This window comes from Microtus pennsylvanicus, chromosome X (genome assembly GCF_037038515.1).
Source record: "Microtus pennsylvanicus isolate mMicPen1 chromosome X, mMicPen1.hap1, whole genome shotgun sequence".
NCBI classification, from domain to species: domain Eukaryota; kingdom Metazoa; phylum Chordata; class Mammalia; order Rodentia; family Cricetidae; genus Microtus; species Microtus pennsylvanicus.
In genome coordinates this window covers 93,961,555-94,099,520 of record NC_134601.1, presented here as the reverse complement: position 1 = coordinate 94,099,520, position 137,966 = coordinate 93,961,555, and the positions used below count along the sequence as shown (strand labels likewise).

General features: G+C 41.8%; 1 protein-coding gene across 1 annotated transcript; it reads right to left on the bottom strand.

Annotated features, from left to right (window-relative positions):
* Window positions 1–17,250: 17,250 nt before the first annotated feature.
* Window positions 17,251–90,288, bottom strand: Pdk3 (pyruvate dehydrogenase kinase 3). Its single transcript, XM_075958707.1, has 12 exons — window positions 89,945–90,288; window positions 58,137–58,278; window positions 52,467–52,538; window positions 46,553–46,737; window positions 45,009–45,098; window positions 34,876–34,953; window positions 32,120–32,196; window positions 30,641–30,742; window positions 29,826–29,936; window positions 25,456–25,569; window positions 23,224–23,363; window positions 17,251–17,925 (listed from the first exon to the last, which is right to left on the bottom strand). The coding sequence occupies exons 1-12, from the start codon at window positions 90,048–90,050 to the stop codon at window positions 17,895–17,897; spliced, it is 1,248 nt and encodes a 415-aa protein (XP_075814822.1). The 5' UTR covers window positions 90,051–90,288; the 3' UTR covers window positions 17,251–17,894.
* Window positions 90,289–137,966: the final 47,678 nt, after the last annotated feature.

Here is a 137,966-nt window from a genome sequence, read left to right as displayed (position 1 = left end):
CCGCCGAAACTCCTAAACCCTCTTTCCCTGCTCCCAAAAGGATCACAGTATTCCCAACCTGTTTCTAAATAAAGGGACGCAGAGTCACACTTTCATTGCCCTGTTTTTCATGTGTTGTGGTGTTCCTATCTAGGAGCTCAAACTCAGTGTGTGAAATAGACGCATCATAGCAGCTGTCCTGGGCCACTGCCTGCCCAGCTGTGGCTTCAGCATCTGGAAGGCTCCCACCTTGCTTTCTGCTAAACAGAGCCTAGTCTTGGAGTCACCAAGTGACCCGCATCTTTACTTACAACATAGGAACAGAGTCACCTGAAGGGCGGTCAGGACTAAATTACAGATCTTCCCACTCACTTGCTTCGTGGCCTTGGTCAAACCACTTCACTTCTCCAGCCTCGGTGTGGGTTCTCATAAAACGAGGCGGTGGGTTGAGGTCTCCTTTGCCGATGTGGCACTATGGCTTACGAGGTAGCCTGCATTGTCCCCAAGTTTTTCCAAGCTACCACACTGACCAAGAAAAAGGGCTTACTCCCCACAAAGTAGAAAGCCTCTTGAGACCCCACAGCCAGCAGCACTGATGATCTTGTTCCCACACTGGTAGCCTCAAGATAAAGGCTCTCAGGGTCCATCTACTTTATTATATTGCTATTTTTTCCTTTAACTTTTAAAATTAGCATACAATGAACTTCATTATAGCACTTCTTATTCTGTGTGTATGTGTGTGAATGTTCATTTGTATGTGGGTGCCCATGCACATGTATGTGTGTGTGCGTGCGCGCATGCTTGTGGATGCCTGAGATTAACCTTAGTGGTGTTGCTCAGGCTCCGTCCACATTGGTTTCTGAGGCAGGGATTCTCACTGCTCTGGATCACACCAGTAAACTAGACTGTCTTCGCCTCTCCAGTGCTGGGAGTACATGTGCGCACCACATCTGGTTTTGCTGTTGTTTAACACGGATTCTGGGGCTCAAACTACTGCGCTGTCTCCCCAGCTCCTCAGGATGGCAATTCTACACATATGCAATTCTAAGCATATAATCATATGTTGTCCTTATTTGTTCCCCCTCCCCTGCTGTCCTAGCTCCCCTCCCGCTCTTATTAGTCCCTTCTTTCCAATCATTCTGCTCTTCTCTTTTCCTGGCACATGTATTCCATTCCTCTCTCTTATTTCTCCTCCCCCTTTTATGTCTCTTTCCCCCTATATGAGCTCCATGTTAAATGAGAGACCCTGTCTCTATAAGCCCCTAGAGGCACACAGTGGCCAGGCCTCTTCCCTGAGTACCTCCAACTGCCAGGTTCCACCTACTGAACACTCCAACTGCCCTAATAGCCAGATCCAGCCCCTACCCTACAGAGTAAAAAGCCCAAGCTCAAAACTTGAAGTCCCACCAATCCTTAACTTGGAAAGCTCCCTCCCCGACAAGAAATGCTATATAATTCCTGTCTTCTTTTTCGTCAGTTCTCTGCTGCTTCTCAGCCAGAGCAGAGGTAGCCAGCCGCTCTGCTGGGGTTTGCCCTCCCAATAAGGTCTGCTGTGTGACTTTATGGTAATCGTTGCCTCCCAACTGTCAGGATATCTTTCCATCACGGCTGTAATGCTTAACAGATTCTCCATATGAAAGAAGAAAATGTAATGTTGTCTTTTTGAGAGAGAACTTAAAAAAAAAGTCAAACACCCAAACCCTAATCATTCAATCAATTAATGGGCTCATGAATTAACTCAATTGCTCTCAAAATAGATATAAATTGCCATTAAATATTTGAAAAAAAGTGTCCAATATCTTTAGCCACAGAGAAATGCAAATTAACCCTTTTTGATAGACCATCTCACATCAGTAAGAATGGTTACCATTAAGACAACCAATAACAAATGCCGGAGGGGATGAGACCCTTTCTCCACTGCCGGTGGGAATATAAGCTAGGAACTGGTACAACCACTCTGAAAATCAGCACGCCGACGCCTCAAACACTGAAAATAGAACGCCTCTCAAGTAGAGCTAAGCTTTGGCAAGTGGCCCATTCGAGCACTTTTCCATTTTTAATCAATTGGAAGCACACAGATGGAGGCAGATACACTAAATCATGATTCCAAGTGTCAACACTGAAGGGAGATGTGGCTGTTCTAAGAGTTTTCTGCCATTGCCCCAACCAGTTCAGGAGCTCTTATTAAGTCCATCTGGAGCCGGGCTGCTCTGTGGAGTGACTGCAGTCAACACGAGCATATGCTCTCAAATAAGCAAAGCCACACAGGCAGTGAGGGAGGGAATTTAAAAATAGGCCATATTACTTGGATTTACAACACAGATCAGGCACATACTTATTTTTTTAAAAAAATCTGTCTCAGAAATATACAGATATAGATTTTTTAAAAGATTTATTTATTATGTATATACAGTGTTCTGCCTGAATGCCAGAAGAGGGCACCGGATCCCATTATAGATGGTTGTGAGCCACCATGACGTTGCTGGGAATCAAACTCAGGACCTCTGGAAGAGCAGCCAGAGCTCTTAACCTCTGAGCCATCTCTCCAGCCCCAGTCAGATACACTCTTGACAGGCAGTATTTAAGTAAGTTCTTGGTTTCTACAATACGTCAGACAAGTTCTTAAGGGAGAAACAGTACATTCTATTCTATCATAAAACTTGTGTACGCCATCAAAACTATTTCTATACACACACCTTTGGCATTGGAATCCTCATTGGCTATTTAAGTTGAATATTTAAGAGGCAACTCCAAGCATTTAGACAGTCATAGTGACACGGGCTTTTTTTGAAAGGAACTTATTTTTTCAATGTGTCTTTCACATCATGCATCTTGATCCCGTTCCTTTCCTGTCTCTTTGTATCTGCCCTCTGCTCTCCCCCCCCCCGCCCCGCAACCCTCACCTCAAATAAAATAAAATGGAAGAGAAAAGAAACTGTATTGTGACACAGTGAGTCACACAAGTGTTCATTGCAAGGGGTCATTGCAGTGGTTTGAGGCCTCGGGTTTCTGCTACACTACTGGTGCTGGGCCCTCACTGGGACTGCTCTTAGATATCCTGTTGTGCCCTGTGTCATGGAGATCCTGCAGCTTTGGATCTGCAAGATTTGTTCCTTCACATACCCCAGCAGATCATAGATGGGGGTAGATGTTGGCCTGGGCCAACCCATATAGTCCTGGTTCTGGGCCTGAGTGGTTGCTGTATTGGTCAGCCCACCAACTGCCCCCCATCCTCATCACCGGGGTGAGCTCTCCAGCACTTCCCTGCCTAGTTCACCCCATGAAGCAAGGAGCAAGGAGCGGGGCAGGTTCTCCTGCCATCATGGCCCCCAGGGACGTCTCACATATACCTACCCCGCCAGGTCCAGCTCCACTGTGCTGCTCAGGGGAGGTGCAGGACCTGCTCTCCTGAGTGCTACTTGCTGTAGGTGGTGAGGGGTGGGGGGAAGGGCATCTTTTCCTCACCCATGCCACCCCATGGCAGAGGAGGGGAGCGGGACCATCTTGCCCATGCCCCCTGGAACAGGGTCAGCTCCTTTGTGTTGCCCAGGCAATGGTGTCAGATCCGCTCTCCCTAATGCTGCAGCCAAGGAAGGGGCGGGACCAACTCTGGGCAGCCCTATCCTCTAGGTCTTTGGTGGTAACAGGAGCCACAGACAACAACAGACCATGGCTACATCAGGACCATGGACCCAGACAGCAGCCCAGGCCTGGGCATCACCATGGCCCTGGGTGGTGAGCAGACCACCAACCTCAGCCCACTCCTCACCACCTTCACCTCTTCAGATCTGCCTCTCTCCACAGGACAGGAACCCTTTTCTCCACTCTCCTCCCTACTCCCCCTCTCTTCCCCAATAACCCACCATATATTTGCTCATTATAATAGTGTCCGACCACCCACCCAGCACCACAAGGTACCAGATGAACCTGTGTTTTCTCCCAGGGCAGGTCACCTGGGGCAGGCCTGTGAGTCTCCTTCTGCTCAATCATAATGGCACTGGGTAGGGTTGTGTAATATCCCTGATGCCTGGAGCAGGCCCTTTCTTTCTCTTTTCTTTCTTTCTTTCTTTCTTTCTTTCTTTCTTTCTTTTTTTTTTTTTTGTTTTGTTTTTTGAGACAGGATTTCTCTGTGTAGTCCTGGCTGTCCTGGAGCTCACTCTGTAAACCAGGCTGACCTCAAACTCAAATATCTGTCTACCTCCGTTTCCCAGGTGTTGGGATAAAGGCATTCGATGCCACCACTCACTGACACCTTTAAAACTATCTGACAATTCACATACATCAAAGTCCACGGAGGGAACACATTCATTAAGAAACAACCAAATGTCCAGAAGTGGTGGCCTTGAACTTGCAATCTTCCCACGGCTGTCAAGAGTTGGTCTTACAAACATACATCACTATGCCTGCTAACTACTAAATCTTTTTGTTCTGGTTAGAAGCAATAAGCAGAGATTTTGACCACTTTCCTAAGTTAACAGCTACCAATGATGACCTCGCTTAAATGTTTCTTGAATCTTGATGTCCACCGAGAAGAGTGAAAGGAACAGGCACAATGGGAGCTGTCTCAGCCAAGGAAGAAGTTGTCAGTAAACACTTGAGTGCATCACTAGGTGCTGGGGACACAAAAGTGCAAAGGCATGGAATCTTCGCTTGTGCTTTGTCCACTTAAGTTCTATCTCTCCTATCCGTCCTTACCTTGAATTCTTAATGAGCTCTTAAGGAAAAGTCCATGTTTGGAGCCACACAAGCTTCTGATTGATGCACTCCTGTAATCCCAACACTTAAGAGGCTGGCGGAAGGATTGCCTCAATCTGCGGCCGGGCTGGGCTCTAAAGCAAGTACCAGGCCCGCCTGAGCTGCCTGGCCAGAACCTGTCCCAAAATAAACATGAAGAGCTAATCTGATCCTATTGAGTAAAATTTTAGAATTACCTTACAAACTCACCAATTCTCCTAATCTCTTTGGGATAGAGTACTCTAACTGTAGAACGCGAAGATTTCCAATTCTCAACCAGAGTGGAGGAAAATAGAAAAACTAAAATTTGAAAACCCTTTCTATTGGAAATCATTCTCTGAGTGTGATGAAAAGAGGAGACTGGCAATATCATCTCCCATCTAGACCATAAATAGCACAGAGGATACAGAGATGAGCAGAAGGGCAGAAATGAGCCCCAAAGTTACTGTTGACAAGTCTTTCTTGAGGACCTTGGCAAGTAAGCCCAGGCACCTCCAAGAATAGACCAGTCGCTTGTTGGATGAAATGCCCGTCCTAGGTCTCACTCTATTTTTTTTAATCACAGACTGTCTGAAAGAATCCCTCAAGTGAAGAACAGAACATGTGTTTACCTTTACAATGATTTCATTACCAGCTTTAGGAAGAACAGTTTTCATCTAGGAAGCTCCATTCCAATTATTGTGCTAAGGTAGCAATAATGAGAAAACTTTAGAAAACATGACACTAGCTTACCAAGCCATTAAAAGAATCGTTGAGGAGCTGGAGAGAGGGCTCAGTACTTCACTGCACTTGGTGCTCAGCCAAAGGACTGAAGTTTGGTTCCCAGCAATCCCATTAGGAGCTCCCAGCTGCTTGTAACTGCAGCTGAAGGGGCTCTGATGCCCTCTTCTGGTCTCCAGCAGAGCCTGCATCCATGTGGCATACAGTCATAGAGGCACATAAGTTTACAAAGCAAATCTTAAAAACACGTCGAAAGCTTTAACATCTAGTACAGTTGCTGAAATCACAAGTTTATTTTTCTTGAGGACCAACAGATTCTGCTTGGGCAAGATGCCAGGAAACAGTAAGTGAGTAATGCTAGCCTACCTTAGGGCTGTGCGCACAGAAGGAAGCAGCGAGGCCATGTAGTCCCAAACCCAACCTGACAAGGTTTTCGCCTCCTTAGCTGTCAATCACTTGTTAAACAGAGCACCATTAATGCTGTTGTGCCAGAGAGGCGGGTGCTACCAACACTGTAGCCACGCTGAAAGGCCACTCTCTGTCAGGCACTGCCAGCGCTCTGCGACACTCGAGTCACCTAAGGGGCCCCTGCAGTGAGTCTGGAGTGAAGGCCAGGCCTCAGGTCAAGAGCCCCTGGGCTGTAAGGGAAGCACATGCGCCTGAGAGGAGCTGGTTTGCAGAGGGGCCTGACTTGTGGGTAACAAAGATGAGGCTTGTTCTTGCTGCAGGGTGGCAGCAGGAAAAACTTACATATCATTTTGTTATTTTCTTATCCAAAGAGAGACTGTTATGCTGGTGGTATCACCAGTGCTCAGGGAGGCCAAGGACAGAGCAACATTTGGAAATGACAGCCGCCATCAAGCGCCTCGGCCGGTGAGTGGCGACAATTAGGTGCTTAATGTTGCTTCTGACAAAACCCAACAGGGGAAATGGCAGTAGATGGATATTCGTTACCACCAGCCACAGGTGGCTACATCTCCAAAATAATTCAAAGTCAAAAACGCTTGCCACATTTTAACTGTTGAGGTGGCCAGTGTCAGCCGTCGCCGACAGCAGACACAGAACGAGAACATCAAGGCAGAATTTGAGTGGTAGAGGGTAGTCTCCAGGAACGGCTCCCGGAGGGCAATCTCTTCTACACAAAGCCTGATGATTTATTCATGTGATCAAAGTGTTAATCTCCGTGTTGTTGTGAAGTGAGCATTGGAAAACATCAGCAGATAATCACTTGCGAGCATGCATTATGAAGTCATTTGGGAAGGATTTGGAAGCGAAGGACAAGGAAATAAAAACACAACACATTGCAGCATAAATCTCTGCAGCAACTTCACGGAAGGACACGGTCTCGAGCAGAAGACTCTCTCGGTCAGTATGAACTATGTGAATTCAAAACCAAGACAGGAACAGTTGCCACAAGAATGCGGTTCCCAAGTCATGAACGACTCCTAGTACAATGGCTGGCTATTGGTAAAACACAGATGTAAAACTTCTCAAACCAAAACTCACTTCTGCATTCTTAAGGCAAAATGGGTAACATCAAAGTAGCTGGTTTTTATTTGGTGTTTTGAGATAGGATCCGACGTAGCTCAGGCTGCCCTTGAATTCACTACGTAGCTGAGGATGACCTTGAACTTTTGATCCTTTTACCTTTACCCACCAAGTGTTGGGATTACAGATGTGTGCTGCTATGTCTGGCCTAAGTAGCTGATTGCTAATCACTTGGGTTTTTCTTTAAAGTACCATAAAACATCAACCTTGGATAAGGGTCTAAGAAACCATGTAGTCCAACTTGGTAATTTTATAGAGGAAACAAAATCTCACATAATACAACTAACTAGTAACCGATCATGACTTCCTGACATTAACCCCCTTAATAATCAATTGTAATTGATTTCTACTGATTAGTACATAATAGAGCGGCTGTGGCTTCCATATTAAATTTGAAACAACACCTCTTCGCTACTGAGTCCTTAGCATGAATGACACACTGCTAAGTATATGGAGAATCCATCTTTTTATCTAGGAAGCATGTAATTGCACCTAAATATATCTGGGGGCAGTGGTATTGCTGCTGCCCTTTCCCGAAAGACAGCACGAAAGAAATAATTAATTGAAATCCTCAAGATATCTTCAGAACGCTGTTGCAGAAACTTCCAGATTTGCACTTCTAAAGTCATTCTCTTGAAGCATTTATTAATATTTCTGAGTCACAACCCCAGAGAATCTGAGTTGCAAGAGTGAAGAGAAAATCTAGGCCTTCACATTTAGTCATTTCAGATAATTGTGGTGTGGGTGGTCTGCCCAGAGCAAGCCAGTTTATACCCGTTTACAGTCTACAGCATAATAGTGTCCTCTCATGTAAGTGCCCTGACTGGACATCGCATGGTCCCCTCCCCCCCACATGGGAACCATAGTTAGGAAGATGTCACAGGGACATTCACCGCCACACATTTCCTGTGTTTTATGCATAGGGTGCGTATCCCGTAAAAATGTGATTTCAGTGTCCTTTGCTGCAGAGAACACAGATAATTGATTTTTCACTCTGATCAATCAAAAGAACTTGTCAGTGTCCTTGTGCCTCCCAGGCAACTTGCAAAGGAGCCTGCTGCTGCTTAGGTGTTACATTTCAGAAACAGAAGGCGAAGTTTATCTCGGTGAGAGTGATGGGAACACAGAGCAGAGAGCTCAGAAAACAGCACGCTAATGAGCTGTGGAAAACAACTGCCATTTATTGTTCTGGTTACCAGGGTACAGAATTGCCTGCGTGAGGCCGGACAGGTCTGGTTATGACAAACAACAGATTGCTCAGCAACTCAGGAGGAGCACGGCCCAAGCCACATGGGTCTCCGGTTGTGTTTTTCCAGCAGTCACAACACACTTTTCTCTGTGGACCACAGAGTGACAAATGACCCCATCTAGTCATCCCTCATTCATGACAGCATAACTTATGGGGCTGAGCTTCATTCTACAAAGCACAAGGTTGCTCGGGAACTGTGGACATGTGTGTACATTCATCACTAAGTCAACAGAGGCAAGGGCAGACTTGAACGTATGGGTACAGACTGCAATGGCCATTTATTACACATGTAAGTTAATATTTGTCTCTTATCAAACCCGCAATTATTCCATTTAGACAACACTAATAAGTCAAGGAGTTACAAAGAGAACCTGGCAAAGCGTTGAACTTTTCCCTCACACCTCTTCTGTCTAGTTCCAGCATCTCCTAGGCATTCCAAAGTTGTGTTCTAAGGAAACAGAGCCATTTCAAGCACTTGGGTGGGGACTTGGAACAGCAAATGCTGTTTCTAAACCTTAAGCAGCAATCATGATTTCAAATAACATCAAAGCACGAACTCAGCAGAGAGTGGGGCTAGCTCTCCCTTTCTTGCAAAGTGTCACTGTCCACGACTGCTCAAGTACAACGTGCGTTCCAGTCCTGAGCACAGTGCTTAGACAGAAGCATCTGGAGCGACCAACAAAAGGGAAACTGTGGGGACAACAGGGCACAATTTCTGCAAGATGTAGCATGATTCCTAGTAATTTGTTTCCTGTTTTCAATGCTACGGTGGAAGCCAGGCCTCCACACGTATCAGGCAATGCGCAGTCGTTGCACTACATCCCCAGCCCAGCTCCTTGCAAATTTGAAATCACTTAAAGCTTCATACACTGTAGGTAAACTTTGCTTTTGCTTCCACCTGAGTCAATATATTTAATAGTCTCAAAAACATTTATTGGTCTACATCATGTGTCAGCTGTTAGAGGACCTTTTCAATGTGGAAAGCAACCAAATGACGGTGTGAGGTTCCCCCAGGAACATAAACACTCAACAAGAAAGGGAGCAGATACAGGGCCTTCTACGCTGTACCCGCCATTTTCCTTTCCGTGCTGGCTAAACAGCTGGGAAAATTCTCCCTCCTGAAAGGACTTGCCAAGTGAGGCCACAAGATCCGGCACGGTCCCTCTTTAGTGGCAGGCGGTCTCACGTCTTCTCAGACCCCTACAGCTACAGGCTTCAGTTGTCAATAAACTCACATATCCTAAACAAACATGTGGGACTGTAAGTTCAGGATTCAAGTTAAAGGCACAAGCCAGTTCTTCCTAAAAATATTCTATGATTTTTAATTAAAAAATAAAGATTGAGGTTTCTTAAAATAGCTTCAATGACAAGAAGGAAATGGGAATGGACGTGAAAGGGATGTCACGATGTAAACAGTATCACATTTGATGCTCGCCCTGAGTTCACAAGCTCTTCTGGACATGACATTTGGCATGGTTGAATGACTGTCACTGACTTACCACAGTGACCTTTCAGTTTCTTTTGAGACTAGCCCGTATCAATATCCAAAACAGAGTTCTAACTGAACATTAATGCTGTATTTTTTCTCTTCCAAGAATCTGAAGGGAAGATCATTACAGACATGAAGCACATCTGTTATGAGTATGCATTCTGTTGGAACTGTGCAATCTTCCATCAATTCGTGATGTCAAGTTGAACCGCGGAGCAGTTAGACCAGTCCCACCTGCCAGACTTGGGTATCTTTTTACTGAGCAAACTACAGGGCCAGCATTGCATAGTTACCACACATATGAGATCTCTGATGTTTGCAAAAGTTATCCAGAGCATTCGAATTAATGCCACCTTTAAAGGAAGTCAGAATTACTTAATGGGATGCTCCTTGAAGTGAAAGCTTATTATCTGCAAAGGAGTCAGTTCCAAAGGAAGTAGCACCTTCACCGAAAGCCGCTGAACAAATGGCCAGATAGAACCAACAGCAGGGGCTTCTATGGCGATCTCAAAGGGGGTTAGACCCAGCTCCGTCCTACACAAATGAAATCTGGGTGTCACTTCTTGTGAAAAGGACAACTTCAGGTTTCCTGGGTAAGCTTATATTGCTGAGATGACAATACTTCTGAAACTCTCACTGTGAAATTTAGACAAGTATCAAATGTGAACAGATCTTATCAAAGCCTGTTCCCTGACACAGGCAAGGTGAGAGAAAAGCCTTTACTAAGAAAGAAAGCATCTAAAACCAATCTGAGCTAGGTTTTATCGTTTAAGTGAGCACTTGCCGTAAGGTTGCCTGGGTTGAACGCTTTCATACACTCTCCCCTGATACTTCAGTTAAAGCCACCATTTGGTAAAGAAATAAAAACATAGTTCTCATCATTTGCACAAACGAGATGGAATCCTAAGAGAATTCGCTGGAAGGAAACTGTAATTCTTCATTTTTGCAAACTTTAATAGGAAAAAGTTAGAGCAAGACTAATGGAAGCCTGGAGTGATTAGAACTTTTAAAGAATGCCAAGCCTAATTTGGTACTTTTGAAAAATAGACTGAAAAACAAATCCCAAATACCTCTCTATGTAAATTAAAGCTCAAGCCATGGTATTCAAAATTAAAATCATTTACATAATCTACTATCCTCTGTGTTTTTAGTAATTAACCTTCCCGGGGCTGATTTTGTTCTCCTTACTGTTTGCTTAACTGAAATGCTTAATAAAATTTCTACAGAATATATTACCCTCTCCAGAGATGAATATTATTTTGAACTACAATCTGACAAAAACCTAACTACATTTAATTATGCTTGATTAATCCAAATGTCACTGAGAGATTTATAGAAGAGAGACATTTTTCAGGTTGAGTTCATACTCTTTTCCAGGGCACACGTCCCGGGCGCTCTTTCCATCTCAACTGTTTTTAATGTCTCAGGAAAAACTCCATAGTCCTCACTTGGCCATGAGACCCCACACATCAAGCTTTATTTTTTTTTTCATTTTCAAGGGACTTGGACATCAAAGGCTGATGTCATCACTTTGAACTGATGGGTACTGAACCTGTAGTCACCTACACTTAAGGAACAAGTATGCCAAGAACTAAGGTCAGCTCTGCAGTCTGGCTAAAGCTCTGCACAGCAGAGCGCACATATGGGATACCTGGACTTAAACGTTCAAAGGCTACTGTGAGGTGAGGTGTGCTTTCCTTACGACAGCTCCAGAACTACCAGATGTTCAGAGACTTTCGGTCCTGACGCTCCAAGGTGATCCTGTCGATGGAAAATCAGGCAGTTTAAAGGATCTACCAATGGACACTATTAAACACAACTCCATCGCTTCTCCAATAGTTAAAGCTCTCACTGCTGGGTCACTCAGATCTGTCCCAAGGAGTCAGAGGGGTGGGCATGGAGAACAAGTCCCCACGGTGGCTCTAGCAGTCCCTCTGAGGGAAAGGGAATTTTCTGCCAGGAGGCTGTGGCACACACCAACTGATAGCCCATGTGCTGGCCACTTTAAACTCTACCACAGAGATAAGTAGACATGTGTCCCTACTTCAGAGACAGAAATAAGCAAGCAGAGGCTTCTCCAGATTTCTGTGCCCAGAATACTGCTTTGATTTTGGCAAGTGGACACACCTGATATCACCCGGTAGACTTCAGAGGGAAGCCTTCTTAGCCACCCTTCCTCCCCCTCTGAGATGAGGTGTAGTGCTAAAAAGAGTCCCCTCCTGACCAGCAGCAATTTTACCTCTAGCCTCATTATCCAAATACTTCTCAATTTTTGACTAAAACATTACTACATTAGTGGGTGCATGTGCCACCCAGCATATGTGCGGAGGTTAGGGGACAACTCGCAGCAGCTGGTTCTTTCCTTCTACCATGTGGGACCTGGAGCTTGAACTCAGGTCGTCCTTTACTAGCTCAGCCATCTCACTGGTCCTTAAGTGATCATTTGTGAAACCCTAAAGAGAGCTATCTATCCAAACCCGTGGCGAGTTGTTGCTACAGAGACTCAAATGGCAGCCCTTCTTACTCCATGAGAACTGATTGTGAGAGCTGACCAGAGAGACAATGGCTGGAATGGGCGCTGTCCCCTGCTATCTACCGAAGCTGTACTACAAGGACCTCAGCAGGGACCCCGCAGGGGAGAGTGAAGAAGAGCCAAGCATGGGAGACAGACTCACACTTCAGACTGATAGATTAAAAGGAGAAACTCACTTGGGAAATCAGGAATACTTCTTTCTCTGAAGAATACACCTGTCCTTTATGAAATAGAAGTCTTTCATCTTCCCCACGGTACTTGTATCCCAGTGAACCAGGAAATTACTCTATCTTGTCCTTACTGGAATGGGAGTTCACTCTGCTTTGATCACTGGCACAGGCCCAGCACTAATGTTTCTAGCATGTGATAGACACAATATATCACTGAAATTGACGACTAAACCTTCTCTCCCTCCCCATGATTCCTGTCTGCTACCTTCACTTCAGTCTCCCTTAGCTGAGGACACCTGTGTTCAATCATCTATTTCCCAGCAGCACGGCCCGAAGTCGACTGACCTCAGGGGAAATGTCTTGCCTCCTGCACAGTTCGGTGGATGCTGCGAGGCTATCATTTTTGGTCCTTCATTGTGGTACGGGAGTTCTGAAGGTGATACAGTTTGCTGCTGGCTGTCTACTAGAATGTCTGGCTACTGAGGCAAGGAAGTTTCAGTCTTACAAACATTCCAAACAAGCACCATGATCTACCTGCAAATACACTTTCAAAACATTATCCCGTGTTCAACAGTAAGCCCTAAACCTACAAACCATTTGTGTGTACTCACAAAGAACAAGAAGAAACCATAACAAAGCCTTCATGCCTTTCCTTACATCCTTCCCCCCTCCCTTTTCCTTCCTCGCCTCTCTTCTTCCACAGGTTCTCACGATGCAGCCAGGCTGGCCTTACACTTGTTCCTGCCTTCATCTCCTGCATGCTGGGATTCCAGGGGTACATCCGCAGGACCAACAGAGTTTCCTATTTCTAAATGATCTACTTTTTAAAATGGCTGACTGGAAAGACAGAAAACTGTCACAGTGAAGCTTTCAGAATGAACACAGTGAGTGTTCAGAACACTCGGTGAGGCCAATAGAACAAGCTTATACTTCTCTTGATAGCTCTGATTATGCCCTAGTTTGAAGTATTCTACCATATTTAATTAACAAATTAATCACTGTTGATGGCTGATAACGTCTCAAGTTCATTAAAATTTCATATGTCCCCTCTATTTTCCAACCAGAAGGCACTGCTATCTCTAATCAGTGTGACAGGAACTGGAGTTAAAAGTTAGCTTTTTACCCAGAACAGCAAACAAAAATCCTTTATTGATTAAATCATTAATGGTGCTCTCCTGCTGGCCATATTGGTTCCTTCTGTTTCCTAACATATAGATTATGAAGGACATTATCTGTAAAGTCAATGTTTAAGCATCTGGACCACTGACAAAGACGGCAGAATCAATACATGTTTGTGTAAGTGTCCTATCCCCCCTGGCCAGCGCACACGTCCAAAAACTGAGCAAAAAATGATCTATGATGAAATTAATAAAGCCACAATCCCACAGCATGGTCTCCAGGACAGTGCCTGAGAGAGTAAGCAAAAGATACACAAATACATTCTGGAAAAAGAATGATTTCAGAAATCCTGAAAAATTTAGACCAAAAGGTTTCGTGCTCAAAGAAATAAGGCATCAAAGAAGAATAAAATAATGAGTTAAGAGAAGCAAATTTTTAAAAAAAAATATGAAAATGATATACGTGAAAGCAAGCCACGAGGCTTACAAAAAACAGTAGAGAAAACAGTGAAATGGAGGAGAGGATTCAAGGGTGGAAAATCACACATGAAGAAAAACAAGAGATAAAAGCCATAAAAAAGATAAATGTGAAAGATGGGTAACACAAAGCTGCCAGAGAAACAAATTTCTGAAGAACAGAACAGTGCTCGCTTCGGCAGCACATACACTCAAACTGAAGAACAGAACAGTACAAAATGATACAAAATAGAATAAGGCCCAATATGCGAACTAGGCCACTGTGTACCAGGAAAAGGCAACAGACAACTACCAACCCTGAGCTATATTGAAATGAAAGAACAAAATATCAAGGGCAAACATGCAACCGTGCCAAACAAGCAGGCTGCCTACAAACCTGAGAGAAAAATCTATCTGTACTCATGAATCAGCGCGCCAGCAGAGACAATGAAGTAAGTCTCTAAAGAATGTGCTCCAAGGTTCTGATAGCCCATTGAGCTATTACTCTAAGTACTGGTAATAGAAAGACTGGGCAAGAGCATCTAATTGAAGCTGTAATTGAGTCTATCAAAACACAAAACCATCAACTTCCAAATGTAGAATCTTTGTACAAAAAGGCTGGCAGCAAGTGCTGCTCTCAAATAGAAACTCTAGTCATGACCTATATTAGTCTAAAGTTGTCTGTTTTACAAGGCAAAAGCTGCCTAATCCACTTGTCTCCTCTAACTGTGCCAGAATGGAAACACACCAAAGAAACCCTTTCCTGAGTGGAGCTGCCTTGTATTACAGAAAACTGTTGACTTACAGATCACCCTCGAGGACTAATATGCCCAAGAGATTCCTCTAAGGAGATCATTCGAACCACTTGTTCAGAGTACTGGCCTAGGAACAGGAAGCCCCAAGCACTGGCTTTGGTTCTGCTTCTCACTCTCCATGTCTCCTTGGCAAGCCACTTCACTGCTTTGGAATTCATATGAAAACTAAAAGCTACTTAGTCCACCTCCTGGCATTCTAAGGATCACTTGGGGTGCTGAATGTTAAGTTCTTTGGAATCTCTAAGAAAGACTATAAAACCACGTCACTGGACAGAAAGAAGCCCTTGTGCTATGAATCCAAAACCAAATATTCAGAGACAAAGAATCAGATGGCTCATGTGGATCCGTGTTTAATCCCTGTCACTTCTCCGCATTTGAAAGCCATTTCTTAGCACTATAAAAAGACATCCAGCACACTGTTACAGTTCTTGACCTGAAATCATTACCAATTTGAAGTTAGGGGATCTAAGAACTTAGGAAGATGTTTCCACAGCCACCACTGCAAATGTCTATCAGTTTTCTTCTGCTCAACAAAGACAGTGAGTACCTACTGTGTGCCAGGTAGTTTCAAACAGGATACATGGCTCTCAAATACTTAAAATAAGAGTGTAAATTGGAGGGCATTCCAGAGAAATGGGGAAGAATTCAGCTGCAAATGGGTCAATATCAATCTGTAATATATAAATTCACAGAGCCAGAGAGGCATGCTTAAGCTCAGAGGGTCAAGCACTAGCAGCAGAAAGGATACATCAATACTCCAGTCGAGGGAAGACCAAACTGTGAGGATACAGGATGCTCCTGAAACTCTTCTTCTGGCTGGCTTAGAGCTGAGGTGAACTCACTGATGACACGGGGACAGGAGCAGCTGGAGTGCACTAAGCTTAGATGGACATGAGGGGAGTCTAAGAGTGTTAGGGGAGGGCTGTGCATTAAATCCTCAAGACATTTCAACAAAACTGGCATTGCAGAAGAGAGTTTAAGAGAAAATGCCACGGTTCTTTTATGCCATAACCAAGCCTGATGTGATATTTGTTGTGGGAGTATGGCAAGCAATAGGCAGCCTGGAACAGTAAAAACAGTGCTGAAGAAGGCAATCGAGGCCACAGTGACACTGTCACCTCCATTCGTCGACAGTCGAACTCGCAAGTGTAAAGGAAGATGGCTGGAAACCGAGACTCAGTAAGATAGAGACATAGAGCTGGAGTTTCTAAGGCAGCCAGGATCTTGAAATATAAAAGACCATTCTTTTCAGTCTTTCCTCACAAGAAAATAGTCATACTGCTCAACCCCCCAAGACACTGACTTAGCTGTGTGCAATAAGTCTCTCTTACCCGTCTCTTTGGTATTTACCAACATGCTTTTGGCTCTGTAATGAGGTCTTTATAAAGACAAAAAGGAACTCACCAGAAATTCAGATAATATAAGGAATCGAAAGAAAATCAGATGCTGTGTGCCTCAAAGTTACAACTGAGCCAACTTCGTCTAAGTCAGAGCAAATCTCTGAGGCAAAAGCCTTCAGTGTGGTGGCAGTGGGACAACGACCCTGCTACAGCAGTAATGATATAGGAGTAACACAAGTCAAAACTTTGAGAGGGACTCTTGGCACACAGCCCAGGCTATGATCATGATCCTCCTGCCTCAACATCTGGAGTACTGAGGTTTCAGGTATGGACCACCATGCCTGGCTACAAACTAAAACTTCTAAATCTGGATTCAGTACTGAAAAACTGGATAGAAACATTTATATATACAGTAAATGAAAGCAGCAGTCAGAGTGAATGACATACACAAGAAAAAATAAAATTGACAGAGAAACACTTAAGAGGGACCTGCATAAGCTAGGTACCAGTTTGAATCCAGACTCTGAGATAGCCTTATTACTAAGAACAAATATCATATCATTTGTCTCTCCTTACCACAGGTCCTCTGCTAATTCCTACTTCTAACTTTTAGCAAAAGGAATGATTACAAAATCAGATTGAAGACCAGGCAGTAGTGGCACAAGCCTTTTAGTCCCAGCACTCGGGAGGCAGAGACAGGCAGACCTTTGTGAGTTTGAGGCCAGTCTGGTCTACATAGTGAGTTCCAGGACAGTCAGAGCTGTTACACAGAGAAACAAAAATCAGATTGAATGGACAGTTCTAAAATTGGCAAAAAGTAATGACAATGAAAATGATCCACTCTATAACATTTTTCAAAATAAGCTAGAATAAGCTGACAATCTGTGTTATGGTGAGGGGAGTGCATCCCGAAGGCACTTCTAGTTCCTAAGAGGACTACGAGAGGAATTTCATATGGCAAAGAAACAGGAATAGGGCAGGGGAGCTTTCAGAGAAACACACAACTACACTTCCCACTCTTTACAGTCTGATGTTGACTAGATGGTAGGTTTTCATTTAAAATCTTTCAAACCAAGGTGTTAAGTGAGAAATTCCAAAACAACTTTTAGAGTACTTTAATCAATGGAAGAGAAGTATGCAAACGAACTTTAAAGTAAAAATAATACAGATGAATTGATTTTAATCGGAAAGTACCACACCTCACGATGACAATACAGTCAGATGGAAGTCGGCAGAACACTGATTCAGAGAGTGAAGGGGGTGCGTGTACGGGACAGGAAGAACCCTGGGGTTGAATTTGCAAGATGTACTCTACTGACACCTTCCCCTTCCAGACTCCCCAAGCCCTAGCTGGAGATCACCAAGTCAACAGAAGGATCTGCTGTACCTGGAAAGAGGAAGGTGCTCAGAATCTTGGGAAGACTTAGATGCTAAACCCATGATAAGATACAGAGTATAGGGTACAAGAGTGCTAAGGAGGCTCCGTGCTCTACTGTGACGGAGGCAAGTGATGCCATAGAAAGACACCATGACAAACTGCTCAGGTTACAACTCTAGTGGAAGATGCGAGTGGGTTAACTAGAGGAAGCGCTCCGTGGAAACACTGAGTCAATATAAAGGAAGCAACATAACAAAGCATTGGGAATAACAATAGTGCCGTGATTAAGAGTTGGTAGAGTAAGGGTGTCTGGTTAACTTGCAGAAGATAATCTTTCTTCAGAGATGACCACAGCACTCGGTTTTCTACAAAGTTCTATTAGTCTTGATCTTGTCCCTATGAAGAAAAGAATCCATAGAGAGCTCGTGAGTACACAACCTCCTCTATTTTAACAAAAACTTACTCAGAACATTTATAGTGATAATTCCAAAACCTTTGCCCTAACTCAGAATTATTTTCTATAGTTACTATAGAAAAAGTGGCATTTCATTACTTACATAAACTTTGCAACAGTTCTTTACTCAAGACTGAAGTCTGATCAGAAGCTGGGCATAGAGGCACTGCCTTTAATCCCAGCAATCAGAAGGCAGAGGCAGGTAGATCTCTGCGAGTAGGAGGGGCAGCCTGGTCCAATTAGTGAGCTCCAGAACAGTCAGGGAGCTCACTATAGAGAGACCCTGTCCCAGAAAACAAAACAAACAAAACCAAAATAAAACAACAAACAATTTGATTGGAACTATAAAATGACTGCTGCTAATGCATGTGAGGTTTCTTCTTGGCCTGAGGGAGCCTGAATTTATAACAGTGGTGAAGGCTGTCAATTTTGAATCTACCCCAAACAACTGAACCGTATGTCAAAAGAGCAAACTGTACGGTATGCGAATTGTATCTCAATAAAACTGCTAGGGTTAGGGTTAGGGCTAGAGTTCTCAGGGTTAGGGGTTAGAGTTAGGGTTACTCAGGGTTAGAATAGTTTTAGACCTCTTTCTGTGTAAGAACTGACTTTCCCATTCCCACTCCTCTCCTGAGATCCTTCTCCACGTTTAACCATTATTCTATTTGTAGAACTTAACGATGTTTGTTTTGTTTTTTGTTTCTGAGACAGAGTTTCTCTGAAGTTTTGGAGCCTGTCCAGGAACTAGATCAGGCTGGCCTTGAACTAACAGAGATCTGTCTGCCTCTGCCTCACTAGTGCTGGGATTAAAGGCGTGTGCCACCAACACCTGGAGAATTTAACAATTTTAAATTGCCAAGTTAACTACTTTAATATTTCAGTTTTGCTAAAATTTGTTTGAAAACAACATGTTGGAAATTAGGTCTGATCCTTAATTAGCATTTAATGTTATTTACTGTGGGCCTCTACCTGGCCTGGAATTTGCTATGTAGACCAAGCTGGCCTCAAAGTCACAGAGATCCTCCTGCCTCTGCCTCTCACGTGCTGGGATTAAAGGCGTGCGCCACTGGGCCCAGCTAAAGTATGGCCTTGAAAAGAGCTTTCAGTCAGAACCACCATTCCTCACTGCAAATGACTCTTATGAAAGATGGCTCTGGTACTACCCAAATTACTCCACGTGTGAATTACCTGGCCACACTGATGCCCAACAAGGTATTTGGCTTACATAGACTGAAAATGGGATGGATGGCACTAAACTGATCTGATAGACCAAGAGACACAATCACAATGTAACTGGTCAGAGCACAACTCTTCCCTGGGAAAAACCATCCACTGTGGGGGCAGCAGGACTAACTTTCTGCTACTATCATATGATGGATGATGAAAGACTTAATCCTTTTTAAATTTCCTGTTTTGAGATGAGCTGCAGGAAAGATTAAAGAGCAGCACAGATGTGTTTCAGCCTTTATACTACTCATTAGAAAACACCAGCATAGCTCTTCACAGTTGACGGCTTCTGGTGGGGCTGGGGGCTAAAAGAACTCATCTTTAATGGGCTGGCCACTGGAGTTTGGCCATGCTCCAATGACTATAGGGGCAACACAAACTGGACTTGGTGTATTTTTTTTCTTTTAGGGGGGAGGCCTCAAAGGTGGAGGGTGAACCTGGGAAGAATGGGATGTCAATGTGATCAAGGCACACAGTGTGAAATGCACAAATAATCAATAGGGTATTTAGTATGTTGGGGAAAAGTAAAGAAAAAAATACCAGCATTCACTATACGGTAAAATATTGCAAAGCTATATAAATTATATTTGCCCACAAATGTTTCTGTTCTGTTATGTTAAAGATGTTAAGAATCAAGGTTTGTATTGTAAGAAGTATATATAAAAAACACATTAGGGAGAAATAATCAATGTTAAAAGAAAATGAAACTATCAATAAGAACTTACATATGTGTGTGTGTGTTGAAAACCTCCGTCCAGAAAAAGGGCTTAGAAGAGGTGTAATGAGCACCCTATCCTTCAAGATTAGGCTTCAATATCTGTTCAAAAGAACTATAAAATGGTTGATTCCAGGACAGGGGCATAGAGGGTAGAAGTTGAGATTTTAGGATATCGTGTTAGACAAGAAAGTAGGACAATGTTGAAAAATTAATGCACTTTAGTCAACAGAAGACAAAAAATCAAGCTCAGAATAACTGCCATTATTCAAAAGTGTGCCAACTTAAGCAGCAGAAATGACAATGACTGTGACATGCAATATCATGGACAGATTTCACAGGAGCAAAGATGACAAGGGTGTATGCTTACATGTTTCTTTTGTTTTATGTTTTAAAAATGTACCCTCAGTGATGGTCAGAAAGCATCTTCTATGGTAAAGAGAGAATAGTCTGGCTAGAAAGGAGTCTTCCAGGGTGTTGGAAAGGGAGATGTAAATCTGTGTCAAGACACAGATTTCTGATTTGTAGACTTTCCTACTATATGTCAATAAAAATAAGTGCTGGGTATAATGTATAAAACAATAAAACACTATTAATCTACAATGCTAAAAAAGACAAGGCAAAAGCTGGGCAGTAGTGGCACACACCTTTAATACCAGTATTCACAAGGCAGAGGCAGGAGGATCTTAGAGTTCAAGGCCAGCCTGGTCTACAAAGTAAGTTCCAGGACAGCCAGGGCTGAATAGAGAAATACTGTCTTTAAAAAAAAAAAGACAAAAAACCCAAAAAAAAACAAAACAAAAAGACAGGCCAAAAAACTCATCGTGTCTCAACCTTCAAGGCAGTGGTTCTCAAGCTGTGGGTTGCAATTCATGGGTGGCAAAGCAGCCTTTCATAGGACTCGCATAGCAGATATTCTGCACATTAGATGTCTGCATCACAATTCACAACATTAGCAAAATTAGTTACAAAGTAGCAATGAAAGCAATTGTATGGTTGGGGTCATACACCATGAGGAACTGTATTAAAGGGTCCCAGCATTAGGAAGGCTGAGAAGCACTGCTTTAGGATGACTTAATTCAACTGCTTACCTTAAAAAGAGGTAAAAGAGAACTGAATTTTCCCTTTAAGTTTAAAGGAAAAAGTTCAACACATACTAGAACTGTATTTCATGGTATGGCCTTTGTTATTGAGAATGAGCTGTACTTTACAGAGGAACATTAGTCAATAGTTACCAAATAATGATTTTTTAAGACTATATCATTTTACAAAGACTAATAAAATATTGAGTTAGGAAAATTCGACTTCTTTCCTTCCTTTCCAATTTGGGGGTCTTTTATTTATTTCCTTGCCTAAATCCTCTGGGTAGGACTTGCTTTACTGTAAGCGTGGGTGTTCTTATCAGGCCCAGATGGTTAACTAGGATAAAAACCATTAGCTAAATGGCTGATGGGTAAGTATGCTTTTGCAATGTACCTCCTTCGAAAAACAAACAGCACCCCAACAAAAAGACCCCATATGGATTACGTTCTAGTGGGAAAAAAAGCTGAATTATATTACAGGGCAGTGGTTCTCAACCTATGGATTGCGACCCCTTTGAAAAATTTCTACCTTCAAAAAATATTAACATTACGACTCATAACAGTAGCAAAATTACTGCTATAGAATAGCAACAAAAATAATTTTATGTTTGGGGGTCACCACAATGTGAAGAGCCATATTAAAGGGTCCCAGCATTAGGAAGGTTGAGCACCAACCACTGCCATAGATAGATCCGATAGCCATCACCTAAATTATGGTGTACCCTTAGCATCACCGATAATGGATCAACTGGAAATCATGCGTGTAAACATATAATTCTGTAACAGTACTGATGGAGTATTCCAGCAGGAAAAAAACAAAAAAGAACCTTTACAACAACTTCGATTTCCATCAAATATGGGACTAAGGAACAAATTAAATGATACCTCAGAGAAGAACTAAACACATCAAGGTAGGGATGTTTTGCTAACCTGGTCTTTCATCAACAGTACTTTCTAGATTAAAAACAACTAGAAAATATCCAGATATGTCATGTAGTTCTGGAACGGATCCCAGTTTGGAAAATTCAGGAAATTTCTAATGAGATGAAAGCTACTGACATGGAAAAGTAGACATAGTTAAATGAAACAAATGCATATTGCCCAACGGTATGAAAAATGATCTCACTTGGAGAAAATACATACATATACAAATAGAAGATTATCTAAAATAATATAAACAAAATTGTACCCATAGCAATGTCTGAGTTGTGGAAATACAGTGATTTTCTTTTCTTTTTTCATTTAATATTTCCTAGATTTTTTTGTTGTTTTGTTTTTTATAACACATAATTTAATAAAAGAATATTTTAAATTGAAAAATTAGAAACCAAAGACTATATTGTTTTATAAACATAAACTAGCAACAGTTTATTAACATAAAGCAATGACAGCTGTTGTATGAGCAACAACTTTTCAGTTTTGCTCATTTACAGTGTTAAACTACACATAATATAGAACGAGTTGCCTGCTACTTTTGAGTAAACAGCTAGTTGCTTGGGCATATTCACACTATTGCACAACCATCACCACTCCCTATGCCGAGTACTGTTCACCATCACACACAGAAAATCTGTACTCAGTAACAATTCCTCATTCCATTTCCCCGAAGTCCTGGCGTCCACTCTTCTACCTTCTGACTCTCTGAAATGACTACTCTAGGCATCTCATAAAAGTGGAATAGTACTATTTATGCTTTTGAGTATGGCCTGTTGCACAGCAAGTAATGACTTTAAAATTCATCTATGTTGAAGCATGTATCAGAATTCCCTTCTTTTCAAGGACTAAATAATGCTTCAGTGTGTGGATAGAGTCCATTTTGATTCATTTCAGCTTCATTTTTTTTCAGTTTAACCCACAAAAATTCTGTAAACATCTTTCTGTCAATTTATAAGACTCACAACAAACTGAAAAGTTAATTGTTTGAAAACAACATCCGCAGTAGAATAAGTCCCTGCTCACTGTCAATACCTCCAAAGTGCAAGAATTCCCAGACTGGTGGGAATTTCCATTTAAATGATGACTCTAGCTACCCAATTCTTGTTTGTTCTCCTCAGCATAAAAGTTTTTCTCCAATCTTTTTTCTCTAAGGATCGCTTTGCTTTTCCAGTGATAAAACCACACAGAATGTATGGCATAAAATATTGTTCAATTGTCTGCTTGGTACTTTCTGGAGACAAATCAGATACTTTCTAATGGGAACCAAAGTGGTTTCTTACTGTTTAGCCTTGTATTTTGATGCGTCCCTCGGTTCGCTGCTGGGATTGCTCCAGTCATCAGCTTCAGGAGTAGTCTTGTAATGGCGCCACGCAGACTTGTTGAAAACTGGTAGTCTCTCAAAGGATTCACTTGAAAGGGCCTATTAGAAAAAGGATATACACCAAAGGTCTAGGGTACTCATTTTCTCACATAAAATTCACAGATTTTACTCTTTCAAACACAAGTAACCATTCTTGTTTTAGAAATATTAAAATTTATTTTACAGATGGACTTAGAGTGGCTAGGAGGAAGATCCTGAGCCCTCTCTAAATGAGTGAAATCAAGTGCTCACTCACTCAATCAAAATCAGTACTGAAACACATACGACAAGAACAAAGTACATTGTAATTCCGTCAATACTGCTTTGCGATACTCCATAGTACTGACAGTACAGCTTAGATCAAACATTTTTATTTAATAGGCAACTGCTGCCCTAAAACAGCCCCAGAAGAAATAAAGTCTCATAAACATTTGCCAACAAGCGATATTAAACATCATATCATTGGGGGCTGGGAATGGAGCTTAGCAACAGAAAGCATGTGGTGGCATGGTGGGAGGCTCTGGGCTCCATTCCTAGCATCAGAGCAAACAAAGCCCATGTTGAGATCCACTGACATCCAACTAGTGCGTGAAACTGTGATAGCTTGTCCAGTAATATACTAGGGCATGGCTAAAAAGAATGAGTCAGTTCTGCGCGAACTTACGTGGAAAATTCTGCAAGATACATTCCAAAGTTATGAGATAAAACCAAGCTGCTAAAATGTCTTTAAGATTCATTTCTTAAATCTATTTCTAAATGCAGAACCAAGTCTATTACAGCTTTTTGGTGTTGCTATTTTTTGAGCCAGGGTCTCACTATGTACTCCTAGCCTGGAAGTTTTTACATAGACCAGGCTAGCCTGCCTCTGCTTTCCACGTGCTGGGCTTAGAGTTGTGTGCTACCACACCCAGCCCCTCTATCAGATTTTTATTTGTTTTACTTCTGTGATAATGGAATGAAACCCAGAGCCTGTATATTCTAGGAAGGATCTACACCACTGAGCTACATCCCCTGTCCCTAAAAATCCAAAATCAACTCTAGGAGGATTCGTAAGAAACAAAAACACAGTACCTCTTGAAGACAAGTAGTGTGGCTTGTACCAGCAGTGAAACACTTCATTGCCCTCTTTGAAGCTTTTAAATGTTACTATATGCCTCTACTGCCTATTGAAATAATATACCAAAATTCTAGAATTCAGAAATAGAAATCTAAAGCCACCAATAAATGAGAAAAACTGTCTTATAGAGAACTTAGTTCATAGATAAACATTTTAAATGACCATTATTATGATTTTGTTAATTTAAAAAAAAACAATGTATAATGTAAAAGTTCGATTTCTGTATGTAATTTGTTTTTTCTGAGTCTCTTGCCATCTCCCTTTTCTCTTCCAGCTCTAGAAGTTTTCTGCTCCCATGTGCTGTTCTACTATCCTCCCAGCCATCCTCAAAATCTCTCTTCTCTCGTGGACCTCTTTATAGTTTCGTGACCATACTGATGCTCTGATGCTCATTTCCACATATGTACATAAACTACATATTACACAAAATAAAAGCTAAGACCTGCATGATAGCATGCATTCACTATTTGTGTTTCTGAGTTACTTCGCTTGATATAAAGATCTACAGATCTTTTAATATAAACATATTACCATTACTGAATTCTTTTATTTTGGTTTTGTGAAACAGGGCTCCTCTATGAAGCCCTGGCCATCCTGGAACTTGTTCTGCAGACAAGGATGGCCTTGAAATCAGGAGATCTGTCTGCTTTATCTCTGCCTCCCCTGTGTTAGGATTAAAGGCATGATCCACTACCACGCGGCTGCATTACTGGATTCTTACAACTTGAGAAATTAAAGCAAAAGACTAGAAGACTTCAGATTACTGGAAATTGGCTTTCTTTTAAACTAGGTTTTTCAGTGAACATATACTTTTGAAAAATTCTAATTTAGATCTATGGTTGTAAAAAAATCAAAAAGTTTGAGGTTTATACCTCTATGATTCTTCTTTTGTTATATTTGGGCATAATATCAACATGAGGCATAGCATGGTTTCCTAAATCTGATCTCAAGGTAAGAGACGATACAGTGTTCTTCTCAACTAGTTATGGGTACTTGCACCTTTAAAAAGTCACTAACAGAAACAAAACATAGTACCTTCAGATAAATGACGGCATCAGTACCCACTCCTTCCATGGAATATAGTTTTAGATCTCCCTGAAAATATCTGGCATACAGACGAGAAATTGGCAAGCCGTAACCAAATCCAGCCTATTAAGAAAAGAAAATTAATAGAATGAGACTGGTACAAATGTTTCATAGGGGACCATTTACAGAAGATTAAAATGAATCCCTGAAGTTAAATCAAATGAATTAGTAACCCCATCTTTAAAAATAACACTGTGTCTATAATCTGTGACCAATAAATTCCCCATTTTATTAAAAAAAATTGTTGTTTGGGTAACAGAAAAAAATTCATTTTTGATTGTTTTTTATAAAGCATTTTAAAGTAAATTTTAACCTATGTCTGAGCATAAAGGTAACTTTTTTTGAAATAGGGTTTCATATATCCTAGGCTGGCTTTAAACTAATTATATATCTGAGGTTGACCTTGAGCTCCTGTTCCTCTTACCTCTAACTCCTACATACTAGGATTTTAGGCCATGAACCACCATGCCTGGTTTCTGCAGTGCTGGGGATGGAAGCCAGAGCTCCATGCATGCTAGGCAAGGACTCCACCAACTGAACAACCCTGAGCTCCAAGGGTTACTTTAAAAAAGTGTACACTTGCCGGGCGGTGGTGGCGCACGCCTTTAATCCCAGCACTCGGGAGGCAGAGGCAGGCGGATCTCTGGGAGTTCGAGGCCAGCCTGGTCTACAAGAGCTAGTTCCAGGACAGGAACCAAAAGCTACAGAGAAACCCTGTCTCGAAAAATCAAAAAAAAAAAAAAGTGTACACTTACATCCACAGGTAAGTGTAGCTCTCACCTCTCAACAAAGGAGCTTCTGTTTGCAGGAGACAGACACCATTATGGAAAGCTACAACTGGTAAAAATGCGGAGAGCTGCTGACCATAGGGTGCTTGTCCAACATGATAAGCCTATAACACAATTCCTATACTTAGGGCTCAGGGAGCATCTTGGAAAGGTGGCCAGAGGATTGTTAAGATGATCGATAATGCCTTCTTTAAAAAAAGATACAGGTGCCAAGTGGAGGGAGTAGGGATAGGAGGGGTGCGGAGTGAATGTGATAAAAATACAAAATTCTTAAATAAAAAGTGAATGCCCAATCAAGTAGAAATTGTTCTGATGAAAACGCAAAACCACATTTACTTCCAAGTTTCTTTATCAGATTGCTCTGCTGTCTGAGATGAGAACTAATAGCACAAGAGTTGAATTTTTTCTTTCCTTTTTGTGGTTTTTCAAGACAGAGTCTCTCTTTATAGCCCTGGCTGTCCTGGAACTCGCTCTGTACCTAGGCTGGTCTCAAACTCCTGCCTCTGCCACCCAGAGTGCTGGGATTAAAAGCATTCACTTCCAATGCCTGACAAGAGTTGAAATTTGCTAATAACAAGACTAAGCCACTGAAAAAATTTCTTAGAGGTTCCTTCTTAAGGATCTGGAAAAGCTACAGCATGTTAATACAGTGAATGAGTTTTTCAGAAATAAAAATTTAGTACCTTCCTATATTTTAAAGTCATCAAACTGACAGTCAATATATTTTTTAAACTAAAGGTCACAAATGTTGGCAAAAATAAGAACAATACTAAAGTCAGTGACTTTGTAGTCGGCCACAGGTGGGTATGGGGAGATGCTATTAGGTAAGCTTTGACACTGGATTAAATCTGGATCAGGAACAGCGCCTTAAGGAAATAGGGCTGGGGACACACAGGCTTCTGACTCTGACAGATCTAAATTGAAATCTGTTTCCGTGTGACTGAGCAGTTCATTCAACTTCTTTAAGACTTTTTTCACCTGAGATGAAAAGCTTGCCTCCGAGCTCATAAGGATTCCATGGCATAATAGAGGCTACCTCTTTGTACTATCTATCACACAGTAAAACTCAGTTTTGCTGACAAACCTGAGGACCTGAGTTCAACACCTGGGATCTACATAAAGATAGAAGCAGTGAATTGACTCCACAGAGTTGTCCTCCGATCTCCCGAAATATCAAAGAATTAACAGGCAGAGTAGATACTCCCAAAACAGGAAATTTTCGACATGTGGGGGATCACGCTGTGCCATGGTCTAAGTTGTTTCATGCTGTGCCAAACAGCTTTTAGGCTGTGCCTTGTAGGGGACAAATCTGCTTCCCAAAGTATCATTTGGCTCCATTGCAGAAATAGAGGCAGGACGGTTCAATACTTTACAGTATACACAGACATCACCCGCCCAGCATTATCAATAGGACACAGACTAGTAACATTTCTAGTAATAAAAGGTACCACCTATAAATTTATCTAAATAAACAGGGAACTTATGAATACATTGGTGTTATTAAAATCATTTCAGTCCTGGGGCTGGAGCTCAGTGGGTAGAGTGCCAGCCTAGCACACCAAAGGCCCTGGATTCAAGTCCCCAGCACCTCCTAAATAAGGTGGCACACAGGTCTGTCCTCCAAGCAGGAAGATCAAGAGTTCAGGGTTATCCTAGCTTCAGCTAGCTCTCAGCCCTCCTGGATGACATCAGACTCTGCTCGTGTGCTGGTAAGACACAGTGGTCAGAGCACTTGCTGTGCAACCCTGACACCCTGAGTTCAAACCTTGGAATCAGCAAACAGGTAAGGGGAGAGAATTCAACTCAAACTGTGCTTTCCACGCACACATACAACAGATAAAATTTGAAAAGTCTGGATTTAGGGCTCCAGAGATAGCTCAGCAGTTATATGTACTTGCTGCTCTTGCAGAAGACCCTTCCCACCACTCACATGGTTGATCACAACCATCCATAACTTCAGTTCCAGAGGTTCTCTGGTACTAGGCATGCATGAGGTACACATACATACAAATATGCAGGCAAACACTTATACATGAAAACAGTTTAAAATTTGTTCAATTAAAAAATGTATGAAGGAAGATACAGATGGGTAAAAGTAAGCCATCTGGAAAGGAAACTAGAAAGTACGACACAGCCATGTGCCCACTTCAGAGGTGAGGACAGTTTATTAACTGGGAGAGATGCTGATGGAAGCATTTCTTCAAGAGCAGCCACAACAGTATGCTAGAAGTCCACAGGCAGCCAGTACCAGCTCTAGCATTAATTTGCTTTGATCCTTTCCCACATTTATGTAATGGGAAGGTGGATTGGATAAATAATGGTCTCTGAGAGTCCTCTGTTTCCCAGAACAAACAAACAAATATGGCATAAAGCTATCTACAGGACGCTATTTTAAAAACTGGAATAGATAATCCATATTACTTTTAAACAACTGGCAAAAATGTAAAATTTGTACCAGACCCTGGTCAAGGTAATACTTCTTCAAATTGATCTTTTATGAATTTTCTTGAATTCTGTATAAATGACTTCCTCAGTTTTCTACATGCTGAGTTAACAAACTCTGCCTCAAATAACAATGCAAGGTGTTTGATTTTATTCATACAAATAAAATATAATCTTATGTGCTTATCACTCAGGTAGGACTTTAAAATGAAACTTAATTTATACCCTGAGCCATTCTGCAGACTGATAGATACATTGCTGTGTTTAATGACAAAGGGTTCAATTGTTGTTTGTCAATTAGAAACACTCAGCAGGGGAAGAGAGTGTGGCCCTACCAGGAATAAATGCTACCATGGTAACCAGAGGCTTTTCTCACTGAGTGAATAAGGCTGAAGGTTATTTCTAGAGTGCTACACAGAGACCTCTGAAAATACATACATCACCTATATGTTTTATGCTTAAGATTATGAAAATTTAATGTTATATAAATATTTTAATTATATAAACAAATTTGACAGTGGTGACCCAAAGGCTGTAAGGTATGCAGCACTAAAGCATCGTCTACTAAACTGTAGCCAAACACTCTCCCCAGTCTTCTCTGCTCACCCATGGGTAATGGCCACCTCCCCGAGGGTGCTGCATGATGACAAGTTGCCCTCCTGCAGCAACCTTACCACAGGGAAAAGCTTTTACACACTGTATTTGGAAGTGTAACACTCAGCTTGGAGTGTTCCTTTTTTTTTTTAACATACAAGCCTACAGGCCAGAAGGGAGCACTAGATCTCATTATGGGTGGATGTAAGCTACCATCTAGTTGCTGGGAATTGAACTCAGGACCTTTAGAAAAGCAAGCAGTGCTCTTAACCACTGGGCCATCTCTCCAGCCTGGAGTGTTTCTTAGAAAAATTAGAAAAGCACTTTGTCCAAAGAACTTACAAACTAAACAGTAAGGCAAAAAGGTGCCTCTGCTCCTACCTGTACCAGAAACAGCCCCATTTAAGTAAAGCTAGTACAACCACCTAAGAAGATGGCAAACTCTCTAGCCCTATGTTAAAGACCTTTCTTTCTGCAGCAGTTTGTCATGCTTACCAAGGGAGCAGCTCTTGTAGGCTCCAGGCTGGGTCGAGGGGCAGTTGAATACATGTAGTTAAAAAGACGGTCTATTTTCCGAAGTGGGACTCCACCACCTAGGTCACTTATCTGCAGTGCACAAAATGTTAAAAATAAAAGGGGAGTCAAACCTGTGCTTAAGGAGGGGAGGAGAGTTCATTAAATAAAGCACATGCTAGAAGGTTCTAAAGTGAGAAAGTGGCTCCTTTGGGGACAGTGTAAACAAAGGAGACAGCAACGCAGCAAATCTGATAGGCTTGGGACTGAGGTCCTGCTCAAGTACAGTCAGCGAGGTAACCAAAGCCAAGAATCCAGCATTAAATAGTCACATTTCCATAAATGACAGGGACATACTGAGAAATGTGCCATTAGTCAATGCCATCAGGCAATTATCTTCGAAGGCTTATACAGAATGACTACAAAGTCACTAAACAACAGCAACTTATGGGACTACCACTATGTATGTGTTCAGTTCATTGCTAAGAAAGCACTGATACATGACTTTACTCACAAATAGCACACCCAAGCCGGGCGATGGTGGCGCACGCCTTTAATCCCAGCACTCGGGAGGCAGAGGCAGGCGGATCTCTGTGAGTTCGAGACCAGCCTGGTCTACAGAGCGAGTTCCAGGACAGGCTCCAAAGCTACAGAGAAACCCTGTCTCGAAAAACCAAAAAAAAAAAAAAAAATAGCACACCCAAGAAATGTCAATTTTCTTTCCTTCCCTCTCATAATATTAAATACATACTATTAAATCAACTGATGATTAAAGTAAAATGGAAACAAAAGCTTACCTTAATGGACAAGTCTTCTTTACCCAGAGTGACGAGAGTTTTAACAGCTGGATAGCCCTCTTTTCTATTTTCATGTAGCTCAACTGTTGCTCTCATTGAGTTCTGAAACAATAAGCTCTTCTTGAGAAACCATGCTTCTGACTCACGAAGCACAATTAAGTTAAATGTATTCATTACTTTTGGTGCACATTAAGCATGTACTCCACCACTGAGCTAGCCCTAGTCATGAAAAACCACAATTTCAAAACAGAAAGAAGCACACAGTTACGTGTATGTGATGATTATTTTGTGGAGCTATTATTAATAAGATTTACATGAATTTTTTTTCTATCAGAAAATTTTCCTGATGTTCCATTTTGCACTTAATTGTTAAACATTCTTCTTGCCTTCTGTTTGGCTCTACAGATTTTTTGGGGGGAGGGGAGTGGCTGAGACCAGATCTTACTATGTAGACTAGCCTGGCCTTGAATTCAGAGAGATATACTTGTCTTTATCTGTCCAGTAATGGAATTAAAGGCACATGCTTCCAAGCCTGGTGGCTTTAGGGTTTTAAAATTATTCAGTTCAACCACAAAGAATGTTTGTATGACTGACATGTACTGAGGCTGTACTTGAAGCCCTACTTATCACTTAGAAAGTGAAGAGAGCCATACTTCCCACAAAAATTAACCACTGGATTGAAAAAAAAGGATAAAATATCCATTAAAAGAAAGTCTGAAAGGTCACAAATGAAGAGAGCGCTCCCAATCGAATGGCTACATTAGTGACACACCAGAAGCAGTCTTGCTCTTGGGAAGACAACAGCACACCTGATCCTTTAGGTGTTCGGTTTAGTGTTTTATCCATTAAAAGTGATGAAATGCTAGCTCAAATATCCTGTACACATAACACTGCTACCACAAATATCACTGGATACTTTGTAACCAAAAGCAACAGCTGGGGCCATAGAGTCTAAAAAGTAAAAAAGGTTTTCTTTCCTTTTTAGCCCAGGCGCCACACTCTTCCTCTCCTGCCTCTATCAGGTCTTCTGAACTTATTCAAATTAAAAAACAGTTACAGGATCTCTCAGAACTGAAACAATTATGCATTAACACAGTTAATGCTTCAGAAGCATAGATATATGGAAATGTGTGTTTATTTAGGTATGGTAATAAACAATAAAACCTTTGCCAGACCTGAAAACCCAAAAAGCATCTCTAATCTCCTAACTGAAAGAAAAACAGTATGGATTTGATGTGAAGTTACCAAAGTGCAATTAAGCTTCAAAATCACTATGTACTAGTATTCACAAAACCATACTGTACACAGCAATTTTTATCTCACAGTTTACAGATTAGAAAGCCCACAGGATATCAGAAATAGACTTTTAAAATGGTTATGCAAAATCTTTTTCTTATGCTAATCTAATGAATCCATTATGCCCAGAATCAAAGCCATTTCAAATGAAGACTTCTTCCCATGCTTTAAAAGCCCACTTACCTTGAACAGCTCAAACAGCATGTGGAACAGATGTGAGGGCACATAAACTACCTGAATGGGTTTGTTTGGTGCTTTGGCTGAAACAGAGACAAACCATCGATGAATAAAAACCCAAGGTGGGAGAAAATAAAAAATGATGCTTATATTCTATTTTTCAAGTTCATAAAACAAACCTTCATTAAAAAGAGTTCCATATTTAGTGACATAACTGAGCAAAAACATGCTTCAGAATAAAACAAACACACAGTCAACTTCATTCACTGTGGCTTAGTGACCTTGAGCAAATCAGTCAAATTCTTTCCAACTTTGTTCAGCAAAACGGGAATAGTATCATTTGTGTCATGGTATTCTGAAAATTACACATGAACATACAAACATTACTTGAAATTTTTCAAATTGGGGGAACAAATCCGCCATCAATTCCAGGAGGCATCTGTAAGAATGTGAACCAACTGAGAAGGGTGGTAAACGAGACTCAACTGCAGTGCCATGCTTTCAATCTCAACTATTCACTCAAAGACTCAGAGAAAGGCTTGACTAGCTGCCAGATGACAGGCTCTAGGAAAGTGAATGACTTTATCAAGAAGGCTCTGACACAATGAACGCTTAATCCACTGACAGATTCGTAATTTAATGACAGTACTGGAAGAGGGTGGAAAACAGGAGGTGGGACCTAGTTAGAAGTAGGTTCCTGGGGCATGCCCTGATAACCCTGCCTCAGTTGAAGGTTTACCTAGACATAGAATTTGGGGTTTAAAATATTTCTTTCTCAGAATTTGGTAAAGAGGGACATATTCTGGCAGTAAAAGTACATCAGAGAAACTCAACACTAGTTAGGTATTGTTCACACTATTGGCTTTTGCCAAAGTCTGACATACCATGGTTGTGATTTTGTTTAGTTAAACTGAATTCATCACTTGAGGTAGCTAGTGTTCCTTTCCCTTTGGAGATCATCCATACCAAGAAGTCTTTTTGGAGTTTTTAAAACCTGATCAAGATTTCACTGGTTTTAGAATAAGCCGTTAGTAAGGTATCCTACGATCAGAGAGGCCTTCAAATGCTAAAATGAAGGCTTTACTTTGGAGCGCTAATATTCACATAACCTGACCTGTAAGTTGTTCCTGAACAACATGCACTCATTTTGCTGTTGGTGGCAGAGCCTAGACGGAGTAAGATATTTCTGTCACCTCTCCAGACTCCTCTTAGGTCAGCTTTCAGCTAGCTAATCTCTAGCCTTTGGCTTCCTTTCTGTTCTAGTTGTTTGCATCGCTCAGCTCTGCTTCCACAGTCCCTCTTCGGTGTAACTGGAAAAACTGGTTGCCATCTGGGCGGCAGTCTACTCCTTTCTGGTTGGTCCTGCCCTGTCCTATCAGCCAGCATACTTTTAGCCAGCTGGATTCTCCCAGGAGTTAGCACTATGGGTTTCCAGAACTCAGTGTCTATATCTCTCTCCATTCACAAATGAAAACTTAGTTCCTAAAGTGATGGTACTTAGAGGTGGGCCCTTTGGGAGTTGACTATTCATGAGTGGAACCTCACAAATGAGATTACTGTTCTACCAAAAAAGACCCCAGGGAGCTCTTTGCCCCTTCCTACATGTAAAGGCACAGCAAGAAATCACCTGCAAGTCAGAAAATAAATAGGCCTTTGCCATATACCAAATCTGTTTGCACTACAATCTTGTACTTCCCAGGTTCTAGACACATGAGAAACAAATGTGTTTGTTATTTAATCCGCCCAGTCTCTGATGGTTTTGTTTAGTAGTCTGAAGGGACTAATACAGAGGTCCACTTATAAGCCTCCTTGGCTTCTTTTACTGTTTTTATGAGATTCTTTTATTGTGGCTGTAATGGGGCCTGAGAAGCAAGCTGAGTGCTTAGTCTATCTTGTGGCAACTGCATCATTAGTTATATAAACAGCCTCAGAATTCAATTCAACCTTTTCAGTCCAAGTCTCAAGGAAATGAAAAACATTTTACAGTTTGTTTTTAAGTTTAAACAACATTCTTTAGGAGTCATCTAAAGGCTTGCTCAATTATGTGTACTTTTCTTTGGAAATATTACAGTTGACATTTCTTTTCTCCCTTTTAAAACCATGTTAAATGTTTTGGCTATGAGTCTTCCCTTATCCTGGGCCTCACGGCCTTAGTGGGTGGTAATAGAGGTCTGTCGGCTTTCTAAAATAAGATGAACGGAATATGAATACTCCCTCTAATAGTACACTTTTAAAAGTCACAGAAAAATGTGGTCTGAGGTTTTTATGTTTGAGTCTCAAGAAATAATAAAGTCTGTTTTGCAGTCGTTGCCTGAAACACCATTAGTTGAAGCAGCACTTAATAAATGTCAACAGAACTCTATATGGACATCAGGAATTTTCCTTTGAGACAGCTTTCCTGTAAGAATGAAAAGTGGGAACTGGAGGCTAAGCAGAAAAAAAGGAATATAAAAGGAGAGGTGGCAGCACAGATTAAGCCCCAAAGTGAACGGAAAAGGCTTCTGAACACAAGCCATGCTGCACATTCCTATCCAAAACTGACTTACAGTAATATCCCAGATGACTGAAGGGATAGGAACCATACTGAATGGACATGAAGATGAAAACACACACCATTTTAGGAAACATCTCTTGGGAAAAAAAGCTCGTATAAGATCAGCATTTAAGTCACCTTCTTTGTACTTAACATTAAAATACTTTTCTTGTCTATGCCATACCACCCTGACCCCGTCTGATCGCATCTAAAATGTTTTGTCTTTTACCATTGAATTCTTCTACTTCCAGCTCTGGAGCAACCAGGTAATACTGTTCACAGAGCAGCTTTGCTGTTTCATACGCATCTGTAAGAAAGAGAAATTTAATTGTTGAATTCCATAGATATAAGCATGTGGTGTATATACAGAAATAAAGTCAGTTTGTCTACACTGACTTTAAATGAGTCAAATGCCATCTTTTAAAGCAGTCTTTTGGCTTCAACACATTACTATGACTAAAGCATTTATCTTTACTAAATGTTAACAACCACAGCCATATCAAAACCATAGATTAGTAACAATAAAGCTAGGTTTATGCTAAACACACAAGTATTTAACTTTTAAACACACTGCTAAAAGATTTTTCATGAAAATTTATAAACCTAGGACTATACTTCTGAACATCACAGAATCTGAATAAGTTATAGCAAAGTAATACTTTCTGTAATTTAAAAAACTGGCAACAGTCAGACCTGGAGAGACCTGTGCGCTGCTGCTGACCTGGCTCCAGTTTAGAGCACTTTCTGCTCTTATGGAGGGCCCCAGTTCACTTTCTACCCACATGGTTGCTCACAGCCATCCATAACTCAAGTTCCAGGGGATCTGATGCCCTCTAAGGCCTCTGTAGGCACCAGGTATGTGCATGATACACATACATACATGTATGGAGGCAAAACATTCATACACATAAAATCTTAAAAAATGCCAACAGTCATGATTTCCCAGTTACTGGCAAATGAAACATCAATAAGAACTTATTGAGTGAACAGATTTTCATGAAACACAGAATTTAAGTTATCAGAACCACCTGCTGTCTTTAAAACATTCCTTAATTGGTTAAGGATAATAGCTTAGAGCTGATATAAACCCTAAGGTGCAAGAATTTGCTTTCCAAGAGGGGCAAAAATAACTAGAAGACGGGCTGTAGAAAGTTTAAAAGGTAAGGAATAAATTAAGAAAGTAAAAGAGCCTTATGACATATGTATTAACCTCTCAAACTGTAAACCATTAAAAAAAAGCAAAAACCAATCTGAGAGGAAGATTTGGGTCTTCACTTCTTTACACTGTTACACAAAACTTAATCTAGTGCCTGTTTAGATGATCAATCGCTTTTTCTTGGCTCGGTATCACACCCTTTTGTTAACTCCCTTTCCTTAACTGACACATAATTCTCATACAATTCATCCATTTATAGTGAACATGGAATTCAGTGGTATTTAGTTTTATTGGCCAAGTTGAGCACTCCTTATCACAATTAACATTTTTATCACTGCAAAAGATGCCCCACGCTGTCAGCGGTCATTCCTCTCTGCCCAGCCCTTAGCAACCACCTTCCTACTTCTGATTTACCACTCTGGACAGATCAAGTAACTGAATCTTGTGTTACGGGTCTTTACTGACTGGTTTCTCTCAGCATAGTGTTTGTGATGTTAGTTCTGTAAACTTGACATAATCTAGGATAACCTGGAAAAGGAGTCTCAATGAGGGACACTGGTCTATAGGAATGGCTTGGGGGGGATTATCTTGATTATATTAACTAAGGCAGGAAGACCTGCCCAATGTGAGCAGCACCATTCCCTAGGAGTAGGGAAAGCAAGCTAAACATTAGCATGCAAGCATTAGTTCATTGTTCTATGATGCTGATTGTGGGTGTAATGTGACTAAATTCTACTATGAATTCCCTGTCATGATGGAATGTAACCTGAAATTTAGAGCCAAATAAACCCTTTCTCCCTTAAGTTGCTCTTATTAGGGCATTTTATTGTAGCAAAAAGAAAAAGAAACTAAGACAATGTATTTAAGGGTCATCTATGCTATAACATGAGCCAGTAGCCCATTCCATGTAATTAAACTTCACAGCATAAAAATATTTTCAGTAATAGGCACTGTACAACTAAATCACATTTTCTTCATCCATTTGTCAGCTGACAGACATTCGAGTTCTTTACACTGTTTTGCTATTGTGAATAAATACTGCTAGGAATATTCATTTGATGCTTTTGGTTCTCATGTGCCTAGGAACAGGAAAGTGATGAACTCTATGACAACTCATTATAAACACGTGGGAACTGTCAGGCTATCAGAACAAGACTTTTAGTTTTCCTCTACAATTTCCAAAAGTCAGATTGGTGCATTTACAATGTTCTTAGCTACATACCAACTTCCTGGAGACAAACCAACATTGTGCATAGAGAATATACTTGCTTAAGATTCAAGAGATGAGAGAAAAAAGGAAGAAAAGGAAGGGAGAGAATAGGCTCTAGAAAATTGAAATGTTAAAATTTGACATTACCATCTTAAAGTGATACAAAGATAAGAACAGGGTATGTTCAGACTATAAGTTCATTTACCTTGTGTTGCTACCAAATTAGAATTTTGTATTCTAATTATCTAATTTTATTTGTAGCCACATTAAAAATTCATATCTGATTAAACTTTTAAAATTAAGTACCAAAGACAGAGACATCAGACCAATTATGACAAGATATAATAAAACAGAAAACAAAAAGTAAATAGCAATAAGAACAGAAAAAAAAATTTTAAGAGAATTTGAAGTGTGAAAATAGACATTCAAGTGGGGTTGAATTTTTACCCTGAAAAAGGTTAGAATTTTAAACTACACTAAATTTGCAATTTTTTCCCTAGGACATAACCAACCTCATCAATTACATGTAAAATGTTTTAAAAGGGGGGAACAGAGAGGGAGAACGGGAGGGAGGGAGAGAAATCAAGAAGCAGCTCTTTCGCTTTGGCTAGTCTACTAAACAATGCTACATCTCCACCTAGTGACGTGATAGCACAAAAGCTGACCATGAACTTTGAAGACCTCAAATACAGAAATTTCCAATGCTTCACTCTCTACAAAATCAATTTACTTTAACTGTTCTGGGCATATAATAATTTTAATAATGAACGACCTTTCACTATAAAATAGTAACAGAACCCAAACCTGCTAAATGTTCTAATTATCCACGGCATTAGCTTTGCCATTACTATGAATACGATAACATTGGAAACATGCTAGACATATACAATGTCTGGAAGACAGTGAAATCCAAATAAAAACAGCCAACTTCAAACTCAGTATGGCTCCTAAAACCACATATAAATAAAAATATTTTTAGTTTCATTATACATTGTAGTGGATCAATGATAAACAATTAAGAATTACTTCATTATTCTTGAAAAATCTCAAAACATTACAATGTAGAGTTTCACACACCAGCCAGTCAATAGAATGCGGAGAGTATTATTAACAAAAATTCACACTAATATGCTCATAGGATAATAAAATTCTTTGGATAAAATACATAATAAGCATCTGATTAAGGGTTGGGGATGTAGCTCTGTAGTAAGTACTAGCCTAGTTTATGAAAGGTTGGGTTTAATCCCAAACACTATAAAAACAAAAAATAAAGCATTTGCTAAATAACAATCCTTTGCCAATGATAAAGTTTTCACTATTCAATTACATTAACAAGTGTTCCTTTTAGTTAGATTGGAGGTGAGAGTCCAGAGCAGTAACAAAGGAGTTAGCAAATTTAAAGAGTGTAGATTATTACTTATAAATCGCCTTTGGGGTAAGGGCGAGTGTAAAGAGTTCAGATTAGGAAATGGAATTTCTGAGGCACTATCTCTGTTTTGAAGCCTAAGGACAAACATTTTTAAAACAAAATCAGCAAGTAGGCAGAAGCAGGTAGAACTCTGAATCTGAGGCTTAGTCTACACAAAGAGTTCCAGGCTAGCCAAGTAGTTCTGGAGAGAATATAGATTAAGTGACCACTTGCTTGAAAAGTCAAGGCAATGTCACACATTTCTGCACTGGCTCTCCCATGACATAAATGGTCACATGGCTACTGGGTGTTCGGCAGCACTAAAACAGGGTATTCTTTATTTACGTAATTTAACATAAAAATTAAAACCATTTTAAAAAATCTCAAGATCTCAAGAACTAAAATTCAAATACTGGTATGGAATTTTCCTTTATACCTACAGTTTTTGTAAACTCTCCTTACAATAAATTCTCTAAATAAAAATTACTATTTTAAAATTAGAAATCGAATTTTTTGAAAAGATATTGCCAAACTATTTTTACCTGTATTATATTTCAGCTAGAATTTACGACTGATCTTGAAAAGGAAACATGGGGAATTATTATCATTGTCAGTAAATGTAAGTGATAGTCATTGCACTAATAATGCTTGCAGTGGTAGTATTTCCAGCAGATCCATCTTTAGCCATAAATCATTTTCAGAAATATCACATGGGAAACTTTAACAGATTACGGAGCTTATCTGATCATAATTCTGCTCCAAATCTACTCTTCCATCAACGATCAGATTTTATACTTAATCCGCTGGATCACTTGTTTATGACATAAGGAGTGAGACTTTGAGTACTGAAAAATTTTAAATAAACATGTCATAAACAATAATTTTAAATCTAACAGAAGAAAGAAAAATCTTATAAACTCAAGTTTAAAAAATTCCTGTCAGAACAAAGCATACATAAATAGCCATAAAATATTTCAAAGACACAACACCATTTTTATTTATCTCTTATGTGGGTTTGTCTGTGTGTATGTGCAGGTTCTTGCGGGAGTGCAAGCACACGCATGCCTCGGCTCACAGGGCTCACAGGGAAGTGTAAGGACAAGGGCAGTCCTTGCCTTCTAGCTCGTCTGAGACAGAAGCTTTTTGTAGGTTCTGGGAACCTGTACTCATGTCTTCATACTTGCATGGAAAGCACTTTTATCCACTGAGCAATCTCTCCAGCTCTGAGAATTTATTTTTTATTCTATGTGAACGGTGTTTTGCATATATGTCTTGCATACTGAGTGCATGCAGTGCCCCCACAGGCCAGAAGGGGGCATCAGATCCTCCTGAAAGTGGAAGTACAGAGAGTTGGTAGCCCATGTGAGTACAGGGAATTGAACTCAGGTCTTCTGGAAGAGCAGTCAGTGCTTTAAACTGCTGAGCCCTCTCTCCAGTCTCAAAATTCTTATATTTTTATTATTTTTAATAAAACAGCACCACACCATTATTTTCATGTGGTAATAACATAAGGCTAATCAAAACAACATAAATAGGTGTTTTCAAACTACCTTACCAAAACCTCCAATTCTTGCCTTCTTTAAACTCACCATTTTATCAGTTGTTTCAGCTGGATATACTTGGTAGTAGAGCAATATTATCTCCTGTTAGCATAATGCAAATAGCTGTTTCCTTAAAACAGCAAATAGCTGTTTTAAAATGAATCTTGGACTGGAAAGATGGCTTAGTAGTAGGCACCCTGGCTGTTCCTCCAGAGGATCCAGGTTCAATTCCCAGCACCCACATAGCAGCTCATCACCAACGGTACTTCCAGTTCCAGGACAACACCCTTTTCTGGACTCTGCAGGCACCAGAGCGGTGCACAGGAATATATACAGACAAACACCCATGACATAAAATGAAATAATAGTAATGTTACAGATTCAAAATGAATTTGTCCTGCATCATTCCATTTGAGCCTATCAGTCAGAGCTGGGAGTGGTAGAATACACCTGGAGAACTTAGAAAACGAAGGGAATCCCTAGTTCAATATTATCCCTGGCTATACCAAGTTTGAGGCCAGTGTGGGCCACATGAGGATCTGTCTTGACAAACCTAAACAAAGAACAAACGAGAACACCTCCCCTACCCTACCCCGCTGCATATGCACTTGCTCACTGAGCCACACCTGAGTTGGGTACCTATTTTCCAAGTATCTGAGGACAAGACTGATAGGTTATCCATACCTTCACCTTCTGCACTTTTTTGACCCTAGCCACCTAAGGTGATTGTTTAACAAAGATCATTCTGACCCATGTGCTCCCTTAGAAAGAAATTTCCAGAACCAATATGCCACTTTTTAGAAACCCTTTAAGTTACAAAGAAATATAATGCAATATATATTATTAGCCTCCCTACCCAAAATCCATCCCAAGTGGAATCCATTAGTTTTCTGACCTCATAAAACACAGCCAACTGGAGAAGTGCACACAAAACATCTACCATAAAAACGAAGAATCTCCAGGCTAGGCAGAGCCAGACTATTAAAATTTATAGTCACAGGTAAAAACAAAATGAAATGAAGTGATACAATCTACCTCTTAGAAACTGAAGATAGACATTCAAGATGACCATGAATCAAAAAGAGTACTGAAGAGTATCATGATGTAGCAAGGCCTGCAGTGCTTGGCATTGTCTTAAGTGGGCATCAGTCAAGTTAACCAGGAATACCAAAAAAGAAAAAAAAAGGCAAGTAGAGAGGCCGTAACTTGGCAATTCCAGTTGCAAGCCACCCAGAACACAAGCTGGTGTTTTTGTTTGCCAACTCCAGTATCCATAGCTCTGACTGTAAACTGTTTCATGACTTAGGACCTACACAGTTATTTTAATAAATCTATTTCTGGAGCTAGAGTGGGTCTGGTACTTGCAACCTGAGGAGACCAAATTGAAAGCATAAGATATTATTTCTGAGCTGAAATAATACCATGCACTCAGGAGGCCATTTGTATGCTATCATGCTAAGCAATAATAACATAAAAATGGCATGGAGAAGTTAGCATGGCTGAGGAAGTCAACTTTTGTAACAAAGCAAAGATTTAAGTTTGTATCTTTGAAACACTCTCATCAGAATTTTCCATTTGATTGTCTGCCTCCTTTTACAAAGAAAGGAGTGAAAGGGTCACCATGGAAGGCTCCTCCCAAGGATAATAGGACTCACTTTACAGCACTAATTCTAGCATTCACTCCGGAGTCTATAATTCACAGATGTATAAAAGGAAAAACTAATGTGCAGAATAAGCCACAAGGAGGTGTGCTTAAGAGTGTTCTCTATTCAGTTACTGCTATACTGGATATACCCTATTTGTACACCTTTATACAACTATCTAGTCAAAAATAAAAACAGCACTTTTACCCTCTACGTAAGTTTTCTGTAGTCTGTCTCTAAAAGCCTAAGTAGGTAATCAGTTTTAGTTCATTAGAACTTGTGAAGGCTGTAAAACACATGTGTGCACACACCAGCACAGGAATGCACATTACATACATATATGGTCATCTGGAGTTGACATTTAATTATGCTTAAACCTTGTAAGCTCTTCACAGCTAAGGAAACAAAAAAAAAGTTCCAGAGGTACAGAACTATATCAGCAGTGCTCTGGGGAATCATGCAAAAGGACAAGTTCAAGGCCTGTCTGGGCTACAGAGTTGAGTTCAGAGAAAGCATGGCAACTTAATAAAATCCTGTCTCAAAATAAAAAAAATGAAAAGGGGTTCAAAATACACTTCAGTTGCGCAGTATTTCCTCAGGACGTGAGAGACCCTAGGTTCGAACACCAGTGTTAAAAAGGAAAGCTACTTGTAAAGCTCCTGGACGTGAGAGAAGGGCACCACAAAGTGGATCATGAGGGCGTGGCTTTGCAGCAGCACATATCTGAAAGCACCCTCCAATTCTTCTGAACTTAAGGAAAGAGGCTACCGAGAGACGGAAACTACGGAAAGATTCACAGAGGAACAGAGTGATCAGCTCTCCCTCCTCACCTCATCAGGATCCTGGCAGGATGTGGACGTGTGCATGTGGGGTGTGTGTGTGTGTGTGTGTGTGTGTGTGTGTGTGTGTGTGTGTGCGTGCGTGCGTGTGTGTGTGTGTGTGTGTGTTGGGAGAAGTCGAATGGAGTATGGGGAGTGAGTCATTGCTTCATTGCTTAGAGCTTCACCAAGAATCTAGGTTTTAGTTGTGTTCCCCCAAAATCACACAATAAAATATAGTAAACTGTATTTGCAATACACTAAGCAGAAGATTAAAAATGGCAAAAGAGTAAAGATAAATCTGTGAGTGGGCTATGGCTGGTGATGTAGGCCTGTAATCCTAGCTACTGAGGCCACGACAGAAGGACCACAAGTTCAAAGCCTACAGGACCTTGGGGGATGGGGTATAAGGGTGGGGAAGTCAGATCACTGATCTTGAAGGAGATTCTGGGATTCTGGCTCCTTTCTCTTTTTGTTTCCCAGATACCGTCATCAAATGAGTAGCTCTGCTCTGGCACACACCGCCACATAGTCTACATTGTGACAGGCGCGCAATGATGGGCCAGTGACAGCGCACTGTACCAACATAATATTTTCTCATAAGTTGATTTCCTCGGGTATCCTGTCACAACAATAGAGAGCTGACTGACACTTTCTGGCTTATTTCAAATATGTGTTGAACTATTCTAAATAATCTGCACTTAGCTTTTGGCATAAAATTCGCCACAAAAAATGCAAAAGTTTCTGGCATACCTTGAAATTTTTATGCACAGGTTAGAGATCAACATAACATCATCAGTAGTTAATACAAACTAAATAACAGAATACTGCTGGCAGTAACTGTCATAAAACTTAAGTTCTTTCAACCTTAAGAGCCAAGTCACTGGGGAATTCCTCCTTGAATTCAAAGGATGTGCTGTAGCATTTCCTAACCTCTTTGTACTATAAAAGCTGTTAACTTTCATCAAATTCCACAGATTCTTAGCTATAACCTCCCCTAAAAATTAGTCAGACTTGATTTTGTAAAGAAACTGTGAGCTAATAAAAATGAGTGTTTACCCAACTTTACCACGAAGAATTTCAAACACATGCCAAAGTGTAAACCACAATATTATGAAACCCATGTACTCACAAAAGCCTCAACTATCCTGCACAGAGGCCTAGTCTTTTTTCATTCCCCATTATCTCTCTAATTTTGAAGCAAATCCGTTATTTCAAACCATGTACAGACATTTACTATCTCCTGAAGCTTTAGCTCTAAAGCTATGACTAAAAACATCCCCACTATATCAGTATCACACCTAAAAACTAGACTTTGGGACTAGTTAATTCCAGTGTGTGCTATTTATTTATTTGTTGTTTCTTAAAAATTGTTATTCTATGTGTATGAGTGTTTTGCAAGTATGTATGCCTGTGTACCTGGTGCCCCCAGTGGTCAGAAGAGGATGCTGAAGCTGGAGTTATGGACAGCTGTGACATACACAGCTCTGAGATGCTATGTGAGTGCTGGGAAGAGCATCTGGGACCTCTTCAAGCAACTTAAGTCAGTGCTCTTAACAGCTGAGCTATCTTTCCAGAGCACATTTTTTAGTAATAAAATTTATTTAACAATTTTAAGTGCCTAAAATTTATCAAACCACAGAATATTTATAGAGCATCTATCTCTATGGGCACTCTAAGGTTCTATATAACTTATTGAACACGTACAGAAGCATCCCTTGACCTTACATCAAGTACAGTTCAAGAGAATAGGCAGAAGTGTCATGTGCTGGCTGGAGCTAGTCACTTTAGAACTGAAATAATGTGAGCAAATGTCTTCTGACCCAAGAGTGACCTAGGCGGCCCCAGGAAAACACACTGTACAGGTCATCCTCAGCAGTGGCTGCTCAAGAGCAGCCAGAGCCCTTGATGGAAACCAGGTAGAGGCAGAGTCATGTAAACTATCAGCTGAGTGTTTCCAGTGAGATGAGAAGCAGAACAGGAAATGCAATCTGGGGAAGGAGACGGGTTGGGAACATGAATCTGCCCAAAGTAAAAACTGGAAGCTGGTGGGTTACAGTCATTCCGGATAAAGCATTTATTTTAAATGAATAATGGGGAACCTGTTGCTCAAACTCAAAGTCCTCAGTTATTCGGGATTTATGAGTACCTGGCCTGTTCTACCCTGGGACTATTGGCATAGTGTCCATCCAGCTAAGCCCACTTGCTGTATAGCTTCTAACACCATGAGCACACAACAGAAAGACATGTAGATTTGGAAAATGTGAACTTAGTTCCATTTTATAACAAGGAAATAGTTAAAAATGATAGCAAGTCAAAATTTAGAACTTCCTGGAATGTTTAGTGTTTAAGAAAGAACTACAACTCTAACTCTGAGCAATAAAGTAGAAACTGGTATTTGAGCATTGGAAATTATTTGTCCTTTTCTGATCTAGAAATATTTCATATTTGGACTAAGTGATTTAGACCTAACATGGCCTGATGAATCACAGACTACACAGCAACATAACCCTACAGCTGAGCTGCCTCAAATAAAGCACAGTGCTATTTCTGCCATGGCCAGTGACACTGGGTTGGTATCCTTACCTTTCACCACATCAGCGACATTACAGGTGGGATCAATACTCCCTATGTGTTTAGGATGAGCAGGATTAGTGTCACCGCCAAACAGAAGTGCTAAATGAACACAAAAGAGAAGAAAGGGGATTGAAGCACAGCAAGCTGGGGTGCTCAGGCACAGAGAGAAATTCCAATTCTCTAAAAGGATCTTTAATTTTAAGAATCATTTTAGCATCCACAATGACTTAGAGCAACGTAAAACAGCTGATGGGTGAGCAAATACATCAGCCAAAAAGGGGGGGAAGAAGTGCTTCAAGTCCATCAGTTGCAGTCAGTAGACGGACCCTAAAGCAGCAGCGCATGTCCGGTGTCTAGTCCTTTCTCCCTCAGCTGGCGGAAACTAGATCAAGACATTTCCATGCTCGGCAGCTAATCTCCCTGCTCAAGCCTACTGCAGTCATTTATCCAAATCATTAAATATTCACAACATGCAGTTTGGGCCATTTGTGAAGAACCTTCACTGGCAACACTGCAAATGCCTCCATCCTGGAGGTTCTTTTTCAATTCTGTGTACACAAACAACATTGTTAGAAAAATACTTTATTTTACTCTACACAATAGTTGCAAACTTTTATTCCTAAATAAAAACCTAAAGAACCTGAAAACAAAAAAAGGAACTCAAGCCAAATTTTTATAGGTATACTTTATATTAAATTATTCAACACTTGGAAAACAGCCACTGACTCAGTACATTAGCTGGCTAGTATTTAGGTTCCTTTTTTCTATAAACTGTCATATAGTTTGTTTCTAAAAACGCATAAATACATACAAAAGAGTTCCATTAAATTTGTCTAAATAAATCAAATGAGTTTTAAAAACCAAAAAAAAAATGAGTAAAGCAAACAAAACATGCTTTGTCCATGCTCTGATTCAGCGAGGATGACTCCAAATACGTGGATGCTTTTTCCTTAGAATTAAAAAAAAATGAACCAAGGTGACAACACTAGAAATCAATCAAGAAGTTCTTTGTGTTAAGAAGAATTTTAGATTATAGCCCTGTCTATTAGCATGGGCAACAGACTAAAGCTCTCAACGTGGCATCACGGACTGATGATCATGCTTCCTTGGATTTTTCCTACCACTGCGGAAAAAAGGAATTGTTTATATGTCCAACATGCCATTCAACAGTCACAGTTTTGATGGTTTTAAAACTAAAAAAAAAAATGCATGTATGGATTAAGAAAAAATACTACCAGGTACATCAAATTATGGAGAAATGAACATGGCTGTCATTAAAACCAGTCCTTTGCCTCCACAGCAAAGCAGCAGCAGAGCCCGAGAGAGAGGCAGTGCTCCTGCCTCTAATGTAAGCATCACAGATGTTAATTAAGAACACTGATTAACAGATGTTTACAATAGGAAGGATTCACTTATGAAAAACTAAACTAGAAATGAGATTTCTACAGTCAAAAGTCTAAATCAGTAGATTAAAAGTGAAGCAAAACCAAGACTTTTCAGAAAAATCAATTTGGTTACCTTCTTAAAGCTGGACCCAACATAACCCAACTTACTGTGTTGGTTAATAAGCATGCGGAAAGAAATTCGGTTGGTATAAAAACGATCCAGGAAATATTGGATGTTACTGCTAATAAATGGATCAAAACCGAACTTTTCCTTGTACTCAATCACGCCTTGGGCCATGGTAGGAACAACATCGTTGTGTCTGTTTCTGATGTTAATCAAAACATGGAGAAAGCTGTGTGGGAAGGAAACAAAAAGTGGTAAGTCTGGATTTCCCAGGCCGAACACATTTCCCACCTCTGTCTAGTTACCTTCCGGTATTCCTTATAACTATAAACATTATGTTTACTAGATAGTAAAGGAAGTAGTCAAAATATTAAAACCTAACCCAAGCTTTGGTTTGAAACTTACTACCAAAATTCCTTTAGAGCTACACAAAGTAGTCTAGTCAAGTTTAAAAATAAGTTGAAATAATTTCTTAGGAATGCACTTACATTTTGGAATTCTATAAATATTTTTTGACTAAAGAATTACAGAATATATCAATGTTTCTTCTAAGGACTTAGAAATGGAATCTTAAAGCAAGAGCTTCTTCTCTGAATAAAGAATGCCAAACATTTTATGAGCAAAAATTTGAAATAATCTCCTCCCAGTAGTAAAACATGTTAAAATGTAGATATAAAACCTCAATGATAATAAACTTATTTGCTGGGAGCAGTGGCACATACCCATCATTCCAGATACTCAGGAGGCGGAAGCAGGAGGGTTTAAAACTAGCCTAGACAATATAGGAAGACACCCATCTCAAAATCAAACACACCAATCATTTTCAAGTATTTTGGCACATTATTGCCAAGATATATAGGGAAGGGGCTGAAGAGATGGCTCGGTAGTCAAGAGCACTGGCTGCTTTTCCAGGGGAACTGGTTTACATATTGTGGTGGCTTGAATAAAAATGGCCCCCAAAGACTCATATTTCAGTGCTTAGGGAGTGGCACATTAGGAGATGTGGCCTTGCTGGAGAAGTGTGTCACTGGGGGCTTTAGGGTTTCAGATGCTCATGTCAGGCCCAGTGTCTCTCTCTTTTCCTGCTGCTGCCTGTAGACCCAGATGGAGATCTTTCAGTTCCTTCTCCAGCACCATGTCTGCCCGCATGCCATCATGCTTCCTCCCGTGATAATAATGGACTGGACCTCTGAAACTCTAAGCAAATGCCAACTAAATGTTTTCCTCTCTAAGAGTTGCTGCGGTAATGGTGAAATTCACAGCAGACACACACTGGCTCACAACCATTTTTAAGTCCAGTCCCGGGGAGTAACACCCTGTTCTGGACTCCACGGGCACCAGACGCTCCGTGGTACACATTTTGTAGACAAAACACCCATACAAATAAAATAAAAAATAAAAACTTTAAAAACACGTATAAAAATATGAAATACCACGACTTTAAGGACAGGAAAGTAAGTCAAGCAATGGCATGAGGCTCTAAGGCTGAGTGAGTAGCTGGGCCCCAGAATTTAGCATATTAAGAATATAACAATGTGGGGTCTACAGAGATAGCTCAGCAGTTAAAGAGCATTGATGGCTCTTCCAGAGGATCCAAGTTCCATTCCCAGCACCCACATGGCAGCTCACAACTGTGTGTGGTTCCAGTTCCAGGGGATCTGACACCCTCACACAGATATGCATGCAGAGAAAAACATCAATGCACAAGGAATAAGAATAAATTTTTAAAAAGAATGTAACAATGCAACTCAGTAAGGAAATGATTAAACTGATTAGGTCAGAGGGCTAATCATATACCAATTTCAAGTCATAAACTTAAGAGTGAGACTGGGGAGATGGCTTAGGAACAATGTGATGAGGACCTGTACCCACATGAAAGCCAGTAACCCAACAGCCAGAGGAGTAGAGAAAGGTGGATTCCAGCTAGTCTAGTCAAGACATCAAATTCCTGTTCAGTGAGAGAGCCTGTCTGGAAAAATGAAGTGAGCATGATCAAGGAAGACACTTGATGCCAACCTCTGATCACCACATGAAAATGCACACATACACATGTATATGCATAAACCATACACAAAAATTAATTTTTTAAAGATAAAAATGTTGAGTGAAATCACAAACAATAAAGAAAATCCACTGAATCAAGTGTGCAGCTGAAATGAAGAGGGCTGTTCTAAGCTTATTAGGAACAGGAGAAACACATGACACAAAGAAAAGAGATGACTGAATTTCAGAAGCATGTGGATGAATGAAGAACCACAAGAGTCCTCAGACTTGGTGAAGATGAACATCTTATTGAGAAACTAGGAAAAGGATCTGTATTAGTGGGGAAATCTAGGAAAAAGCAAGCACAAACACCAATCAATTTTCCGGCACAAAAGCAAAGTAAAATAACACAATGTGAAACTTTTCTTTATTAGGATGGCAAATAATAAGCAGTGTAGGTTGCGTGTGGGTGCTAAGTGGAACATTTTCTAAGGGCAACTTAACCAAATATAGCTCAGGTCCAAAGACGCTAATTCCACTTCCAGGATCAAGGCTGGAGAAACAGCTGAACAACGTCAATAGTTGTTTTCAAAAACTGCTTTCACACACATGCATGCACACTCATACATAGAGAACAGGAGTGGGGGAGACATGAGAGAAAGAAAACAAAAGCTGTTTGGAGAGATGCTGTTTGAGCCAGCAAGATGTCTCAGGGGATAATTGCACTTGCTGCTTAAGCCCGGTGACCTGAGTTTGGATCCCTAGAACCCATAGAAAAGAAAGGCAAAGACTAACACCCAAGCCTATCCTCTGATCTATATGCATAAGATGACAAACACCTATGCACATGTATCATATACTCATACATACAAACAAATAATTTTTAAAAACTACAAACCAGTCTAAAATTCAATACTAGTGGGGCAAATTACATGACCTATAAGTAGAAGAATTAATAATATATGCTGGGCAGTGGTGGTGCACGCCTTTAATCCCAGCACTCAGGAGGCAGAGACAGGCGGATCTCTGAGTTCTGAGACCAGTCTGGTGTGAGTTCCAGGACAGCCAGGGCTGCTACACAGAAAAAAAAAACCTGTCTCAAAATGCCAAGTGTGTGTGTGTGTGTGAGTGTATATATAAGTGACAACTACGTGTTACATCATAACAATGACAGACTCTGTACACAGCAGTGTCCCCAAAAGACTATGTCCCCTGGTAAGGCTGTAGTCATCTTAAGTTTGTACGAGAATACTCCACAGTGTTCACACAAATTTCTCATGATGCATTTCTCGAAAGGTATCGGTCATTAAGAGATGCATGGTTATATTGTGAAACTATTAATAATGGCCAAGAACTATTACAGATACTTATTTTTATAAAATTTGCCAAGTGGTGGTGGCACATGACTATTTCCCAGCACTTGGGAGACAGAGGAAGGTATAACTCTGTGAATTGGAGGCCAGCCTGGTCTACAGAGTGAATTCCAGGACAGCCAGGGCTACACAGAGAAATCTTGTCTTCAAAAACCAAAACAAATAAACAAACAAAAACAAAAAACCCTACACTTATGCAATATGAATGTTTAGGGTAATAAGGGTATAAGAAAATGTTAGGTGCGGTTGTCCACTAGGAATAGAAACTTGGGATAAGTTTTTTACTTAAGTCTTATTTTTATCTCAATGAAATATTTCTGTAACAAATATATACATACAATGACAGCAAAGATGAAAAACTCTAAATTAAAAGTTCACAATTAGCCAGGCTTGGTGGCACACATCTTTCTTCTCAGCACTCAGGAAGCATAAAAAAGGCAAATCTCTGAGTGCAAAACCAACCTGATCACTGCAACAGTGAGACCCTGTCTCAAAAACAAAACAAAAAAAAGCCCAAGTTCACAATTATTCACAAGAAATTTTTACAATGGATAATTTTTCCTTAATTACCTCCTTCCAATGTATTTATAAATTAAGTATCTGTAAAATGAAATAATGCTTTAGAGTGCAGAAACGTCTTTGCTTGCACAGGCTTATTTTAGCGGATTCTCAGAACACCTCCCTACCCACATGGGCTTTTCTATATCCCTCATGATGATCAATGTGATATACATAGATGACCCCCAGCTGAACAGGAAGGCTGTCACCAGGACACTAGCTCACCATTCACCTCTTCCTTTGCTAACGCATGGGGCTTCTCAAGTCTCAACTTTCCAAACTAGTTGCATAAAACTCACCCAGTAAGAACTACTGCCATGAAGATCTAGCACACGCTGGATACAGTATAATCCATTTCCATAAATTGTCACTGATGGGAATTTTGTTAGAGAGACAGGACTCCAGAAAAAACCACAGCAATGAATAATTGTGTACTTCTCCAAATCTGTATCTTCAAATATAGAGCTAGAGGCCAGCTTCACTTTGAGGAGTTCAAAATGTCCCCAACTAATGATTTAAAGAAACAAAGTTCCTGGATTCGATCCACTTAATGTCAATGCCTTAAGTGACAACAGTGACTAGAATCAAGGAAGCAACCGTGGCTCTCAGCCAATGCTTGCACTTTTCATATTTCCCAGATCCATAAGAGAAAATACAACTGAACCTGAGCTTCTCCTGGCTGGAAGCAGCCATTAGGCAGTATGGTATAATGCAAAGAACCAGAACACTAACGAAAAGGAACCGTGACTCATAGGTGCTCTGCTATGCAGTGTCACAACCTTGAGAACATTCTTCACGCTTCTGACCTCCATAGTTCCTCGTTTGTGAATTCACGGCTGGGTGGGAAAATGCTCCAAGGTTGTTTGTGTAGTATCATACTTCCCTAATTCTTTCATGGAACACTCCGAGTCAAGTGTTTATCTCACAATTATATGGATGATGGACTAGGTAGATAATTCATGTATATTTATTTCATGTATATATGGAGGCTACTGCATTCTTAAAACTACCACTAGATGGAACATTCACTACAATGCTTATATTAAGCTGTCCAGTTCACCCTGACTAAATATATTAAGAATTATGTCATGCAGTACTAAATGAAGTTTCATTATTCTTTGTGTGCTGTACTAAATTCTTAAATTAAAAAAATTCAATAATGTCACTGTCCACAAAAAAAAATTAAAACTTTGGTCTGAATTCTAGTTTTTTGTGTTCTCGTGGTATGGGAAGTCCTTCTGTCTATCTGTTGCTTTTATTGGTTAATGAATAAAGACGCTGCTTTCGGCCAGTGGCTTAACAGAACATAGCCAGGCTGGAAGAGATATATATACAGAGAGAGTAGGTGGAGTCAGAGAGAAGCCTTGTAGCCACCAAAGGGAAAGACACGAGCTGCCAGTTGGAACCTTGCTGGTAGGCCACATGCCTTGTGGTAAAATATAAAATAGTGGAAATGGGTTAATTCTAGATGTAAGAGCTAGCTAGCAACACCGTTAAGTGATTGGCCAAGAGTGATTTAAATAATACGATTTCTGAGTGATTATTTCTAGACAGGGTGGTTGGGAAACAAACGAACGACCTCCTACAACATTCTCAGATGTGTGTGTAGTATGTGTGCATGTTACATGAGTACATAATTCTCATGCACATATATATGGAGGCCAGGTTGTCTTCCTTATTCGCTCTCTTCCATTATTTGTCAAAACAGGGTCTCTCTGAACCTAGAACTCGCTTATTTGGGTAGTTTAGCTAGGCAGCTAAACTTAAGAGCTCACATTTTGTAGCAGTTTAGCTCCCAGCTTCCTCGGGGACTCCCGAGTACTAGGATTACAGGCAGGTTGCCATACCTGCCCAATGTCCATCTGACTACTGCAGATCCAAATTCAGGTCCTCACTTATGCACGTTATGTTAAGCAGTTTAACAAATGAGCCATCTCCCCAGCCGTGAGTTACAATTCTTGAGACCCAATAGCATGGGTTCCATTTATGAAAATATTTTTTTGACTAGATATTTTTACTTTCACGTAAATTGTATCATACTTACTTATCTAAAACCCGTGGGTCTTCTGGGCTCTTGTTTTCATATTCTAAAAGTTCAAGGAAGCTCTGCATGTACCTAAAAAAGGAAAAGCACAATTAGCTGCCTGCCTAACATCCTTTCCCTTTTATAAGAGTATCCCAAGTTTTCATTCAGGTTTTACCCATTCCCATACACAGCTCAAGCACTGCAGGCTAACTTGAGTCCCCCAAACCACGCAGGTAGCTCCATCTTTCTCTTGTCAGGAATTACTCATCAGTCCCATGGTCCTGTGAATTGGGTGCATCCCTGAACACATGGACTGAGTTAGGAATAGGTAATAAAGCTTCCAGTCAGGCTGAAAGAAGTACACAGAAGGCTTGCTGGAGGTCTCTGAGGAAGAAACTGACTTCCCTGCTCCTGTACAGTGTGCTGTACAAACAGGAAATCTGCAACTGCTGAAGGCAGTATGCCACCTAGAAGGAAGCTCATCTGAAAACAAAGCCAACACTATAAAAACAGATTTAATAGCTTCATGGTTTCTAATTCAACTAACAAGAAAAGCTCATCCTCTGACTGGCCCTTGAAGCTCTACAAGCCAGGTTCAGCAGTACTGTCTGCTATTATAAATGCATCCTAACTCCAGTGTACAGTTTGGTTACTCAAAAAGTACATATAGTTTTTAAATTTTATTTATTTTTTATTTTATGAGAATTGGTGTTTTGCCTGCATGGATATCTGTGTGAGGGTGTCAGATCTTGGAGTTACAGACAGTTGTGAGCTGCCATGTGGGTGCTGGGAATTGAATCCAGTCCTTTGGAAGAGCAGTCAGTGTTCTTAACTGCTGAGCCATCTCTCTAGGCCCTCAAAAAAATTTTTTTAAGACAGGGTCTCACTATGTAGCCTTGGCTGACCTAGAACTTGATATTTAGACAAGATTGACCTTGACCTCATAGAAATACACCTGCTAACTGCCTTCTGGATTCAGGAATTAAAGGCCTGCACCACCACACCTGGCAAAAAGAACATGAAATTTTAGTAAATGCCTCAGTTTGATCCTGAAGTGTAGACCAAGAATAAAGAAGGCTCCTTCTCTGAGTAAAATTAACTTCATCAATATGTATTAGAGAAATGCATGTTAGGCCCTCAGGAAAAAAATCTGGATTGATCTTGGTATTTCTCAATAAGAGCCAATACAAAAAAGTGTACAGCATTATAATTCTTGAGTCTTAATAACATGTGCCACATATGAGCAAAGCTAGGCAAGCTGGAACAATCCTTCAGAGAGGAAAGTTACAAATGCAAAAGGAGCCAAGATTCCAGTAAGAGTCACAGCATGAAAGGAAGTGGGAAGACTACAGGGTAGCCGAGGGGACAGTGGCAGAGTTGCTGCTCCACATAAAGCCAATGCCAGAAACACACAAATACATGATCCTAAACTGGATTCTTACATCAAGACAGCATTTAAAAAACAGGGGCATTATTAAGATAACTACTAAAATAATTACAAGTGTTACCTATTAGGAAGTATTGCTATATCAATGATAATCTTCTAGATGTGACAATTATATCACAGTTTTCTACGAGTTATGACCAGAGATACATGTTAAAGTATTTGGGGACAAAGGAACATAATGGCAACTTCAATCCAATGTTCCAGGAACAGTAATGAATGTTTGTGTGATGTCAATCTAAAAAAGGGACAATCTGAAAGAATGTCACAAAAACACTGATATTTGGGAAGAGCATTCCAATGAGAAATCACACACTACAGGAGTCATGGGTATGTTCAAATGGCACCTCCTTGGAGACTCCTTCCTTGACTACACTTCTAAAATCCTTCCTATGTTGACCTGCTTCTTTTCCCACTCTCTTTCCCAGCTTTCCCTTTCTTCTGTAATGGCACACTGTTAAACACGGATGTTATTTTATTCACCTTGCTTCCTCTTTAATACCTAAGGCACAGCAATACATGATAAAAAAAAAGAAAAACTGTCCAAACAAGAGGACTTTTAAAGAAAAAATGGTCACATCAGGTATTTGAAAACAGTAACTGTTGGTTCTAACGATTAATAAGAAGGATGGAATGTACTGGAGGCTGAACAGTTGCTGCCCAGATGGCCTTCAGAAGGACTATCTTTATAAGGCTGCAGGGGCCTCTGTACAAGATTGTAGACCCAGACTCTTGTGCTAGTCACTAACAGGCAACCATGCAAAAGAAATCTTCCTCAGTAACTCCCTAGTTCTAGCAACTCCATTTTCATCCTGACAACTTTCACATTTCTTTTATGCATGTGTGTGTCATATACACACATACACATGCACAAATGTAATCATATCTCTCTTCCCATTCAAGGTAGGAAAGAGAACATAAACATGAATTATAAAAGAGAAAATATAACCAAATGTTATCAGTGAAGCTGGATAAAGGTATATGGCAATTCTTTCTACTATTCTTGCAATTCTTAAGTAGGAAATTATTTTTCAAAACAGAATATGTAAGAACAAAAAGAAATGGCATGCAGATAGCCTTAAGTAGACATGAGCAATGGGGTACAAAGATTTAACATTTACAAAGTACAAAGTGAAAGTCCTATTTCACTTTGCCAGTATATGTGTGTGTATGCATGTATGTATGTATGTATGTGTATGTATCCTTTTGATATATATTATATAATATCATATATGATATATATTTGATATATATATTATATATATATATCAAAAGGAAATTTGGTATTTACTCCTGGCTCCTGATACAGTTTCTAAACCTTCAAATTTACAGAATGACAGGTGTATCTTTTGTTACTCATAAGAAGCATCTATTGCTCACATTTGAGTTATTCTAGCAATTTTGCTTAGGGTGGGGACTTTAGACAGTGTCAACGCAATCAGATCAATGCTACAAGTAACTGAGGAGCTGTAACTTTTGTTCTAATCCCCAAACTCTGTGGAGGTACAAGGTATGGAAATGAAACTCTATGAAAACTCCTGAATTAGGAGATTCGGAGATCTTTGTGTGAACACCTGGAGGCGCCAAGAGAGCACACTCAAAGAGGGCATGGATGCTATACAGCTACAGCAACATTTTGTCTGACATATTTCTACCACTGTTGCTATTTCTGAATTATATCTTTAAAAATCTACCTTTAAATATAAACATAGTGACTTCCTGAGTTCTGTAATCCACTTGAGCAAATTATGAACTTCAGAAAAGGGGCATGGAAACTCAATGTCCAGCCGATTAGTCTAAAGCATAAATAGGGCATCTGAGGTGTAGTATCAGTCCCGGGGAATATAGCCCTTAAAATATGGGCTCTGTGCTGACTTCACTTACCTAGTATTGGGATTGAACAGAGTTGCTGCTGTTTGGAAAATTGATTAATGTTGGAAAACAACTCAGAGACAGTAATTCACTTGGAAGTTCCTGAAGTAACTGCTATATAAGCAATGGAAATGATCTAATTGCTATCACTTACTGTATTTACGGGATCAAAGGACTTGACCTTGCCTACCTAGAATCCTCAACATTGTCCCTGACAATGACTTATACTTTCTACAGCAATATTTCCAATGATGGTCTTGAAGCAATAAAGAAATCTCACACAAATAACTATTTGTGGCTTCTTCCTTCTAAAACAAGCCATGAGTCCAGAGCACAATGTAACTACGGTATCAAATGCATATTCATCGTTTCTCTGATCTTTCCCACAACCTAAGGACTATGCACCTCATAGGAGTTTCTGCTTTTCTAGAAAGGAGGCTAGACAGTGAACCTGTAAGATCATCTAAAATTGTGGGTAGTGGAGGAAGTTCCTAGTGAACATGTAAGTATCAGATGAAGTCCTGAGTGAATGCATGGTGTTGACATGAGCACGGCCATGTCGAGGACACCAATGCCTCGGACCCATGGGAATGGCAGAGCCATCCCCTGGTCCATGTATGGATGTTGACAGTGTGTACAGAAAATGTCCACTGAAATTTCTTCCTCCCAGATATTTACACCTCAAGACTGCTCCCCTACAGAGATCCCCTACCTAGAACAGCTAAACTTGAGCTAAACTCCTTATTTGGCTCTATACAAGAAATCCACCTCTTCAATTCAGGGATGATGTTGATGCAACTCCATGAGAATGTGTGACTCGACTCTGGCTTTTCTGTATGTGTCTATCATTTTCTTCATTCCTCATCACCTGAGTTAGGTTGATCCCTAGGCCATGCATGGTCAGAGCATAAAATAGTGCTTCTCAGAAGAACTTCACATTCTTGGGAATGCTGTTGAATGTCCATTCTCTATCAGAAGCCAGGCCACCACAAACTCTCTGAATTCAAGCTACTTTTCCATGATGTTCTCCTGCTCCTCTGTACCAGTCAGTTCCACCCACCCATCAAGGAACAGCACAAGACCAAAGCCAGCATTTTCTGCCCCTTTTGTTCTTACAACACTGTTCCTGATTAGCAACATGTATGCCACCTAGTCCCTACTGTCCTCCTCCTTTCTCCAGATGCTCCCATAATGCTTCTAGCAGAGTAGAGCAAACATGCAAACCTGTCTAAAAACACACCACCTTTTCTTACAGCCTCCCACTCAGTGATCTCACCTAGGGAGAAAAGTCAACACAAACTCCATTCCCTCTGTGAGGGAATGCATGCTTTACAATCAGCGGTACAACTGACTTAACTTGGTTTTAAAAGTTTTTGTATGTGCAGATGCAGCACGGCATGGAACTGCTACTATTTCCATGTGAGGGTCCCCTGAAATAATTTGACTGTTGTTCAATCATTTCCTTCACGGAAGATGTTTAAAATAAAAACAAGAGGCAAGGCTGAAACCTACTAAAAGTACAAAACGTCTCCCTATCCAAAGGACAGCAAATGGGTTAGGACTTGCCTAGCGCTCTGTTTTGTCAAAGCTGTCCTTCAATCCCTAGTAACTGGGCATGGTGGCACACGTGTGTAATCCCAATACTCGGGAGGGAAGAGGATCAAAAATGCAAGGTCACCTAAGCAACAAACTGAATTCAAGGCCAGTCTGGGATACCTGAGACACTGCCTCACTTTTTAAAATGAAAATAGGTCCACTGATGCCTGGCCACTGCACTGCCATTCCTTTATATTATTCTCTAATTATTTTTTTTGGTTTTTAAAACAGGGTTTCTCTATGTAACCACCCTGACTGTCCTGGAACTCGCTTTGTAGAGCAGGCTGGTCTTAAACTCACAGAGATGCACCTGCCCCTGCCTCCCGAGTGCTAGGATTAAAGGTGTGCGTCACCACCACCTGGCTATTCTTTATATTTTTCCAATGAAGCAACCATGTGTATAACAAGAGAAAAAATTAAAAGTTAAGAAATTATCTTTTTTTTTCAAAGATACTTCCATTATACAGTTTTAAGATGAAACTTTTTTATGTTTTTTTTTTTTAAACAGAGCTTCTCTGTGTAACAGCTCTGGCTTTCCTGGAACTTGTTTTGTAGACCAGGCTGGCCTCTGCCTCCCAAGTATGAGATTGTAGGTGTGCGCCACCACAGCCCAGACAGTTTTTAAATGAATAGTTAGAAGAAAAGCATTTAAATGCAAGGAAAGCCCAGCTATCCTGAATGATTCAGTCCCAGAAAGACAGTATATACACTTCTTTGGAAAATGGTGCCAATGCCAAAGTATTAAGCATTGTAGGGTGATCAGAACATTTACTTACCAGCTCTGAACTAATCCCACCGAAGGGCGGTTCAACAAGTTATCCGGCAAAAGGTTAACCTCTCTCATTGTGTTAGCCAGTCGAACAGGAAGCTCCTTACGCAGAAACATATAAGAAGTTTTTTCACATGCATTATCTCTACCTATTAAGAGATGAAAACAATTCCATAAAATTAACATCCAGAGACATAAGATGTTCTCATGTTAGCAGAATTATTACTGGTCAGGAAAAGAAAATTAAGTAACATAACAATGTCTACCTAAAATTTTCTTCTCTGAAATAGCAAGTTTAAGGAAACCACTTAATTAGAAGAGAAAAAGAACATTTATTCCAAGAGGCAACTTGGAAAGCGATCTTTTCTTAACACAAATATGTACCCAGTGTTACCAGTCATAATATAAAAGTGACCTGGGATATAATTTGAGTTTGTTTTCAAATAAACACTGTGGGGCAACTGCCAAGTACAGAAACAGTACAACATGTAAATCCGCTACTGCTCATAGCGGTTTGCTGGGCGGCAACATGCTCCATTCATTCTGTAAAGGTTCCTAATGTGTGCCAACCGTTTGGTAAAATTTTTCTTCCAATGTTCCTTTAGGAAACACTCCTCTGCCACCCTGGAAGCAGACACTCTGTGATTCCAAGTAAAGGGCTCTAAGCCACAGGACTATTATATCCCAAAGAAATAGTTTACAATGTACTCCCAGGGCAATGATCCACTATGACAAGTTCAAGAAGGCAAAACACGGCTGTATGCTAGGACCAGTGCTCAAGTACAGTTTTAAGCTCCTAAACTAAGGTGACCCACCCAGAGCGGTGAGTGCCTGCCTGATGTGGGAGTGTCATATATCAATCTGTTGATTTCATTGTTTAAGCAATAAAGAAACTGCTAGGCCCATTTGATAGGCCCACCCTTAGGTGGGTGGAGTAAACAGAAGGGAAGGCTGGGAGGAAGAGGAAGTGAGGTCAGACTCCGCAGCTCTCCTCTCCGGAGCAGACGCAGGAGAGACACCATGCTGCCTGCTCCAGGGAAGACGCACACCATGCCCCAGCTCCGACCCAGGATGGACTTAGGCTAGAATCTTCCCGGTAAGCGCACCTAGGGGCGCTACATAGATTATTAGAAATGGGCCAGAGCAGTGTTTAAAAGAATACAGTGTCCGTGTAATTATTTCGGGTAAAGCTAGCCGCCGCCCATATTACTACAAATGACGCCCAGACGTGTGGCTAACTAAACCCACTTACAAAACCTGAGAAGGCTTAAAAATAAGGGAGAGAGCATTTAACACAGATTTTTGCTGTTTGTTGGTGGCGTGCTGTAGAGAGATTTACTGATTCAGCAACAGCAGCAGAAAAAACGCTGTGTCATTTTAAAGCACAGCTTCTTGGGGCTGTGCCCCCAGTGCAAACTCTGGCTTTATGTTGTGTTCCCACTTGGGATCTGAAGGAGAGTGCTCTGAGACCGTGCTGATGGCTCTCAGCGCTCCCCGCCTGCACCCGGGCAGACGGCCGAATCAGGCTTAGGCAGGCAGAAGAGCATGGCGGATTCCTGCCGCCATACAGAGACGTGTTTTTAGACTGCGCAGTGCTCTGCGTGTCAGATTTGGATGTTACTTGGATGAAAAGAATTTCTGTGCTGCACGCTCAGTCTCAGAATTAAAGTGCTGAGTGCCGCTCCTACCTGGTAGCCCCAAGAGGCTTCCTGACTCAGCTTCAGCTGCAAAACCCTGCAGCTCATTAAGAGGTCCTGCCACGAAACACTTAAACGGTGTTGACGAAAAACTGAACGCATGCTTTTCGGTTTTCAGCCGTAGCAGGAAAAAAGCTGCGCCGTTTAAAAATGCCAGCTTTCTGGGCCATCCTGCCAGGGCAAACTCTGACTGTTTGAGACAGGAGGGCCGGCTACCGAGAGAGGACTTGAGTGTTGTCTGTTGTAGCTCGCTGGCTGGCAGGGACCTTGAAATGCTATAAACATGGCTGCAGCCTGTATTTCCGCCATGAGGCTGGAAAGCTAAGGAATGGACTGGATCTAGCTGGCAAAGCCACGCCTTTAGTCCTACTGATATTGCTTGGCAAATTAAAGACTCGTGTGGTCAGAAAAAGAGAGATATACAGTAAAGAGAGATTCAAAGACAAAGAAAATTTCTAAATGGTTTACTGTGTGTTAAAAATATATGCAAGCTGAAAGTTAAAGTTCTTAAAGCAAAAAACAAAAAAAGGAAGAGAGTTGTTGTGTGTACACACCTTTAATCCCAACACTTGGGAGGCAGAGGGAGATAGACCTCTGTGACTTCAAGGTGTGGTAGCACACGCCTTTAATCCCAGTGCCTAGAAGGCAGAGACGAACAGATCTCTGTGAGTTCAAGGTGTAGTAGCAAACACCTTTAATCCCAATGCCTGGGAGGCAGAGACAGGCGGATCTCTGAGAGTTCAAAGACAGCCTGGTCCACAGATATATGCTCAAAAAGCAAAAAGTTAACTTAGGAATGTCTCAGCTTAGATTCTTAAGCGCCTAATGATTTAAAGGCGCAAATCAAAAGTGCTCCTGGATAGTAAAAAATTGCAGATTCACAATAGGACAGATTCAGACCACTGAATGAATCACACTGTTGGATGAATGTACGTAGGCTTGGGAGAGAGAAGAAAAAGAATATAGAGAATAAAGTTAATGGTTAAAAAAAAAAAAAGGTAAAGTCTTTAAAGAGACAGAATAAAGTAAAGTGATAGAGTAAAAATAAGCCGCGTAAAGATGAAAAATTCACAGAGAGTCTGGATTCTTTGTATTATTGTGTTTTCTTTAAAATTTTTGACTGTGAAGGAGCTAAGTACAGAGAGACATTTCATTACATGGGCTGCCAAGCTAAACCAGAATGGATATAAGGGTATTACGATTTCAGAATTTGGGTCTAAGGATATGATGCTTTGGAGAGAGTCTTCTTTTGTTTTCACAGAGGATGAGACTCTATGGATTTCTTCTATTCCGATTTGGTATGATGGACCACGTCCTCCTGAAGGGTTGCTGTGAACATCTTCAGAAAATTGCTTTGCTCAACTGCCAACTGAGATAAACCTGGCACACAGGTTACACCCTAAATAATCTGATTAACGACGCCCCCATTCAGCAGGAAGCAGTTTGGAGAGAAAAAACTGCGCCCATGTTCCCAAATATAGTTTATAAATGTTCTTTTACATTTAAAGGGGGAAATGATATAGGTATGAATAATTTGCATTAGTATAGATTTTGCTTTATTTATAGAGATTTAAGGTCAATTTTGTTATATGTATAAATGTTTCTGATGTAACTTTTACTTGATAACTGTTTTGTTATATGTAATTTTGCTATGTTAAGGTTAAAGCCTTCCTTTTTTTTGTTTAAACAGAAAAAGGGGAAGTGATGTGGGAGTGTCATATATCAATCTGTTGATTTCATTGTTTAAGCAATAAAGAAACTGCTAGGCCCATTTGATAGGCCCACCCTTAGGTGGGTGGAGTAAACAGAAGGGAAGGCTGGGAGGAAGAGGAAGTGAGGTCAGACTCCGCAGCTCTCCTCTCCGGAGCAGACGCAGGAGAGACGCCATGCTGCCTGCTCCAGGGAAGACGCACACCATGCCCCAGCTCCGACCCAGGATGGACTTAGGCTAGAATCTTCCCGGTAAGCGCACCTAGGGGCGCTACATAGATTATTAGAAATGGGCCAGAGCAGTGTTTAAAAGAATACAGTGTCCGTGTAATTATTTGGGGCATAAGCTAGCCGAGCCGGGCAGGTGGCTGGGGTTTTGGGGACATAGCCCCGCCGCCGCTGCTCTTATTACAACACCTGCCTACCGGGCAGGCCTAAGGGTCCCCTGTAAGGGAGCCGGGCACCTTCAGCTCTGGCACCAGGCTTCCTGCGCGCTCCTGGATACCATCCCCCCCTTGCTCCATTCATCCTGTTGGCCCTGGATCATTGGGCTACTGGCGGCCCTGTCTAGTTGCTGAGGAATCCCATCAGGACGGGTGAGTGTGTGCTATCCAGGGGCGGACTGTCCCGGAAGAGAGCACAAACCCCCTCCCCCAGCTCCTTCTGCAGGGCTGTCTTTCTTTTGCACGACCCAGCCCCCCCAGCACCCCTCCCCATCCCTGCCCTGCTGTATGCTAGGACCAGTGCTCAAGTACAGTTTTAAGCTCCTAAACTAAGGCGACCCACCCAGAGTGGTGAGTGCCTGCCTACCGGGCAGGCCTAAGGGTCCCCTGTAAGGGAGCCGGGCACCTTCAGCTCTGGCACCAGGCTTCCTGCGCGCTCCTGGATACCATCCCCCCCCTTGCTCCATTCATCCTGTTGGCCCTGGATCATTGGGCTACTGGCGGCCCTGTTTAGTTGCTGAGGAATCCCATCAGGACAGGTGAGTGTGTGCTATCCAGGGGCGGACTGTCCCGGAAGAGAGCACAAACCCCCTCCCCCAGCTCCTTCTGCAGGGCTGTCTTTCTTTTGCACGACCCAGCCCCCCCAGCACCCCTCCCCAACCCTGCCCTGCTGTATGCTAGGACCAGTGCTCAAGTACAGTTTTAAGCTCCTAAACTAGGGCGACCCACCCAGAGCGGTGAGTGCCTGCCTACCGGGCAGGCCTCAGGGTCCCCTGTAAGGGAGCCGGGCACCTTCAGCTCTGACGCCAGGCTTCCTGCGAGCTCCTGGTTACCACCCCCCCCCTTGCTCCATTCATCCTGTTGGCCCTAGATCATTGGGCTACTGGCGGCCCTGTTTAGTTGCTGAGTAATCCCATGGGGTCGGGAACGGTTCCTACTTCTACACTGAAGAGATATACCCAGAGAGTCAATCACAGCAAAGACTGGACCAAGAGACCAGGCCTCTCCTGGCTCCATTTGAAGGAAGAGATGGGAAGGCGCCAATACAAGAATTCCTCCAACAACCTGAAAGGCAACATGACACCACCAGAAACCAGGGATCCCGAAATAAGAATTGTACACCCTACTCCTGAAGAAATAGAAGAAATCGACTCAAAAGTTAACTATATGAAAATAATAGAGGACCTTAAACAGGAGGTGAAAAACTGCCATAAACAATTAGAGATTACAAACAAAAAGGTAGAGGAAATGAATAAATCGCTCAAAGACACGCAAGAAAACCAAGAGAAACAAGAAAAAGCAATCAAACAGGTTAGGGAAGCGGTTCAAGACATGAAGAATGAAATGGAAGCAATGAAGAAAGCACAAACCGAGGGAAGAATGGAGATGGAAAATCTGGGTAAACGAACAGGAATGACAGAGACAGGTACTAACAACAGATTACAAGAGATAGAAGAGAGAATATCAGACACTGAAGATACCATAGAGAAAATAAACACACTGATCAAAGAAAACAGCAAAACCAACAAATTCTCATCACAAAACATTCAGGAAATTTGGGACACAATAAAAAGACCAAACCTAAGAATAATTGGAGTAGAAGAAGGAGAAGAAGTGCAGCTCAACGGTACAGAAAATATACTTAATGAAATTATAGAAGAAAACTTTCCCAACCTGAAGAAAGAGGTACCTATGAAGGTTCAAGAAGCATACAGAACACCAAATAGGCTGGATCAAAAGAAAACATCCCCTCGCCATATAATAATCAAAACACAAAATATACAGAATAAAGAAAGAATATTAAGAGCCGCAAAGGAAAAAGGCCAAGTTACTTATAAAGGTAAACCTATCAGACTTACACCTGACTTCTCTATGGAAACCATGAAAGCTAGAAGGTCCTGGATAGATGTACTGCAAAAACTAAGAGATCATGGATGCAAGCCCAGACTACTATATCCAGCCAAGCTTTCGTTCACTATAAATGGAGAAAACAAAATTTTCCAGGATAAAAACAAATTTAAACAATACGTAGCCACAAATCCAACCTTACAGAAAATTATAGAAGGAAAATCACTAACCAAGGAGTCCAACAATGCCCACAATAACTCAGTCATCTGGAGACCTTTCACCAGCGCATCTCAAAGAAGGGAAACATACAAACCCTACTACTAAAAAAGTGACCGGAGTTAACAACCACTGGTCATTAATATCACTTAATGTCAATGGGCTCAACTCACCTATAAAAAGGCACAGACTAAGGGATTGGATACGAAAACAGGATCCAACATTCTGCTGTCTACAAGAAACACACCTCAACCACAAAGACAGGCACCTACTCAGAGTAAAGGGCTGGGAAAAGGCCTATCAAGCAAATGGACCTAAGAAACAAGCAGGTGTGGCCATACTAATTTCTAACAAAGTTGACTTCAAACTTAAATCAATCAGAAGAGATGGAGAGGGACATTTTATACTCATAACAGGAACAATTCATCAGGATGAAGTCTCAATTCTGAATATCTACGCCCCTAATATAAAAGCACCCACGTATGTAAAAGAAACATTACTAAAACTCAAGGCAGCCATCAAACCACACACACTAATAGTAGGAGACTTCAACACTCCTCTCTCACCAATGGACAGGTCAATCAAACAGAAACCTAACAGAGAAATTAGAGAATTAATGGAGGTAATGAAGCAAATGGACTTAACAGACATCTATAGATTATTCCACCCGAACAGGAAAGAATATACCTTCTTCTCTGCAGCTCATGGAACCTTCTCGAAAATTGACCACATACTCGGTAGCAAAGCTAACTTACACAGTTACAAAAAAATATTAGTAACCACCTGCGTCTTATCAGATCACCATGGATTAAAGTTAGAATTCAACAACAATGCTACCCCAGAAAGCCTACAAACTCATGGAAACTGAACAGTCAACTACTGAACCATACCTGGATTAAGGAAGAAATAAAGAAAGAAATTAAAGTCTTCCTTGAATTCAATGAAAATAAAGAAACAACATACTCAAACTTATGGGACACTATGAAAGCAGTGCTAAGAGGAAAGTTCATCGCACTAAGTGCCCACTTAAAGAAAACAGAGAAAGCACATATTGAGGACTTAACAGCCCACCTGAAAGCTCTAGAAAAAAAGAAGCAGACTCACTTAGGAGGAGTAGAAGATTGGAAATAATCAAACTGAGGGCTGAAATCAACAAAATAGAAACACAGAAAACAATACAAAGAATCAATGAAACAAAAAGCTGGTTCCTGGAGAAAATCAACAAGATTGATAAACTCCTATCCAAACTAATCAAACGGCAGAGAGAGAACACGCAAATTAATAAGATCAGGAATGAAAAGGGGGACATAACCACAAACACAGAGGAAATTCAGAGAGTCATTAGATCTTACTACAAAAGCCTGTATGCCACTAAACTGGAAAATGTAAAAGAAATGGACACTTTTTTAGATAAATACGATTTACCAAAATTAAACCAGGACCAGGTGAACAATCTAAACAGACCTGTAAGTCGCGAAGAATTAGAAGCTGTTATCAAAAACCTCCCTACCAAAAAAGCCCAGGGCCAGATGGGTTCAATGCGGAATTCTACCAGAACTTCCAAGAAGACCTAATTCCTATACTCCTCAATGTATTCCACAATATAGAAACAGAAGGGTCACTATCAAATTCCTTTTACGAAGCTACAGTTACTCTGATACCAAAACCACACAAAGACTCAACCAGGAAAGAGAATTACAGGCCGATCTCACTCATGAATATCGACGCAAAAATCCTCAACAAAATACTGGCAAACCGAATCCAAGAACACATCCGAAAAATTATACATTATGATCAAGTAGGCTTCATTCCTGAGATGCAGGGCTGGTTCAACATACGAAAATCTATCAATGTAATCCAGCATATAAATAAACTGAAAGAAAAAAACCATATGATCATTCCATTGGATGCTGAAAAAGCATTTGACAAAATTCAACATCCATTTATGTTAAAAGTCTTGGAGAGATTAGGGATACAAGGGTCATACCTAAATATAATAAAAGCTATATACAGCAAACCGACAGCTAACATCAAATTAAACGGAGAGAAACTCAAAGCCATCCCGCTTAACTCAGGAACACGACAAGGCTGCCCACTTTCACCATACCTCTTCAATATAGTGCTGGAAGTTCTAGCAATAGCAATAAGACAACATAATGGGATCAAGGGGATTCGAATTGGAAAGGAAGAAGTTAAACTTTCGTTATTCGCAGATGATATGATAGTGTACATAAGCGACCCCCAAAACTCCACCAAAGAACTTTTACAGCTGATAAACAGCTTTAGTAATGTGGCAGGATACAAGATCAACTCCAAAAAATCAGTCGCCCTCTTATACACAAAGGATATGGAAGCAGAGAGGGAAATCAGAGAAGCTTCTCCATTCACGATAGCCACAAACAGCATAAAATATCTTGGGGTAAATCTAACCAAGGAAGTGAAAGATCTATTTGACAAGAACTTTAAGGCATTGAAGAAAGAAATTGAGGAGGATACCAAAAAATGGATGGACATCCCTTGCTCTTGGATTGGGAGGATCAACATAGTAAAAATGGCAATTCTACCAAAGGCAATTTATAGATTCAATGCAATCCCCATCAAGATCCCATCAAAATTCTTCACAGATCTGGAGAGGACAATAATCAACTTTATATGGAAAAACAAAAAACCCAGGATAGCCAAAACAATCCTATACAATAAAGGATTGTCTGGAGGAATTACCATCCCTGACTTCAAACTCTATTACAGAGCTACAGTAATGAAAACAGGGTGGTACTGGCATAAAAACAGAGAAGTCGACCAATGGAATCGTATAGAAGACCCGGATTTAATCCCACAAACCTATGAACACCTCATTTTCGATAAAGGAGCTAAAAGTATACAATGGAAGAAAGAAAGCATCTTCAACAAATGGTGCTGGCACAACTGGATGTCAACCTGTAGAAGAATGAAAATAGACCCATATCTATCACCGTGCACAAAACTCAAGCCCAAATGGATTAAAGACCTCAATATCAGCCCGAAAACACTGAACCTGATAGAAGAGAAAGTGGGAAATACCCTACAACAGATGGGCACAGGTGATCGCTTCTTAGGTATAACCCCAGAAGCACAGACATTAAGGGCAACATTGAATAAATGGGACCTACTAAAACTGAGAAGCTTCTGTAAAGCAAAGGACACTGTCACTAAGACACAAAGGCAACCTACTGACTGGGAGAAGATCTTCACCAACCCCACAACAGACAAAGGTCTGATCTCCAAAATATATAGAGAACTCAAGAAACTAGACTTTAAAAGGCTAATTAACCCAATTAAAAAATGGGGCACTGAACTGAACAGAGAATTCTCAACAGAAGAAGTTCAAATGGCCAAAAGACACTTAAGGTCGTGCTCAATCTCCTTAGCAATCAGGGAAATGCAAATCAAAACAACTTTGAGATATCATCTTACACCTGTCAGAATGGCTAAAGTCAAAAACACCAAGGATAGCCTTTGCTGGAGAGGCTGTGGAGGAAGGGGTACACTCATCCATTGCTGGTGGGAATGCAATCTTGTGCAACCACTGTGGAAGTCAGTGTTTCGGTTTCTCAGGAAATTCGGGATCAACCTACCCCTCGACCCAGCAATACCACTCTTGGGAATTTACCCAAGAGATGCTCTATCATATGTCAAAAGCATTTGTTCAACTATGTTCATAGCAGTATTATTTGTAATAGCCAGAACCTGGAAACAACCTAGATGCCCTTCAATGGAAGAATGGATGAAGAAAGTATGGAATATATACACATTAGAGTACTACGCTGCGGTAAAAAACAATGACTTCTCGAATTTTGCATGCAAATGGATGGAAATAGAAAACACTATCCTGAGTGAGGTATCCCAGACCCAAAAAGATGAACATGGGATGTACTCACTCATAATTGGTTTCTAGCCATAAATAGGGGTCACGGAGTCTACAATAGGCGAATCTAAAGAAGCTAAGTAAGAAGGTGAACCCAAGGAAAAACATATAGTTATCCTCTTGGATAAGGGAAGTAGACAAAATTGCCGGGGAGAAAAGTGGGATGTTGGGGGTGGGGTGGGATGGGGGTAAGGGAAGATGGGGAGAGAAAAGGTAGAAGGAAAGGAGGGGGGACTTGGGGAAACAGGAGGATCGGGATAAAGGAAGGTTGGATAGGGGAGCACGCAACCCCATTTCTTAGTTAAAGGACCCACTTTAGGATGGGCAGGAGACTTGACCCTAGAGGGGCTCCCAGGTGCCCAAGCTGAGGCCCCCAGTTAGTTCCTTGGGCAGCTGAGGATAGGGAACCTGAAATGACCCTATCCTAGAGCAATACTGACGAATATCATGCATATCATCCTAGAACTTTCATCTGGCGATGGATGGAGATAGAGACAGAGACCCACACTGGAACACTGGATAGAGCTCCCAAGGTCCCAAGGAGGAGCAGAAGGAGGGAGAACATGAGCAAAGAAGTTGGGACCACGAGGGGTGCACCCACCCACTGAGACAGTGGAGCTGATCTACTGGGAGCTCACCAAGGCCAGCTGGACTGTTAACAAAAAAAGCATGGGATAAAACTGGACTCTCTGAACATGACGAACAATGAGGGCTGATGAGACGCCAAGGACAATGGCACGCGGTTTTGATCCAATGCAATGTGCTGGCTTGGTGGGAGCCTAGCCAGTTTGGATGTTCACCTTCCTAGATATGGACGGAGGGGGGAGGACCTAGGACTTACCACAGGGCAGGGAACCCTGACTGCTCTTTGGACTGGAGAGGGAGGGGGAGAAAAGTGGGGGGAAGGGGAGAGGGGTGGGAGGAGGGGGAGAAGAATGGGAGGAGGGGGAGGGAAATGGGAGGCTGGGAGGAGGTGGAAATTTGTTTTTTTATCTTTCTTTTCTTTATTCTCCTTTTATCAATTAAAAAAAAAAGGAAAAAAAAGCGTGAACATTTTGGGAGCAGCAGATGGCTCAGCAGGTAAAGGTGCGTGCAGCTAAGTCTGACAACCTGAGTTCAATCCCAAGCCTATGAGGTGGACCAGGATAATCTCCGAAAGTAGTCTCTGACGTCTGCACAACCCCACCCCCACCCCACACACAAACGCCTTTTTAAAAAAATTCTTTCTATAGACCTCAAAAAAAAAAAGAAGGCAAAACACATCATACGGAAGGTCAGTGAGGCAAGGCAGGCATGGCAGTTGAGTAACATGTGACTCCTCCCATGTAGAATAGCAGAAATTGAGAGTAGAACGAGGGCTCCTAGAGGTTGGGGATAGTAGGGATGGAGTGGGATTCCATCAATAGCTACTAAGCTCAAGTTAGAAGAAATAAGTTCTGGTGTAACGCCGCACAATATGGCTAACAATTATGTGTAGTAATGTGGGCGGCGGTGGGGCTGCGTCCCCAAACACCCCAGCCGCCTGCCCTGCCCGGCTAGCTTTACCCGAAATAATTACACGGAAACTGTATTCTTTTAAACTCTGCTTGGCTCATCTACCTAGCATCTTCTAGGCTAACTCTCCCACCTGGACTAGCCCATTTCTTATCATCTGTATAGCACCGGTCTTACCAGGAAGATTCTAGCCTAAGTCCATCCTGGGTCGGAGCTTCATAGCGTGCGTCTTCCCTGGAGCAGGTAGCATGGCGTCTCTCTCTGAGGTGTCTGCTCCGGAGAGGAGAGCTGCGGAGTCTGACCTCACTTCCTCTTCCTCCCAGCGTTTTGTTCTGTTTACTCCTCCCACCTATCTCCTAACCAATGAGAGCCAAGCAGCTTCTTTTTATTTAACCAATGACCTTCCTCCATCAATTATGCACCACATATTTAAAAAAACTAGAAGGATTTTGAAAGCTGGTCAGGAGAAAAGACCAGATGTTTAAGGAGACAAATACGTCTAAGCTGATGTTAACAATATGCACACTGAACATTATATGTTACTCCATTAATATGATCAATATGCACAAATTATTATATATCAGCTAAAAATTAAAAAGTAACAGGAAAGACATGGTCAGGGAATCTTCAGGAGCTGGTTGTGCATTCACATAAACAGGGTAGGGTGAAAGAAAAGGCGTCTGGCCACCTAAAAGAGGAAACCTGTCTTTTCCCTACTGCTTGTGGCCAGAGCAGTCCCCTAAAGCTGTTACAAACTTATGGCTGGGGGATAGGTGTGAAATAAAGAATATGAGTTTGGGGGACACAAATACCCTCTGGCCCCAAGTCAGCCATCTTGTGGTTGTGAAACATTTGCTAAGCTTTACCATGCTGCTGAACTTCAGCTGTCCGAATCTGTAAAGCAGGGCTCAGACTTTGTAAAGGCAACATATAATAACACATAACCCTGGTCCTCCACTCTGTATACTTACGAGTCTATCCCATCTCCCTGGCACTGCTGGGCCTCCTCGATGCTCTGCACTCTGTGGAAGCTGTTTTGGAATGAACCAGGCTAATCCCCTATATAAAAAGGCAGCACCCGAGGGGCTCCACACACAGTATTTTCTTTTCTTTTTTTGTGGTTTTTTTGAAACAGGGCTTCTCTGTGTAACAGTGCTGGCTGTCGTGGAGTATGCTCTGTAGACCACACTGGCCTCGAACTAAGAGGCCCATCTGCCTTTGCCTCCCAAGTGCTGAAATTAAAGGTATGAATCACCACTGCCCGGCCACACAGTATTTTCTAATCCTTTCCCTCACTTTCTAGTTTCTCCCTTTCCTTTCTACAAAATAAAGCTGGAAACAAACGTACCCAACTCTTGAGAGTCATCTGTGGATCTTTCCTTCCTTACCAATCTGAATCCCATTTCCATATTTAAACAGGTTAGAATGAAGATTGGTCTTAAATCATTATTTCCTTCCTTCTAAAGTGCCAATATTGAAGGTCCTTGGTAGATAAATCTTTAATGGGCAATTCTTTCACTTTCCCCTTAGCGCTCTGATGCATATGTTAGTCCTAAATACCACCCCCAAATAAGAGGGGAAGGGGTATAGTACTCCAGAAATGAGCATCCAAACAACTATTTTCTAGAGGTGAATCTGGTAGTTTTGCTTCAAATATATATTATTCCTATTGATCCATATAATTTTAATTTTAAATGCACTAAAATGCTGGTATTGCCATAGTTAATCTCATTGGCGCTATTATCTAAGTTAAAATATAAATCTGGATTTTTACAGCCCAAAAGAAATTAACTCTAGATTCTGATGAAAAATACATTGAGAAAAGCACTTGTTAAAGTACACAGAAAATGTCACTGTAGGCTGACAAAGACCAGCTTTCAATCAAGCTTCTTCTGAAACCTATCTCTCAACAGCCCAGACTCTACACTTTATGCTGACCTGCTTAGAACAGTTGAAATAAGAACCTTGCTATGCCATTTTAGCAAAAATCCTCTGACCTTGATATCTGGCCTTCCCTGGTAATGACTAGATTCCTTACCCCCATTTTAGGTATCTAAATATTCCAGACAGTTCTAAACATGAGTCTAGTTGACCTAGTAAGAATCTCCCCAAACACTGATCCCTATAGTGATATTTCATTTGGATTTTAATAAATAAAGCTTGCCTGAAGCTCAGAGAATAAAACAGCTGTTCTGATCAGCCTTACAGACCAGTCAGTCAGTAGGGACACACACCTTTAATCCCAGTAGCCATGCTAGTTTGCCACAGAAACCGGACGGTAGTGGTGCATGCCTTTAATCCCAGCCCTAGAGAATATAAACCAGGAGGAGGCAGGTCTCACACACAGTCTCATTCCTGGGGGCAGGATCGCCATTTCGGAGCGAGGTAGAGTGTTGGCTGGCTGTTTTGCTTTTCTCACTTTCAGGTTGAACCCCAATTTCTGTCCCTGGGTTTTTATTAATTGTGCTACAGATCACTCTTAGTGATTTTCTGCCCACTGACCCTTTGTCCACACATACTTCCATACATTGTTCATGAGCTAGAACTCTCCACTTGTCCATGGTGCCAAGATCTGAGCCCAATCTTCCCCCTCTACTATAAAACCACTACAATGAAGACTCTTGAATAGCATCAGGGCAGTGAATATGGCAGCAGGCGGGCAGGCAGATGTGCTCTGGGGCAATAGCTGAGAGCTCACATCTTGATCCATAAACCCACAGCAGAATGAGAGAGCTACTGGAATAGCATGGGCTTTTAAAACTTCAAAGCCTGCCCCCAGTGACACACCACCTCCAACAAGAGCCGTTCTTATTCAAACCACCACACCATCTTTAACGAAGATTACTAAGAATTTCTTAGCAGGGAAAACAAAGTTCTGGAATGGAGAAGAAGCAAATGACCCCCGATAAACTGGAACTGGGATTATCAGTATGAACTAAAAACTTCAAAAACCTAAGGGTTTGGCAAGGGGAGCTAATAAAAGTTTACAAGCATAAACTTCCCAGTCTATAGCTGGTTAGAAGCAAGAGATCAGAAGTACGGGGTTAGGATGAAGAAATGGCTATAATAATCAAGAGCTAACCAGTAGGTCCATGCCTCTCCTCTGAAACCCATGGGACTAGATGGTTCCAGAATCAAAAGTTCTCCCCATTTTTCAAAACAGCATATGCTATACTTACACAATAGACATCAAATACTATACAGATACAATACAGCTACAGTGAAATATATGAACATTTACATTAAGTAGAATAAAGTCTATTGTTTCAAGTCAGCCCAAACCATATTCTGTCAAATAAGCTGGGTGCCAAAACTTAAATCTACTTTCAGAAGTTTTGAACCTCATGATTCAGATAAAAGTATATGACTCGACGGGACAGCAGTAAGATCTGGTGCTGCAGCCAGATTTCGGTCTGAATCTTTAAGCACTGACAGACTTTTTCACCCTTCTATATCTCATTTTAACCATCCATAAAATCATGGCACCTCCTTCGCAGAGGTTTAGTGGAGACTAGTGTTCAACACTGAGCATAGATATACTCTTAATCTTAGAAGCAGGCTTCATTAAATAGCAATCAGTAATGCCTGGTGATGATCAAGCAGAACATTTTAAAGCCATGGCCAGCAAGGTTAAATTGTCTATTATTTGTGCTATCAGTTCTCAGAGCATGACTGTATTCTAGGCTGCTGTGAGCCTCAGGCCATCAGACAACTCCACATCACATTCAAAATCATAAGGATGTGCTCAGTATTCCTACCATTTATGAGTTTAAATTCATTTATGAGTTTAAATTCAAAGTCCTAAATGGTTTACCTGTCAAATCTGTACTATCTAGAAGACTTAACCTTTAGGCACGATCTAAGAGAATCAGTTTCAGCAAGTGTTTGACTCTGGTGGAACTGGGCTATCAGACTGTTACAAACCCGTAGAGAGACTTGTCTTGACATCCCCCATAGCACCTAGCACAGCACCTTGCCCATTATAGCTTCTCAATGACGCTTTAGAAGATGTAATCATGCTTTGAGAGGTTTATATTTTTAAAGCAGAATAGCTTAAAAATTCCAAGTTTTCCCTCCTACATTCTAATTTAGCTTCAAGAACAAATTCTTTGTACTTAGCTACCTTAATTATACATCAGCTTAAATAGGAGCATAAGTCTTTTTCGTTAGTTCACTAATTAGTGAACCTAAAAATAAATGTCTGATTTTTACAACTTTTCTGTGGCTTTCCTCATATACGTTAAAGGTATCTTATCCTAGATGTTGAATACTTAGCTTAAATCAAGGGTTCTAGCAACCATTTTTATAATGAATGTATCAAAACCCTTAGTTTTTAATAAGTCTTCTCAAAAGTGTTGTTTTTACATATCTTTTCCAGCTATTCTTTCCAATTATTTGACTCCATCCCTCCCTCTCCCACTTACTTGACTTCTCTACATTCCTTAATTCTTATTTTCTATTTTATTCTACTTTTATCTATATGCTTCCTCTTGTTTGATATTACCAGTTAAACTTTTTCCTAACATCTATTTAGAAGACAACAAAGAGGAAACAGTGAGGAGGAAAATTCTGACTCCGCAAATACAAGTGAGGCACTAGCTCACATTCACAGGGCTTGTTTTCCTCCCTGGCTTCAGGATCCTGACTCTCTTGTTTCTGTCTGCTTTCAGTGCTGGGGATTTAAATCTAGGCTTCCGCATGCACTCTCCCGCTCAGTTCTTCCCTGTCCCTTTGCTTTTTATACTCTGTTCTTTCACTGAAAGTTGGAGATAACTATTCATGTCCAGAGCCCTGCAGTTTGCCTGGTTCTACACAGCTTTATATTCACCAAGACATGTGAAGACTAGGCAGAGAAATTACAATGACTTTCAATTTAATTTGGGGATTCCTCCTCATGGAGAAATCAAGAGGCAACCAGAAGTATTTGTCTAGTCACCTGAGAGCAAGAGTTCACACACAAGATTTTTCCATAGTAGCTGTTACCTTGAACCCTCTTTTCAACTGATTTATAGGAAACAGAAAAATAACCATTGCCCGGCAGTGGTGGCGCACACCTTTAATCCCAGCACTCGGGAGACAGAGGCAGGCGGATCTCTCTGAGTTTGAGGCCAGCCTGGTCTACAAGAGCTAGTTCCAGCACATGCTCCAAAGCTACAGAGAACCCTGTCTTGGAAAACCAAAAAGAAAAAAAGAAAAAGAAAGAAAGGAAGGAAAGAAAAGAAAAATAATTATTGTATCTGTTAATGAAGTGGCCTAGTAATGTTTTATAATGAAAGACAGTTGAGGACATCTTCCATGATCTGTCTCGTTGTGAATACAACCCTCTAATAGTTTCCTGTGTGGATTATTGATGGTTATCTTCATCCCCAACTTTCAGCCATAACACTTGGTGTGGCTGATTCGAAACCAGCAGTGGGAGGGAGTAGGTGGAAAAGGAGAACAATGAAAGGAAAAAGCACTAGCGAGGAATGAAATCCAACAAAATGGTCCTGCTCATGTACATGTTGCTTTTTAATAACACTGGCAAGTAATGTTGGCGTTTGGGATGTATATTTTCCATTAATCATGTTAAATTGAATAAATTTTAACAGGACATAATTTAGAGTAGCTCTTTGACTTTTCTCTAGCTGTATTTATAAGACTTTAAATCAAACATAGTAACACATACTTTCAATCTAAGCAATAGGGAGGCAGGGGCATCAAAAGGTGTCTTCTGGCTTTCTGGCCTCCACATCCATGGACACACATGCACAAAGACAGAACTATCACATGACCTAGTAACCCCACTTCCGAATAACACAGTAGAAATAAGGCACCATGGTGCATCAGATCAGAGAGTAGAAAGAAATACAGACGTATACAGAACTTAACAGAGCTGTGATCACTTAGACTCTAGTGGTTCTCAACCTTCCTAACACTGTGACCTTTAATACAGTTCCTCATGTTGTGATAACCCCAGCCATAAAATTATTTTTGTTGCTACCTCATACCTGTAATTTTGTTACTGCTATAAATTATCATGTAAATATCTGCTTTTTGATGGTCTTAGGTGACCCCTGTGAAAGGGTCATTCAAACCCTCCCCTAAGGCGTAGTGACTCACAGGTTGAGAACCATTGTGCTAGAGTCATGTAACAATCATTAGGTAGCCAATGTCACTACACACACACATAAATCTAATTCTGGAAGATTATAGATCTATAGTCCTAACAGCAAATTGGTGAGTATTGTTGTCATGGAAGCAGGAATAGTTAGGTAAAGGCTACATGATACCCATTTCTGGATTTCACTGAGGAAAAATGTTTAGTGAATGACCATAGTGAATAAAGGAAGTTCAAAGTCATAATCGATAGCACAAATAACGTGAACGTGCTACCTATTCCTTGGGAAATGATCAGTTGGTACAGCAGAGACTGTCAGTTCACAAACTTGAAACAAAATAACATTCAAGGTCAAGAGCTTCCTATGTACCTCTTATTCTTAGCTAGAAACTAGCTTCATGTAGACAATGCTGTGCCGCCAATTTATGATAGAGCCATAAGCAATGCCTGCCGAGTACCTACCATATGTCATGCCTAGTGTGGCACAATGGAGATCGTCAATAAAGCAATCTAATGATTATATGCTATCATTTCTATTTTGTAGAAAAGGGCATTAAATGTGATAAGATTAAGCAGTTCTCCCAAGTCTACATTGCTGACAGATACCAAAAATTAAAGCCTGGGTGTAAATCTACATACTGTTCCTATTTCCATAGACAACCCAACAAATTAGCAAGTAATAGTCTTTGGGATCAGAATAACTATTTCAATATAAGAAAATGGAGTAGGTACTAAACTGACAGTCCTGAAATGATAAAACAAAAAACTTTTAAAATTATTCCATTTCCTGATTATTTATGAGAATAAACTTAGAGAAAACTAAATATCTATAGAGACAATGTTTGCTATAATTACCCTGGGAGAAATGGCACATTATGTTCAACTGAAAAAAGAACCAGGTTTGTTGTTGTTGTTGTTGTTTTGTCAGGTTTTTTTCAAGTCAAGGTTTCTCTGTAGCCTTGGTTGTCCTGGAACTCACTCTGTAGATCCGCTTGCCTCTGGGTGTGCACCGCTACTGCCCGGCATAAAAACGTTCAATCTAGCGCCATTTTATCCATGGATTTGCCCCTAAGTTTGCCTAGGTAAGAGATATAAACCATCTAGGCTTCATACAGGAATGAGAGTATCTACTTCATATGATGGTGAAAATCACAGCTAAACCTATCCATTACGGTGTCTGACATGTACAGAAATATAAGTTCACTTAGCCTCCCAGAAAAAAAAACCATTTCTGGTTTCTTTTGAAAGAGGTGGCCAAGATGCTATGTCAATCACTGGTTGAAGATGGGGACAATCCCTTCATTACCCAGGGCTTCTGCTGCCTCATGTATAACACAGGAGAGGCTATAGGCCAGTGTTTCTCAACCTGTGGGTCACAACTCCTTTGGAGTCACTCAACCCTTTCACTGGGGTCATCTGAGACCATCAGAAAACACAGATATTTACATTACGATTCATTAAGAGTAGTAAAATTACAGTTATGAAGTAGCATTGAAAATAATTGTATGGTTGGGGTCAGCAGAGCATGAGGAGCTGTATTGGAGGGTTACAGCCATCGTTAGGTTGAGAAGCACTGCTATAAATGGTAGTTCAGCTCAAGTTTCCACTGACTCTAAAAGGGGAAGATTTAAGTTTGTTTCCTTACAGTTTCCAATTATAGCACACGCTCAGCTTGCCTAGTAATGGAAATTCTGAGACAAACCCGGAAAAAAAGTAAACAGTCAAAGAAAGAAGGTGTGAGTGCTGAAAGCATCTGCTCCCGTATGTGCTCTTCTGTGTCTCTCCATCCAGAACATTCCTGATGACTTTAAATAAAAGGCAATTTGATGAATACCTCACAAATTCCTTCTCATTTATATATGAACATCTCAAAGGACGTGACTATCCCTAGCAATTTTCTAATGCTTTCCAATTCCTGTTTTATTCCAAACCCCGAATAATAAACTATGCTGACAAAACTCCACAGTGACTTAAGTGGTAATCTTCAGCATTCCATGGGTTCTGTCCCTAGAGTTAATTTTTAAAATCCTGGGCTTGAGCAAAAACTTACTGGATGTGACACTGTGGTTTTTTTACCTCCTGAAGCACAATGTAATCACCCATGTATGAGCACCTAGACACTATTCTCAGAGACTGCGTTAGGTGGCTTAGGCTTGTAGTTTACAGGCACTCCCAAGTTGGTTCTTCTGAGCAGCTGTGACTGATAACCATGAACCATAGAGTAGCATCTAATCACATACAACTAAACGAGGAAAAGCAAATCAAAGAATTCCTCAGGATCAAATGATGGCCATTAAGCATTAAAACTTATCCTAACTACCCTATACACTTTAGTCTTTATGTTCATGTTTGAGCTTTTTGTCCAGCCTCGTAGAAAACTAATCACAGAAACCTTCAGTCTGCATGCCTCTCTTTTCTCCTTCTCTTTCAGATGATTCCGAATATAGAGGATACAAGCTCAACAAATCCGTTAAGAAAATTAGCCGTACTTTACAATGAGTCTGGCTGATGTTCTTAATCTGTGACAAGTGATGACGATGCATTTGTTGAGGTTTGCCTCCACTTTCACACATGCTCAGTCCAGCAGCACCATTCTAAGCTAGAAAGGAATGGGAGGAGGACTAGGAACAGAAGCCAGCTCTGCCCCACTGCACATGATAGTCTCGCCTGCTCAGAACTGCAGTTTCCTGATTTGTAAAGTGGGTACAGCTGTGCTGAGAATCAAACAGTACCACATTTTACACCAAGTTTGGGTACCCATTCTCTATAAATTCTAGTGGCAGTGGCATTTAGTCAATCTTTTCCAGCAGCCATATAAAGTCTAATTTCCTCCTGGAATAGTTTCAGCGAAGCCAAGCTCAGACTTAAAACAGAAAGACAGTTGAGTACATCAGCCAGAGACAGCTAGCTACAATGTGTAAACAGCACTAGCCAAAGATGGGTAGCGTCAGGGAAGCACAATTTCTAGAGAAGGGATTCAGCGTGCAGCAAGCAGCATTCTCGGGAAGGGGCTACTCCTTCAGAACACTGTGTAACAAGTACAGGGACGGTAGCACAACAATGACCACTTCACTTTCTACTGAAGTGGCAGAATCAGGAAAAAAGTAACACAGTCAGTATAAAATCTGTCGGGTTATCAAGAAATAACTGCTACCAAACTTAAGGAAACATTCTGTTACTAGATAGAAGCCGGGGGTATGGTGGCACACCCCTGTAATTCCTACACTCACACAGAAGCTCGCACATGCTCAGATCTACCAAAATATAACATTGGAGTATGCCACAAATTTCAAAGGGCCTTACTGTTTTCTGACTAGCACCACATGAGACAGTATCAAACTTGATGGTGTGGGAAAATGTAGAAGAGTTGGTCATTTATTCCCAACAGTGAGACTATTGTATACTGACCTCTGAGCAGGAGTAACAAACAAGACATTACAGGTGTAAAGCAAATGTTAGGACAGAATCCCAGATCAAGCCTAAGAATGAAAATAAAATCACTGCTGTCAGAAATAGAGAACCACTAGATTAGAATCCAAAGTGTTCAATTACAGAGAGCATATACCAATATCCACCTACATAACATAATTTTATGTCTAATACAATTTTATGTCATTCATTATGGCACAAGGTACAACCTTAGAAGATGAACCAATGATCAGGACCAGGGTTTTCAATAAGACATATTAAAGCCTGGCGTGGTGGCACACCCACCTTTAATCCCAGCACTCAGAAGGCAGGGGCAGGAAAATTTCTATGAGTTTGAAGCCAGCCTGGTCTATAGAGTGAGTTCCGGGACAGCCAGGGCTGTTGTTACACAGAGAAAACCTGTCTTGGAAAAACAAGAGATACGAAGGATACCTAACCTAAAATGAGCCGTGACCAAACTCAGTTCTGCCAGGAAAAGAAATACCAAGAGAAATTAGCCCTAAAAGCATATAATATAAAAAGGCTATTTCAATGCTAATTTCAATGCCAATTTACATGTCAAAGATGGAAAACTTGTGACTACCAGGTGAGCCACCCATAGTCTCTGCATATTTTGCTGCTGTGCTAGTCAACACGTTCTTCACTGACTACCAACACAAAAACAAGGAATTCATGCAAATGATTGAAAACCCAGATTCCAGTTACCACATACTTTAGGCAGAACAAAAATGCAGGTAATACAGCAATCAGGCACACACACAAAAAAAACCTTGTAGTTCCTATGTTAGGCATTACAATTAAAATAAAAAAAAACCTCATTTTGGCAACCCTGTAGAGAAACAAGTATACTTAAATTTTACTGACAGTTTTGTAAATTAAACCTATAAAATCTTTCAAAGCCATTCATATGAAAATCCTATTCAGAAACAAGACACTCCATAAGTAAACTACTAGATTATCTGGAAAAGTCTGGGCCACCCAAAAACACATTCCAGATAAGGAAGGCTGAGTGTTAGCGGGATGCAGGACAAACAGCTTTATCACTTAAATGCACCTTAAGAGCAACACTGCTTACTCTTTAAAGAAAGAACTGAATTGCCTTAGACCAGGGGCTGTCAAACTTGTTTTAAAGGACCAGACAATATGCACTTTCAGCTTTGTAAACCATAATACACATTCTCTGGCAACAACTCAACTCTACTGTTGTGGAGGAAATCAAAGTTACAGAATTTAATGAATGAGCATATCTATGCTCCAGTAAAGCTTTATTTAGAAAAACGGGAGGTGTCAAAACTCAGAATAAACACAAAGAACAATTTCTAGTGTAAACAATTGGCTTTTGGTGATGATGATTGTTTATTAGTTGTAACAATGGCTATTGGCAGCTCCTTCAGGTCCCACACTGGTACAGAACTTTGAAAGCAGCAGAGGCTGTGTGTTTGGGAGGTACAAGAGAACTCTTGACTTTCTGTATTTCCAGAATTTTGCTGTGAATTTAAAGATACTCTTAAACATCTACTAATAAAAAACAATGAGAAAAAACAGGTTCTGATCAGAGACATTCTTAGACAAATATATTCCAAAAAAAAATTTACCCAACTCTTGAGACAGAATTATCACCAAAACAAAATAATTTAATGTAATATAAAAAAATGGAAAGTGGTTATATTTTGTACTTGTACCAGCAACAAAGGTAAGTTTTCCTAAATCTTGCCAACAGTCTGATCAATTTCCTAAAAGCTTAATAGGAGGAAACCACCCAGACATCAACAAGGTCAGTAAGTGAAGCTATGTCCTCTTCAAAGAACCCTAACTCACTGCTAGTGGGAGTTCAAAGGAGAGCAACCACTATGATAATCAGTACGAACGTGCCTCAAAAAGTGAATAAACACACACAACCTAGCTAGTCCACTCCTGGGTAATCAAAGAACCTCAAGTCCACAGAGATCCCTGCACACACACACATATACTGCAGCATTGCTAACAACGGCAAAAAGAATAAAAACAGCTATCAATAAATGAATGGATAAATGTACACATACTCAAATGAATTTTAATCAGCCATAAAGAAAAATGAGATCATGATATTTGTAGGAAATGAGACAGAACTAGAAATTATATTAAACAAAAAGTAATGTTTTCTCTGTATGCAGATGCCAGGGGTGTGTGTAAGTCATGAAACTAGGAGAGAAAATATGGGCAACAACACATGTGACATGAAAGCAGACAGGGAGAGGGGGTGGGCTGGCAGCAGCAGGGCAGTGGGAAGAGGAAGATCAACATGGCAGGAGACACATGAAATTTCCTACCTTCTATGATAATAATAAAAGGCTAATCAAGTACATGAAAGATACTCAAGTGCTGTAAAAGGAACAAAGTCAGAACTTCAAATTTAGATGCTTTAAGATGTCCCACAGTCACTGAAAAAGCATGGGATAAAACTGGACTCTCTGAACATGGCGAACAATGAGGGCTGCTGAGAAGCCAAGGACAATGGCACTGGGTTTTGGTCCTACTACATGTTCTGGCTTTGTGGGAGCCTAGCCAGTTTGGATGCTCACCTTCCTAGACATGGACGGAGGGGGGAGGACCTTGGACTTTCCATAGGGCAGGGAACCCTGACTGCTCTTTGGACTGGAGAGGGAGGGGGAGAGGAGGGGGGAGGGAAGAAGTGTGGGAGGAGGGGGAGGGAAATGGGAGGCTGGGGGGAGGCGGAAACTTTTTTTTCTTTTTCTCAATAAAAAATTAAAAAAAAAAAGGATGTCCCACAGTCTAATAAATGAGGTTCCATGGAAACCCAGCCCTATCAGATCATAAAGGCCTAAAGATTAACTTTTTTGTTGTTGTTGTTGGATGTTTGTTTGTTTATTTTTGGAGACAGGGTTTTTCTGTGTAGCTTTGGTGGCTGTTCTGGAACTTGATTATAGACCAGGCTGGCCTCGATCTCACAGAGATCCACTGGCCTCTGCCTCCTGAGTGCTGGGATTAAAGGCGTGCACCACTACTGCTTGGCTAAGGCCAGTTTTTTAAACAATGACCAAGGTACAACAAGCTAAGTACAATATCCAGACCCTAAGTTGCTCCCTTCCCTTTTAATTCTAAATAGTTGGTTTCTGTCTCTAAACAGGTTGGTCTAATTCTTGGCAGTCCCTCACAGCATCAGACCTTTTACACTTACAGGAAAGATCTGTAGGGCACATGTAAAGAAGCAAAATAAACACATTGAGAAAGAAGGATGAGATGGCTTCCCCCTTTCCTAGCACAATCTTTGAATACACCCTTTCAATTTTCCAGGAATGAAATTGTTGTTCTGTGCACTGGTAACCAAGCTTCGAAGAGCAAGATGACTCAAAAACCTGAGACTTTACAGAGAGCAGGCATTTGGCACCGAAGTCAACATTCTGTGGGTAACAGAGTCTTAAAATACTTTCAAAAGCAAAGCCAAAGGCAGCTGGGCTCTTAAAACCTCAAGAATAGCAAGAACAATGGAACTGGCTCTAGCCTATAGGATTCACAGAGCTGGTGTTTAGGGTAGATAGCAAAGCATGTAGGTCTGTGAAAAGCTAGAGGAGGTTTGTCCAATAGTTCGCTTTCTGGTGGTTTAACTTAGGAGACGCTGTATTGTTATGTGGAGAGGCTATAGGCAAGTGATGTAATTTATGGAGTTCCAGCGCTCGCTGTGCAGAGAAACCTGAGCTGAGGAAGCCGAGAAGCTACAAAAGGGCAGGCATCCACACACTGGAAAGGGAGGAGTTAAGACAAAATCGAGAGCAAAGAACAGGAATATCTTCATTACAAGTGAGGCTGTGTAAACGTAACTGAAAAATAAACAAATGGGAAGGAAGTGTGCAGGGAGGAGACAAAAGTTGCTAACGAGAGGACCAGAAACAGTGAGGCTAAAGATGAAAACCAATGAAGGTGTAAACTGTTTCCTACCGACTCACTCCACAGTCACAAGAATGTTTCTCTAATTACTGCATAATAGTCCAAGTTGGCCTTTTCTTGAAGACAAAAAAAAAATCATAAGGCAAAATCATAAAGAGAATTATTGACTCAAACAATCTTAAGGGACAGAAATAAAGGGTTGTACAAATGGAATAAGAACCACCATAATATTAAGGGCCATTCAAACAATACATTAGTCCAAAATACAGAGAGTTTACAAAAAGAAAAAGGAAAACAGAACAAAACACTTAAGAGCTATATTAAGCCAGGTGTGGTGGCGCACGCCTTTAATCCCAGCATTTGGGAGGCAGAGGCAGGGAAATCTTTGTGCATTCAAGCCCAGCCTGGTCTATAAAGTAAGTTCCAGGACAGCCAGACCTGTGACACAGAGAAACCCTGTCTCAGGACTTCCCCTCCCGCAAGAAATCTATATTAAAAAGTAAAACAAATAGAAGTTTATTTTGTATATAAAATGTGGTATTATAGTGTTCCCACTAAGAAATTAACATACTATTTGAAACCACACAGTCCAACAGAATATGAACTACACATACAATTTGAAATTTCTTAGCAGCTATATTAACACAAAATATATTGTATTTTTAATATTTTGTTTATCCTGACACATGTAAAATATTTTAATAATCAATATGGAAGATGTAGAATATAGATTTAATCCTCAGTGCATCAATAAAGTTAAGAAATATCTTACTGGTTTTATATTAATTACCTGCTCTCTGTTATGTATCATACATGTACAGTACATCACAATTTAGAGGCTATATTTCACAAAGAACTGGCCTATAATTAGATTCCATAGAGTTTATACTTGTTAAGGTAAATTCTTCTTTCCAAATTATTCTAAACATGAAATTAACTGAGGGCTGAAGAGATAAGTCAGTCACTAAAAAACTTGCCTCACAAATATGAGAACCTGAGTTCCGTCCCCAGGAAGACACCTAAAAATGTCAGGCAACTGGGCGGTTGGTGGCGCATGCCTTTAATCCCAGCACTTGAGAGGTAGTAGCAGGCCCTGTGAGTTTGAGGCCAGCCTGGTCTGCGGAGAAAGCTCAAGGACACCCAGGGTTACACAGAAAAGCCCTCTTGAGAAACAAAACAACAATAACAACAAAGTCAAGCATGGTGGCTTTGACTTACAATTCTCTTGCTGCAGGGTCAGAGACAGTAAGATCACTGGCTCTCTGGTGAACCGCAGGTCTCAAAAACAAAGTAGGTAATTCCCAAGGAAGGAGAGCCAAGATGGTCCTTGGGCCTCCACACCATATACACACGTGCATCTGAACACCCACACACATAGGAATTTTAAAGTGAATTCAAGTTTGTTTTAAATTTCAACTAAATTAAGTTTCTCAGCCACTCTAGCCACATGTCAACTGCTCAAGAAGGCCATGTGGCTAGAAGCAGTGATCATAACTGAACAAAGGGAGATTTAGTCTAAAGAAATGAAGTGGGGGCTGGATGACTTAGCAGTTAAGAATACTTGTTGCTCTTGCAAAGGACCCGAGTTCTATTTCCAGCACTCACAAAGAGACTTACAACCATCCTTAACTCCAGTTTCAAAGGATCTGACACCCTCATCTGACCTCTGAGGGCATCAAGCAGAGTGCATGCAAGCAAAATACTTACATAAAATAATCTTTAAAAATTATAGAAATAAAATAATTATAACAAATGAAATAAAAATTCAAACTTAAATTTTAATAAAAATAAGGTAAAATAAAGAAATTATGTGACAGGGAAAAATTAAGGCATTAAAAACAAAAGGGAAAATTTGCAGATGCTGACCATTATGTATGACCAATACACTGATTTCTACCAATATATACATTCAGGCTAAAACTGCTATATAAATAAAAACAATTGTTACAAAGTAAAGCCAACTTTACATTTAGAAAAATATTTAAAGCAAAGTAATTCAGAAAAACTGAAAATAATAATGACAAGAAGATCTCAACATCAAATAAGGCTGAATTCAGACCAAAAAGTATGAAACTAAAAGCTACAACTCACCACGAGGACATGACAGTTAACAAGCATCGAGGATCATATTAACAACCATATGACAGAAACTAAGAGATATATGGAAAAATAGAATCAAACTAGAAGACTAACTTTTCGCTAGGCGGTGGTGGTGCACGCCTTTAATCCCAGCACTTGGGAGGCAGAGGCAGGCGGACCTCTGTGAGTTCGAGGCCAGCCTGGTCTACAAAGTTAGTTCCAGGACAGGCTCCAAAGCTACAGAGAAACCCTGTCTCGAAAAACAACAACAACAACTAAACAAAAACAAAACAAAAAATAAGACTAACTTTTCTCACTTGGTCAACAATAAATCAAGTGAAATTTAACAAGGTATAAAAAGCCTAAATAATAATATGGTATATATAATTATGTAACCTGAGAAGAGAGAATAGCCTTCTTTCTGCTGTTCAAGGAATACTCACACAAAATGACACATACAACAACAAACATCAATAAGTCAAAGAACCTAGAGAACATTCTGCAATCATTCAATATAACTGAAGATAATATATATAATAAACCTACAATGGAAGTTTCAACTCTTTCAAGCTAACCTTGACTCATAAAAGAATAAACATCTTCCAGGATACAGAAAAGACTGGGGTAAGAGTCAAATACACTTATCACCAGCTAAAGCACTGATCAACCACTCTTAAGCCTCAGGAACTGAAATAAGGATAGCTCAGAGTTAAGAGCACTGACTGCTCTTCCAGAGAACCTGGGGTCAATTCCCAGTACCTACATGGCGACTCACAACAGTCTGTAACAGTCTGTCCAGGTGATCTGGCTTCCTCTTCTGGTCTCTACATGCACCAGTTAAGCAAGGGGTGAACAAGCATGTATGCAGGCCAAGCACCTATATACATATATATAAAATTAAGATAAAATTTAAAACAATTGAAAAGACCTTAAATAAAAGGCAATGACAAAAAAGAAAATTGTATTCTGCTTGTTTTTAAAAAGAAAAAAAAAGAACAAAATTGATCTAAGAATGTCACATGAACTGAAAGATCAAAGCCATAAAACTAAGAAATAAACTTGACCAAATAAACTACCTGCTAACTGAATCAAGAAGAGGGTGGGGCCGGGCGGTGGTGGCATGCCTTTAATCCCACTACTCGGGAGGAAGAGGCAGGCGGATCTCTGTGAGTTCGAGGCAGCCTGGTCTACTAGAGCTAGTTCCAGAACAGGAACCAAAAGCTACGGAGAAGCCCTGTCTCAGAAAATTAAAAAAAAAAAAAAAAAAAGAAGAGGGTGGAAGTCAGGTCTGGTGCCTCCTGCCTGTAACTCCAGCACTCAAAACGTTGAAACCAACAGAGGAATCACTAAGAGTTCAAGGCCAGTTTGTTTTACAAGGTGAGTTCTAGTAAAATGAAATTCTACCTAAACTAGAGGTTGGGAGAAGGATGGTGAATAAAGATGTAAACCAAGAAAGAAAGGGAAACCATTAAGAAACTACTATCAAGCTGCATATAGTGGTGCGCACCTGTAATCCCAGCACTCAGAAGACCATCGAGAGGGACTCTGAGTTCAGGATTAGCCTGGACTAGAAAGTAAGACTGCTCCTAAATATAGCTAGGCATGGTGGCACATATCTTTAATCATAGCACTCAGGAGGCAAAGGTAGGCAAATCTGAATTTGAGGACTGGTCTATACAGGGACTGTCAGACCCTGCCTCAATAAATAAACACGGCCCTACCAAGTTCCAACCCCATGGTCACACAGACAGCTCTGGTTCAATTAAATGGATCATAAAACCAACCCAAAAGTCATGAACCTAGGAAAGGGGCTGTGGGATGGGGGTTGACAGGGATGGGAGAAAGTAATAAGAATATTATATACACTTATAAACTTGTCAAAATACAAATTGAAATTTTTTAAAAGCACAAAATTAAAAATGGGCTTTTAAATGGAAAGGGAATGAAGGGAGTTGTGCTTATCTCATCTATCCAAACTGGCCAAAATATATTGATGCAAATTATTTTCTAGAAAAATCTATCCAAAGAGATTCCATATGACACAGAAAACCTATACAGACCAATGCCACAGATTCCCATAGAAGGTTTCACAGGAATATACCAAATCTCTAGAGAAAAGTTAACTCAAAAGAAAAAAATTAGAGTACTGGGTAAAAAGTAAAAATTGTCTTTCTGAAATAAACCTAACTTTGATAAGAAACCCTAACAGTCTGTATATGCAGACATATTCAGATAGCACAGTCTACTAGCCCTTCCATATGTTACAATCGTCCACAATGAAAAGTCAACATTACTTGAAGAAAAACCATTTCTGTGTAAACATGACTTTTCACCTATCAAAAGTACAGGAAAACAGGTACTCTGTCCTGGAAACTTCCAGGATAAACAGACAACTCCTATGGAAAGGAATTTGTTCAGAATTATCAAAACTACAAATGGGCATCCTTCCTGATGCAGTAAGGTCATCTTTAGGAATTTGTATTCTATCTATACTAGCCATGCGTGAAATTACAATGTACACAATAATTCGCTGTAGTACTTGTCTTAGCAAAGACTAGAAACATCCCACAAGCCATCAATTATGGGCTGTCTAACTACACCACACCCGTACAAACTCTCAAAAGTCATAGAAATGAAAAGGAAGCTTACAGGTACATATAAAGAAAGTTCTTTTGTGTTAAGTTTAAAAAGCAAGATGCGAATAAATGTATAAGTGAAACTTATGCAAAAATTGCAAGACTAGTCAACAGAAGTAGAAAAAAGACCTTTTCTGTCCAGTTTCTTTGGCATCTTTTGAAGTTAGAACCATGGAACTGTCACTTTGAGCCAAAAAAGAACATATAATTACATTGATTTTTTTCTTAATCTTGCCCTTGGAAATGATACTCCACTTAGAATACTTGTTATTCTTGCAGACCAAATCTAGTAAAGATATAATTCAAGAAATTCTTATTTTAAAGGCTTAAACAAATACTCCACATAGATGTAAGAGGAACAGCAGATGAGCCAGAAGTGCATCGAGTTAATGGTTTTTTAACCCTGATGATACTTTAGAATGACCCTGGGGGCTTCTAAAAATACCAGTGCCCTATATTCCACCCCTACACTACTAACACCAGAAATTCAGAACATGAGGCCCTGCCCTAAACCACTGATCTCAACACTTTTAAAATAGCGAGCATTTGTTTCTAGATACTTGCCCCATAAATTATCCACCACCACACTATCTATTCCCTCCTGCAACTTTCCTACTCAAATAACGTCCTTGCCATGATGCCTATTAACACCGGAGATACTTGCTGCCAGAGATGTAAATTAACAAAAATTTCAAGTACACTACTAGAATGATCACAAACTCTGAATGTGGGAGTGACCAAGATTCCCTTTGTTCTTTTTACTCAGAATCAATTTGTCTCACTTTATTTAACAAAAGTTTTCTATGTTCATAATAAGTTAGAAAAACATGCCTACTTATAGCTATAGCAAGGTTTTCATTATAAGCTGTGTGATCAGGATCCGCCTCAAACCTCTAAAACTCTGCAAGTAGGGTGGGGCAAGAAAGCGCAGTGAGTAAAGGCATTTGGTGCCAAGCCTGGCCACCAGAGTTTGATCTCTGGGACCCACATGATAGAAGGAAAGAACTCCCACAAGGTGTCCTCCGACCTCTATAGAGGCACCAGGCACCATGACACGTGTGCCCAAACAACCACAAAAACATACATAAATAAAATGTTTAAAATAAATTTTACAAGTGGAGAGCAAGAGAGGGAGGGAGGGGAGGGAGGGAGGGAGGGAGGGAGGGAGGGAGGGAGGGAGGGAGGGAGGGAGGGAGAGAGATAATAGGGTCCAACTACTGAAAAAGCTTTTGATAATGAAACTCAAGATGAAAAGGCCAGTTGCTCGCTTGTCTTAGATTTTTATCATTTGTCTTTGGCAGCTTGATTTCTAAACAGTTTGGCATCAGCTTAAACCTTTAACCTATACACCCTCTTTCCATCCTGTATACCCCCCCCCCCAAGTACAGACAACATCACATTTTGCATATCTGGTCTTCCCAGAAGGTTCTATCAATTTTGCACTTTTTATACCCAACTGACACCATCACATGTCATTTTTAAATCAAAAGAATTAAACCGCTCTAGGCTTGGAGAGCCTGTCATCTTGATTTTCCTTCGGCTATGCTGAATTCCATTTTTGTTTTGTTTTCAGGTGTTTCACAACCACATTCCGCCTGCTGGAGTTGGAATGACATCCTCTGGGGGAACGATTGATCAGTTAATGGAAGATGATAGAATCTATTCCCAGCTAAATTAGGCCACAGGCTTTATTGGGGTCCTCTCCCTTCCCACCCCACTCCATGTAAACCAAGTACTAACTCAGCTGCCAACAGAGTGCAAGGGACACCAAGGAAAGGTGCTTGCTCACACTCAGGCTGGAGCAATCCTAGAAGCCCTGCTCTGTAGCCAGGAGCCCACAAGTCAACTCTTGCCCAACATCTAAGGCATCTGCAGCCCACGATTGTGACTGTTTACGGTATCATAATGAAGACGTTCAGGTCAGGCCACTCACTACAGGCTACCTTAACAGTAGAAAAGGAACAAAATGCCACTGCAGGATTTACTCAACCTCAAGGTGTTTCTAAACACGTCTTACCCAACCATTAAAAACTCTAAAAATAAAAACGTTTAAGAGATCTTTCTCAAGTTTTAAGGACAGAGCGGTCTGAGTCAAGTAGATCTGAAGTAAGGGTTGGGAGTTCCGACTGGGATGAAGGTCCCTGGACGTAGCTGAGCGTGGGGGGTGTCAGGCCCTGCCCCTCCACCTCCTGAAACCCGAAACCTCAGCCCCAGGAGAGCCCCAGGCTTGTACCCCCCATCATCCCGCCCAGGCGGTTCCCACGGACTTTGCCTTGAGGCTAAAGAGCCCCTGCAGCAAGCGGGGGGGGGGGGGGATGGCCGCTCCCGCACTCCCTTGGGGCCCTGGGGAGTGGCCCCACGGCGTCGCACTCACCGAAGTCCAGGAACTGTTTGATCGAGAGCGGTGACGGAGAGAAGCGGGAGTAGCGCTCGATCTGCTGGGGCACCGGCTGCTTGAGCAGCTGGTAGAAGAGCCTCATCCTCACTCGGGCACTGCGCACATCCGCCGAGACGTCCCGGACAGCCGCAGGGGCCGCCGACGCCGAACCGCAAGCGGAGGCGGCGCCAGCGGGGCTTTACCTCCACCTGGGGCTCGGCTTTGGCACCACCAGCGCCGCGGCTGCAGCAGCACCTAAACAAGCACCGATGGCAGGGAAGGAGGCCGTGGCCCGCTGCCCGCGAGTTCGTAAACCCCGCCCAGAAGAGGCGGGGTCTGCCGCCGCACGTACGCGGCGCGCGTGGGATGTGAGGGGAGCGAGGGGCACGCGGCGGCACGCGCGCACCGCTGATTGGCTGCCGCCGCCGCCAAAGCTTTCTTAAAGTCCCGGTAACACACACAAACCTCCCGCCCTAGCTCGTGGCTCTCACCCTGGTACCCGGGAGCCTGGCTATGGCCGGTCCCTCCCCAGATCAGGTCTTCCAAGACCAAAAGGTGCTTGGAGACGTGGAGGACACCGGGAGCCCACGTCCTGAAACAATCTTTAGCGCTGCCCTAAACCTTTCCAACCCCGGGCCCCTCTTCCGGAAGGCCCTCCTCAGATCAGCTGACTGCTCTGCTTTAAATTGTTCCTCGCAGTCCTATGCTTTTTCAAATTCTTTGCCCCTTAACTATGTGGTTTGTTTCATCCCCTCCAACAGTACTAGTACCTTAACACAGAATTCCATAAAAGCTACTGGCTTTCCCGCCTCTCCCCCTAACCCCGGCCACTGGACAGAATTCAGTTAACCTCACCTCAGGAGCTCCGCTTCCTGTCTGCCCGCCTTCACTCTGGTGAATACCTTTGGGCCGTTTGTTACTAAAAAAGGATTGTTACATCACCGGCCCTAGGCTAGGTAACCTCCAGTTACCACCTGAGCCAATCACTGCCCAAGATCCTTAGGTCACTTACTATATTTCACTGCTACCTCTCACTGCTACCACATTGGAGGGGTCCATTAGAAATAAAGGTCATTAACACTTGCTAGCCATGCGTCCTGGATCCCCGCGTTCCAAAACAGTTGGATGGGATTCATCATAGATATTTCATTGCCCTCCTCACGCCCTCATATACGCATCCATTGGAAAGGCTCAAATTCGAGCCAGTGACCATTATCTCACCACACCTCACCACCATAGAACCCTGACTCAGTTTCACCACTATTTGAGAGCAGGTATCCATCTATGTTTACACTGTGCTGAATTTGCTTTGCATGAGAGTGAACTTGAATACACGGTTCGGTATATAAAATCGGTATTTCCAAATGTGGCTAGATGAAATACTGCTTGCTTTAGCCAATACCGCCATACACGGACTTAATTTCTGATAATGTGCAAACATCAACTACAAAAAAAGGTAAAACCATTCTTCTTTACCCGATTATTAGGGTAAAGCTTTTATGCCTTCATTTGGATCCTTACGTACCCACTTCTTTGCTTTATAAAGTTGTTGTTGCAACTCTACCTGAATTTAAAGAAAAATAGCACATGCATGCAGAAACCTCCTGTGGTCTTCCCGTATTTCCGCGTTTCCAAGTAGAACTATGATTGATAATAGAAGAACTACGCTGTCTTCTCCATTCAAAGGAAAGCCTAAGGGGACTTAGTGCCAGCCTTCCTAAAGGGCAGTTTACCAACAGGGCAGAGCACTGGCTGCGGTTAGAGCGCATGGGCAGACAAAAAGAAGGCAGGGCCGGTGCTTGTCCACTCACTTTCATGGGTGCTGCCTGCAGATGGAGTTTTAGTGGTAGCAGTTAAGATCACCATAAGTGGGTGTTGGTGGGGAGAGAGGTTTTCCACCTATGTGGCATATTTCTGAACTCACCCATCAGCTTTTTCATAATTTCCTCTTCTGTCTCACTAACTGCTACTTTAAAAAGATTTATTCTCATGTTTTAATTACTCAAAATCAAGGTGCCTAATTTAATACTTCTCTAAAGAGTGTCACGGTCCTAAAAGTTGAGAACATGTGAAAGAGGCCTGGATAATGGAAACCTGGGCTGGTCCATGGCTCACACGACTGACTCAACCCTAAACTTGATCCCATCGTTAGCATGCTGTGTGACCTAAGACTAGGCTCCTAGCCTTTCTGTGGCTGTTATTTTAGTGCCGGGTGGAGATGGACAACTTCTCTCCCTTACATTTGTGACGATTAAATAAAATAAATCTTATCTAATGCAACTATAAGACGCTTTGGGCCCTCTTTAGTACATGATAACAGTTCATCTAGAAACTCAAGCCAGTTTGATTCCGGTGGTAATTATCATTAGATTTCTTGAGCTCCAACCATCCCAAGGATTTCCCAGCTTGTTGAGCACTGTAAGGTGTTACGCAGGCCTCTCTGTGAAATGCCAAGCCCGTTCACAGCAGCAGCACCTGGAAGCTTGTTAGAAATGCAAATCCTTGGACTCCATCACAGTCCCAGTGAAACGAACACCTGGGAGGTGAGGCCCGAGGACTTAACCACAAATTCTTCTAGATTCCTATCTTCAAGAGGTACAGCTTAATCCTCCCCTCACCCCGAATGTGGGTGGCTAGGTTTGGCAGTAGCTTTTAACAAATAGATTACGGATAGACATAATGAGATTGCACTCAGCAATTAGGTCAGAAAACTACTGGGTCCCACAAAATACCTGACCATCATGCCTCAAAACTATCAACGTCATTAAAAGCAAGGAAAATTGGAAAAATGGCAGAGAGGAACCCAAAGAGATTATGACAACTAAATGCAATGTACTCTCCTGGATGGAATTCTGGGGTAAAAAGAAGAAGAAGAAGAAGAAGAAGAAGAAGAAGAGGAGGAGGAGGAGGAGGAGGAGGAGGAGGAGGAGGAGGAGGAGGAGGAGGAGGAGGAGGAGGAGGAGGTTGTTTAAAAACTAAGGTCCAGCCGGGCGGTGGTGGCGCACGCCTTTAATCCCAGCACTCGGGAGGCAGAGGCAGGAGGATCTCTGTGAGTTCGCGGCCAGCCTGGTCTACAAGAGCTAGTTCCAGGACAGGAACCAAAAGCTACGGAGAAACCCTGTCTCGAAAAATCAAAAAAAAAAAATAAAATAAAATAAAAACTAAGGTCCTGGACTCTGGACCAAATGTTTTTAATAATCATATATATTGGTTCATGAGTTATAATAAATGTACCAGCATGCCTAGTATCCATTTCCTTTCCCTCTTTTTTCTCCTCTCCCCCTTCCCTCCCCTCCCCTTTCCCTTCTCTCCTCTTTCTCTCATTTTTCCTCCTCTCACTCCCCTTCTTTCTCCTCTTCCTCACCGTTTGGAAGTAGATGCTCCCACTGAATAACCTGGAGACAGCATAGCTCTGGCCCGAGGCCCTGATTCATACCCTAATACAATCTCTGACTCTGTGTTAAAACCCTTAGCCAAGGGAGATACCCTGGGACACTTAAAACCCACATTTCCAGAGTTTGTGGCCATAAATGCTTGTTTCCAGCTGCTAAGCTGGTGATGATTTGTGTTGCAAAAAGAATGAACTCATATGCAATCCTCCAGGATTCTGATGTGTGAGCTCCACCCTAAATCTACGTCTCTCCTATCAAATGCCTCAGATTGCAGTTAATCACTTAAACAGGAAGGGAAGCCTTCCCAATCTGAGAAGTCCATCCCTCCCCCCACTACATGGTTTCCTAATAAATAATACTTCCCATTCTAACCTTCCCAACAATGTGCTATACCATTATTAATGCTTCCTTTCATACTAGTGTTCTGCATAAGTACCTAGCATTATTTAAAGTCACAAAAATATTCATCAAATGTTGTAAGAGGCCCCTTGTTTGTCCCCAGCTGCTCAGCCCCGAAATAATCACGCAGAAACCATTTTATTTGCAGAAATGTTTGGCCAATAGCTTAAGCATATTTCTGGCTAACTCATATCTTAAATTAACCCATCTCTATTAATCTGTGTATCGCCATGAGGTTGTGGCTTACTGGGCAAAGTTTCAGCGTCTGTCTCCAGCAGGGCTACATGGCTTTTCTGACTCTGCCTTTCTTCTCCCAGTATTCAGGTTAGTACTCCCTGCCTACATCTATTCTGCTCTGTACAGGCCCAAGACAGTTTCTTTATTAACCAATAGTATTCACAGCATACAGAGGGGAATCCCACATCAATCAAATAAAAATGCACAAAACTGGACCTGGAGACCTTGTACTTTTTGATCTTCCCAAGGACCCAGGTTCTGTTCCCAGTACCCACATCATATGGCCCACCTGTAACTCCAGCTCTAGAAGATCAGATGCCCTCTTCTGACCTCTGTTAGTAGCTGCAGACACATTTTAATAATCTCTATAAAACTCATCATCGCTTTCATTGGTAACTACTCTCGCTCTTGTTCACATCTCCATGAACTGTATTTATGCTTTGGATAAAAAATAGACCATGTTAGTTGCAATAATGAGAAATATGGGCTAACCTGAAAACTAATGAGCTTAATTCTGATTCGTTGCTTTAGTTCTTGGTTCAAGACAAGATGCTGTTATGAGGTGCCCATAAGAAATGAACACATAGACAGAATCTTAACAATTGTGTTTTTGTTTTATCTTGTTTTGTTTTGTTTGTTTATTTTTTAAGACCAGGTTTCTCTGTAAGGCCCTGGCTGTCTTGAGACTCAAGGTGTAGACCAAGTTGTCCTTGAACTCAGAAATCCACCTGCCTTTGCCTCTTGACTACTGGGACTAAAGGCTTGCCACCACACCCAGCTAGAGTAAGGGCTACATAAAGGCAAAAAAAACTCCTCCTAGTATCTTGCTTGGCAGTTGCAGGGGAGGTTTTGTGCGAGCAAGCAGATTAGCAGAAGCTAAGATAAGCAGTTAGGTTGAGGGAGTGGGGTTTCTGCACAAACAAGTGATTTAACAGAAGCTAAACTAAGTTAACTGGGGCATCTTGACCTCAGGTTGGATAATTTTTCACAGGGCTTCCCAATCAAGGGGATTAAATTCTAGTCAAACCTAATGTGCCTTTAGCAAGAACAGAAGTGGCAGAGGAAACGCTGTACTCTCTCTTTTTTTTTTTTTTTTTTTTTTTTTTGGTTTTTGGTTTTTCGAGACAGGGTTTCTCTGTGGCTTTGGAGCCTGTCCTGGAACTAGCTCTGTAGACCAGGCTGGTCTCGAACTCACAGAGATCCGCCGGCCTCTGCCTCCCGAGTGCTGGGATTAAAGGCGTGTGCGCCACCACGGCCCAGCCACTGTACTCTCCTGACCTGTCACAACACCTGATAAAAGTTAAGCCAATGGGAAAGGAGGAAACATTTTGTAGGGCCTTGAAGCTTCTGAAACAGGCCTCTTAACCTCCAACAGTTTTCCTTCTCTCTACCTTCTCCTTATCTGTGAGTGCGAGCAAAGAAGAAAGTAGTAACAGTTTGCAACATCTTGAGAGTAGGAGGAAGCTGGCATTGCAGAATGTAGAGCAGAAACAGGAAGAAAATAGGTCCTCAATGGTGGTATTAAGCTATTATCAAAGCAACCCCTATGCCTTCTCTAAACTTCAGGCTCTATAGGCCAGTACATATCCTTAGGATTTAGACAATCTTGAGTAGATTTATATTACTTCAAAACTGTACCGGCCTTCATGCCAAGAAGTCTCAAGATGTTAGAAATCTTTCACTAATGGTTAATATTAGGTTGTAGGTTTTTTTTAACTCTTTGTGGTCTCACCACCCAGCTCCCAAATAAATACATGGAGAATTATTCTTACTTATGAATGCCTGGCCTTAGTTTGGCTTATTTCTAGCTAGCTTTTCTAACTTAAATTATCCTTAAATTATGTCTATTTGTAACTACATTTTGCCTCTGGACTTTTTACCTTTCTACTTTTCTTTCTTTTTTTCAAGGTAGGGTTTCTCTGTAGCTTTGGAGCCTGTCCTAGAACTAGCTCTTATAAACCAGGCTAGCCTCAAACTCACAGAGATCTGCCTGCCTCTGTCTCCCAAGTGCTGGAATTAAAGGCGTGTGCCACCACTGCCCAGTTTTCCCTTTCTTTACTTTATATGTCTTTCTTTCCTCCATGGCTAGCCCCTGACATTCTCCTCTCCTTCTCCTTTTCTCACACCTCCTCTTCTTCTCCTATTTATTCTCTCTGCCCAGCAGCCCCACGTATCCATCTCCTACCTAGCTATTGGCAGTTCAGCTCTTTATTAGACCAATCTGGTATTTTAGGCAAGCAAAGTAACATAGCTTCACAGAGTTAAGCAAATGCAACATGAAAGAATGTAACACATCTTTGCATCATTAAACAAATGTTCCACAGCATAAACAAATAGAACACATCTTCAACTAGTATTCCACAATATTTCCTCCTTCTTGTCTAAATAAAAATGAAAGGTTTTTAATTTAATATAGTAAAACTATATACAACAAAAAGTTATCAAGTAAGAATTACATTTACAATATTCAGTCCATTTCAAATTCAGAAAAAATAGTCCATGGTGAAGGCACCTTTAGGGGTCCGTGAGAAAATTGAGATAATGGCCAAGTCTTGGGAATACCTTTCTTGATATACATCACCTGTCAAGATTCAGGAGGTCGCCCCTGATCAAACCAGATCCATATTAATTCCGAAATAACCCATAGCCTCTTGTTTCCTGTGGAAACAAAAGCATAAACTCTTCCCCTAAAGCATTTTTAATTTCCATTTGACAAGTAGATTCTTTTACTTCCATTTTAAAGTTAAAACATTTTTAAAATATCTAAACTGGTTTATTTCAGCAGTCACTCTTTCAATCCCATGTTTCCCAGCAACTGTCTTTTGCTTATCAGCATTCAAAAAATTTAAAAAAAAAACCACAATGGCATACAGGATCCAGATTCCTTGTGTATTTCCCATCTCTATGTGACTTACTGTTTTTTTGTTTTGTTTTGTTTTGTTTTGTTTTTCGAGACAGGGTTTCTCTGTAGCTTTGGAGCCTGTCCTGAAACTCCCTTTGTAGACCAGGCTGGCCTTGAACTCACAGAGATCCACCCGCCTCTGCCTCCTAAGTGCTGGGATTACAGGTGTGTGCCACCACTGCCCGGCCTGACTTATTCTTTTTTATATATTACTTTATTTCTCTCTTCAAAGACTTTATTATTTTAAACTATTTCTTTCTATGACTGTCTATACCCATTTTCTTTCTTAAGCCTTTGCACATTGTTAAACACACTGTAGCTTAGAGTTTTTTCTTTCTGGGTCTATCTATCTTTAGTGCATATCTCTAGTCTTTTTTTTGTCCACATGAGCAAAGAACTGCTAAGTGGGATGGCTAGGACCGCCACTGCAGTTTTAGTGGCTGGTTCCACCCACCTCTTTGAGAGGTGGCCAGAGGTGCATTTGACCAGGAACTGCATTTTAAATCCCCCCTCCCCTATGATGGCACTGCAACAGGCATTTTTGGTTGGCTCTTTTTTTTTCTATTTAACATACTGGTTGCTCAAGGGCTTACTGTGAGGCTGAGACTCTTAAAGAAGCTGTATCTGTTTTTTTTTTCTCAGCTTTCTCAGACCCTATGTGGAAATTAGGGTTTCACGTTGGATCACCAAAATATAGGTTTTCTTTTTTCTTCTTTGAGAGCCCACAACCCAGCTCCAAAATAAACACATGAATATTTAGTCTTACTTATGAAAGCTCAGCCTTATCTTGGCTTGTTTCTAGCCAGTTTTTCTTTTTGTTTGTTTGTTTGTTTGTTTGTTTGTTTGTTTTTCGAGACAGGATTTCTCTGTGGCTTTGGAGCTTGTCCTGGAACTAGCTCTTGTAGACCAGGCTGGTCTCGAACTCACAGAGATCCTCCTGCCTCTGCCTCCCGAGTGCTGGGATTAAAGGCGTGCGCCACCACCGCCTGGCTTCTAGCCAGTTTTTCTAACTTAAATTATCCTTTCTGTCTTTAACTATGTTTTGTCTCTGGGTTTTTTTTATCTTCTTTATTGTATATATTTTTCTTTCCTTCTTACTCCAAGGATGGTCCCTGGTGACCTCCTCTTCTCCTTTTCTTGCTCCTCCCTCTCCTTCTCCTATTTGTTCTCTCTGCCTGGCAGCCCCACCTATCCCTCTCCTCCCTAACTGTTGGCAATTCAGCTCTTTCTTAGACCAATGAGGTGTTTTAGGCAGGCAAAGTAACATACCTTTACAGAATTAAACAAATGCAATAAATGATTGCAATACATTTTAAACTAATATTCAACAACATTAGATATCTTGCTAGCTCTGCACATGAGAATTTAGAGTTTTTTAAAATAAAGTATTATAATGCTTCTTGTGCCCAAGATATAAAACAAAATCATATCATGTAATATCCACGAAAAGAAAAACAATAAGGGAGGGGGCCAAAGAGATTGCTCAGTGGTCAAGCTGCTCACTGCTTGCTCTTGTAGTGGACCCTGGTTTAACTCCCAGCCTTCATATAAGGGCTCACAACAACCTGTAACTCCATTTTTCAGGGGATCCTCCACCCTATTCTGGCTTCTGCAAGTACTCCACACAAGTGGTAGTACTCTTACATACATAAAGGCAAAACACTCGTGCACATAAAATAAAAATAAACAAATAATTTTTAAAGAGATTAGTTAAATAAATTATGACACATACTTTCAATGGCTAGTTATCTTGCTACTAAGGATTTGTTGTAAGGGCTGGAGAGGTGGTGTCACAGTTAAGATTACATACTGATCTTATAGAGAACTGGAGTTTGGTTCTTAGCATCCATGTTAGGTGGCTCACAAGCATCTGTAAGGCCAACTCTAGGGGATTCTACACCCTCTTCTGGCCGCCACAGACACCACACTAGTGTGTACAGACTTATATTCACATACACATATACACATAATTTTTAAAATATCTTAAAAATTCATTGTATGAAAATCCACATAGGAACATTAAAAATTCATCTGCTTTAAGAAAGGAAAAGCAAGATATAAAATTATGCACTAATTTTCACTTGAACTCATCTACAAAGAAAACACATAAGCTTTGCATAGAATAAGGTATAGGAAAGATACAAAGCAAAATGCCAATGACTCATGTCCTTACCTTTTTGAGCCTGTTTTCTTATGAGCAAATAGGTGCTCCTGTCACTGCTACTTGGAAAACTTGGCGTTTCTTACACTAGCAAGGCTAATGATATCTTTATACACCCAATTTGTTTGATAAGGTGCTACCTCCCCTCCTATCCCGACCAATATTAAAACTGAACTTGACACTGGGGCAGGATGTGGGGAAGGCATATCTTTGATCCCAGCACTTGGGAGGCACAGGCAGGCAGATCTCTGAGTGTAATGATTATATAGATTATTATATTATTAATAAAAACTCAGGAGTCGGATATGGGGTTAAAACCTGACAGCTCAGAGAAACGGCAAAAGATCAAGCAGTGACCTCCCCCCTCTCTCTCCTTCTTTGATCCAAATACCACAAATCTTTCAAACCCCTCCCTACTACTTCCTGTGTCTCTCTATATGTCCTGGGTCCTCTAAAACCTCTATGACTGATTCTGGTCAACTAGTAGTAGCTCTATCCTCTGGTTGAAAGTAAACTTTATTGACAGTCTCAGGAGTGTCAGAGTATGATCAAAATATCCCACAACATCTGAGTTTGAGACCAACCTGGTCTACAGAGTGAGTTCCAGGACAGCCAGGGATACACAGAGAAATTCTGTCTCAAAAGAGAAAGAAAGAAAGAAAGAAAGAAAGAAAGAAAGAAAGAAAGAAAGAAAGAAAGAAAGAAAGAAATCGAACTTGACCTAAATGAATTTCCAAGTTGTTAGGATTTCCATCGGGGTCAAGGTCTCATTCAGTTGCCAAGGCTTTTCTCTCTGCCGTGATTGATCTGAAGTCTTATGTAAGGATGGGAGATGATGCCAGTGGCAAGTGACAAAACACTACTTTCCTTTGCTCTAACGCACTGAGGGTTTTAGAGTTCTTGCCGTTGAAATTTGGACTCTCCCCCACTCAAGAAAGATTCCTGAGCTAGGAGCAGGGATGACCCTATAATCCCTGCACTTGGGAGCTGAAGGTAGGCAGACCAAGAGTTCATGGCCAACCTTAGATATATAGCAAGTTTAAGGCTAGCCTGGGCTATTAAACCAATCTTTAAAAAAACAAGAAAGAGGAGGAGGCATAGGAAGAGAAGGAGACAAAGATAGTTTTTGTTTTTGATTTTGGTTTTGGTTTTTTGAGACAGGGTTTCTTTGTGTAGCCTTGGCTCTCCTGGAACTTGCTTTGCTAGCAATGTCAGCGCAGTCAGATTGATAATTTTGGCTGGATGGACCTTCAGCCATGCCATAGGCCACCAGTAAACTATCACCTGTCCCAGCTAGGGAGTAGGTTCAACCCTAGATACACATAGCCCGACGTGGTCCTCCTGCAAGATTAGGAAGTTCTATCATTTTCTGACGCTATGGTAGTAGATGAGTTATCTAACTTCTTGGAGCCTCAACTTCCTGATCTGCAAATGGGAGAGTGGAGTCATGAAGCTGTTCTTGTGGGTTTAGTGTGAGAACTGAAGAGAGTCCTCTCCAGCTGTCAATCATACTTCAGTTGTTTGAGGGGAGTCACTGCTGCTGTTTCACATCCAAACAGCTGTCCTAGTGTAGGCAAACATCTGACCTTGAAGTGTCCCTATCAGATCTTCCACACTGGCTGAGTGTGGGACAGCTGCTTCATCTTTCCTCACCTGTAAAGTAAGGAGGGTGGACTTGAGCTAACCCCGGAAAAGGAGACTGTGGGTCGATTAGAGGAACATTGGCTGCTCTAATAAATTATTTACCAATGCCAGCATTGTCACCTGAGGCTATTGTGCCTTAGGCGCTCACTAACTTAGTCAGCAGATCCTAATGGAAGAGTTAGGACAAGTAACGTCCCAGGGAATAAGAATCATTTTATTTTATTTGAGGGACTAATTTCCAAAGGCAAAGAAGAAAAAAATAGTAAGGAAAGGGTTAGGGGCTTGCGGCAAAATGTACAAATAAAAGCAATGTCTGTACTGAAGATGCTATTCAAAGCCGAGTTTAGAGCTCTGAAATGGCTCTGCAATTATTCCAGCTCTTATTCCCCAACAGAAAGCGGTCTTTTTTTTTCGAGACACGGTTTCTCTGTAGCTTTGGAACCTGTCCTGGAACTAGCTCTGTAGACCAGGCTGGTCTCGAACTCACAGAGATCCGCCTGCCTCTGCCTCCAAAGTGCTGGAATTAAAGGCGTGCGCCACCACCACCCGGCCAGAAAGCAGTCGTAGGATACAAGTCAGGCTTGGAGTCTGTTTCTCCTTGCACAGCCTGTCGTACAGACCCTTTCTCGCTTTCCCTCAGAAAGGCTTCATTCGCTCACTGTATTTTTCTTGTTTTTGTTTGTTTGTTTGTTTTTTCCTTCTAAGCACTTCCGCCGTCGCTGGTTCCAGTGAGGAAAGTCACTTCTTTCTCAGGTAAGTTTGGTTTGGCAGCACAACCCAAGCTGTACCTGCTCCCATTCTGACGTCATGCCACCTGCAGCATAGAAGTTTCACTCCCATGTGTATTTCATAAGCATAGGGAAGAAATTCCTTTTGGACCAAGTACAAGCTGAATTTCAGTAGAAAAAAATCAACGTTGTCTATTTCCCTTGAACTTTAACCCAGTGCTTTTTCTGGCAGCCTTCCTGGCCTCTCCCAGGCAGAAGACTTACCTGTTACCTTTATTACACTTCTCTGGGAATGTGCCTGCCCAACTGTCATCCTATTGTCCTTTATCTGTCTGGGTGTGGCCACGTCTCCAGCGAATGGCTGCTGTGTTCTCAGTGTACAGGAATGGCAGTGAACTTTTTCTTAACTCAGACTCCCTGGAGATCCAAAGTCTCTCCACCAATACCAAGAGGATGAGAAGAAGCCGGCAAAAGACCAAGTGAATTCACAATTCAAGTTAGAATAATCAGGACCTGGTGGACATGGTAGCAAGCAAGGAGTAGAGAGCTCAGAAAAATCCGCGGTGGGATGGTCTGGAAAGGCCAAGTATACAGCGAGATGCTCTGCTGTGGTCTGAATGTTAGCACGCTGCCCCCAGGACATACGCTGACATATCTACCTGCAGTGCACTGCAGAGAGTCTGGATTCTCGTGACTGGGATTAGTACTCATGTAAAAGAGACTCCAGACAGCTGCGATTTTCCTTTCACTATGAGTAGCACCTGCAAGAAGATTCTGTCTGTGAAAAAGCAGGACCTCCTAAAACACCACATCTGCTTGGCACCTTGATCTTGGCCTTGTTACCGCCAGAACTATGAGAAGTGAATTTCTGTTGTTTGTATGTCATGCAGTCAATAGTATCCCGTTAGAGTAGCCCAAATGGAGTGTGTGTGTGTGTGTGTGTGTGTGTACATGTTCTTAATGGGGTTAGTGCACATGCGTGCACTTCCCCAGCTGTGCTGCTTTTCCTGAAGACACACCATCGTCGCTAGTGTCTGCCAGATGTGCTCCTGTTGTATTTACTTTTCCCACTGCTGTGACAATCCCTGACAAAATCAACATAAAGGAAGAAAGGTTTATTTTGACTCACAGTCTGAGGCAGCAGTTCTCAACCTGGGGGTCAAAAGACCTTTTCACAGTGGTCAACTAAGACCATTGGAAAACACAGATATTTACATTACAATTCATAACTATCACATATACAGTTACAAAGTAGCAACAAAAATAACTTTATGGTTGAGGTCACCACAACACGAGGGACTGTACTAAAGGGTCACAACATGAGGAAGGTTGAACAGCATAGGTGTGAGGGCATGTAATCAACCCAATATGGCAGGAATTTAGCGCAGCTGGTCCCATTGCTCCCACAGTCAAGAAGCAAAAATAAATGAATGCTAGCACCCAACTGCTTTCTCCTTTACTTTTCCTTTTTATTTAGTCTTGGACTCTAGGCTGTGGGATAGTGCCACCTGGTTTCAGAGCTGGTCTCAATTCAACCTCTCTGGAAATGTCCTCACAGATACGCCCCAAATTGTATCTCCTAGGTGATTCCAAACGTGGTTACCTTGACAGTGCAAATGAACCCTCACAGCCCCTATTATCCAGTATGGCAGCAGATTTCTGCTAAGCTGCCACTGATTGTATGGCCAAGAGATTCTTTTGAGCCCTATGACGTCTGATCTCATCAGCAGCCCTCCCATATGAAAGGCCTTCCTCTCCGCTTAGTTCAGGTCCACCCTTTTTTCTCCTACTGTCTTCTGGTCACAGTTGGGTCTCTGAATGGTTGCTGCTCTTCTGCTGCTTCTAGAAGTGCCTTGGAGCTCGATCCGTGGCCCCTTTCTTGATTCTGTCTATTAGACAAGCCCCGCTCCCCCTCTGGCTTCATTTGGCCACTTCAGTGCTGATTCCTACACTTCCACTTCCTTGCCAGTGTCTCAGTGATTCCCTCAAGCCCTACGTGCCAATGCTATGTCCTCTCCATCTCTTGAGTTCTCGCTTCGCTTCATCCCTACGGTCATTAGCCTGCTCATGGCTACAATTACTTCTCATCTGGTTACTCCAATTATACTTGGCTCCCCCTACATTCTCTCTTGCTTCCAACCTATTCTTTCAGCCATTGCGGCCTGAGTGATTTTTGTAAAAGTTTCTGCATCTCATCATGTCACTCTCCTTTGGGGGACCACAAGACCTTGCTTGGTCTAGCCACTGTGTTCCACTCCCTCCTTTGTACAACTCTAGCTCTTATTTTCTCTGCTCTAACAATACTGGATTCACATTGATACCTTAGAATGCAATGTCTTTTCCCACCTGCAACCTTTGACCATGATCCTCATTCTGTCCAATATATTCTTTCCACCTTCAACCACAAAGTAGCTAATCTATACTCATCCTTAGAATCCCCACTCACCTTTGGAATCGCCTTCTAGTTCCTTCCATAGCACTAGACATTCCTCCTGGCTGGCACATCGAGCCCTTCAAGGGAAGATAATTTGGAGTTAACGTCAGTCTTCCTCTCTGCCTGTAAGTTCCATATTGGAAGAGCCCATGCCCGTTTGCTCACCACTGGGTCTCCATGCCTAGGATTGCTTCCAGCTGATAGCAGGAATGTCTTTAAGGTGGCTGTCTCTTCGAGCATGTCAACCAGTCACTATCCACCAGGGTTCACCAAGCCATGCCTATCGGGTTGGAGTCACTTTACTCTTCATGTATTAGTTTCCGACAACTGCTGTACTACATTGCCACAAACATTGTGGCTTAAAGCAAGACATTTATTGTCTCGTGGTTCAGAAGTCAGGAAACCTAAAATCAAAGTCCATGAGCAAGCGAAGGGCAAATGGTCAATTGGTCCAAAGGGTCAGTTACATAGTGCGGCTATATTCTGCTGTTCTACTGCATGGCACAGCGCGTATAGCTAAAAAATAATGCATTTTACATTTCAAACGAATTAAAGGGGCCAGGTATAGTGGTACATGCCTGCAATCCCAGCTACTTGGGAGGCTGAGGCAAGAGGATCACTTGAGTCCAGAAGTTCTAGGCTGCAGCGCATTTCGTTGATCAAGTGTTTGGCATCCCTATAGTGACCTCCTGGGAGTGGGAGACCGCCAGCTTTTCTAAAGAGCTTGTAAACTAGCCCAGGTCAGAAATGGAGCAGGTCAAAATAGCTAAAAGAGAAGATTTTGAATGTTTTAACTAGAAAAAAAATGTCAAATGTCTGATTTGATCATTTCATGATGCATACATATATCAAAACATCATACCATACCTATAGTGCACACAATTGCCGTTAAGTAAAAGCAAAATAAACCTTAAAAATAGATCAAGGAATAGAAAGGATGGTATTCATTCTAGAAGCTCTGGGGTCTTGTGGGCCTCACAGATGTGAGTCTGTTCCACCTTGACTAAGGGTCAGAGAGTTTGAGCTTGTTCTTGCTCTCAGTTGTTGACAGCAGGCGTGGCTACAAACAAGTGATCCCGACCTAGGGTCTGGTTAATTAGTATTTTGAGTATACAGGTGGATCTGCTCCACCTGGACCAAACAAGTGATCCTGACCTAGGGTCTGGTTAATTAGTATTTTGAGTATACAGGTGGATCTGCTCCACCTGGACCAAAGGTCGGAGAATTCAACTCTATTCCTTATACCATGTCAGTGAAGTCTGTTGCTTCCCCACTTCCCTTTGGGAGTGAAGTATAATAAGCATGTGGAAATCGAACGTGGGCAGTTCAGTAGTCACTGAATTTCCCTCCCGATGGCGTTCTGTGTTTCTGCCTATTATTTCTCTCATATCTCTGGTCCTTTGGCTTAAAAATTCTAATCCTCATGTCCCTACCCTGGAATGTGTGAATTTCGTTGAGGCTGGACCCCAACAGGGACTGACTGGTTAGGGTTTCTACTGCTGTGATAAACACCATGACCAAAAGCAACCTGGGAAGGGACGGGTTGATTTCATCTTACAATTCTCAGGTCACCCCCCCCCCCCATCACTGAGGGAAGTCAGGGAAGGGACCTCAAACAGGGCAAGAACCTGAAGGCAGGAACTGATGCAGAAGCCATGGAGGAGTGCTGCTTACTGACCTGTTCCCTTTGGCTTGCCCAGCCTGCTTTCTTATAGACCCCAGGACCACGTGCCCAAGGATAGTATCACCCACAGTGGGCTAGGCCCTTCTGCATCACTACTCAATCTAGAAAGTGTCTCACAGGCTTGCCTGTAGGCCAATTTGATGGAGGCATTGTCCTCAGCTTAGATTGTCTCCTCTCAGATGGTTCTAGCTCGTGTCAAGTCAAAAACTAAACCAGCACAGGGAGAGTTCACCTTCATGACTGCAGTCTTCTTTTTGTTTGTTTTTGTTTCTACTTTAAAAACTTTATTTCTATATAATATGCATAAGAAATAGTCTCAGATAATAATAGAATGCAGTTATGTTTAACTTATTCTACACAATTTCGGCCAGAAACTTGGTACATGGTTTGCAGTTTAAATATCAGGCTGATCTGGGTGATGGTGGCACAGAAGTAGGCAGATCTCTTTGAGTTTGAGGCCAGTCTGGTCTACAGAGTAAGTTACAGGACAACTAGGGCTGTTACACAGAGAAATCTTGTCTCAAAATAAAGTCTGGTTTACCTGATTTACTTCTATCTATTATAAATGTATAAAAGTTCCTCCATCAAATGTTGCTAAAGAAGGCAGCAGAACCCCAAAACTGCAGGCTTCTCGACTTCCAAACCTGCATCCCTCCAGCAGCTACCTCCACTGTCACCTGTCCCCTCATCCTTACTATCCTGTCTCCCTCTTTTAGGGGATTTCAATCCATTCATGTAAACCAGGAAAAATCTTCCCATCTCAAGAACATCAACTTAATATCTGCAAGGTCTCTTATCATCTTTTGGGAGAGCGGGGTTTTGAGACAGGGTTTCTCTGTATAATAGCCCTGGCTGTTCTAAACTCTGTAGACCAGGCTGGCCTCGAACTCATGGAGACCAACCAGCTTCTGCCTCCCAAGTGCTGGGATTAAAGGCATGTGCCACTGATGTGGGAGTGTCATATATCAATCTGTTGATTTCATTGGTTAAGCAATAAAGAAACTGCTAGGCCCATTTGATAGGCCCACCCTTAGGTGGGTAGAGTATACAGAACAGAAGGCTGGGAGAAAGAAGGTGAATCAGGGAGTTGCCATGGTTCTCCCACTCCAGAGAGACACAGGTTAAGATCATTCCTGGTAAGCCAGCTCATGGGCTACAGCAGATTATTAGAAATGGGCTAGTCCAGGTGCGAGAGCTAGCCTAGAAGAGGCTAGATAGAAATGGGCCAAGCGGTGTTTAAAAGAATACAGTTTTGGTGTAATTATTTTGGGGCATAAGCTAAAGCTAGCCGTGTTGGGCGGCTTGGTGCCGGGGACGCAGCCCTGCTGCTCCTACTACAACAGAGTGGCACCCAATGTGCTAATGAACTCCACGTAAAATCTGAGAGGGCTTAAAAAGGAGAGAGAGAGAGAGAGAGAGAGAGAGAGAGAGAGAGAGAGAGAGAGAATTTAGGACAGCTTTTTGCTGTTTGTGGGTTGCGTACCGCAAAGAAATAGGGAAATGGGAGGTGGTGGCGGGGAAGAGACAGAAATCTTTAATAAATAAATAAATTAATAAAAAAAATTTTTTTTAAAAAAATAAAAAAAAAGAAAGAAATTGTCCTGACTCAGCAGCAGGAAAAAACTGGCTGTTTTAAAATGCCGGCTTTCTGGGCTGTGCCACCATTGCGATCTCTGTCTGGCCCCTGTGGGAGACAGAGCTTTTGAATGGAGCATTTGGAGTAAAGCTCTACGGCTTGGTTGATGGCAATGTGGACTGCTGTGTTCCTGGAACTGTGTGTGGCTCAGGGGCACCAAATGGCTCTGAGGCAGGAGGGGCTCAACTCTGCCAAGCTGAACTGTGCTGGTCTCAGGCAGGAACTACCGTAATTGCCATAAAAACAGCGCAGTTAAGGTTTCGACTGGGCAGGACACAGGCGGTACCATATTACCTGTACATGGTGCAACTTAATTTTTTAAGAACTGCCTAACATTTTAAGAAATGCTCCTGGATAGTAAAAAAATGTTACAGATTCACAATAAAACAGATTCAGACATAAAAGACCACACTGTTGGATGAATGTACGTAGGCTTGAGAGAGAGAAGAAAAAGAATATAGAGATAAAGTTAATGGTTTAAAAAAAAAAGGTAAAGTCTTTAAAGAGACAGAGTACAGATAGTTAAGAGATTAAAAGAAATAAAGAAAAATAAGCCAAGTAAAAATGGAAAATTCACAGAGAGTCTGGATTATGTACATTGTGTTTTCTTTAAAATTTTTGACTGTGAAGGAGCTAAGTACAGAGAGACATTTCATTACATGGGCTGCCAAGCTAAACCAGAATGGATATAAGGGTATTACGATTTCAGAATTTGGGTCTAAGGATATGATGCTTTGGAGCAGGTCTTCTTTTGTTTTCACAGAGGACCAGACCCTGTGGATTTCTTCTATCCCAATTTGGTATGATAGACCACACCCTCCTGAAAGGTTGCTGTAACACCCTCAAAAAATTACTTCGTTCAACTGCCAACTGAGATGACCCTGGTACACAGGTTATACCATGAAAGACCTAATTAACTACGCCCCCATTCAGCAGGAAGCAGTTTGGAGAGAAAAAAACTGCGCCCATGTTCCCAAAATATTGTTTATAAATGTTCTTTTACATTTAAAGGGGGAAATGATATAGGTATGAATAATTTGCATTGGTATGGATTTTAAGGTCAATTTTGTTATATGTATATGTATTTTTGATCTTGAATAAGGTGTGATTGTGTAGTTCATTTTTATTTATTTATTTTTTTTTGTAGTTCATTTTTAAAATGTAATGTATAATTAGGAAATACAGGTTGTTGTTGGATAATCATAAATAATAGTCAAGTTTGTAGTTATGTTACTTAGATTTTCCAGATATATAGAGATATATTTCAATTAGGTAGACATTCTTCATATCTCTCAAAGACTGCAGAATATGGAATTTAAAATATTTTAATAACTTAGGACTTTTCATGACAATGAGACACGTCTGATCCTGGCAGTACCAATCTACTTCGAGAGGAAGAGATGGGCATCGAAGAGGATCCTTATGGAGTTTGATAGCCATTTGGGCAAGAAACTGCTCTTTCCTGGACTGTTGCATAAACTGGACACAGAGAACCCGCAGAGAAAGGACTGCTGAACTTGCCTAAAGGTGAGATGGTCTTTTGGGGTTCCTGACTTATGAAAGAGTCTGCGAGACATTCTACAGGATACAGCAGAAAATGACTGAACTGTCTTTAAAATTTCCTGCTTGATGAAAATGTCTGCTGGATACTTTGGGCCTAAAGGCTGAAGATGGATGCCCCAACGGTACAGAGGAACTTTGGGTGACTGTCCAGGCAGCGAGATGTCTCTGTTATTTCTAAAGTTTTGGACTTCATGTTTGTTAGGTAATATTATATCCTTCTGGAGTCTTTGATGGAGTTGAAGAATGAATAGATAGTTATAGTTTTCCTTAGTTATGATAAAAGTTAAAATAGATATAAATATTGTAACTGTGATTCTTGCTTAATAACTGTTTTGCTATATGTAATTTTACTATGTTAAAGTTAAAGCCTTTCTTTTTTGTTTAAACAGAAAAGGGGGAAGTGATGTGGGAGTGTCATATATCAATCTGTTGATTTCATTGGTTAAGCAATAAAGAAACTGCTAGGCCCATTTGATAGGCCCACCCTTAGGTGGGTGGAGTAAACAGAACAGAAGGCTGGGAGAAAGAAGCTGAGTCAGGGAGTCGCCATGGTTCTCCCACTCCAGAGAGACACAGGTTAAGATCATTCCTGGTAAGCCAGCTCGTGGGCTACAGCAGATTATTAGAAATGGGCTAGTCCAGGTGCGAGAGCTAGCCTAGAAGAGGCTAGATAGAAATGGGCCAAGCGGTGTTTAAAAGAATACAGTTTCCGTGTAATTATTTCGGGGCATAAGCTAAAGCTAGCCATGTGGGCAGCTGGGTGCCGGGGACGCAGCCCCGCCGCTCCTACTACAACATGCCACCACCACCCGGCTTCTAGCATCTTAAGAGAATACATTTACAGGTTTGTGGCATTAAAAGATGGATATCTGGGAGAACTGCTATGGTCTGAATGTCCCCCCACACTCTACACCCCAGATCCTGGGTTGGAAACTTAATCTTCAGTACAATGATACTGCAAAGTATGGGCTCCTGGGGGTTCTTTCCTCCAGTCTTGTAAATGGACTAATGATGTCATCATAAAAGGGGAAGTGGATGTCCTTTCTTCTGCTCTTCTTCCACATCACTATACTGTTTCTTTGAACCCTTTCACCTTCTATCATGTGAGGCTATTGTAGCTTGCACAAGAACTGTCTCCCCAAAGACTCAGATGTTGAAGACATGGTTCCTAGGTTAATAAACCCAAATCATTGGCACCACCATAGACTCTGCCTTCGTCAGTGGATCAATTAATAGATGAATTCTTTTTTTTTAAAGATTTATTTATTATTATGTATACAACATTCTGCCTCCATGTATGCCCGTACGCCAGAGGAGGGCGCCAGATCTCAGTACAGATGGTTGTGAGCCACCATGTGGTTGCTGGGAATTGAACTCAGGACCTCTGGAAGAGCAGCCAGTGCTCTTAGCCTCTGAGCCATCTCTCCAGCCCCCAATAGATGAATTCTTAACTTGATGGCATTGCTGGGAGAGCATGGAAACCAGGAGGTGAGCCCACTGGGGGAGTGTCTTAGGGACTAGATCTCATCTCAGGTACTTCATTCGGGCTCTCTGCTGCCTAAATGCCACAATGTGAGTAGCTGTCTCTGTGATGATGTTTCAGCCTTGTCTCAGTGATGTAAAGACTTCCACTGGGAACCAGATGCCAGGGCTTTAATCTTGGACTTTTCAGTCTCCAGGAACTATATGGAATAAATTTCCATTCTTTTTACATATCCAGCTGTGGTGGTTTGAACAGGTATGACCCCCATAGACTCATGTGTTTGACTACTTGGTCCATAGGGAGGGTACTATTAGGAGGTGTGGTCTTGTTGGAGGAAGTGTGTCACTGTGGGGGCAGACTTTGGGGTCTCACATGTGCTCAAGCCAGTTCTTTCCCTGCTGCCTGCCTATCCAGATACAGAACTCTCAGCTTCTTCTCCAGCACCATGTCTTCTGTAGCTGGTGTTTATTTTACTCTTTTGGCTCTTTGGTCTTTGGTGGCCCACCACCCAGCTCCCAAATAAATATACAGAGGCTTATTCTTTTTTTTTTTTTATCAATGCCTGGCCTTAGCTTGGCTTGTTTCTAGCCAGCTTTTCTTAACTAATTATCCCATCCATCTTTTGCCTCTGGGCTTTTATCTTTCTCTACTCTATATAATCTTCTTTACTTCTTACTTCATGACTTGCTGTATGGCTGGCTGGCTGGCCGGCCCCTGGAGTCCTCCTCTCCTTCTTCTCGCACTCCTCCCTCTCTTCTCATTCTTCTATTTATCCTCTCTGCCCACCAACCCTGCCTGACCTTCCTCCTGCCTAGCTACTGGCCATTCAGCTCTTTATTAGACCAATCAGTATCACAGCTTCACAGAGTTAAACAAATGCAACATAAAAGAATGCAACACATCTTTGCATCATTGAACAAATGTTCCACAGCACAAACAAATGCATTCATCTTTAACTGATAGTCCACGACAGTCTGCTCGCACGCTGCCACACTCCCTGCCATGATGCTTTCCTTTAAAAGACTTGCTGTGGTCATGGTGTCTCTTCACAGCAAGAGAAACCCTAACCCAGCCCCACATATTTTATTACAACAACACAAAATAGAGTAAGATGGAGAAGGAACATTATTCAGTCTATGACATCCCCCATACTGCAGAGGATAAATTCTTTTTCATTTTTTGGAATAAATTCTGAATTTAGCTACCATGTGCACTTCATATGCTTGGTGGTACTGATTTATAACTGTATCTCAGGCTCTCTTGTACATTGTTTCCATTAGTTCTTCCATACAGATCCACATATACATATGTATGTATATATCAACCTACCACCTCTCAGCACTTGTTACACTGGGGACCACATTTTAGCATGAGTTTTGAAGCTGTGGAATATTTTGTATTTGTGTGTATGTGTGTGTGTGTGTGTGTATTCCACAGTGGCCACATAAATACAGCCTTCAGTTATATTTAGAACATCCTTCCAGACTCCTGCCCTCTTGCCAAGGGAGTACTATAGATTTGCTGTGGCCTGTTGGCTTCAAAACTCATGCTGTTGGCTTCAACACTACAGCCAGGGGCTGGGCTGATATCCACGGCTTCTGGTACCACTGAAGGCCAAGCAGATGTGCAAGATCTGGTATGCCACCTGGGGCCATGTTATTATCTGAGGGACATCTTGCAGCTGGGGCCATGCCGACCTGAGAGGCCTGCACAGTCACCAGGGGCCATGCTGACATCTGGGCCTTTTGTCCAAGTGGCTTTCTTCATGAATGTTTGTTGTGTAATATGTTGTTGGTCATATTCAGGGCTTCTGGCCTCCAGTACACCACCAACTCTGGACCCCCAGGAAACTCCCCCAACTTTCCACTGTCGCCTCGAGTCATATGTGGCCATGGCTCTGCAGGACCAGTCCCTTCACACACTTCAGCAGGTCATGGATGTTGAGGTGTGCCAGCTCAAAGTCCTGAGTGGCTGCTGAGTTGGTCAGTTGGGGCCACTATGACCACTCCTCTCAGATGAAGGGCAGAGTCAGCTCTCCCACACCCAGGGTGAAGGGTGGGGCTGTCTTTCCCAAGCATGGGAGGGCCAACTCTCCTATTAGGGAAGGGGCTAACTTTCCCACGCCAGGGTCATAGGAGTCCGTTATATCATGGCTGACAAGGAATGGGGTTAGCTCTCTGGTGAAGAGGGGGTGACTTTCTATAGGCTAGTGAGTTCCAGGCCAGCTCAGCAAGGCCCCTATTCTTCAACTCATGGTTCAACAATGGTTTACAGGGGCCCCTGTGGTTAACACGAACAACCTGAGCCATGGACATCTCATGTACCCTAGCTCTGGTGGGGCCATAGACCCAGGCATGGCCCTCAGCAGCAGCCCGGGCTCGGCATGTCCCTGGCAGCTACATGTCCCTCAGATCCCAACATGGTCCCAGTTGGCAACTGGAAGTAAGGCATCTTTATGGCCTTTGGTGGGAACTTAGGTCAAAATGTCAGCTGTAGTAGGACTATGAACCCAGACGTGGCTCTCGGCAAGAGACCAGGCCCAGATGTCAGCATGGCCCCTGGTGACTGTGCAGGCCTCTCAGGTCGGCATGGCCCCAGCTGCAAGATGTCCCTCAGATAATAACATGGCCCCAGGTGGCATACCAGATCTTGCACATCTGCTTGGCCTTCAGTGGTACCAGAAGCTGTGGATATCAGCCCAGTCCCTGGCTGTAGTAGGACCAAGGACCAAAACATGGGCCCTAGCTGTAGCCTGAACCCAGACACCACCATGGCTCTGGGTGGCAGTGCTGTCCACCCCAATCTGTATGACCTCAGTGGCAGGATGACCCTAGGGCACCAATATGGTCTCCAGTGTTGGCCCATATCCCGGGCATCTCCATGGCCTTCAGGGGTATCAGGAGTCACTGACATTGACATAGACCCTGGCTGTGGTAGGGCCACAGACCCGGACATGATAACTAGCAATAGCTTGGGCCCTCGCCATGGAACATCCCTTGGTCACCAACGTGGCCACAGGTGGCAGCCCAGAGCTAGGGCATCCATGTGACCTTTGGTGGCAACATTGGCCATGGACATCAACACAAACCCCAACTGCAGTAGGACCACAGACCTAGGCGTGGTCCTAAGCAGCAGCCTGGAGTCAGATGGCACCTTGGCTCCAGTTAGCAGCAAAGGCCTCGCTGATGGGTATCACTCTGGCTACAGGGCGGCCCTTGCACACCAAAATGTCCCCAGGTGGGGGCACACACCCTGAGCACCCACCCAATCCTCAGTGGCAACAAGCACCCTTGGACATCAACACAGACCCTCCGTGTGTGATTTATTTGGGAGTTGAGTGGCAGGCCCCCCCAAAAGATCTAAAGAGCGAGGAGTAAAAGACAAGCAACAACAGATTTGCCTCTCTGCAAAGAACATGATCCGCTCTGCCTCTCTTTCTCCCTCCCGTAGCCCTTCATACATTTGCTCACTATAATGGTGCCTGAATGCCAGGTGCCACAAGGCCCCAATGCTGGCCCTTAGCTTCTTCCTAACCACCCAGGACAAACTACTCCAGGCGGCTTGTGAGTCCCTATCTGCCGCTTGGCCCTCTGGCTGGCTTGATTCTTATGGGAGTGATTTCTCATCTTGGAAGAGCTAGATTAATGACCTGGAGCGTGAGTTCTTATGGACCAAGGCTATCCTCCATGTTTTGCTTCTTCTGCAGGTACACATGCCCACTTGTCCTTCCACCTTCCAAAGTCTTCGGACAGCATGCCAGATGCGGAACAGATGCCAGCACCATGTTCTTGGACTTCCCAGCCTCCAGAACCGTAGGCGGATGAGACTTCCATTCTTCCTCATTTACCTAGCCTTGGGGATCTGGTCATAGCGACAGAAAATGCACTAGGACAGAAAAGTCACAGCTGAAGTGGCCTCCCTGTGCACCTGTGGAGCCCCAAGTCTCCTGTCAGAGCTGCCACTCTCTGGAGGAGCTGCTAGGGGAGTGGTCACAGAGTGTCTTAGGCTGGAGAGTTTTTATCTAGAAACTGTAGTTGAACCATTTTAGAGGATGCATTTATAATTTGTTGGGCAATGTCCAGAAAGTGCTCCTACCTCTTTAGCCAAAGGGAGTTCACTATGAGAATAATTTGCATTTGAAAAACTTCATTTCATGCACCTGACTATTAAAGCACTGTGATCCCCAAAGTGCTACCTATGGGCCACAATGCGCATCCACCTAAATTAGCATGAATGGGGAGAGTCAGCCCTGGGAAGGCGCTCATTTCATGTTACAATCGCCATTATGAGCGGCCCTGACAGCTATCACTTCTGATAGCACTGAATAGAGTAACTGGGAATGACTCTTGTTCCCAACAGACACAACCTAGATACCTGTGGAGACAGAGACAAATGTGGCCTTCACTGCATATGCGCTGCCTTCAGTAACCAACTCTCAGTTCTTTAACCTTTGCTCTCCCCCAGGAGGCTGTCAATTGACGGGTATTCTGAGCTTCATCTACCTGGTGAATATTTACCCACAGAAAATTCATAAGGGGAAAACAAAAACTGAAACACTTTCTACACCCTTCCCAGCTCTGATTATTAAAGTAAAAACTTTACACTCAAGAAAAACTCTAGGAATGTTATTTTGAGTCCTCTAATACAGAGTGAGGGGCGCACCTATAATTATAATCTACTTTTGGCATCTTAGACCTTGGAAGGAGATCAGCTGGTCTGCCTTCGTACTTCCTACATAATGAAGTAGAAGCCTACACCGCTGCATGCACAAGGGATTTTCTGTCAGCCTAGGTGGATCAGAGACAGTATTAATCAAGGGTCTGCCTAGTGGGAGGAGGGGAGGGAAGGGGAACTGTGGTTGGTATGCAAGCTGAAGAAAAACTTATAAATAAAAAATTTTTAAAAAGAGTCAGCCTATTCAGCCAGTAACAATTATACATGTTACTCTCTAACCAGTAACAATGAACATGTTTGCACAGAAAAAAATTATTCTTCACTGTTTTAAGGTTCCATGACTATTTGGCCTGAGCTAACTAAAGTTCATTTGAAACCCTCCATGAAAGAAAAGTTTGTCAAACGCTGTTGTAAAAAGAAACTTTAGGCTCAAGGACCACATGATTGAATTACAATAATAATAATAATAATAATAATAATAATAATAATAATAAAACAAGGGGCTAGAAAGTTGATTTGGTGGTTAAGAGCTCTTCCATGGAAGCCAGGCTTGATCCCCAGCACCCACAGAGGCCCTGTAATTCCACTCCCAGGGATTCTGCCCCCCTTCTAGCCCCTGTGGGCACTGCACAGACAACGTACCAGGCATCTCCTGTTCCTGCCATAGTAGACCATGTCCCTTGCTCTGCCAATCAAAAGAAAGCTTTCTTGCCTTGGGTTGCGCTTGTCAGGAATTTTGCCACAAATAACACAGAGATAAATAATTGGTACAATTTCTCCATGTTTTAAATCTGTTCCAAAAGGAAAATGTTTAAAGATCATTTGCCTTTAAATGTAACCATCCTGATTCTTTTTTGTGGTGGGACCTTGCTATGTAGCCTAGGGAGGCCTGTGATTCCCTATGCAGCCCACACTCATCCCAAACGCTCAGCAATCATCCTGCCTCGCCCTTATGGAGACTAAGATTATAGGCCTGCTCTACCACAGCTGGCATTCTTCTTCTGATTTTGAAATAAACTCTTCAAACAGATATTATCAAGGCTAATCTAGAACCATCTTGCTAATTACTTAATCCTGATTATATACTTTCAGTTAAATTTGTTATTTAAAAAAATAACCTCAGACTTTTCATTGTTCTGAACTGATCATGCCTTCTAGCAACTCGGAGTTAACTGGAGGGCTTCCAGAATAGTCAGTAATCGTGTGATGAGGGGTGACTGCCAGAGCCCTCCGCGGCCTCTCATGAATCTTGGGGATTTTTGCTTTGATTAATGAGAAAGGCAAGTGGTTTAGAACTTTGTTTCCACAAACAAGAACTCATGTTGGAGTTTTTGTTTTATGTAGTGTGCGTGCGTGCGTGTCTGTCTGTCTGTCTGTCTGTCTATGATGTTTGTGTGGAAACTTTTCAGGAGTCGTTTATCTCCTGCTTGTTTGGAGGGAGGCTCTCATTTCTGAAGCTGTGTAGTATAGGCTTGCTGCCCTGCAAGCTTCTAGGCCATTCTCCTATCTCTGCCTCTCATCTTGAAACTGCTTGCTAATTCCGTGCTGACTGAGGGCCTCTGGCTTGCAGCTGTGAGGGGTAAAAGGCCACCAGGGAAGGATGGAAGAGTTGGGAACAAACACCAGCTACTCTGCAGTCCTGCCAAAGGTCAGCCTTGCTGCACGTTTATTACAGGCTTTCTCACTGATGACACATTTTTTTTCTTTTTGACTGTGTTGACAACATGATCTGCAGGTTTATGTTTGAATCCAGCCCAAACTATATATTTATTTCTTGTTCCTGTGTGCCTCTCGCTAACTGCTTATTTTCCTACTGAGGTGTTTGTCGCCAGTGTGCTGTATAGCATAAGACTAAGTAGCTGTGCTTGGTAATGTTCCTCCAGGGAAAATTCTAAACTCAAGGCAACATGGATGCACTTCATTGTGAAGTTCCCTTCGAGATTTGATTCACTGGCCTTTTGGATTATGTTCTTTTCTAAGAGGGCATAAAATATTCCAGAGAACAAACAACCAAGCTGTCAGCATTGTTATCAAGAAAATGGAGGAAATTGTTATTGTAGACCACAGATGGTTGAGACTAAGGCAGGGCTGAGCAATTGTTTTAGTCTTGAAGCCACGTGAACATGCTGATCATTCTCGTGACACATAGTAGGCAGACAGGCTAAGTGCTTTGGGACAGGGAAAGGTATTATCATATGCTAAGGATTAGTGATTTAGAACAGCAATCTCAGACCCGAAAATCTCCTTACAATGCAGTTAGTAGCCTCCTCCACTAGGCTGAAATGAAATGTACAGGTGATACCATATACCTCTGCACATAGTTGCAATAAATGGTAAAATGCTTAGCTGAAAGCAGAAATAAAGGAAATGTCTAATAAAATCACATGCCTTTCACAGTGCAAACCTGCGGGCGCGGCAACCCCAGAAAACATAATAAAGTATTCAGATGTTGTAAGTCACGGCTAAAGATGCAGACTGATGTAGGCGGCCCGCGGTGGCAAACCTGGTAACGAAAACACTACTGTCCGTGTTGCTGAGATTTCTTGACATGCTGAGCAACTCTTGGAAAACCCTAACTCAGGAAGTCCAAGTATCCTTCAATTTATATGCTGCCTCTGCTGGTAGAATACTGGTGCTTCTTGTCACCTGTGTGAAGGTTTAGTAGGATAGTTAGAGGTCATTCAGAACACAGGGCGAGGTCCAGTTCGAGACCTCACACTTTAAATGCCAAAATCTTTCCATTCTTTTTAATGCCTTCATAAATTTCTAAAATTCTCTCAACTGTGATTGGCATCACCTCTCATTTTTGAATCTATGATTTAAAGTTAGAAAAGAGATTGCAGACGGATGGGGTGACCAGGTCTGTAAGTTCAGCATTTGGGAGATAGAAGCTAGCCTGGGCTACATAGTAAGTCCTTGTCTCTCATTTGGGGATACATAAAGTCGTGTGCAGACGACGTGACTGTAGAAGTGCAAACACGTGGGGGAACAAAAGAATAATGGAGGAGGAAAAGGAAAAAAGGGGAAGATAGCAGTGCATGGGAGGGGAGGTGCTCAAAATAAATTACTTGCATGAAAATGGCCCTATGTAACCCAGCAATGAAAGCAAAAATTGAAAGGATTTTTGCCTTGTTTTTGTTTTTTTGAGACAGGGTCTCTCTGTGTAGCTCTGGCTTTCTTGGAACTCACTCTAGAACAGGATGGCCTCGAACTCAGAAATCTGCCTGCTTCCACGCGCTTCTGCTGGGATTAAAGGTGTGTGCCACCACTGCCTGGCTACAGCAAGTTTTTAAAGATTTATTTTATTTTTAACTATGTGTAGGTGGGGGAGGCATGTCCACGTGAATGAGAGGTGGCAGACAGAGGTCAGAGGGTTCAGATCTCCTTGGAGCAGGAATTATGGGAAGTTATTAAGCCTTCCTGATGCATGCTGGAAACAGAACTCCAGTCCTCTAGAAGTACTGTGAGCTATCATTCCAACACTGTAGTACAGATAATTTTTGTAAAATCTTAAAACATATCATTGATAAAAATTTCCCATTTGTGACTCACATCCCTTTGCATTTTAAGCTTTTCATTTTCTACCTACGGGTGTTTTGCCTGCATGCACATCTGTGCACCATGTGACTGCCTGATGCCTGCAGAGGCCAAAAGAGCTGCCACGTGAGTGCTAGGCCTTGAACGTGGGTCCTCTGCCAGAGCAACAGTGTGCTTAACCATTGAGCCATCTTTCCAAAACCATTCTTTTTTTTAAATATTTATTTATTTATTTATTATGTATACAATATTCTGCCTGTATTCCTGAAGGCCAGAAGAGGGCGCCAGACCTCTTTACAGATGGTTGTGAGCCACCATGTGGTTGCTGGGAATCAAACTCAGGACCTTTGGAAGAGCAGGCAATGCTCTTAACCGCTGAGCCATCTCTCCAGCCCTCCAAAACCATTCTTTACATTTAAGAGAATCTTTGATGCTATTGTCACACAAAGAAGGAATTCCCCACTATCCAATTCAGTAAAATCATGTGGACAATAAACAATTATGTAACACTTTTTCATGATAGAATTCTTAATATTTTGAGCATTAAGAGTTTAGATTGAAAAAAGGAGAGAACAAAACCCTGCCTGTTTCATCAAGAAAAGTAATTTAATGAAAGAAGGTGTCACACAGGGATAGATGCTGTCACTATAGGTTTGTTTCAAATTTGCACCTACTCTATTTAGTTATATTGTTCAAACATGTTTAATGATCGGGAACTTTTTTGTTGTAATGTGCGTTATGGTTAAGGGACCTGGAGCTTGCACATGCTAGGCAATTGCTCTATGACTGAACTACCTTTCTCCTATTGCTGTAACGTTGCATCCTTAGCTCCTCACACTGCACAGGGCAAGCATCAATACGTATGCTGATCAATTATGTGTGTAATATATATACACATACAGTATATCTCTCTCTTCCACGAATAAACATGCAGGCAAAACAGTCATACATATAATAAAATAAGTAAATCTAAAATATTTTTAAAAGATCATGATATCTAGTTGGGCACAGTGGTATATACCTGTAATCCCAACACTCAGCAGGCTGAAGCAGGCAGATTTCAAGTCTCAACTATATACTGAGACTTTGCTTCAAAAGCAAAAAGATAACAATGTCTAACAGGAGTGACTATAGCTGACAGTGAAAATATAAACCTTTATACACTAGAAAATAAAATAAAATTACATGTTTATACATTGATTTATACTGGAATGAACTCTGCTATTTCATTTCTTTAAAGTGTACATAACTGCATTCCTTCCTTATATCATAAACTTTATTTATTTATTTATTTATAGACAGGGTTTCTCTGTGTAACTTTGGAGACTGTCCTGGAACTCACTCTCTAGACAAGGCTGGCCTAGAACTCACTTAAATTCACCTGCTTCTGCCTCCCGAGTGCTGGGATTAAAGGCGTGTGCCACCACTGCCCAGCCATAAACTTCAAATATTAACAAGGTTTTGTAGGCTGTATAACTATCAATACTGCGCTTCAGTGCAATAGTTCTGTATCAGGTCTTTGGTAATACAAGCTAAAATGACAGTAGTAGAATCGTATTTAAAGTGGAGGGTTACAGGTGACGTCTCATTTAAATATGAAGTTTAACAATAAATAGCAATATGAATATAGTACAATTTAAGAAAGCAAAGTACAGTCAAGCACATACCTATAATCCCATCACTTGTTTGAGGACAGCCTGGGCTACATACTACATACCAGGCCTGCCAGGTTACAGAGCAAGATGCTGTCTCAAAAGAAACATAGGGGGGAAATGAGGGAAGAGGGACAGGAGGAGCTAGAGAGAAGAAGGAAGGAAGAAAATTACAGCTGGTCATGGTGTACCCCTGTAATTCCAGTACTCAGGAGGATGAGACAGTGAGATCACAGATCTGAGGCCACCCTGATCTGTAGGCACATATCATAAAAGATCACCAGAGTCCAAATTAGAATCTCTCCTAATATGTTTAAACTACCTCCCTACTGATACTTAACTTGTCAGAAAATACATTTACCAAACAAAAGCCTGCTGGGTGTTAGGGGAGGGGGTGATGAGAAACATCTCCACACTCTTGGGCATTTGAGCACTTGGTTCTCAGTTGGTAGCCCTGTCTGGGGGGAGGGGCACAGATTTGCTCGAGGAAGGGGGCAGGCTTTGAGGTCAAAAGCCTCATGCCATCTACACCTCCTTTTCTCTGCTCTGTGCTCGCAGTTCAGTGTGTGAGCTCTCCGCTGCCTGCTCTGAGCACCTGCAGTAGTCGCCTGCAATCATGCTTCCAGACCATGATAGACCTTAGGCCTCTGGAACTGCAAGCCCAAATTAAACGCTCCCTCCTATAAGTTGCCTTGGTCATGCTGTTCTATCTCAGCGACAGAAAAGTGATGAAGATGCTTGCCATGACCCGGGTATGATGCCAGTACCAGAGAAAATATCTAATATGATAAATTCAAAGATTTGGGAAAGGTCCTTAAGATCCAAAAGGATTCTCAAAACTTAAATACACTTTGTATCGAATGCCTTGGGTATATGGAAAGGTCTAGTGGGCATGTCCGATGTTTTTGCTAACATGATGTAATGTTGATGTCTACAAAGTTTATGCTTATGAACCATACAATGGAGCTACAAAAAAAATCTTACAATGCTTAAATACGTTTATACAACTTTTGTGCTGGGCTATATCCTTAGTAGCATGTGCCCCAAGAGCTGCAGACTAGGGAAGAGAAGAGGTTTTACTAAAATGGATAAATATTGGAGGATGTCTCAGCTCAAGTTCTCCTGGAAGTAGGAGGTGATACAAACATCTGAGGTTGAGTAGTTTATTTGGGAGATTTTTGGAAATATTGGCAGGGCAGTAAGAAAGTGAGACAAGGAAGAGAAGAGAAAGAAGCCACTTAGGGGTATGTTGTCTTGCAAACTATCACTGTGGTCAAGTGCAGTCACTCCTGCCGGGAAGCTTCAGGTGACAAGTTAGAGACCTACATAAGAAGGGTGTCATATGAGGCCTGATTTGTAGCATCTACAGTACCTTAAGGCCAAAAAATGTGGTTCATTCACTGTTGAAGCATGACCTAGGCTGCACCAACATGGTACTAAAGGTTTTAGTTTGAGGGTGCAGGCTTGAGTTTCTTTTGGTGCCCTACTTTTTTCTTCCTTCCTTCCTGGACTTCAAAGTGACACCGTGTCTCAAAAAAGCAAACTAAACCCAAAGCTGCCTTTTTACCTCCTGTCTCTTCTTAGGTGTGTATTCACTGTTCTTGCCTCAGTACGCACAGAGGCTAGGCCTGTGTTGTTGGAGACACACGCTCCTCTTCACCTCTCCCCTGCAGGTTATGTACGGTCAGTAGCAGGGTGAGGCCCGAGAAGCTGTTTCTGACTTGACATATTAGCTGTTGTCTGCACGTCTGTTTGTGTATTTGTTGAGGTGGAATCTTACATGGCTTAAACTAACGTTGAACCTGAACTCACTATATAACAGAAGTTCATCTTGACCTTTTTTCCTCCTGCCTTCACCTCCTGAATGCTGGGATTCTGGTCTGTATCACTGCCTCTTGTTTTAATGGTATCTGTTCATTGGGGGTGGTGATCAGGAAAAAGAAAACATAGGCTGGGCTGTCATTACAGTAGCAGGAGGACCTGAGCCCTGAGGACATTTCTACAAACAACCTGGTCCAGTTTTAGACTTGTTCAACATGTTTCTAGGGCAAGGGTCAAAAGACAAACTGCTGTTAGTCACTCTGGAAGGGAGACTCGTGGTTTGTGTTCCCACAGGACTTTGTCTCCTCCTTTTGTCCCCCTCCTCTTCTCATCCCACATCCTCTTTTGAGATGAGGTATTCTTTCCTAAGCAGCTTTCAAAGTCCAAGAGACAATTGCAGAGTTCGTTTCGCACAGTTCACAGCATGCAAATGCTTGGCTGCGGCCATCTTTGCCTTTCTGTGTGGGCTAGTAATAAGAAGTCAGACGGCTGTCTCATGCTGAGCTGAGAGAGCTTGGGCCAGCAGCTCTACACACATCTGTGGCTTGGAGGCAGTTGGAAGGCACACCCATCTGGGTGCCAGACTTTGACACTGGCTGCTTTCCAACCTCTCGCCTCTGTCCCATCATGAAGTAGGTCTTTCCTGGGGATTCTTAATGAGGACTCGTCCTTGTAAAAACAAAAACAAAATAGCGATTTTGTAAAAATTGTCACTGGGCACTGGACAGTCCAGGTTAGCCTCAGCTTCGTGATCTTCCCGTCTCAACTTCTCCAGGCATATACCACCATGCTTGGCCTTATAGAGGATTTCAAAGGTACCCCACCCCCCAGGAACATACACATAGATCCCAGTGCCATGGCACCTAGGCTGGCAAGTAGACATAAGATGGATTTCTAGTGTCTGTGTGCAGGTCACAGCTATATACAGAGACATCTGGGGAAGTAAATTCTCCAGATAAATAAATCAGCGGTAAGCACATATACTGCACTTCCAGAGGACCTGGGCTCAATTCTCAGCACCCACATCACGCTGCTCACAAGCACCTGTAACCCCAGGTCCTTAGGTGATCCCACACTTCTGCCTTCTGCAGACAAATTGCACTCACATGCACATCCCAGCCCCCTGCCCTCCTACATACATGCACATAACTAAAAATAAAGCTTAAAGGCAGAAAGATGGTCAGATCTGCAGAAGTACAGAGGGGCTACAGGGATTGCATAGAAAGCCCAGGTCCCTTCTGAGAAGAAGGTAAGACAGAATCCTAGTCTGCAATTCAGCTCAGGAATTCAGCTAACTAATAGAGAGCTATAGACGAGGTGAAAAGCCTCAGGGAAAGTGAGGATGACCCCTGTGCTGGGTAGGGCTGTTGAGAAAAAGCCAGCCCATCTGGGCCTAGCATATAGCACACACCACACATATGCCAACTCCTAATAGCAAATCTTCTCCTCCCTCAGGTAGGAGTTGTGTAAGCAAATCAGGAAGGTGACCTGTCGTCATTTGGTTCCAGCATTACTGCTTGCAGATGTAATCTGGGGGCAGGGAAGAAACTGCTGTAACCACTGGCTTTGGAATTACTCAGGACCTGTTGCAACCTGTACCTACACATGGAAGCTTCTTACCATGACTCTTTGCCCACTTCAATAAACAGGTTCTGAATTTGTCTCACATGACCATATTTAATTGGTGGAATGTAAATTACACAGCTGCAAGAGAGTCTGGGAAATATAGTTTTTCTATTTCTGGACTCTACTAAATACATCAAAGCACAAGTAAAGGGGTAGGAATAGGTACTGAATAGCCATTTTTATCAGGGTGCCAGTTAGAAATCTGTAGGTGACTATCCCTCTGGATAGCACTGCTGAAGGAAAAGGTCTGAATCAGGAAAATCTCTCTCAAAGGAGCTGCAGCAAGCTGCCAGCAAGCAACAAGAAGCTGTGATAAATTCTATATTTTTTGTCTAGAATTCCTTTTCAAGGCTTGTAAGAAAGAAGAAAAAGAGTATAGAGAGCCATAAAATAAAGTTAATACTTAAAAAAAGGGTAAAGTCTTTAAAGAAATAGAGTACAGATAGTCATAGATTAAAAGAAGTAAAGAAAAATAAGACACGTAAATATGGAAAATTCACAGAGAGTCTGGACTAAGTATATTATTGTGTTTTCTTTGAATTTTTTAGCTGTGAAGGAGCTAAGTACAGAGAGACATTTTGTTATATGGGTTGCTAAGCTAAACCAGCATGTATATTGTAAAGGTATCTTGGGTCTAAGGATATGGTGTTTTGGAAAAAAGGTTCTTTTTTGTTTTCACAGAAATGAGAACCTGTGGATTGCTTCTAGACCAATATGGTTTCATGGAACAAGACCCCCTGAAAGGTGGCTGTGAACAACCCCATAAAGAAAATACTTCACCCAACTTATGACTAAGATGAACCTAGCACACAGGATACATCATGAAAGACCTGACTAACAGCACCTCCTAACAGCAGGAAGTAGTATGGACAGAACTATGCTCACATTCCCAAATATTGTTTATAAATGTTCTTTTACATTTAAAGGGGATATGCTATAGAGATTTGCATTGGTATGGATCTTGGTTTGTTGATACAAGTTTAAGGTCAATTTTGTTATACTGTGTATACATATTTCTGCTCTTGATTAGGATATTGTGATTGTCTAGTTCATTTGAAAATGTAATGTATAATTAAGAAATATAGGTTAGTATATTGTTATCTATAATAGTCAATATTGTAGTCATGTTAGTTAGATTTTCTAGAGTATATAGAGATATATTTCAGTTAGTTAGATATTCTTCAAATCTTTCAGAGACCTTCAGAATATGGCATTTAAAATGTTTTAAGAAGTTAGGACTTTTCATGACAGTGAGACACATCTGCTCCTGGCAGCACCAATCTACTTCAAGAGGCTTCTTCAAGCATCGAAGAGGCTCCTTATGGAGTTTGTTAGATGAACTGGACATAGAGGATCCACAGAGAAATGACTGCTGAACTTGCCTAAAGGCGAGATGATCCTTCAGGGTTCCTGCTTAATAAAAGAGTCTGCGAGACATTCTGTAGGACACAGAAGAAAGTGACTGAACTGTCTTTGAAATTTCCTGCTTCATGGAAAAAGTCTGCTGGATACAAGGGCCTGTAGGTTGAAGATGGATGCCCCAACGGTACAGCCGCCATGGAGCCACCAGAGACAGATCTGCTGAAACTTTCCTGGTAAGCCCATGTGGTGATATACAGATTAATAGAAATGGGCTAAATTAAGATATAAGATTTAGTGGGTGGGTGCACTCCTCGTGGTCCCGACATCTTTGCTCATGTTCTCACTCCTTCTGCTCCTCATTGGGACCTTGGGAGCTCAGTCCAGTGCTCCAGTGTGGGTCTCTGTCTCTATCTCCATCCATCGCCAGATGCAAGTTCTAGGATGATATGCAATATATTCGTCAGTATTGCTCTAGGGTAGGGTCATTTCAGGTTCCCTATCCTCAGCTGCCCAGGGAACTAACTGGGGACCTCAGCTTGGGCACCTGGGAGCCCCTCTAGGGTCAAGTCTCCTGCCCACCCTAAAGTGGGTCCCTTAACTAAGAATTGTGGTTCCGTGCTCCCCTATCCAACCTTCCTTTATCCTGATCCTCCTGTTTCCCCAAGTCCACCCTCCTTCCCTTCTACCTTTTCTCTCCCCATCTCCCCTAACCCCCATCCCACCCCACCCCCAAGATCCCACTTTTTGAGACAGTGGAGATGATCTACTGGGAGCTCACCAAGGCCAGCTGGACTGTTACCAGAAAAAGCATGGGATAAAACTGGACTCTCGGAACATGGCGAACAATGAGGGCTGATGAGACGCCAAGGACAATGGCACGCAGTTTTGATCCTATGCAATGTGCTGGCTTGGTGGGAGCCTAGCCAGTCTGGATGTTCACCTTCCTAGATATGGATGGAGGGGGGAGGACCTAGGACGTACCACAGGGCAGGGAACCCTGACAGCTCTTTGGACTGGAAAGGGAGGGGGAGAGGAGTGGGGGGAAGGGGAGAGGGGTGGGAGGAGGGGGAGAAGAGTGGGAGGAGGGGGAGAAGAGTGGGAGGAGGGGGAGGGAAATGGGAGGCTGGTGGGAGGAGGTGAAAATTTGTTTTTTTTTTCTTTTCTTTATCCTCCTTTTATCAATAAAAAAAATCAAAAAAAAAAGATATAAGATTTAGCCAATAAGAAGCTAGAGCTAATGGGCCAAGCAGAGATTTAATTAATACAGTTTCTGTGTGGCTATTTTGGTTCTGGGCATCTGGGACAAACAAGCAGGCCCTTCTCCTCCTACAGACTGTATCTGATAACTCACTCCCTAATGTGGAATCCACCTCTGACTGTGTAGAGATATACATGACATTTCGATTGGCTCCAAAGATTAAAACATGACAAACTGTTGTCTTTTCCCTTAAGTGTTAATCCCTCTGAGACTGTCAGTTGTCTGGCCACTAGAGTACCTCAGGAAGGCTGCCATGCTAAGGAGATGGGAGGAATAATTATGTCTTTAGTGAGGTACTATACATCTCCCCCAGAAGCCCCACCTTCAGTGCAGGCACTTCTGGAGCTCCCCGTTGTGTAGCCCTGAAGCACCTACCTGCTTCCTAAAAGGAGTAGAACATTTACTTTACTTTCTATTCATTTCTTGTTTTTTTTGTTGTTTTTTTTTGTTTTTTTGAGACAGGGTTTCTCTGTGGCTTTGGAGCCTGTCCTGGAACTAGCTCTGTAGACCAGGCTGGTCTCGAACTCACAGAGATCCGCCTGCCTCTGCCTCCCGAGTGCTGGGATTAAAGGCGTGCGCCACCATCGCCTGGCTCATTTCTTGTTTTTTTGTTGTTGATTTTTCCATCTTGACCAAAGTTTCCCCTCCTTCCTGTCCTCCCAGTACCACCTCCAACCTCCTCTTTTCCTCCCACCACCCACTCCTCTGTTTGTCTTCAGAAAAGGGCAGCCTTCCTTGGATAATGACAAATCATCCTATATCAAGTTGTAGATAGACTAGGCACCTCCCCTCATATTAAGGCGGGGCTACCTCATATGAGGAATAGGGTCCCACGTCTAATGAGGAGTAGGGCTCCAAAAGCAGGCAACAGAATTAGAGATAAGGCCCTGCTCCCACTGTCAAGTGTTCCACAAGAGCACCAAGCCACACAACTGTCACACATATGCACAGGGCCCAGGTCAGTCTCATCCAGGGTCCCTGGTTGTTGGTCCAGTCTCTGTGAGCTCCCTGAGCCCAGGTTAGTTGATTCTGTTGGTTTTCTTGTGGTGCCCTTGCCCGCTGGTTCTTACAATCCTTTCTCCCCCTCTCCCACAGGATTCTCCAAGCTCCACCTAATTGGGACACCAACCCAGCCACAAACCCTTAGACCTACAATTTTTCCTGCTTACAAGATGTGCTGGGGCAAAGAAGGTGCAGGAATTGTGAGAGTAACTAAGCAGTAACTGGTCCAGCTTGGGACCCATACCATGAGCGGGAGCTCACCCCTGAGGAGCAGGACCTAGAGACCTAGGATAGACCCAAATGTGACTTCCAAAAAAAGTCAATGAAATGATTCCTAAGGACATTCTGCTGTACACATTAATCAGTGCCCAGCCCAGCTGTCATCAGAAAGGCTTCACCCAGCAAATTGATGGAAACAGATGCAGAGACATATTCATTTCTTGTGTTTTCTTTGTTTGTTTTTGTTTGTTTGAGAGAGGATTTCTCTGTGAAGCTTTGGAGCCTGTCCTGGAACCAGCTCTTGTAGACCAGGCTGGTCTTGAACTCACAGAGATCCGCCTGCCTCTGCCTCCCTAGTGCTGGGATTAAAGGCGTGTGTCACCACCTCCTGGACATACTCTTAGTTTCCTCACTTTTCCTCTGAAGCTGCCCCTCCTTTTGACCATGGGGCTGCTTACAAAGGGGCTTGGGCAGTGGAGGCGCACGCCTTTAATCCCAGCACTTGGGAGGCAGAGGCAGGCGGATCTCTGTGAGTTTGAGGCCAGCCTGGTCTATAAGAGCTAGTACCAGGACAGGAACCAAAGCTACGGAGAAACCCTGTCTTGAAACACCAAAAAACAAAACAAAATAAAACAAAACAAAAAACCAAAGAGGGTTGGCTTCCTCTCTTCCAAGATCTACAGCTTGCCTGCCCTGTTGTTTTTCTACTAAACTAAGAAAAATGCCCTTGACCTTCCTTCGGAGTCAGCTTTTACATTCTTTTATTTATGAGACTGAGTTCCAAAAGAGGAAACTCCAACTTTCCTGTTACCATATCGCACCCAATGTGGGGCTCCTTAGTTTCCTGGTAACACCCAAACATTCATGCTCCGGAAGCGTGTTCCTGAAGGGGGTAGCGTTGAATGGGGGGGGGAGGAGAGCTCTAGAGATAAGGGCTGCTGGAGGTGATTAGATCATCGGGGTGCTGCTCCTAGAAGGAGCTAACGCTAGTCTTATGGAGTAAGTTAGCCTGGGGAAAGTTAGTTTTATTTTAAATGAAAAGAAGGAAAGCCTGGATCACTCTCTGGCTTCCTGTGATCCCTCCTTCACATGTGTTCCCACCATGATACTATCCACTATGCTATGATACAGCCTGGGGGAGTCTTAGACCTCTAAAAGTGGGAGCCATAGCAACTTCTTTGCTTTATAAATTATCCAGTGTCAGGTATTTTGTTATGCCAACTGAAAGCAGCCCAATACGCTTTCCCAACTGCGATCTCTCCTTTCTCCTCACCTTGTTACCGCATGCTTGTCACTCTATCTGTTCATCCATCCATCCACCTGTTGATTTATATTTTAATTGTGCACCTGCTGTTTCCATAAATAACCAATAACTTTGTATGATGCTAAAATGAAAAAAAAATCAAAGGCTTTTCTTCCTACCTAACACATTAAGAATTCTGGGACCAGGGCCCAAACTGTTTGATTTTTTCCTTCTCTCACCCTCTCCTGTCTGTTAATACAGGGATGGATGATTTTCTCCTTCCACAGAGAATACCATACTAAATTACAGAGCAGGCTAAGAAATTGCTACTCTCGGCTCCCTTCTTTGCCTGTTTTCTCTAAACTAGGTTCTTTCTCTTGGTTATATAAATATAAGACAGAACTCACCACTGCTTTGATAGCACATGGGAAAATGTATCATCAGCTCTGAACACTGCAGGAGCAGACCCGCTGGCCAGGATCCACTGGCCTGCCTTGGGGAAAATGGGGTTTCTGGAAACTCCATTCTCGCATCAGAATTCCCATGAGAACGTGTAGAAGAACAACATTGGGGGGTCCGTGCTAATTTCCTGGTAATCAGGAAGTAATGCCCCATGTCTCTGTTTTCACTGTGTATTACTCTGTCTAGCACATATTTCCCGTGTCTCGGTGCCCAAAGAGGCTCTGCTTATGCATGCTAACTGCTGCACAGGTGTAGTAACTGACTGTTTTCTCTTCCAGGCGTTAGCCTCACATCCTGGACACCCTTCCAGGCTTGTGTTGAGGGACCAATTCAGACAGGTCAGGCATGGTGGCTCTGCATAGCTCTCATGGAACTGATGCATCTGAATCCTCCTTATACACCAACTACATTTGATCAAGGCATGCTATCTGCAGGAGAGTTAGGAAAGCACCTCAAAAAAACTTAATAAGTGACTTTCATGACTCACTATTGTTCTAAACTACCTTAATTCTTAGTAAGCCAAGTGACTCACTATGTCCACAGTCATCTTAGAGATTGTCATCTCAGTCTGTGGAAGAACTGGGATGTGGTCACAACAGTGCTATGCAAGCCTTTGAAGAAAAACAAAATAAATGCGTGGGTCATACAGACATTATGGAGGCACTGAGACATGACATCTAACATTCAGCTAATGTTGACACTGAGCAACATCCTCACAAAAAACAAGGAGGAGTTTAATATGGAATCACTTAGGTACTTAAAAAAATCTCCATGCCCATTGTCATATCCAAGGGCAACTAAATTAAAATTTCTAGAGTTGGATCGATCCCAGGCATCCCTACATTTTCAGGGACCTCTGGATTTCAACATGCCACTAAACTTAGGATGACCAGTTTAGAACACCTGGCCCTTGTTTGTAACTGCATAGGTAGGCCCTCCATGCCAACCTCCGTCAGATGTGTAGGGCCAGGAAGATGACCACACGCCTGAAGCTACCCCTCAACCAGCCCAACCCAATCCTGCCTTTACACTGTCTCTCAGTTATGGCAACTGCGTGTGACATAGGCTTGACACTCAGGTGAAGGGTCAGATTACCACGTATCAGAGCACGGAAAGTGGGAGAGTCCAGGCACAGGGAGCAGAGAGATCTCAGGTAGCATTAAATGGTAAGCTGTGTCATCTCCACTGGCCCTGCTCCGAAGATGGCAAATGGTAGGTTCACTAGCTGAATGCACTGTCGACTGATCAAATGAAAGAGAAAAAAAAATCCTGGTAAGCAGGGGGCGCCTGAACTGCTAGGGCTGCTGCTCCTGGAGCTGGCTGCAGGTTACATGGTATGGCTATTTTATGAGGTGTGGCCACCTACACGTTTAGGAAGGATGCAGTATCCCACGTGTTTTAGTTAAAAGATTTTTTTCCTTTTATTTTATGTGTGTGTGTGTGTTTGCATTTATGTCTGTGATCCATGTGCATGTAGTGCTCATGGAGACCAGAAGAGGGCGGTGGGTCTTCTGGAACTGATTACAGATGACAGTGAACTGCTCTATGGATGCTGGGAATAGAATCTCTGAAAGAGGGTAAGTATGGTCAGGATGTAATACATGTAAAGAATTTATTTTTAGAAAAAAAGAAATCTCTGAGAGAGCAGTCACTACTGTTAGCCACTGAACCATCTCTCTAGTCCCTTTAGTAAAGTTTTTAAAAGAGAGACTTCACATTGACTGTTGTAGAATATTAGCTTAAGAAGAGTTACATTTGTTTGTGCTGTGAAATATTTGTTTTTGTTTTTTTTTAAATATTTATTTATTTATTATGTATACAATATTCTGTCTGTGCGTATGCCTGCAGGCCAGAAGAGGGCACCAGACCCCATTACAGATGGTTGTGAGCCACCATGTGGTTGCTGGGAATTGAACTCAGGACCTTTGGAAGAGCAAGCAATGCTCTTAACCTCTGAGCCATCTCTCCAGCCCGAAATATTTGTTTAATGATGCAAAGATGTGTTGTATTCTTTTATGTTTCTTTTGTTTAACTTCATGAAGCTGTCAGGTCTAAAACACCTGATTGGTCTAATAAAGAGCTGAACGGCCAGTAGCAAGGTAGGAGAGGGATGGGCGGGGCTGGCAGGCAGAGAAAATAAATAGAAGGAGAAAAAGAAAAGAGGGAGGAGCAAGAAAAGGAGGAGAGGAGAATGCTAGGGGCCAGCCACCCAGTCACCCAGTCAGCCATGGAGTAAGAAGGAAAGAAAGGTACATAGAATAGAGAAAGGTGAAAGCCCAGAGGCAAAAGGGAGATGGGATAATTTAAGTTAAGAAAAGATGACTAGAAACAAACCAAGCTAAAACCAGGCATTCATAAGTAAGAATAAGTCTCTGTGTATTTATTTGGGAGCTGGGTGGTGGGCCCCCAAGAGTGATTACTACAATTGACCACTGTAAGAGAGCCACAGAATGCAGTTGCTGTTAAAAACAAGAAATTCACCCACTGGCCTATTTAACAACGAGATTGATAATAGGTCCATGTTAGGCCACCCAAATGAAGACAGCTCAGTTAAATAAATACAGGTTCAGACACACAATGCAATGCAAAGTATCTTTAAACTTTTTATGTTGTTGAAGCCTGTGCTATGAGGTGGAAGGTTGCTCACAATTCGGTTTCAAACTTTAAAATAATATAGCTGTGTATTGCATATCCCCAAATACATTGTTTTTTTAAATAAATATACTAATCATTTTAGGTGGAAAATAAACAGAGTGGCAAATCAGACCTCAAGTATTTGCTAATACTTGTTTGCCCATGGCTAATAGGCCAAAAATAGTAAAAATAGTTTTGCTGAGATATATCATAAGCCACCCCATTTCCCTCCTTAAAGTACACAACTTGTTCTTTTTTTAGTGTCATCATAGAGTTGAGCCACCATCAACACAATCAAGTTTTAGAACATTTTCATCACTGCAAAGACAATCTCTGTGTTCATTATTAGTCACCCCGTTCTCCTAACATTCCAGCCCCTGGTGACCACTAATTTGCTTTCTGTCTCTGTCTAATCTGGGCATTCCTTTAAGAAAATTCTCTGACAATTTCGTACACGCACATAACCTATTATACTCTTTTTTTTTTCCAAGACAGGGTTTCTCTGTGTAGCCCTGGCTGTCCTGGAACTCCCGCTGTGGACCAGGCTGGCCTCAAACTCACAGAGATCCACCTGCCTCTTCCTCCCGAGTGCTGGGATTAAAGGCATGCACCACCACTGTCTGGCTACCTATTGTAATCTTATTTACTCTCATTGTGGTTCTCTTATTTCATTTCCTCCCCTACCGAAATCCTTTCCAAGATGTTACCCTCCTACTTTGACATCTTTGTGCTCCACTAATTGAATTACAGCTTCTCACATGAGTATGAGTGAGGGACTATTGCCTGGAACACGAGATACCCATGCCCCAATTGATACATCTACAACACAGCTCCTTCACCCACAGCTCAAGGAACATTGCAGAAGAGGAGACAAAAAGATTATAAGAGTCAGAAGTCTTCTGTGAGACTGCCTAATTGGTTAACCAGCAGCAAGATGTCATCCCTGAAAACACACAATGCTAAATGGACTCAGCACGTTGTACTGCTGTGGGATTCCCCTCTGTATGCTGTGAATACCCTTGGTTAATAAAGATACTGTCTTGGGCCTGTGCAGGGAATAGAAGTGGGTGGGGAAAACTAAGCTGAATGCTGGGAGAAAGAAGGGGGAGTTAGAGAGAAGCCATGAAGCCCTGCTGGAGACAGACACTAGAACTTTACCCAGTAAGCCACTGCCACATGGTGATACACAGATTAATGGAGATGGGTTGAATTAATATATAAGTGTTAGCCAATAAGAAGCTAGAGCTAAGGGGCCAAGCAATGATTTGATTAATTCAGTTTCTGTGTGATTATTTCAAGTCTAGGTGGCTGGGACGAATAAGCAGCTCCTTACTACATTATATTTATATATTCATGCATATATGCATATATGAATATATATAATCAATACGTTTTTAAAAAGAGGTCATGAAATTGAAAGGAAGTGGGAAGGATGTGGGAGCAGTGGGAGGTAAGAGGGGGAAGGGGAAATGGTATAATTACATATTTGTTTTTTAAAGTAAGTTGTGGGGCTAGAGAGATGACTCAGTGGTTAAGAGCACTGAATATTATTCTAATGGACCCAAGTTCTAACACCATCACCCACATGATGGCTCATAACTGTCTATAACTTCAGTTCCAGGATATCTGACCCCCTCTTCTGACCTCTAAGAGGACTTCGTGAACATGGTATATGGACATTCATGCAGACAAAACACCCATACATATGAGCTCATGAATCAAATTTTTTAAAAAAGAAAGATAACACACTCTCCTCTACCAACCTTTGACAGTTGTTCCACCGGGATGGGTGTGGCCTCAGGATCATCCCCCCCCCCCCACTGCACCTTCCAGGACAGAAACTTGATAGGTCCAAAATTGTGCAGGTCTTATGCAGGTAACCGGTAATCACAGCTGCAGGGAGTTCATGAGAACAATGGCTATGTCATCTAGATAGTTCTTATAAATACAATATTGTTTTATGTGTCTAGAGTCTTTCCCCTAGCATAAAGTTTTCAAAGTCACCTACACCATAGCGTGTATTAACATCAAGTAATACCTGCTTGTGTGCATGCAGAATATTTTGCTTATCCATGCAAATGTTAATGGACATTTGAGTTGTCCCCACTTTGAGGCCCTTATGAAAAATGCTAGTATCAACATTCACACATGATTTTTTTTAAAATTTTTATTTATTTATTATGTATACAACATTCTGTCTGTGTGTATGCCTACAGGCCAGAAGAGGGCACCAGACCCCATTGCAGATGGTTGTGAGCCACCATGTGGTTGCTGGGAATTGAATTCAGGACCTTTGGAAGAGCAGGCAATGCTCTTAACCTCTGAGCCATCTCTCCAGCCCCACATATGAATTTTTGTACAGATGCCTGTTTTGGTGCATCTTTGGTATATACCTAAGAGCAGAATAGCTGGATCATGTAATAACTATGTTTGACTTTTTGATGAATGGTCAGGCTGTTTCCCAAACCAGCTGTACTATTTTTACATCCACTCTCCTTGAGTTCCACCTTCTCCCCACCCTCAGCAGTACGTGCTACTCTTTGTATTTCATTATTGTTATTCTAATTGGTGTAAAATGCCTCACTGTGGTTTTTATTTTGAAATATATTTCTCTTTTCTATGCATGATCTTATTTATTGCCTATATGTAAGGTATACAACAATATGTTGCTTTCGAAGTGGTTGTGACACAATTTAATTTGAACAGTTCTTTGATTCCTATGGTATTTCTTTTCAAAGTTTTTATTGTTTTTAATTGGACTGGGACATGTGCACAGAAGTGCAGGTGCCCACAGAGACCAGAAGTGTAAGATTCCCTGGAGCTGGAATTACAGGTGGTTATGAATCACATGATGTGGGTGCTGGGAATTGAACTTGAGTCTTTTGCAGGAACATGGTATGTCGCCTTGACACAAGCTAGAGTCATCAGAGTGGAGGGAACCTCAACTGAGAAAATGCCTCCATAAGATCCACTGTAATGCATTTTCTTAATTAATGAACAATTGGGAAAAGTCCAGTCCATTGTAGGTGGGGCCACCTATGGGCAGGTGGTCCTGGGCTCTATAAGAAAGTAGGCTCAGCAAGCCATGGGTAGCAAGCCAGTTAAGTAGCATCCCTCTATGGCCTCTGTATCAGCTCTTGCCTTCAGATTCCTGTCCTGTTTGAGTTCCTGTCCTGACTTCCTTAAATGATGAACTGTGATATGAAAATGTAAGACAAATAAACTTTTTTCTCTCCACCTTGATTTTGGTCATGGTGTTTCATAACAGCAGTAGAAACCTGACTTAAGAGAAGCAAAGCAGTAAGTACTCTTAACTACTAAGCCATCTCTCTGCCTCCCCCTCTTTTGAGACAGGGTCTCACTATGTAGCCTAGGCTGGTCTGGAACATATTATGTAGACCAGACCTGCCTCTGCCTCCTGAGTACTAGGATTAAAGGTATGTGTCACTACATCAGGTCTACAATAATGTTATAACATGTGCATACATAGTGAAATTAGTAGCCAATGAAAGCAACATATCCATCACATACTTACTGTATGTGTGGTAAGAATACTTAAAATCTTGGCAAATTCAATACACAATACAATCTGTCTTTAAGTCCTCACGTTTTGATTTGCATTTTCCTGGTAACTACTGATATGAGTATATTTTCATGTCTTTATTGGCCATTTCTGTATTTTTTAGAAATACCTATACAGATCCACTATCTCTTTTAGTTGGGTTATTCATCTTTTTATTATTGTTATAAAATTCTTTGTATATGCTAGACATAAATCTTTTCTATGGCTTGTAAATATGTTCTCCTAACTGTGACTTATCCTTCATATTCTTGATAAGGTTCTTTGAAGAAGGATTTTTTTTTGGTTGTTTGAGACATGGTTTCTCTGTAGCTTTGGAGCCTGGCCTGATACTGCTCTGTAGACCAGCTGGCCTCAAACTCACAGAGGTCCACTTGCCTTTGCCTCCTGAGTACTGGGATTAAAGGTGTGTGCCACCACCATCTGGCTTGAAGGAGGATTTTTTTTTAAATTTGTATATAATACTATAAATTGAACTCTGAGTATGTGCAGACTGGGCAAGTGCTCTTTCTACTGAGCTATAGCCCTAGCCCTAAGTTTTTAAGTTTGATGCAATTTAATTTATCTAGTTGGTTGTCCAAAGGCTAGACATGCTGAAAGGATTCGGTGATGGGTAAGACCATTTAGGAATGGAGTAGCCTGAAAATGACCCCTGTGAAAGGAAGTATGAACAAAATATGGCTAAAAATTAAATGGGGACATATATCAGGAATGGGGATCAAAGGGTTAGACAGGGAAGAATATGGACTGCCTTCAGCAGGGTGGCCTGTCAGGCTTAGTCAGTAGACTCGAGTACAAGTAGCCTGAGAGCTGGGTGAGCAAGTACTAGAAGAGTGTTGTAGGGAGAGGCTGATTGTTCGTCCTGGCTACCTGGCTATATTAGCCCCGAAATAACCACACAGAAACTGTATTAATTAAAACACTGCTTGGCCCATTTGCTCTAGTCTCTTATTGGCTAACTTCACATTTTGATTTAACCCATTTCTATTAATCTACGTATCTCCATGTGGCAGTGGCTTACTAGGAAAGATTCAACATATCTGTCTCTGGCAGCTCCATGGTGGCTCTCTCCCACTCTGCCTTTCTTCCTCCCAGCATTCAGTTCGGTCTTCCCCGCCTATCTAAGTTCTGCCCTATCAACTAGGCCAAGGCAGTTTCTTTATTAACCAACGAAAGTAACACAAAGACAGAAGGACCTCCTACACCAGAAGAGAAGGGAAGAGGTGAAACAGGAAAGAAAAGCAGTATAGGGCATGTCATTCAGCAGGTTGCCACTGTGGGCCTCCTAGGATAACTAAAAAATGGTGTGGGCGCCAAAAGGCAGCACCATTTCCTGATTTACTTAATTTCTTCCACTGTCTGAATGCCTTATGGGTTATTTCTCAGAGGACCTACATCAAAACTCTGCTGGCATTAGTATATTAACACTGGCTAATAGGCAAGATGGGGGAGTCTCACTAATTAATGCCTTGGGACTTGAAGAGAGCAGATACAGAATATTTCAAGAGAGACAGTGTTAGTGGGAAGAGGCAAGAATAGGCAATGTGGAAGCAAAAGATGGAAATTAATGATAGCTTATGTGTGACAGGGGCCAGACATTTTTTTCTGAAGTTATTTGCATTGGTTTTTTTTTTTTACTACAATCAAGAGACAGATTACTATAGCCTCATTTTACAGGTGAGGATCCTGGGTCACACAGAATTTAAGAGGCTGGCTGTGCTAATTCATCAGACACCCCGCCCCCCAGTGAAGCAAAGACTGGAAGGATATTCAGCGGAAAGGTCCTTGGAGGGCTCAGTGTCTTTAACGAGGGCAGGGGAATGCAAGGAAAGCCTATAGATAGTGCTGCCATCTATGTGGAATGCCAATCACCCCCGTGAAGAAGACAAGGAAGGAAATGGGGTCAGGAAGAGAGCATCTCAGGATGTGACCTCAACCAAACGAGCTCACAGGAGCACTCTCAAGCAAGAGGTCTGAGTGACACGCGATCGAGGCTGTCATAAGCAACTGAAATCACAAGAATAATAAATGAAGTTGGAGTAGAAATTGAACTGGGCTCTTCCTGATTCTAAATCCCAGTTCGTTACTGATCTATGGTTTGGAGAAGACAAGCTTTACAAATTTCACACTAAAGGCTTCTTGCCAAGAAGTACAGCCTTGACGAAGGTTTTGAACTTTCTCTGTAGACTGCGCAGACTCCTACAACATGGATTTCTAAAATCAAAAGTCAAAATCAGGCTGCCAAGATGGCTCCAGAGGTAAGTGCATGCTAGGAGAAGCCCAAGTTAAGTTAATAATCATGAAAAATTATGGAGAAATGTATAAGGAAAAGTATCAAAATAGCCAAAGCAACAAATATCCCAAGGAGGGTGGCACTGGAGTTATAGACCGAAAGCATGGCGCTGCTGAGAACAGGCCCCCTCCCTGGACTTCTCTTCCAAGGGCAGTGTTTATATACTCCAGTGGCCTTAGCCTATCATTTTAAGCAGAAGGAGTATTGACTGCCATCTTTACAGTGTTTGCATTCTTAATCCCTTGCAGTCGGTTTGAAAACATACAAACAAAATAAGCACACGGCATGGTTCTAAGGTCACCTGCTCCCCCAGGAACAAACTGGGTCTAATCTTCCTATCAGCTGGCTCTTCCAGCTATGGCAGGTACAGCGATTAAAACCCACCTGTTTGTG

Bases quoted from the DNA above. Each gene is read 5' to 3' on its own strand.
- Pdk3 (XM_075958707.1), bottom strand. From the start codon at position 90,050: ATGAGGCTCTTCTACCAGCTGCTCAAGCAGCCGGTGCCCCAGCAGATC. The intron at 32,197-34,875 runs GTAAAAGACAAA...TCTCTGTTTCAG, and splicing joins GGAAGTAGAAGAATTCAATG to CCAAAGCACCAAACAAACCC. The intron at 29,937-30,640 runs GTAAGCTTTTGT...TGTGCACTGCAG, and splicing joins AAGAAGACTTGTCCATTAAG to ATAAGTGACCTAGGTGGTGG.